We start from the raw sequence: 133,840 nt of genomic DNA, 5'->3' as shown, positions 1-133,840 counted from the left end.
AACCAAGTGTTGCATGATTTAATGTGTTTTTAGCATGTTTGGTACTTCGTGGCATATTGAAATGTCTTTCTGGGAGTGATTTACAGTGTAAAGCATGCCATTTCCTCTTGCCTGCAGGTGGCGCTATGACTAACTGAATATTGGCATGTAGATGTCTTCAGGCCAGGACTCTTATCAAACATGTGAAGTTTGGGGCAGATTGGCCATAGTATGCCTGACTTACAACAGCTTCCTGTTTCATTGCGAAACATCAGCCTTTGTCCAGCCGCCACAGACACGGCCTTCAGCGAAAATTCAAGATCTTCACAATTTAACATCACCAAGGCCTTTAGATTAGACTGACCGAATATGATGTTGTTCTGATAAAATCTCTAGGAGGAGTTAATTTAAGTACAACGTCTGGAAATGGCAAAAACTGCAAAAACTTTGCAGAGAAAATTCTAAATATCTAATTTCCTGCTTCCAGGGACTTTTTTGTAGGTATTGGGCCGCTACATGTGTGTACCGAGTTTATACTTGTATGTGAAACTTAGTGCGAATGATGCTTAATTCAATTTTGTAGATGCCGCTATCGAGCCATTTTGCTACGCCTAATTCTGTAACCCATATCAGATGTAGATTTCCACCACTTCTGATGCGTGTGCAAAGTTTCATGATTTTTCGAGCATGTTTAGGCCCTCAAAAATGCAATTAATTTCGGAGAAGAAGAATAATAGACCGAGCAATTCCAATAGGGTCCTAACACCATCTGTGCTCGGGCCCTAATAAGACAGAAATTCGCAACAGTTTTTTTTACAGTTAATACCATATTGATATATATTCTGAATGAAAAAAATCTAAGAAACTAGATGTTACCAAACACCTACACAACTGAACACCTACACATTACCATCCATTCAAAAGGAAAACTTGGGAATAATTTTGTACTGAAATGTAAACATGGACTATGTAACATAAACTGCAGTGAATTATAAGCAAAGCAGAGAGAGAGAGTGTCATTCTGGTTTTGTAAAGAAATTTTACTAAAGAAAATCATTGATATAATCTTTGAAATCATCAGGGAATAATGCAACCTGACATTAGTGGTTTTTGGGTCTACGTTTTATGATTGACAACGTGTGTTTGTTGGTTGAAAACCTTTGCTAGGGAAAAGAATTGTGTTTTGGTAGTTTTAGTGCATTTTGAAAGTGAAATGATCTGCTGAGCCATAAGTAACTGTAATTTAAAAACACATTTTTTCTCAGTAACTGTAACTGATTACAGTTACATTTATTTTGTAATTAAATTACATAATCTAGTTACATGTAACTAGTTAACTCCCCAACACTGCTAAGTACATATGAGTAGACTCGTCTCCTCTGTCATAATCAAGGAGTCGAGGGTCTGTCCATATAAACCTCCCTTGTCCACTTGTGGAACACTTCAAACTGGCGACAGGGATTGCCCCGTGGGGAAGTGCTTGGGGAGGTTTGTGATTGTTTTGCTAAATTTGGAACTACAGACTACTCTTACTATTTTTGACATATAAAGATATTGTAAAAGTAGTAACGCTAGTTAATATTTCTGCATGTCTACAAGCAAAGCGGAATGCACCAAACATTTACCCAAAGTACTTTGGGCAAGCTCCAGTATCAAACCAGAGGCCTGTACCATGATGGTAGTTTAACAAACTCAGGGTTACAGGATTAGTTTTGAGTTGACAAAACCAAACAAATCTATTCAGGCTTTGTTGGTCCCATGATACTGATCATCCGCTTTCTCTGTCAACTCAGTCTTTGATCCTGAGTTTAGGAGTTTAGCTGTGACATCAGTAGTGAACAGCCAATCACAGGCTGTTGATCAGTGAAACTGAGGGCCCGTCCACACAGAGACGCGTATCACTGTATACGTATACATTTTTTATCGTATTGGCGTTTCGTCCACACGGATCCGGCGTTTTGGGAGACTGAAACCGCTATTTTTTTAAACCGGGTCCTAAAGTGGATAAATCTGAAAACGACACCCTTGCGGTTTCGTGTATACAGCCAATCCGTATATTTTGTGAAACGGTGATGTCATCACACCACGTCCTGCGCGGGGAAGACTAAAGGGGATACAACTACAGGCACTGGGCATGCGCACATCAATACTGCGTTGTTTAATTACTGTATTTGCATTATTGTAAGGGTATGTTTAGGGTTGGGGTAGGTGTATGCGTTAATAAAACACATCTGGTAAGTAGCAAATTTATTTATTGTTATTTTATTGTGAGATTTTACCTCACCTCCGAGTCTCCGACTGTTGCCGTACCCCTTCTAGCCACAACTCTTCTTCTCCGTTTTTAGTGTATTTCTGTGCCAGAATTACAGCGCCACATACTGGCCTGGCATGTATACTACATTGTTTTGAGCCGTTTTCATGCTCTCGTGTATACGCAGATATTTCTTGAAAAGAGAAAAAAAAAAAGATTGGATAGGGAAAGTTCTGGCTTCGTCTGGACGGGGCCTGAGATTCACTTCTCGCGAGAGAAGCAGTGAGATTCATTTCTCTCTTCTGCAGAATATGACATGATTGAAAAATACTAAGAAATTAAAATAATTTACACAGGAAGTCAATGCCAGTAAAAGTTATGAAGTTAGTTTAGTTCAAATATACAGAGAATTGAACATTTAAGCTCACATGTAGTCATTTTTATCGCTTTATTTATTGATTTTAAAGCTTATTTGTATGACCTTTACATAGGCTATTTATATTAATTTTAACCAAGTGCCTATTAATGATTGATTAACTAAAATTATACACGTGTAATTGATTAAGGGTATAATAATTACATAAATGATAAATAAACCAACATTTTTATTATTATAAATAAGCATTGTTAAAAGCCAGACGCTTTAGTCTTTAAAAAACATTTGCTATGTAGTGACCTTTCATTTGGAGTAGAAAAAGGGGGATTGACTTTATTGCATCAGAGGTGTGTCACTTTGCTCACAGCTGATTGGTCCAATTTCAGTTTGAGATCTCTTATCTAGAACATAACCTGCCCTGGAGCAGGTTAGCCGTGGAGCGTAAGTAACTTACTATGGAGATGAACACTGCTAAAAGCCAAACCTCTTTAATGGTACCAAAAACCCAGGATTTGCACAAACTAAGCTTGGACATATCTGATTAGCCAGCTAAACCGGCTTCATGGTATAGGCCCCTGAGCATGAACCTTTTTATTTGTCTTCAATATGACAAATCTGACTAATTGGAGTCAAGAAACATCACGTGTATAATTTTGAGAACCAATGAAAATGTTCTGATAGCATAAGCTCCCATTTGGGCAAGTCTGGAGAATCATGACTGTTAATGAAGAGGGAGGGGATTATTGTTAATTAGCCAAAATCTGTAGAATACAAAAAGACCAAAGGGCCTCATCTCAACAGTGTGACTAGCTGTTGAACAATGGCAGGAAGTTGGTGTGCGCTTCAATCTCTGGCACTTTGCGTGTGTTTTTGTGCTTTTTGTCATGCGTTTCCACAGTGGAGTAATCTGCGGCAGAATCCTCGGGCTCTGATGAAACCGCAAACTGACCAGCGGGTTCAACAACAAGCTAGTCAACAGGTTCCTCACCAGGTTCAACAAGCTAGTCAACATTTTCCTCAGCAGGTTCAACAACAAGCTAGTCAACAGGTTCCTCAGCAGGTTCAACAACAAGCTAGTCAACAGGTTCCTCAGCAGGTTCAACAACAAGCTAGTCAACAGGTTCCTCAGCAGGTTCAACAACAAGCTAGTCAACAGGTTCCTCAGCAGGTTCCTCACCAGGTTCAACAAGCTAGTCAACAGGTTCCTCACCAGGTTCAACAAGCTAGTCAACAGGTTCCTCACCAGGTTCAACAACAAGCTAGTCAACAGGTTCCTCACCAGGTTCAACAACAAGCTAGTCAACAGGTTCCTCAGCAGGTTCAACAACAAGCTAGTCAGCAGGTTCAACAAACTAGTCTACAGGTTCCTCACCAGGTTCAACAAACTAGTCAACGGGTTCCTCAGCAGTTTCAGCCCAAGCAGCCAGTGGGGCAGGCAGAGCCCCTTGACAAATGTGCTGTAGCTGATTATGAGCAGATCCAATGTGGCCCACTTGGTATCAGTGGTGCTGAGTGTGAATCTATCAACTGCTGCTTTAATGGACAGCAGTGTTTCTATGGGAAGGCAGGTAAGAGTGAGTCAATGTAAAGGTGTTCATGTTAAACTGCTGCTCAGTAATAACCTGCTCTTGTACCTTGTTCCAGTGACTGTCCAGTGTATAAGAGATGGTCAGTTTGTGGTAGTGGTGGCTAGAGATGTTACACTACCTCGCTTGAGCCTGGATTCAGTCAGTCTCCTGGGTGGAAACGACCCACCTTGCAGTCCTGTGGGATCCACACCTTCCTTTGCTATATACCAGTTCCCTGTCACTGCATGTGGCACAAGCATGATGGTGAGTAGCTGCTTGTGGTTCTGTTCTGCATGGCTTGGAATGGACTGGATGCCAACAGTTACTGTTTGCAGGAGGACCGTGGATATGTGGTGTATGAGAACCGAATGACCTCCTCGTATGAAGTGGGTGTTGGACCACTTGGTTCCATCACAAGGGACAGCCATTTTGAGTAGGTTTAATTTTTTAGCTTAAATGTTAATCCTTGACAAATGCTACAAGCTCACTATTTGTTTTCTAGGCTTCTATTCCAGTGTAGGTACTCTGCTACTTCTGTGGAAGCTCTAATTGTGGAGGTCAACACTGTTCCTGCACCTCCACCAGTAGCGGCTTCTGGACCCCTCAGGGTGGAGCTTAGACTGGCAAATGGTCAATGTGTCACCAAAGGCTGTGCAGAAGGTAAGTGTCTGTCCCAAGTATGCATAAGTATTTTCTAAAACTCCAGGTTGCAGGCGTTTCTGGTTAAACGCCGGTGTTCTTCCTCAGGGGATGAGGCATACACGTCCTACTACGGTGATGCTGATTATCCAGTCACAAAAGTCCTGCGGGAGCCTGTGTATGTTGAGGTGCGCATTTTGGAGAGGACTGACCCCAACATTGTCCTAATGCTGGGACGTTGCTGGGCGACATCAACCCCCAGTCCACTCAGTCTACCCCAGTGGGACCTTCTGGTCGATGGGTGAGTAAGGCCAGTCTTTATCCATCTAGTGTGCTGCAAGGCTTTTCTGACTGCCTTTGCCTTTCAGATGCCCATACCAGGATGACCATTACTTGACCACATTGGTTCCGGTGACTGGATCTTCTGTTCAGTTCCCAACCCACTACAAGCGCTTTGTTGTGAAGATGTTCACATTTGTGGATCCAGCATCTCTGGCTCCTCTACAGGAAACTGTATGCTCTGCAGCCTTACCTGAATCCTTAATAGTAGTAATTTTTATAGTGACTTCGGTGACTAACCCTCCCCCCCCCCCTCCTCTGTTAGATCTTCATCCACTGTAGTACAGCAGTGTGCCATCCCTCTTCTGGCTCCTGTGAGCAAAGCTGCACTAGGAAAAGTGAGTGCTTGTTGTAAACGGACTTCAGGAACCATGATAATTTGGTTTTTAAATGCCTCATGATTCTACCATTTCTTTACCAGGAAGAGATGCTAAGGTCAAGACCATCTCTAGTGGGCAAAATGTGGTGTCTAGTGGAGAAGTTAACCTGGTCATGTGACTTTAGTTTTAATCAACTTAACTTTATTAAAGTTTTAATAAACTTCTTAACTCAACTGTGTCTCTGGTATTGATCTTTCGTGACTGTTCTCAGTTTGATTTATTGGGCCACACTACTAAACAGGGTTGCTTCTTTTGCTTCAAGGTTGTACTTGACCTAAAGCCAAGCTTCTGCCCATACCTGACCTATTTCGCAAGTTCCAGTTGCTAACCTGGGTCCCTGTTCTTAATGGTATCAAATTAGGGGTTGTTTAATCTGTTTTGGTCTCTACTTGTGGCTTTATGGCTGGACTAACATAACTGCTTGTACTGCTATTCAAGCATGCCAAGTCGCTCTGTTTTTGGTAATGCTATTTGAAAGCCACCCTGAAGTCATCCAAGTACAACATTGCATCTGCAATAAAATTAGTATCAACTTATTTATTTTTAATTTATCCCAATTTGTGACCAGCCTTTTTTCTTTAGACCACACCAATGTTAATTGCAAAGTAGACTGGTTTAATAGCTGGTTTAGACCCTTAACTGGTGTATCCCACCTGGGTTGCTGTCTGAAGCTGAAGGCAAGTGGACAAATTAATGGCTGTGTTTCAAATCACTTTATCATGCGCTTCTCTCACTATCTTCTGTGTTGTCGACTCCGATGTACATTGCATGATTGTCCACTACTGGTGGAACCCTTGCAATGGGTTGAATTGGAAGGTACCAGTGTTGGGAAGGTTACTTTGGAAATGTAATCGGTTACAGAGTTACCCTATTTTAAATGTAATAAGTAGTGTAACTATTTCAATTAATGTACCTGCTGACAATTGAGCACTTGATTTATTTTCTAATTTACAGTATTGGAATGCTTTTCACTTGCCATGGTGGCATCTCTCAGACAGAACGTAGCCTTATGCTTTCAACGGTAATGTGGATTGCTGCAATTGGCAGATGTGATGTGCTGCAAATTCAAACGAGAACCAATCAAAAGCATCAGGATAGCATCGCTTTACTATACGGCCTTTACAGTTTTTTTTACAATCGCCAGGACCCATTTCTCAATACATTTACATTTAATAATTTATCCAAAGCGACTTCCAAATGAGGAGCAACAGTGTGCAAGTGCTGTAACATCTCTCAGTCAATTAAGACTAGACCTATTCAATACTTAGGTTACTTTTTCAATACCTATTCAATACTTAAGTCCCTTATGAAACTTCACACAGTGATCACAACATCAGTCTATGTGAGCTAAACTATGGATCATTTATTATTGCTTTGGCACAAAATACATTCAATGATGTCATCTTTCAAATTACATGAATTATTTTCTCCCTTAGACACAAACACCACCAAAAATGTATGAAATATACAAGTCAATTTGCACATGTTTACATACTCAAAACCTAACAAAACACAAAAATAAATTAAAGCTGCAAGCAGCGTTGAAAGGGCCCTCGTACCCGGGGCCACCGCCACCCGGAGGCCTCAGGAAAACAGCAAATAATGAGCAAGATGCATTTAAGAGGGTAAATATAGGAGAAATACAGCAAATTAATTTTTATGTGCCACACTTCCTTCTGCCAGCAGGTGGTGCTTTGACTATAACTGAATATTGCCATGTAAATGTCTTCAGGCCAGGACTCTTCTCAAATATGTGAAGTTTGGGGCAGATCGGACATTGGCCCTGGCCCAAATGGCACCCTAAAACCTCACGGTCTTCCTCTGAGTCCGCACGTAATGCCGCTTTGACAGCCGGGTAGAAGTCCTCTGCGTAGCTCGCGAACTTGCTGGCTCAGCTGAAGTGCGCATCGAGGGCGCATAGCAGCCGCAAAGGGGGCGCTCACGAGCACCCTTCTTTAAGCTTAAATGACGATTGGGACACCCTGTGGACTTAACGGACACGCACACGCAGCGACCATTGTAAGTCCACAAAACCGAAAGTGCACATGAAGTGTGCCAGTTGGGACAGGGCCATAGTATGCCTGACTTACAACAGCTTCCTGTGTCATTGCGAAACATCAGCCTTTGTCCAGCCGCCACAGACACGGCCTTCAGCGAAAATTCAAGATCTTCACAATTTAACATCACCAAGGCCTTTAGATTAGACTGACCGAATATGATGTTGTTCTGATAAAATCTCTAGGAGGAGTTAATTTAAGTACAACGTCTGGAAATGGCAAAAACTGCAAAAACTTTGCAGAGAAAATTCTAAATATCTAATTTCCTGCTTCCAGGGACTTTTTTGTAGGTATTGGGCCGCTACATGTGTGTACCGAGTTTATACTTGTATGTGAAACTTAGTGCGAATGATGCTTAATTCAATTTTGTAGATGGCGCTATCGAGCCATTTTGCTACGCCTAATTCTGTAACCCATATCAGATGTAGATTTCCACCACTTCTGATGCATGTGCAAAGTTTCATGATTTTTCGAGCATGTTTAGGCCCTCAAAAATGCAATTAATTTCGGAGAAGAAGAATAATAGACCGAGCAATTCCAATAGGGTCCTAACACCATCTGTGCTCGGGCCCTAATAAGACAGAAATTCGCAACAGTTTTTTTTACAGTTAATACCATATTGATATATATTCTGAATGAAAAAAATCTAAGAAACTAGATGTTACCAAACACCTACACAACTGAACACCTACACATTACCATCCATTCAAAAGGAAAACTTGGGAATAATTTTGTACTGAAATGTAAACATGGACTATGTAACATAAACTGCAGTGAATTATAAGCAAAGCAGAGAGAGAGAGTGTCATTCTGGTTTTGTAAAGAAATTTTACTAAAGAAAATCATTGATATAATCTTTGAAATCATCAGGGAATAATGCAACCTGACATTAGTGGTTTTTGGGTCTACGTTTTATGATTGACAACGTGTGTTTGTTGGTTGAAAACCTTTGCTAGGGAAAAGAATTGTGTTTTGGTAGTTTTAGTGCATTTTGAAAGTGAAATGATCTGCTGAGCCATAAGTAACTGTAATTTAAAAACACATTTTTTTCTCAGTAACTGTAACTGATTACAGTTACATTTATTTTGTAATTAAATTACATAATCTAGTTACATGTAACTAGTTAACTCCCCAACACTGCTAAGTACATATGAGTAGACTCGTCTCCTCTGTCATAATCAAGGAGTCGAGGGTCTGTCCATATAAACCTCCCTTGTCCACTTGTGGAACACTTCAAACTGGCGACAGGGATTGCCCCGTGGGGAAGTGCTTGGGGAGGTTTGTGATTGTTTTGCTAAATTTGGAACTACAGACTACTCTTACTATTTTTGACATATAAAGATATTGTAAAAGTAGTAACGCTAGTTAATATTTCTGCATGTCTACAAGCAAAGCGGAATGCACCAAACATTTACCCAAAGTACTTTGGGCAAGCTCCAGTATCAAACCAGAGGCCTGTACCATGATGGTAGTTTAACAAACTCAGGGTTACAGGATTAGTTTTGAGTTGACAAAACCAAACAAATCTATTCAGGCTTTGTTGGTCCCATGATACTGATCATCCGCTTTCTCTGTCAACTCAGTCTTTGATCCTGAGTTTAGGAGTTTAGCTGTGACATCAGTAGTGAACAGCCAATCACAGGCTGTTGATCAGTGAAACTGAGGGCCCGTCCACACAGAGACGCGTATCACTGTATACGTATACATTTTTTATCGTATTGGCGTTTCGTCCACACGGATCCGGCGTTTTGGGAGACTGAAACCGCTATTTTTTTAAACCGGGTCCTAAAGTGGATAAATCTGAAAACGACACCCTTGCGGTTTCGTGTATACAGCCAATCCGTATATTTTGTGAAACGGTGATGTCATCACACCACGTCCTGCGCGGGGAAGACTAAAGGGGATACAACTACAGGCACTGGGCATGCGCACATCAATACTGCGTTGTTTAATTACTGTATTTGCATTATTGTAAGGGTATGTTTAGGGTTGGGGTAGGTGTATGCGTTAATAAAACACATCTGGTAAGTAGCAAATTTATTTATTGTTATTTTATTGTGAGATTTTACCTCACCTCCGAGTCTCCGACTGTTGCCGTACCCCTTCTAGCCACAACTCTTCTTCTCCGTTTTTAGTGTATTTCTGTGCCAGAATTACAGCGCCACATACTGGCCTGGCATGTATACTACATTGTTTTGAGCCGTTTTCATGCTCTCGTGTATACGCAGATATTTCTTGAAAAGAGAAAAAAAAAAAGATTGGATAGGGAAAGTTCTGGCTTCGTCTGGACGGGGCCTGAGATTCACTTCTCGCGAGAGAAGCAGTGAGATTCATTTCTCTCTTCTGCAGAATATGACATGATTGAAAAATACTAAGAAATTAAAATAATTTACACAGGAAGTCAATGCCAGTAAAAGTTATGAAGTTAGTTTAGTTCAAATATACAGAGAATTGAACATTTAAGCTCACATGTAGTCATTTTTATCGCTTTATTTATTGATTTTAAAGCTTATTTGTATGACCTTTACATAGGCTATTTATATTAATTTTAACCAAGTGCCTATTAATGATTGATTAACTAAAATTATACACGTGTAATTGATTAAGGGTATAATAATTACATAAATGATAAATAAACCAACATTTTTATTATTATAAATAAGCATTGTTAAAAGCCAGACGCTTTAGTCTTTAAAAAACATTTGCTATGTAGTGACCTTTCATTTGGAGTAGAAAAAGGGGGATTGACTTTATTGCATCAGAGGTGTGTCACTTTGCTCACAGCTGATTGGTCCAATTTCAGTTTGAGATCTCTTATCTAGAACATAACCTGCCCTGGAGCAGGTTAGCCGTGGAGCGTAAGTAACTTACTATGGAGATGAACACTGCTAAAAGCCAAACCTCTTTAATGGTACCAAAAACCCAGGATTTGCACAAACTAGGCTTGGACATATCTGATTAGCCAGCTAAACCGGCTTCATGGTATAGGCCCCTGAGCATGAACCTTTTTATTTGTCTTCAATATGACAAATCTGACTAATTGGAGTCAAGAAACATCACGTGTATAATTTTGAGAACCAATGAAAATGTTCTGATAGCATAAGCTCCCATTTGGGCAAGTCTGGAGAATCATGACTGTTAATGAAGAGGGAGGGGATTATTGTTAATTAGCCAAAATCTGTAGAATACAAAAAGACCAAAGGGCCTCATCTCAACAGTGTGACTAGCTGTTGAACAATGGCAGGAAGTTGGTGTGCGCTTCAATCTCTGGCACTTTGCGTGTGTTTTTGTGCTTTTTGTCATGCGTTTCCACAGTGGAGTAATCTGCGGCAGAATCCTCGGGCTCTGATGAAACCGCAAACTGACCAGCGGGTTCAACAACAAGCTAGTCAACAGGTTCCTCACCAGGTTCAACAAGCTAGTCAACATTTTCCTCAGCAGGTTCAACAACAAGCTAGTCAACAGGTTCCTCAGCAGGTTCAACAACAAGCTAGTCAACAGGTTCCTCAGCAGGTTCAACAACAAGCTAGTCAACAGGTTCCTCAGCAGGTTCAACAACAAGCTAGTCAACAGGTTCCTCAGCAGGTTCCTCACCAGGTTCAACAAGCTAGTCAACAGGTTCCTCACCAGGTTCAACAAGCTAGTCAACAGGTTCCTCACCAGGTTCAACAACAAGCTAGTCAACAGGTTCCTCACCAGGTTCAACAACAAGCTAGTCAACAGGTTCCTCAGCAGGTTCAACAACAAGCTAGTCAGCAGGTTCAACAAACTAGTCTACAGGTTCCTCACCAGGTTCAACAAACTAGTCAACGGGTTCCTCAGCAGTTTCAGCCCAAGCAGCCAGTGGGGCAGGCAGAGCCCCTTGACAAATGTGCTGTAGCTGATTATGAGCAGATCCAATGTGGCCCACTTGGTATCAGTGGTGCTGAGTGTGAATCTATCAACTGCTGCTTTAATGGACAGCAGTGTTTCTATGGGAAGGCAGGTAAGAGTGAGTCAATGTAAAGGTGTTCATGTTAAACTGCTGCTCAGTAATAACCTGCTCTTGTACCTTGTTCCAGTGACTGTCCAGTGTATAAGAGATGGTCAGTTTGTGGTAGTGGTGGCTAGAGATGTTACACTACCTCGCTTGAGCCTGGATTCAGTCAGTCTCCTGGGTGGAAACGACCCACCTTGCAGTCCTGTGGGATCCACACCTTCCTTTGCTATATACCAGTTCCCTGTCACTGCATGTGGCACAAGCATGATGGTGAGTAGCTGCTTGTGGTTCTGTTCTGCATGGCTTGGAATGGACTGGATGCCAACAGTTACTGTTTGCAGGAGGACCGTGGATATGTGGTGTATGAGAACCGAATGACCTCCTCGTATGAAGTGGGTGTTGGACCACTTGGTTCCATCACAAGGGACAGCCATTTTGAGTAGGTTTAATTTTTTAGCTTAAATGTTAATCCTTGACAAATGCTACAAGCTCACTATTTGTTTTCTAGGCTTCTATTCCAGTGTAGGTACTCTGCTACTTCTGTGGAAGCTCTAATTGTGGAGGTCAACACTGTTCCTGCACCTCCACCAGTAGCGGCTTCTGGACCCCTCAGGGTGGAGCTTAGACTGGCAAATGGTCAATGTGTCACCAAAGGCTGTGCAGAAGGTAAGTGTCTGTCCCAAGTATGCATAAGTATTTTCTAAAACTCCAGGTTGCAGGCGTTTCTGGTTAAACGCCGGTGTTCTTCCTCAGGGGATGAGGCATACACGTCCTACTACGGTGATGCTGATTATCCAGTCACAAAAGTCCTGCGGGAGCCTGTGTATGTTGAGGTGCGCATTTTGGAGAGGACTGACCCCAACATTGTCCTAATGCTGGGACGTTGCTGGGCGACATCAACCCCCAGTCCACTCAGTCTACCCCAGTGGGACCTTCTGGTCGATGGGTGAGTAAGGCCAGTCTTTATCCATCTAGTGTGCTGCAAGGCTTTTCTGACTGCCTTTGCCTTTCAGATGCCCATACCAGGATGACCATTACTTGACCACATTGGTTCCGGTGACTGGATCTTCTGTTCAGTTCCCAACCCACTACAAGCGCTTTGTTGTGAAGATGTTCACATTTGTGGATCCAGCATCTCTGGCTCCTCTACAGGAAACTGTATGCTCTGCAGCCTTACCTGAATCCTTAATAGTAGTAATTTTTATAGTGACTTCGGTGACTAACCCTCCCCCCCCCCCTCCTCTGTTAGATCTTCATCCACTGTAGTACAGCAGTGTGCCATCCCTCTTCTGGCTCCTGTGAGCAAAGCTGCACTAGGAAAAGTGAGTGCTTGTTGTAAACGGACTTCAGGAACCATGATAATTTGGTTTTTAAATGCCTCATGATTCTACCATTTCTTTACCAGGAAGAGATGCTAAGGTCAAGACCATCTCTAGTGGGCAAAATGTGGTGTCTAGTGGAGAAGTTAACCTGGTCATGTGACTTTAGTTTTAATCAACTTAACTTTATTAAAGTTTTAATAAACTTCTTAACTCAACTGTGTCTCTGGTATTGATCTTTCGTGACTGTTCTCAGTTTGATTTATTGGGCCACACTACTAAACAGGGTTGCTTCTTTTGCTTCAAGGTTGTACTTGACCTAAAGCCAAGCTTCTGCCCATACCTGACCTATTTCGCAAGTTCCAGTTGCTAACCTGGGTCCCTGTTCTTAATGGTATCAAATTAGGGGTTGTTTAATCTGTTTTGGTCTCTACTTGTGGCTTTATGGCTGGACTAACATAACTGCTTGTACTGCTATTCAAGCATGCCAAGTCGCTCTGTTTTTGGTAATGCTATTTGAAAGCCACCCTGAAGTCATCCAAGTACAACATTGCATCTGCAATAAAATTAGTATCAACTTATTTATTTTTAATTTATCCCAATTTGTGACCAGCCTTTTTTCTTTAGACCACACCAATGTTAATTGCAAAGTAGACTGGTTTAATAGCTGGTTTAGACCCTTAACTGGTGTATCCCACCTGGGTTGCTGTCTGAAGCTGAAGGCAAGTGGACAAATTAATGGCTGTGTTTCAAATCACTTTATCATGCGCTTCTCTCACTATCTTCTGTGTTGTCGACTCCGATGTACATTGCATGATTGTCCACTACTGGTGGAACCCTTGCAATGGGTTGAATTGGAAGGTACCAGTGTTGGGAAGGTTACTTTGGAAATGTAATCGGTTACAGAGTTACCCTATTTTAAATGTAATAAGTAGTGTAACTATTTCAATTAATGTACCTGCTGACAATTGAGCACTTGATTTATTTTCTAATTTACAGTATTGGAATGCTTTTCACTTGCCATGGTGGCATCTCTCAGACAGAACGTAGCCTTATGCTTTCAACGGTAATGTGGATTGCTGCAATTGGCAGATGTGATGTGCTGCAAATTCAAACGAGAACCAATCAAAAGCATCAGGATAGCATCGCTTTACTATACGGCCTTTACAGTTTTTTTTACAATCGCCAGGACCCATTTCTCAATACATTTACATTTAATAATTTATCCAAAGCGACTTCCAAATGAGGAGCAACAGTGTGCAAGTGCTGTAACATCTCTCAGTCAATTAAGACTAGACCTATTCAATACTTAGGTTACTTTTTCAATACCTATTCAATACTTAAGTCCCTTATGAAACTTCACACAGTGATCACAACATCAGTCTATGTGAGCTAAACTATGGATCATTTATTATTGCTTTGGCACAAAATACATTCAATGATGTCATCTTTCAAATTACATGAATTATTTTCTCCCTTAGACACAAACACCACCAAAAATGTATGAAATATACAAGTCAATTTGCACATGTTTACATACTCAAAACCTAACAAAACACAAAAATAAATTAAAGCTGCAAGCAGCGTTGAAAGGGCCCTCGTACCCGGGGCCACCGCCACCCGGAGGCCTCAGGAAAACAGCAAATAATGAGCAAGATGCATTTAAGAGGGTAAATATAGGAGAAATACAGCAAATTAATTTTTATGTGCCACACTTCCTTCTGCCAGCAGGTGGTGCTTTGACTATAACTGAATATTGCCATGTAAATGTCTTCAGGCCAGGACTCTTCTCAAATATGTGAAGTTTGGGGCAGATCGGACATTGGCCCTGGCCCAAATGGCACCCTAAAACCTCACGGTCTTCCTCTGAGTCCGCACGTAATGCCGCTTTGACAGCCGGGTAGAAGTCCTCTGCGTAGCTCGCGAACTTGCTGGCTCAGCTGAAGTGCGCATCGAGGGCGCATAGCAGCCGCAAAGGGGGCGCTCACGAGCACCCTTCTTTAAGCTTAAATGACGATTGGGACACCCTGTGGACTTAACGGACACGCACACGCAGCGACCATTGTAAGTCCACAAAACCGAAAGTGCACATGAAGTGTGCCAGTTGGGACAGGGCCATAGTATGCCTGACTTACAACAGCTTCCTGTGTCATTGCGAAACATCAGCCTTTGTCCAGCCGCCACAGACACGGCCTTCAGCGAAAATTCAAGATCTTCACAATTTAACATCACCAAGGCCTTTAGATTAGACTGACCGAATATGATGTTGTTCTGATAAAATCTCTAGGAGGAGTTAATTTAAGTACAACGTCTGGAAATGGCAAAAACTGCAAAAACTTTGCAGAGAAAATTCTAAATATCTAATTTCCTGCTTCCAGGGACTTTTTTGTAGGTATTGGGCCGCTACATGTGTGTACCGAGTTTATACTTGTATGTGAAACTTAGTGCGAATGATGCTTAATTCAATTTTGTAGATGGCGCTATCGAGCCATTTTGCTACGCCTAATTCTGTAACCCATATCAGATGTAGATTTCCACCACTTCTGATGCATGTGCAAAGTTTCATGATTTTTCGAGCATGTTTAGGCCCTCAAAAATGCAATTAATTTCGGAGAAGAAGAATAATAGACCGAGCAATTCCAATAGGGTCCTAACACCATCTGTGCTCGGGCCCTAATAAGACAGAAATTCGCAACAGTTTTTTTTACAGTTAATACCATATTGATATATATTCTGAATGAAAAAAATCTAAGAAACTAGATGTTACCAAACACCTACACAACTGAACACCTACACATTACCATCCATTCAAAAGGAAAACTTGGGAATAATTTTGTACTGAAATGTAAACATGGACTATGTAACATAAACTGCAGTGAATTATAAGCAAAGCAGAGAGAGAGAGTGTCATTCTGGTTTTGTAAAGAAATTTTACTAAAGAAAATCATTGATATAATCTTTGAAATCATCAGGGAATAATGCAACCTGACATTAGTGGTTTTTGGGTCTACGTTTTATGATTGACAACGTGTGTTTGTTGGTTGAAAACCTTTGCTAGGGAAAAGAATTGTGTTTTGGTAGTTTTAGTGCATTTTGAAAGTGAAATGATCTGCTGAGCCATAAGTAACTGTAATTTAAAAACACATTTTTTCTCAGTAACTGTAACTGATTACAGTTACATTTATTTTGTAATTAAATTACATAATCTAGTTACATGTAACTAGTTAACTCCCCAACACTGCTAAGTACATATGAGTAGACTCGTCTCCTCTGTCATAATCAAGGAGTCGAGGGTCTGTCCATATAAACCTCCCTTGTCCACTTGTGGAACACTTCAAACTGGCGACAGGGATTGCCCCGTGGGGAAGTGCTTGGGGAGGTTTGTGATTGTTTTGCTAAATTTGGAACTACAGACTACTCTTACTATTTTTGACATATAAAGATATTGTAAAAGTAGTAACGCTAGTTAATATTTCTGCATGTCTACAAGCAAAGCGGAATGCACCAAACATTTACCCAAAGTACTTTGGGCAAGCTCCAGTATCAAACCAGAGGCCTGTACCATGATGGTAGTTTAACAAACTCAGGGTTACAGGATTAGTTTTGAGTTGACAAAACCAAACAAATCTATTCAGGCTTTGTTGGTCCCATGATACTGATCATCCGCTTTCTCTGTCAACTCAGTCTTTGATCCTGAGTTTAGGAGTTTAGCTGTGACATCAGTAGTGAACAGCCAATCACAGGCTGTTGATCAGTGAAACTGAGGGCCCGTCCACACAGAGACGCGTATCACTGTATACGTATACATTTTTTATCGTATTGGCGTTTCGTCCACACGGATCCGGCGTTTTGGGAGACTGAAACCGCTATTTTTTTAAACCGGGTCCTAAAGTGGATAAATCTGAAAACGACACCCTTGCGGTTTCGTGTATACAGCCAATCCGTATATTTTGTGAAACGGTGATGTCATCACACCACGTCCTGCGCGGGGAAGACTAAAGGGGATACAACTACAGGCACTGGGCATGCGCACATCAATACTGCGTTGTTTAATTACTGTATTTGCATTATTGTAAGGGTATGTTTAGGGTTGGGGTAGGTGTATGCGTTAATAAAACACATCTGGTAAGTAGCAAATTTATTTATTGTTATTTTATTGTGAGATTTTACCTCACCTCCGAGTCTCCGACTGTTGCCGTACCCCTTCTAGCCACAACTCTTCTTCTCCGTTTTTAGTGTATTTCTGTGCCAGAATTACAGCGCCACATACTGGCCTGGCATGTATACTACATTGTTTTGAGCCGTTTTCATGCTCTCGTGTATACGCAGATATTTCTTGAAAAGAGAAAAAAAAAAAGATTGGATAGGGAAAGTTCTGGCTTCGTCTGGACGGGGCCTGAGATTCACTTCTCGCGAGAGAAGCAGTGAGATTCATTTCTCTCTTCTGCAGAATATGACATGATTGAAAAATACTAAGAAATTAAAATAATTTACACAGGAAGTCAATGCCAGTAAAAGTTATGAAGTTAGTTTAGTTCAAATATACAGAGAATTGAACATTTAAGCTCACATGTAGTCATTTTTATCGCTTTATTTATTGATTTTAAAGCTTATTTGTATGACCTTTACATAGGCTATTTATATTAATTTTAACCAAGTGCCTATTAATGATTGATTAACTAAAATTATACACGTGTAATTGATTAAGGGTATAATAATTACATAAATGATAAATAAACCAACATTTTTATTATTATAAATAAGCATTGTTAAAAGCCAGACGCTTTAGTCTTTAAAAAACATTTGCTATGTAGTGACCTTTCATTTGGAGTAGAAAAAGGGGGATTGACTTTATTGCATCAGAGGTGTGTCACTTTGCTCACAGCTGATTGGTCCAATTTCAGTTTGAGATCTCTTATCTAGAACATAACCTGCCCTGGAGCAGGTTAGCCGTGGAGCGTAAGTAACTTACTATGGAGATGAACACTGCTAAAAGCCAAACCTCTTTAATGGTACCAAAAACCCAGGATTTGCACAAACTAAGCTTGGACATATCTGATTAGCCAGCTAAACCGGCTTCATGGTATAGGCCCCTGAGCATGAACCTTTTTATTTGTCTTCAATATGACAAATCTGACTAATTGGAGTCAAGAAACATCACGTGTATAATTTTGAGAACCAATGAAAATGTTCTGATAGCATAAGCTCCCATTTGGGCAAGTCTGGAGAATCATGACTGTTAATGAAGAGGGAGGGGATTATTGTTAATTAGCCAAAATCTGTAGAATACAAAAAGACCAAAGGGCCTCATCTCAACAGTGTGACTAGCTGTTGAACAATGGCAGGAAGTTGGTGTGCGCTTCAATCTCTGGCACTTTGCGTGTGTTTTTGTGCTTTTTGTCATGCGTTTCCACAGTGGAGTAATCTGCGGCAGAATCCTCGGGCTCTGATGAAACCGCAAACTGACCAGCGGGTTCAACAACAAGCTAGTCAACAGGTTCCTCAGCAGGTTCAACAACAAGCTAGTCAACAGGTTCCTCAGCAGGTTCAACAACAAGCTAGTCAACAGGTTCCTCAGCAGGTTCCTCACCAGGTTCAACAAGCTAGTCAACAGGTTCCTCACCAGGTTCAACAAGCTAGTCAACAGGTTCCTCACCAGGTTCAACAACAAGCTAGTCAACAGGTTCCTCACCAGGTTCAACAACAAGCTAGTCAACAGGTTCCTCAGCAGGTTCAACAACAAGCTAGTCAGCAGGTTCAACAAACTAGTCTACAGGTTCCTCACCAGGTTCAACAAACTAGTCAACGGGTTCCTCAGCAGTTTCAGCCCAAGCAGCCAGTGGGGCAGGCAGAGCCCCTTGACAAATGTGCTGTAGCTGATTATGAGCAGATCCAATGTGGCCCACTTGGTATCAGTGGTGCTGAGTGTGAATCTATCAACTGCTGCTTTAATGGACAGCAGTGTTTCTATGGGAAGGCAGGTAAGAGTGAGTCAATGTAAAGGTGTTCATGTTAAACTGCTGCTCAGTAATAACCTGCTCTTGTACCTTGTTCCAGTGACTGTCCAGTGTATAAGAGATGGTCAGTTTGTGGTAGTGGTGGCTAGAGATGTTACACTACCTCGCTTGAGCCTGGATTCAGTCAGTCTCCTGGGTGGAAACGACCCACCTTGCAGTCCTGTGGGATCCACACCTTCCTTTGCTATATACCAGTTCCCTGTCACTGCATGTGGCACAAGCATGATGGTGAGTAGCTGCTTGTGGTTCTGTTCTGCATGGCTTGGAATGGACTGGATGCCAACAGTTACTGTTTGCAGGAGGACCGTGGATATGTGGTGTATGAGAACCGAATGACCTCCTCGTATGAAGTGGGTGTTGGACCACTTGGTTCCATCACAAGGGACAGCCATTTTGAGTAGGTTTAATTTTTTAGCTTAAATGTTAATCCTTGACAAATGCTACAAGCTCACTATTTGTTTTCTAGGCTTCTATTCCAGTGTAGGTACTCTGCTACTTCTGTGGAAGCTCTAATTGTGGAGGTCAACACTGTTCCTGCACCTCCACCAGTAGCGGCTTCTGGACCCCTCAGGGTGGAGCTTAGACTGGCAAATGGTCAATGTGTCACCAAAGGCTGTGCAGAAGGTAAGTGTCTGTCCCAAGTATGCATAAGTATTTTCTAAAACTCCAGGTTGCAGGCGTTTCTGGTTAAACGCCGGTGTTCTTCCTCAGGGGATGAGGCATACACGTCCTACTACGGTGATGCTGATTATCCAGTCACAAAAGTCCTGCGGGAGCCTGTGTATGTTGAGGTGCGCATTTTGGAGAGGACTGACCCCAACATTGTCCTAATGCTGGGACGTTGCTGGGCGACATCAACCCCCAGTCCACTCAGTCTACCCCAGTGGGACCTTCTGGTCGATGGGTGAGTAAGGCCAGTCTTTATCCATCTAGTGTGCTGCAAGGCTTTTCTGACTGCCTTTGCCTTTCAGATGCCCATACCAGGATGACCATTACTTGACCACATTGGTTCCGGTGACTGGATCTTCTGTTCAGTTCCCAACCCACTACAAGCGCTTTGTTGTGAAGATGTTCACATTTGTGGATCCAGCATCTCTGGCTCCTCTACAGGAAACTGTATGCTCTGCAGCCTTACCTGAATCCTTAATAGTAGTAATTTTTATAGTGACTTCGGTGACTAACCCTCCCCCCCCCCCCTCCTCTGTTAGATCTTCATCCACTGTAGTACAGCAGTGTGCCATCCCTCTTCTGGCTCCTGTGAGCAAAGCTGCACTAGGAAAAGTGAGTGCTTGTTGTAAACGGACTTCAGGAACCATGATAATTTGGTTTTTAAATGCCTCATGATTCTACCATTTCTTTACCAGGAAGAGATGCTAAGGTCAAGACCATCTCTAGTGGGCAAAATGTGGTGTCTAGTGGAGAAGTTAACCTGGTCATGTGACTTTAGTTTTAATCAACTTAACTTTATTAAAGTTTTAATAAACTTCTTAACTCAACTGTGTCTCTGGTATTGATCTTTCGTGACTGTTCTCAGTTTGATTTATTGGGCCACACTACTAAACAGGGTTGCTTCTTTTGCTTCAAGGTTGTACTTGACCTAAAGCCAAGCTTCTGCCCATACCTGACCTATTTCGCAAGTTCCAGTTGCTAACCTGGGTCCCTGTTCTTAATGGTATCAAATTAGGGGTTGTTTAATCTGTTTTGGTCTCTACTTGTGGCTTTATGGCTGGACTAACATAACTGCTTGTACTGCTATTCAAGCATGCCAAGTCGCTCTGTTTTTGGTAATGCTATTTGAAAGCCACCCTGAAGTCATCCAAGTACAACATTGCATCTGCAATAAAATTAGTATCAACTTATTTATTTTTAATTTATCCCAATTTGTGACCAGCCTTTTTTCTTTAGACCACACCAATGTTAATTGCAAAGTAGACTGGTTTAATAGCTGGTTTAGACCCTTAACTGGTGTATCCCACCTGGGTTGCTGTCTGAAGCTGAAGGCAAGTGGACAAATTAATGGCTGTGTTTCAAATCACTTTATCATGCGCTTCTCTCACTATCTTCTGTGTTGTCGACTCCGATGTACATTGCATGATTGTCCACTACTGGTGGAACCCTTGCAATGGGTTGAATTGGAAGGTACCAGTGTTGGGAAGGTTACTTTGGAAATGTAATCGGTTACAGAGTTACCCTATTTTAAATGTAATAAGTAGTGTAACTATTTCAATTAATGTACCTGCTGACAATTGAGCACTTGATTTATTTTCTAATTTACAGTATTGGAATGCTTTTCACTTGCCATGGTGGCATCTCTCAGACAGAACGTAGCCTTATGCTTTCAACGGTAATGTGGATTGCTGCAATTGGCAGATGTGATGTGCTGCAAATTCAAACGAGAACCAATCAAAAGCATCAGGATAGCATCGCTTTACTATACGGCCTTTACAGTTTTTTTTACAATCGCCAGGACCCATTTCTCAATACATTTACATTTAATAATTTATCCAAAGCGACTTCCAAATGAGGAGCAACAGTGTGCAAGTGCTGTAACATCTCTCAGTCAATTAAGACTAGACCTATTCAATACTTAGGTTACTTTTTCAATACCTATTCAATACTTAAGTCCCTTATGAAACTTCACACAGTGATCACAACATCAGTCTATGTGAGCTAAACTATGGATCATTTATTATTGCTTTGGCACAAAATACATTCAATGATGTCATCTTTCAAATTACATGAATTATTTTCTCCCTTAGACACAAACACCACCAAAAATGTATGAAATATACAAGTCAATTTGCACATGTTTACATACTCAAAACCTAACAAAACACAAAAATAAATTAAAGCTGCAAGCAGCGTTGAAAGGGCCCTCGTACCCGGGGCCACCGCCACCCGGAGGCCTCAGGAAAACAGCAAATAATGAGCAAGATGCATTTAAGAGGGTAAATATAGGAGAAATACAGCAAATTAATTTTTATGTGCCACACTTCCTTCTGCCAGCAGGTGGTGCTTTGACTATAACTGAATATTGCCATGTAAATGTCTTCAGGCCAGGACTCTTCTCAAATATGTGAAGTTTGGGGCAGATCGGACATTGGCCCTGGCCCAAATGGCACCCTAAAACCTCACGGTCTTCCTCTGAGTCCGCACGTAATGCCGCTTTGACAGCCGGGTAGAAGTCCTCTGCGTAGCTCGCGAACTTGCTGGCTCAGCTGAAGTGCGCATCGAGGGCGCATAGCAGCCGCAAAGGGGGCGCTCACGAGCACCCTTCTTTAAGCTTAAATGACGATTGGGACACCCTGTGGACTTAACGGACACGCACACGCAGCGACCATTGTAAGTCCACAAAACCGAAAGTGCACATGAAGTGTGCCAGTTGGGACAGGGCCATAGTATGCCTGACTTACAACAGCTTCCTGTGTCATTGCGAAACATCAGCCTTTGTCCAGCCGCCACAGACACGGCCTTCAGCGAAAATTCAAGATCTTCACAATTTAACATCACCAAGGCCTTTAGATTAGACTGACCGAATATGATGTTGTTCTGATAAAATCTCTAGGAGGAGTTAATTTAAGTACAACGTCTGGAAATGGCAAAAACTGCAAAAACTTTGCAGAGAAAATTCTAAATATCTAATTTCCTGCTTCCAGGGACTTTTTTGTAGGTATTGGGCCGCTACATGTGTGTACCGAGTTTATACTTGTATGTGAAACTTAGTGCGAATGATGCTTAATTCAATTTTGTAGATGGCGCTATCGAGCCATTTTGCTACGCCTAATTCTGTAACCCATATCAGATGTAGATTTCCACCACTTCTGATGCATGTGCAAAGTTTCATGATTTTTCGAGCATGTTTAGGCCCTCAAAAATGCAATTAATTTCGGAGAAGAAGAATAATAGACCGAGCAATTCCAATAGGGTCCTAACACCATCTGTGCTCGGGCCCTAATAAGACAGAAATTCGCAACAGTTTTTTTTACAGTTAATACCATATTGATATATATTCTGAATGAAAAAAATCTAAGAAACTAGATGTTACCAAACACCTACACAACTGAACACCTACACATTACCATCCATTCAAAAGGAAAACTTGGGAATAATTTTGTACTGAAATGTAAACATGGACTATGTAACATAAACTGCAGTGAATTATAAGCAAAGCAGAGAGAGAGAGTGTCATTCTGGTTTTGTAAAGAAATTTTACTAAAGAAAATCATTGATATAATCTTTGAAATCATCAGGGAATAATGCAACCTGACATTAGTGGTTTTTGGGTCTACGTTTTATGATTGACAACGTGTGTTTGTTGGTTGAAAACCTTTGCTAGGGAAAAGAATTGTGTTTTGGTAGTTTTAGTGCATTTTGAAAGTGAAATGATCTGCTGAGCCATAAGTAACTGTAATTTAAAAACACATTTTTTCTCAGTAACTGTAACTGATTACAGTTACATTTATTTTGTAATTAAATTACATAATCTAGTTACATGTAACTAGTTAACTCCCCAACACTGCTAAGTACATATGAGTAGACTCGTCTCCTCTGTCATAATCAAGGAGTCGAGGGTCTGTCCATATAAACCTCCCTTGTCCACTTGTGGAACACTTCAAACTGGCGACAGGGATTGCCCCGTGGGGAAGTGCTTGGGGAGGTTTGTGATTGTTTTGCTAAATTTGGAACTACAGACTACTCTTACTATTTTTGACATATAAAGATATTGTAAAAGTAGTAACGCTAGTTAATATTTCTGCATGTCTACAAGCAAAGCGGAATGCACCAAACATTTACCCAAAGTACTTTGGGCAAGCTCCAGTATCAAACCAGAGGCCTGTACCATGATGGTAGTTTAACAAACTCAGGGTTACAGGATTAGTTTTGAGTTGACAAAACCAAACAAATCTATTCAGGCTTTGTTGGTCCCATGATACTGATCATCCGCTTTCTCTGTCAACTCAGTCTTTGATCCTGAGTTTAGGAGTTTAGCTGTGACATCAGTAGTGAACAGCCAATCACAGGCTGTTGATCAGTGAAACTGAGGGCCCGTCCACACAGAGACGCGTATCACTGTATACGTATACATTTTTTATCGTATTGGCGTTTCGTCCACACGGATCCGGCGTTTTGGGAGACTGAAACCGCTATTTTTTTAAACCGGGTCCTAAAGTGGATAAATCTGAAAACGACACCCTTGCGGTTTCGTGTATACAGCCAATCCGTATATTTTGTGAAACGGTGATGTCATCACACCACGTCCTGCGCGGGGAAGACTAAAGGGGATACAACTACAGGCACTGGGCATGCGCACATCAATACTGCGTTGTTTAATTACTGTATTTGCATTATTGTAAGGGTATGTTTAGGGTTGGGGTAGGTGTATGCGTTAATAAAACACATCTGGTAAGTAGCAAATTTATTTATTGTTATTTTATTGTGAGATTTTACCTCACCTCCGAGTCTCCGACTGTTGCCGTACCCCTTCTAGCCACAACTCTTCTTCTCCGTTTTTAGTGTATTTCTGTGCCAGAATTACAGCGCCACATACTGGCCTGGCATGTATACTACATTGTTTTGAGCCGTTTTCATGCTCTCGTGTATACGCAGATATTTCTTGAAAAGAGAAAAAAAAAAAGATTGGATAGGGAAAGTTCTGGCTTCGTCTGGACGGGGCCTGAGATTCACTTCTCGCGAGAGAAGCAGTGAGATTCATTTCTCTCTTCTGCAGAATATGACATGATTGAAAAATACTAAGAAATTAAAATAATTTACACAGGAAGTCAATGCCAGTAAAAGTTATGAAGTTAGTTTAGTTCAAATATACAGAGAATTGAACATTTAAGCTCACATGTAGTCATTTTTATCGCTTTATTTATTGATTTTAAAGCTTATTTGTATGACCTTTACATAGGCTATTTATATTAATTTTAACCAAGTGCCTATTAATGATTGATTAACTAAAATTATACACGTGTAATTGATTAAGGGTATAATAATTACATAAATGATAAATAAACCAACATTTTTATTATTATAAATAAGCATTGTTAAAAGCCAGACGCTTTAGTCTTTAAAAAACATTTGCTATGTAGTGACCTTTCATTTGGAGTAGAAAAAGGGGGATTGACTTTATTGCATCAGAGGTGTGTCACTTTGCTCACAGCTGATTGGTCCAATTTCAGTTTGAGATCTCTTATCTAGAACATAACCTGCCCTGGAGCAGGTTAGCCGTGGAGCGTAAGTAACTTACTATGGAGATGAACACTGCTAAAAGCCAAACCTCTTTAATGGTACCAAAAACCCAGGATTTGCACAAACTAAGCTTGGACATATCTGATTAGCCAGCTAAACCGGCTTCATGGTATAGGCCCCTGAGCATGAACCTTTTTATTTGTCTTCAATATGACAAATCTGACTAATTGGAGTCAAGAAACATCACGTGTATAATTTTGAGAACCAATGAAAATGTTCTGATAGCATAAGCTCCCATTTGGGCAAGTCTGGAGAATCATGACTGTTAATGAAGAGGGAGGGGATTATTGTTAATTAGCCAAAATCTGTAGAATACAAAAAGACCAAAGGGCCTCATCTCAACAGTGTGACTAGCTGTTGAACAATGGCAGGAAGTTGGTGTGCGCTTCAATCTCTGGCACTTTGCGTGTGTTTTTGTGCTTTTTGTCATGCGTTTCCACAGTGGAGTAATCTGCGGCAGAATCCTCGGGCTCTGATGAAACCGCAAACTGACCAGCGGGTTCAACAACAAGCTAGTCAACAGGTTCCTCAGCAGGTTCAACAACAAGCTAGTCAACAGGTTCCTCAGCAGGTTCAACAACAAGCTAGTCAACAGGTTCCTCAGCAGGTTCCTCACCAGGTTCAACAAGCTAGTCAACAGGTTCCTCACCAGGTTCAACAAGCTAGTCAACAGGTTCCTCACCAGGTTCAACAACAAGCTAGTCAACAGGTTCCTCACCAGGTTCAACAACAAGCTAGTCAACAGGTTCCTCAGCAGGTTCAACAACAAGCTAGTCAGCAGGTTCAACAAACTAGTCTACAGGTTCCTCACCAGGTTCAACAAACTAGTCAACGGGTTCCTCAGCAGTTTCAACAAACTAGTCAACGGGTTCCTCAGCAGTTTCAGCCCAAGCAGCCAGTGGGGCAGGCAGAGCCCCTTGACAAATGTGCTGTAGCTGATTATGAGCAGATCCAATGTGGCCCACTTGGTATCAGTGGTGCTGAGTGTGAATCTATCAACTGCTGCTTTAATGGACAGCAGTGTTTCTATGGGAAGGCAGGTAAGAGTGAGTCAATGTAAAGGTGTTCATGTTAAACTGCTGCTCAGTAATAACCTGCTCTTGTACCTTGTTCCAGTGACTGTCCAGTGTATAAGAGATGGTCAGTTTGTGGTAGTGGTGGCTAGAGATGTTACACTACCTCGCTTGAGCCTGGATTCAGTCAGTCTCCTGGGTGGAAACGACCCACCTTGCAGTCCTGTGGGATCCACACCTTCCTTTGCTATATACCAGTTCCCTGTCACTGCATGTGGCACAAGCATGATGGTGAGTAGCTGCTTGTGGTTCTGTTCTGCATGGCTTGGAATGGACTGGATGCCAACAGTTACTGTTTGCAGGAGGACCGTGGATATGTGGTGTATGAGAACCGAATGACCTCCTCGTATGAAGTGGGTGTTGGACCACTTGGTTCCATCACAAGGGACAGCCATTTTGAGTAGGTTTAATTTTTTAGCTTAAATGTTAATCCTTGACAAATGCTACAAGCTCACTATTTGTTTTCTAGGCTTCTATTCCAGTGTAGGTACTCTGCTACTTCTGTGGAAGCTCTAATTGTGGAGGTCAACACTGTTCCTGCACCTCCACCAGTAGCGGCTTCTGGACCCCTCAGGGTGGAGCTTAGACTGGCAAATGGTCAATGTGTCACCAAAGGCTGTGCAGAAGGTAAGTGTCTGTCCCAAGTATGCATAAGTATTTTCTAAAACTCCAGGTTGCAGGCGTTTCTGGTTAAACGCCGGTGTTCTTCCTCAGGGGATGAGGCATACACGTCCTACTACGGTGATGCTGATTATCCAGTCACAAAAGTCCTGCGGGAGCCTGTGTATGTTGAGGTGCGCATTTTGGAGAGGACTGACCCCAACATTGTCCTAATGCTGGGACGTTGCTGGGCGACATCAACCCCCAGTCCACTCAGTCTACCCCAGTGGGACCTTCTGGTCGATGGGTGAGTAAGGCCAGTCTTTATCCATCTAGTGTGCTGCAAGGCTTTTCTGACTGCCTTTGCCTTTCAGATGCCCATACCAGGATGACCATTACTTGACCACATTGGTTCCGGTGACTGGATCTTCTGTTCAGTTCCCAACCCACTACAAGCGCTTTGTTGTGAAGATGTTCACATTTGTGGATCCAGCATCTCTGGCTCCTCTACAGGAAACTGTATGCTCTGCAGCCTTACCTGAATCCTTAATAGTAGTAATTTTTATAGTGACTTCGGTGACTAACCCTCCCCCCCCCCCCCCTCCTCTGTTAGATCTTCATCCACTGTAGTACAGCAGTGTGCCATCCCTCTTCTGGCTCCTGTGAGCAAAGCTGCACTAGGAAAAGTGAGTGCTTGTTGTAAACGGACTTCAGGAACCATGATAATTTGGTTTTTAAATGCCTCATGATTCTACCATTTCTTTACCAGGAAGAGATGCTAAGGTCAAGACCATCTCTAGTGGGCAAAATGTGGTGTCTAGTGGAGAAGTTAACCTGGTCATGTGACTTTAGTTTTAATCAACTTAACTTTATTAAAGTTTTAATAAACTTCTTAACTCAACTGTGTCTCTGGTATTGATCTTTCGTGACTGTTCTCAGTTTGATTTATTGGGCCACACTACTAAACAGGGTTGCTTCTTTTGCTTCAAGGTTGTACTTGACCTAAAGCCAAGCTTCTGCCCATACCTGACCTATTTCGCAAGTTCCAGTTGCTAACCTGGGTCCCTGTTCTTAATGGTATCAAATTAGGGGTTGTTTAATCTGTTTTGGTCTCTACTTGTGGCTTTATGGCTGGACTAACATAACTGCTTGTACTGCTATTCAAGCATGCCAAGTCGCTCTGTTTTTGGTAATGCTATTTGAAAGCCACCCTGAAGTCATCCAAGTACAACATTGCATCTGCAATAAAATTAGTATCAACTTATTTATTTTTAATTTATCCCAATTTGTGACCAGCCTTTTTTCTTTAGACCACACCAATGTTAATTGCAAAGTAGACTGGTTTAATAGCTGGTTTAGACCCTTAACTGGTGTATCCCACCTGGGTTGCTGTCTGAAGCTGAAGGCAAGTGGACAAATTAATGGCTGTGTTTCAAATCACTTTATCATGCGCTTCTCTCACTATCTTCTGTGTTGTCGACTCCGATGTACATTGCATGATTGTCCACTACTGGTGGAACCCTTGCAATGGGTTGAATTGGAAGGTACCAGTGTTGGGAAGGTTACTTTGGAAATGTAATCGGTTACAGAGTTACCCTATTTTAAATGTAATAAGTAGTGTAACTATTTCAATTAATGTACCTGCTGACAATTGAGCACTTGATTTATTTTCTAATTTACAGTATTGGAATGCTTTTCACTTGCCATGGTGGCATCTCTCAGACAGAACGTAGCCTTATGCTTTCAACGGTAATGTGGATTGCTGCAATTGGCAGATGTGATGTGCTGCAAATTCAAACGAGAACCAATCAAAAGCATCAGGATAGCATCGCTTTACTATACGGCCTTTACAGTTTTTTTTACAATCGCCAGGACCCATTTCTCAATACATTTACATTTAATAATTTATCCAAAGCGACTTCCAAATGAGGAGCAACAGTGTGCAAGTGCTGTAACATCTCTCAGTCAATTAAGACTAGACCTATTCAATACTTAGGTTACTTTTTCAATACCTATTCAATACTTAAGTCCCTTATGAAACTTCACACAGTGATCACAACATCAGTCTATGTGAGCTAAACTATGGATCATTTATTATTGCTTTGGCACAAAATACATTCAATGATGTCATCTTTCAAATTACATGAATTATTTTCTCCCTTAGACACAAACACCACCAAAAATGTATGAAATATACAAGTCAATTTGCACATGTTTACATACTCAAAACCTAACAAAACACAAAAATAAATTAAAGCTGCAAGCAGCGTTGAAAGGGCCCTCGTACCCGGGGCCACCGCCACCCGGAGGCCTCAGGAAAACAGCAAATAATGAGCAAGATGCATTTAAGAGGGTAAATATAGGAGAAATACAGCAAATTAATTTTTATGTGCCACACTTCCTTCTGCCAGCAGGTGGTGCTTTGACTATAACTGAATATTGCCATGTAAATGTCTTCAGGCCAGGACTCTTCTCAAATATGTGAAGTTTGGGGCAGATCGGACATTGGCCCTGGCCCAAATGGCACCCTAAAACCTCACGGTCTTCCTCTGAGTCCGCACGTAATGCCGCTTTGACAGCCGGGTAGAAGTCCTCTGCGTAGCTCGCGAACTTGCTGGCTCAGCTGAAGTGCGCATCGAGGGCGCATAGCAGCCGCAAAGGGGGCGCTCACGAGCACCCTTCTTTAAGCTTAAATGACGATTGGGACACCCTGTGGACTTAACGGACACGCACACGCAGCGACCATTGTAAGTCCACAAAACCGAAAGTGCACATGAAGTGTGCCAGTTGGGACAGGGCCATAGTATGCCTGACTTACAACAGCTTCCTGTGTCATTGCGAAACATCAGCCTTTGTCCAGCCGCCACAGACACGGCCTTCAGCGAAAATTCAAGATCTTCACAATTTAACATCACCAAGGCCTTTAGATTAGACTGACCGAATATGATGTTGTTCTGATAAAATCTCTAGGAGGAGTTAATTTAAGTACAACGTCTGGAAATGGCAAAAACTGCAAAAACTTTGCAGAGAAAATTCTAAATATCTAATTTCCTGCTTCCAGGGACTTTTTTGTAGGTATTGGGCCGCTACATGTGTGTACCGAGTTTATACTTGTATGTGAAACTTAGTGCGAATGATGCTTAATTCAATTTTGTAGATGGCGCTATCGAGCCATTTTGCTACGCCTAATTCTGTAACCCATATCAGATGTAGATTTCCACCACTTCTGATGCATGTGCAAAGTTTCATGATTTTTCGAGCATGTTTAGGCCCTCAAAAATGCAATTAATTTCGGAGAAGAAGAATAATAGACCGAGCAATTCCAATAGGGTCCTAACACCATCTGTGCTCGGGCCCTAATAAGACAGAAATTCGCAACAGTTTTTTTTACAGTTAATACCATATTGATATATATTCTGAATGAAAAAAATCTAAGAAACTAGATGTTACCAAACACCTACACAACTGAACACCTACACATTACCATCCATTCAAAAGGAAAACTTGGGAATAATTTTGTACTGAAATGTAAACATGGACTATGTAACATAAACTGCAGTGAATTATAAGCAAAGCAGAGAGAGAGAGTGTCATTCTGGTTTTGTAAAGAAATTTTACTAAAGAAAATCATTGATATAATCTTTGAAATCATCAGGGAATAATGCAACCTGACATTAGTGGTTTTTGGGTCTACGTTTTATGATTGACAACGTGTGTTTGTTGGTTGAAAACCTTTGCTAGGGAAAAGAATTGTGTTTTGGTAGTTTTAGTGCATTTTGAAAGTGAAATGATCTGCTGAGCCATAAGTAACTGTAATTTAAAAACACATTTTTTCTCAGTAACTGTAACTGATTACAGTTACATTTATTTTGTAATTAAATTACATAATCTAGTTACATGTAACTAGTTAACTCCCCAACACTGCTAAGTACATATGAGTAGACTCGTCTCCTCTGTCATAATCAAGGAGTCGAGGGTCTGTCCATATAAACCTCCCTTGTCCACTTGTGGAACACTTCAAACTGGCGACAGGGATTGCCCCGTGGGGAAGTGCTTGGGGAGGTTTGTGATTGTTTTGCTAAATTTGGAACTACAGACTACTCTTACTATTTTTGACATATAAAGATATTGTAAAAGTAGTAACGCTAGTTAATATTTCTGCATGTCTACAAGCAAAGCGGAATGCACCAAACATTTACCCAAAGTACTTTGGGCAAGCTCCAGTATCAAACCAGAGGCCTGTACCATGATGGTAGTTTAACAAACTCAGGGTTACAGGATTAGTTTTGAGTTGACAAAACCAAACAAATCTATTCAGGCTTTGTTGGTCCCATGATACTGATCATCCGCTTTCTCTGTCAACTCAGTCTTTGATCCTGAGTTTAGGAGTTTAGCTGTGACATCAGTAGTGAACAGCCAATCACAGGCTGTTGATCAGTGAAACTGAGGGCCCGTCCACACAGAGACGCGTATCACTGTATACGTATACATTTTTTATCGTATTGGCGTTTCGTCCACACGGATCCGGCGTTTTGGGAGACTGAAACCGCTATTTTTTTAAACCGGGTCCTAAAGTGGATAAATCTGAAAACGACACCCTTGCGGTTTCGTGTATACAGCCAATCCGTATATTTTGTGAAACGGTGATGTCATCACACCACGTCCTGCGCGGGGAAGACTAAAGGGGATACAACTACAGGCACTGGGCATGCGCACATCAATACTGCGTTGTTTAATTACTGTATTTGTATTATTGTAAGGGTATGTTTAGGGTTGGGGTAGGTGTATGCGTTAATAAAACACATCTGGTAAGTAGCAAATTTATTTATTGTTATTTTATTGTGAGATTTTACCTCACCTCCGAGTCTCCGACTGTTGCCGTACCCCTTCTAGCCACAACTCTTCTTCTCCGTTTTTAGTGTATTTCTGTGCCAGAATTACAGCGCCACATACTGGCCTGGCATGTATACTACATTGTTTTGAGCCGTTTTCATGCTCTCGTGTATACGCAGATATTTCTTGAAAAGAGAAAAAAAAAAAGATTGGATAGGGAAAGTTCTGGCTTCGTCTGGACGGGGCCTGAGATTCACTTCTCGCGAGAGAAGCAGTGAGATTCATTTCTCTCTTCTGCAGAATATGACATGATTGAAAAATACTAAGAAATTAAAATAATTTACACAGGAAGTCAATGCCAGTAAAAGTTATGAAGTTAGTTTAGTTCAAATATACAGAGAATTGAACATTTAAGCTCACATGTAGTCATTTTTATCGCTTTATTTATTGATTTTAAAGCTTATTTGTATGACCTTTACATAGGCTATTTATATTAATTTTAACCAAGTGCCTATTAATGATTGATTAACTAAAATTATACACGTGTAATTGATTAAGGGTATAATAATTACATAAATGATAAATAAACCAACATTTTTATTATTATAAATAAGCATTGTTAAAAGCCAGACGCTTTAGTCTTTAAAAAACATTTGCTATGTAGTGACCTTTCATTTGGAGTAGAAAAAGGGGGATTGACTTTATTGCATCAGAGGTGTGTCACTTTGCTCACAGCTGATTGGTCCAATTTCAGTTTGAGATCTCTTATCTAGAACATAACCTGCCCTGGAGCAGGTTAGCCGTGGAGCGTAAGTAACTTACTATGGAGATGAACACTGCTAAAAGCCAAACCTCTTTAATGGTACCAAAAACCCAGGATTTGCACAAACTAAGCTTGGACATATCTGATTAGCCAGCTAAACCGGCTTCATGGTATAGGCCCCTGAGCATGAACCTTTTTATTTGTCTTCAATATGACAAATCTGACTAATTGGAGTCAAGAAACATCACGTGTATAATTTTGAGAACCAATGAAAATGTTCTGATAGCATAAGCTCCCATTTGGGCAAGTCTGGAGAATCATGACTGTTAATGAAGAGGGAGGGGATTATTGTTAATTAGCCAAAATCTGTAGAATACAAAAAGACCAAAGGGCCTCATCTCAACAGTGTGACTAGCTGTTGAACAATGGCAGGAAGTTGGTGTGCGCTTCAATCTCTGGCACTTTGCGTGTGTTTTTGTGCTTTTTGTCATGCGTTTCCACAGTGGAGTAATCTGCGGCAGAATCCTCGGGCTCTGATGAAACCGCAAACTGACCAGCGGGTTCAACAACAAGCTAGTCAACAGGTTCCTCACCAGGTTCAACAAGCTAGTCAACATTTTCCTCAGCAGGTTCAACAACAAGCTAGTCAACAGGTTCCTCAGCAGGTTCAACAACAAGCTAGTCAACAGGTTCCTCAGCAGGTTCAACAACAAGCTAGTCAACAGGTTCCTCAGCAGGTTCAACAACAAGCTAGTCAACAGGTTCCTCAGCAGGTTCCTCACCAGGTTCAACAAGCTAGTCAACAGGTTCCTCACCAGGTTCAACAAGCTAGTCAACAGGTTCCTCACCAGGTTCAACAACAAGCTAGTCAACAGGTTCCTCACCAGGTTCAACAACAAGCTAGTCAACAGGTTCCTCAGCAGGTTCAACAACAAGCTAGTCAGCAGGTTCAACAAACTAGTCTACAGGTTCCTCACCAGGTTCAACAAACTAGTCAACGGGTTCCTCAGCAGTTTCAGCCCAAGCAGCCAGTGGGGCAGGCAGAGCCCCTTGACAAATGTGCTGTAGCTGATTATGAGCAGATCCAATGTGGCCCACTTGGTATCAGTGGTGCTGAGTGTGAATCTATCAACTGCTGCTTTAATGGACAGCAGTGTTTCTATGGGAAGGCAGGTAAGAGTGAGTCAATGTAAAGGTGTTCATGTTAAACTGCTGCTCAGTAATAACCTGCTCTTGTACCTTGTTCCAGTGACTGTCCAGTGTATAAGAGATGGTCAGTTTGTGGTAGTGGTGGCTAGAGATGTTACACTACCTCGCTTGAGCCTGGATTCAGTCAGTCTCCTGGGTGGAAACGACCCACCTTGCAGTCCTGTGGGATCCACACCTTCCTTTGCTATATACCAGTTCCCTGTCACTGCATGTGGCACAAGCATGATGGTGAGTAGCTGCTTGTGGTTCTGTTCTGCATGGCTTGGAATGGACTGGATGCCAACAGTTACTGTTTGCAGGAGGACCGTGGATATGTGGTGTATGAGAACCGAATGACCTCCTCGTATGAAGTGGGTGTTGGACCACTTGGTTCCATCACAAGGGACAGCCATTTTGAGTAGGTTTAATTTTTTAGCTTAAATGTTAATCCTTGACAAATGCTACAAGCTCACTATTTGTTTTCTAGGCTTCTATTCCAGTGTAGGTACTCTGCTACTTCTGTGGAAGCTCTAATTGTGGAGGTCAACACTGTTCCTGCACCTCCACCAGTAGCGGCTTCTGGACCCCTCAGGGTGGAGCTTAGACTGGCAAATGGTCAATGTGTCACCAAAGGCTGTGCAGAAGGTAAGTGTCTGTCCCAAGTATGCATAAGTATTTTCTAAAACTCCAGGTTGCAGGCGTTTCTGGTTAAACGCCGGTGTTCTTCCTCAGGGGATGAGGCATACACGTCCTACTACGGTGATGCTGATTATCCAGTCACAAAAGTCCTGCGGGAGCCTGTGTATGTTGAGGTGCGCATTTTGGAGAGGACTGACCCCAACATTGTCCTAATGCTGGGACGTTGCTGGGCGACATCAACCCCCAGTCCACTCAGTCTACCCCAGTGGGACCTTCTGGTCGATGGGTGAGTAAGGCCAGTCTTTATCCATCTAGTGTGCTGCAAGGCTTTTCTGACTGCCTTTGCCTTTCAGATGCCCATACCAGGATGACCATTACTTGACCACATTGGTTCCGGTGACTGGATCTTCTGTTCAGTTCCCAACCCACTACAAGCGCTTTGTTGTGAAGATGTTCACATTTGTGGATCCAGCATCTCTGGCTCCTCTACAGGAAACTGTATGCTCTGCAGCCTTACCTGAATCCTTAATAGTAGTAATTTTTATAGTGACTTCGGTGACTAACCCTCCCCCCCCCCCCCTCCTCTGTTAGATCTTCATCCACTGTAGTACAGCAGTGTGCCATCCCTCTTCTGGCTCCTGTGAGCAAAGCTGCACTAGGAAAAGTGAGTGCTTGTTGTAAACGGACTTCAGGAACCATGATAATTTGGTTTTTAAATGCCTCATGATTCTACCATTTCTTTACCAGGAAGAGATGCTAAGGTCAAGACCATCTCTAGTGGGCAAAATGTGGTGTCTAGTGGAGAAGTTAACCTGGTCATGTGACTTTAGTTTTAATCAACTTAACTTTATTAAAGTTTTAATAAACTTCTTAACTCAACTGTGTCTCTGGTATTGATCTTTCGTGACTGTTCTCAGTTTGATTTATTGGGCCACACTACTAAACAGGGTTGCTTCTTTTGCTTCAAGGTTGTACTTGACCTAAAGCCAAGCTTCTGCCCATACCTGACCTATTTCGCAAGTTCCAGTTGCTAACCTGGGTCCCTGTTCTTAATGGTATCAAATTAGGGGTTGTTTAATCTGTTTTGGTCTCTACTTGTGGCTTTATGGCTGGACTAACATAACTGCTTGTACTGCTATTCAAGCATGCCAAGTCGCTCTGTTTTTGGTAATGCTATTTGAAAGCCACCCTGAAGTCATCCAAGTACAACATTGCATCTGCAATAAAATTAGTATCAACTTATTTATTTTTAATTTATCCCAATTTGTGACCAGCCTTTTTTCTTTAGACCACACCAATGTTAATTGCAAAGTAGACTGGTTTAATAGCTGGTTTAGACCCTTAACTGGTGTATCCCACCTGGGTTGCTGTCTGAAGCTGAAGGCAAGTGGACAAATTAATGGCTGTGTTTCAAATCACTTTATCATGCGCTTCTCTCACTATCTTCTGTGTTGTCGACTCCGATGTACATTGCATGATTGTCCACTACTGGTGGAACCCTTGCAATGGGTTGAATTGGAAGGTACCAGTGTTGGGAAGGTTACTTTGGAAATGTAATCGGTTACAGAGTTACCCTATTTTAAATGTAATAAGTAGTGTAACTATTTCAATTAATGTACCTGCTGACAATTGAGCACTTGATTTATTTTCTAATTTACAGTATTGGAATGCTTTTCACTTGCCATGGTGGCATCTCTCAGACAGAACGTAGCCTTATGCTTTCAACGGTAATGTGGATTGCTGCAATTGGCAGATGTGATGTGCTGCAAATTCAAACGAGAACCAATCAAAAGCATCAGGATAGCATCGCTTTACTATACGGCCTTTACAGTTTTTTTTACAATCGCCAGGACCCATTTCTCAATACATTTACATTTAATAATTTATCCAAAGCGACTTACAAATGAGGAGCAACAGTGTGCAAGTGCTGTAACATCTCTCAGTCAATTAAGACTCGACCTATTCAATACTTAGGTTACTTTTTCAATACCTATTCAATACTTAAGTCCCTTATGAAACTTCACACAGTGATCACAACATCAGTCTATGTGAGCTAAATTATGGATCATTTATTATTGCTTTGGCACAAAATACATTCAATGATGCCATCTTTCAAATTACATGAATTATTTTCTCCCTTAGACACAAACACCACCAAAAATGTATGTAATATACAAGTCAATTTGCACATGTTTCAATACTCAAAACCTAACAAAACACAAAAATAAATTAAAGCTGCAAGCAGCGTTGAAAGGGCCCTCGTACCCGGGGCCACTGCCACCCGGAGGCCTCAGGAAAACAGCAAATAATGAGCAAGATGCATTTAAGAGGGTAAATATAGGAGAAAAACAGCAAATTAATTTTGATGTGCCACACTTCCTTCTGCCAGCAGGTGGTGCTTTGACTATAACTGAATATTGCCATGTAAATGTCTTCAGGCCAGGACTCTTCTCAAACATGTGAAGTTTGGGGCAGATCCGACATTGGCCCTGGCCCAAATGGCACCCTAAAACCTCACGGTCTTCCTCTGAGTCCGCACGTAATGCCGCTTTGACAGCCGGGTAGAAGTCCTCTGCGTAGCTCGCGAACTTGCGGGCTCAGCTGAAGTGCGCATCGAGGGCGCATAGCAGCCGCAAAGGGCGCGCTCACGAGCACCCTTCTTTAAGCTTAAATGACGATTGGGACACCCTGTGGACTTAACGGACACGTGCACGCAGTGACCATTATAAGTCCACAAAACCGAAAGTGCACATGAAGTGTGCCAGTTGGGACAGGGCCATAGTATGCCTGACTTACAACAGCTTCCTGTGTCATTGCGAAACATCAGCCTTTGTCCAGCCGCCACAGACACGGCCTTCAGCGAAAATTCAAGATCTTCACAATTTAACATCAGCAAGGCCTTTAGATTAGACTGACCGAATATGATGTTGTTCTGATAAAATCTCTAGGAGGAGTTAATTTAAGTACAACGTCTGGAAATGGCAAAAACTGCAAAGACTTTGCAGAGAAAATTCTAAATATCTAATTTCCTGCTTCCAGGGACTTTTTTGTAGGTATTGGGCCGCTACATGTGTGTACCGAGTTTATACTTGTATGTGAAACTTAGTGCGAATGATGCTTAATTAAATTTTGTAGATGGCGCTATCGAACCATTTTGCTACGCCTAATTCTGTAACCCATATCAGATGTAGATTTCCACCACTTCTGATGCGTGTGCAAAGTTTCATGATTTTTCGAGCATGTTTAGGCCCTCAAAAATGCAATTAATTTCGGAGAAGAAGAATAATAGACCGAGCAATTCCAATAGGGTCCTAACACTATCTGTGCTCGGCCCTAATAAGACAGAAATTTGCAACAGTTTTTTTTAGAGTTAATACCATATTGATATATATTCTGAATGAAAAAAATCTAAGAAACTAGATGTTACCAAACACCTACACAACTGAACACCTACACATTACCATCCATTCAAAAGGAAAACTTAGGAATAATTTTGTACATAAATGTAAACATGGACTATGTAACATAAACTGCAGTGAATTATAAGCAGAGCAGAGAGAGAGAGTGTCTTTCTGGTTTTGTAAAGAAATTTTACTAAAGAAAATCATTGATATAATCTTTGAAATCACCAGGGAATAATGCAACCAGACATTAGTGGTTTTTGGGTCTACGTTTTATGATTGACAACGTGTGTTTGTTGGTTGAAAACCTTTGCTAGGGAAAAGAATTGTGTTTTGGTAGTTTTAGTGCATTTTGAAAGTGAAATGATCTGCTGAGCCATAAGTAACTGTAATTTAAAAACACATTTTTTCTCAGTAACTGTAACTGATTACAGTTACATTTATTTTGTAATTAAATTACATAATCTAGTTACATGTAACTAGTTAACTCCCCAACACTGCTAAGTACATATGAGTAGACTCGTCTCCTCTGTCATAATCAAGGAGTCGAGGGTCTGTCCATATAAACCTCCCTTGTCCACTTGTGGAACACTTCAAACTGGCGACAGGGATTGCCCCGTGGGGAAGTGCTTGGGGAGGTTTGTGAGTGTGTTGCTAAATTTGGAACTACAGACTACTCTTACTATTTTTGACATATAAAGATATTGTAAAAGTAGTAACGCTAGTTAATATTTCTGCATGTCTACAAGCAAAGCGGAATGCACCAAACATTTACCCAAAGTACTTTGGGCAAGCTCCAGTATCAAACCTGAGCATGAACCTTTTTATTTGTCTTCAATATGGCAAATCTGACTAATTGGAGTCGAGAAACATCACATGTATAATTTTGAGAACCAATGAAAATGTTCTGGTAGCATAAGCTCCCATTTGGGCAAGTCTGGAGAATCATGACTGTTAATGAAGAGGGAGGGGATTATTGTTAATTAGCCAAAATCTGTAGAATACAAAAAGACCAAAGGGCCTCATCTCAACAGTGTGACTAGCTGTTGAACAATGGCAGGAAGTTGGTGTGCGCTTCAATCTCTGGCACTTTGCGTGTGTTTTTGTGCTTTTTGTCATGCTTTTCCACAGTGGAGTAATCTGTGGCAGAATCCTCGAGCTCTGATGAAACCGCAAACTGACCAGCAGGTTCCTCACCAGGTTCAACAAGCTAGTCAACATTTTTCTCAGCAGGTTCAACAACAAGCTAGTCAACAGGTTCCTCAGCAGGTTCAACAACAAGCTAGTCAACCGTTTCCTCAGCAGGCTCAACAACAAGCTAGTCAACAGGTTCCTCACAAGGTTCAACAAGCTAGTCAACAGGTTCCTCACCAGGTTCAACAAGCTAGTCAACAGGTTCCTCAGCAGGTTCAACAACAAGCTAGTCAACAGGTTCCTCAGCAGGTTCAACAAACTAGTCAACAGGCTCCTCACGAGGTTCAACAAGCTAGTCAACAGGCTCCTCACGAGGTTCAACAAGCTAGTCAACAGGCTCCTCACGAGGTTCAACAAGCTAGTCAACAGGTTCCTCAGCAGGTTCTTCAACAAGCTAGTCAACAGGTTCCTCAGCAGGTTCTTCAACAACAAGCTAGTCAACAGGTTCCTCAGCAGGTTCTTCAACAACAAGCTAGTCAACAGGCTCCTCACGAGGTTCAACAAGCTAGTCAACAGGTTCCTCAGCAGGTTCTTCAACAAGCTAGTCAACAGGTTCCTCAGCAGGTTCTTCTTCAACAAGCTAGTCAACAGGTTCCTCAGCAGGTTGTTCAACAACAAGCTAGTCAACAGGTTCCTCAGCAGGTTCTTCTTCAACAAGCTAGTCAACAGGTTCCTCAGCAGGTTCTTCTTCAACAAGCTAGTCAACAGGTTCCTCAGCAGGTTCAACAACAAGCTAGTCAACAGGTTCCTCAGCAGGTTCAACAACAAGCTAGTCAATGGGTTCCTCAGCAGTTTCAGCCCAAGCAGCCAGTGGGGCAGGCAGAGCCCCTTGACAAATGTGCTGTAGCTGATTATGAGCAGATCCAATGTGGCCCACTTGGTATCAGTGGTGCTGAGTGTGAATCTATCAACTGCTGCTTTAATGGACAGCAGTGTTTCTATGGGAAGGCAGGTAAGAGTGAGTCAATGTAAAGGTGTTCATGTTAAACTGCTGCTCAGTAATAACCTGCTCTTGTACCTTGTTCCAGTGACTGTCCAGTGTATAAGAGATGGTCAGTTTGTGGTAGTGGTGGCTAGAGATGTTACACTACCTTGCTTGAGCCTGGATTCAGTCAGTCTCCTGGGTGGAAACGACCCACCTTGCAGTCCTGTGGGATCCACACCTTCCTTTGCTATATACCAGTTCCCTGTCACTGCATGTGGCACAAGCATGATGGTGAGTAGCTGCTTGTGGTTCTGTTCTGCATGGCTTGGAATGGACTGGATGCCAACAGTTACTGTTTGCAGGAGGACAGTGGATATGTGGTGTATGAGAACCGAATGACCTCCTCGTATGAAGTGGGTGTTGGACCACTTGGTTCCATCACAAGGGACAGCCATTTTGAGTAGGTTTAATTTTTTTAGCTTGAATGTTAATCCTTGACAAATGCTACAAGCTCACTATTTGTTTTCTAGGCTTCTCTTCCAGTGTAGGTACTCTGCTACTTCTGTGGAAGCTCTAATTGTGGAGGTCAACACTGTTCCTGCACCTCCACCAGTAGCGGCTTCTGGACCCCTCAGGGTGGAGCTTAGACTGGCAAATGGTCAATGTGTCACCAAAGGCTGTGCAGAAGGTAAGGTGTCTTTCCCAAGTATGCATAAGTATTTTCTAAAACTCCGGGTTGCAGCAGTTTCTGGTTAAATGCTGGTGTTTCTCCTCAGGGGATGAGGTATACACGTCCTACTACAGTGATGCTGATTATCCAGTCACAAAAGTCCTGCGGGAGCCGGTGTATGTTGAGGTGCGCATTTTAGAGAGGACTGACCCCAACATTGTCCTAATGCTGGGACATTGCTGGGTGACCTCAACACCCTGTCCACTCGGTCTACCCCAGTGGGACCTTCTGGTTGATGGGTGAGTAAGGCCAGTCTTTATCCAGCTAGTGTGCTGTAAGGCTTTTCTGACTGCCTTTGCCTTTCAGATGTCCATACCAGGATGACCATTACTTGACCACACTGGTTCCGGTGGCTGGATCTTCTGTTCAGTTCCCAACCCACTACAAGCGCTTTGTTGTGAAGATGTTCACATTTGTGGATCCAGTATCTCTGGCTCCTCTACAGGAAACTGTATGCTCTGCAGCCTTACCTGAATCCCTAATATTAGTCTTTTTTTATTTAAATAGTGACTTCTGTGACCGTTACCCTTTCCCCCTCTGTTAGATCTTCATCCACTGTAGTACAGCAGTGTGCCATCCCTCTTCTGGCTCCTGTGAGCAAAACTGCACTAGGAAAAGTGAGTGCTTGTTGTAAACTGATTTCAGGAACCATGATTTGTTTTTTAAATGCCTCATGATTCTACCATTTCTTTTCCAGGAAGAAATGCTAAGGTCAAGACCACCTCTAGTGGGCAAAATGTGGTGTCTAGTGGAGAAGTTAACCTGGTCATGTGACTTTAGTTTTAATCAACTTAACTTTATTAAAGTTTTAATAAACTTCTTAACTCAACTGTGTCTTTGGTATTGATCTTTCGTGACTGTTCTCAGGTTGATTTATTGGGCCACACTACTAAACAGGGTTACCTTTTTGCTTCAAGGTTGTGCTTGACTTGACCTAAAGCCAAGCTTCTGCCCATACCTGACCTATTTTGCAAGTTCCAGTTGCTAACCTGGGTCCCTGTTCTTAATGGTATCAAATAAGGGGTTGTTTAAACTGTTTTGCTCTACTTGTGGCTTTATGGCTGGACTAACGTAACTGTTTGTACTGCTATTCAAGCATGCCAAGTCGCTCTGTTTTTGGTAATGCTATTTGAAAGCCACCCTGAAGTCATCCAAGTACAGCATTGCATCTGCAATAAAATCAGTATCAACCTTGTGTTTTTTTTTTTTCAATTTGACCAGCCTTTTTTCTTTTGACTAGCACCAATGTTTATTGCAAAGTAGACTGGTTTAATAGCTGGTCTAGACCCTTAACTGGTGTATCCCAACTGGGTTGCTGTCTGAAAGCCTGTTTACACCTGGTACTAAAGTGTTTATCAGGCTGCTCACAATTGGACTATGCTAAATGCAGGTGTAAATGGGGTCTAATGTTTTAAACTTGTCTTTGTGACAATTTACCCTAACCTTCAATCATGAAAGCGGTCTTTATAAACCCTTTTCAGAGCGTGATATTAACTGGTCTAAACCATGTTGCTTATGTAGATTTTGGACAATAAGCTACTTTATTAAATGTAGGGAAATTTGAGAACAGAGGTGTGTGGCCATTTGCATAAACTACAGATGTTAAGAAGCTGTGGACAAATGGATGGCTGTGTTTCAACTTTTTCATGCTCTTCCCTCAATATCTTCTGTCGTTGACTCAGATGTACATTGCATGATTGTCCACTACTGGTGGAATCCTTGCAATGGGTTGAATTTGACGGTACCAGTGTTGGGAAGGTTACTTTGGAAATGTAATCAGTTACAGAGTCACCCTATTTTAAATGTAATAAGTAGTGCAACTATTTCAATTAATGTACCTGCTTACAATTGATCACTTGATTAATTTTCTAATTAACAGTGTTGGAATGCATTTCACTTGCCATGGTGGCATCTCTCAGACAGAATGTAGCCTAATGCTTTCAATGATAATGTGGATTGCTGCAAATTCAAACGAGAACCAATCAAAAGCATCAGGATAGCATCGCTTTACTATACGGCCTTTACAGTTTTTTTTACAATCGCCAGGACCCATTTCTCAATACATTTACATTTAATAATTTATCCAAAGCGACTTACAAATGAGGAGCGCTATAGAAGCAATCAGACCAACAAGGAGCAATAGTGTGTAAGTGCTGTAACAAGTCTCAGTCAATTAAGACTTGCACTTACCTATTCTATACCTATTCAATACTTAAGTCACTTTTTTGAAACTTCACACAGTGATCACAACATCAGTCTATGTGAGCTAAACTATGGATCATTTATTATTGCTTTGGCACAAAATACATTCAATGATGTCATCTTTCAAATTACATGAATTATTTTCTCCCTTAGACACAAACACCACCAAAAATGTATGTAATATACAAGTCAATTTGCACATGTTTACATACTCAAAACCAAACAAAACACAAAAATAAATTAAAGCCGCAAGCAGCGTTGAAAGGGCCTTCATACCCGGGGCCACCGCCACCCGGAGGCCTCAGGAAAACAGCAAATAATGAGCAAGATGCATTTAAGAGGGTAAATATAGGAGAAATACAGCAAATTAATTTTGATGTGCCACACTTCCTTCTGCCAGCAGGTGGCGCTTTGACTATAACTGAATATTGCCATGTAAATGTCTTCAGGCCAGGACTCTTCTCAAATATGTGAAGTTTGGGGCAGATCGGACATTGGCCCTGGCACAAATGGCACCCTAAAACCTCACGGTCTTCCCCTGAGTCTCCGATTTGACTGCCGATTTAGTCCAAGATTAACATGGCTTCCAGTTCGACCTCGTCCACATTCGACACGGTGCCATCGAGTGTTAAAACGCGAAAGGCGAAGCTTGAATTTACGGGTATGTCCCTCTTTGGCTAATGTACTTTCAAGATGGAGGGGCAACATGGCGACCTGCATTCGAACCCCTTACCCGTATGTATTTTCAATGGCATATTATAAACTTACGAGAATACTTTATTACTTGAAAGAAGTGAATATACATTAATGAGCACATATATTTGTGACTTTAAACATTCTTTAAACATAAGCTGTTGTATTTAACGTATTAATAAGCATTTCAATAAATGTAAAATATTTTCTAGTTTTTTTAGTTCTAGTTTGTGGTTAAACTTTGGTACTCGTTAATATCTGTTACAATATCATATAAATGATATCAGATTGGTCGTTGTAACAAAAATACAGCAGAACAGGTAACGATTCATGAGACATTCGTAATTTTGTTCATTTAGTTTTCTCCCCATTTATCACAATATTTGTGCATGAGTTTAAAAAAATTGGGACACCAATTTGCGTTTAAATCTCACTTAAAGACTCGTCTTTTCTCACTTGCATTAGACTAAAGTCTTACGCTTTGATTTATAATCCTATGAATGAATGAATGTGTTAGGTTCTGGTATGCACTTTGGCCAGCATGTGTTGTTGTGCCATAGGGCTATAAATAAATGTTATTGACCAATTTGTACCCTAAAAACGGCTGGTCAGGACAACTGGACAAGAGACCACTAAACCATCTTACAACAGCTGAAATATGGCCAAACCCCTCTAGAAACCAGCCTGGGTGGGAGACCAGCAAAAAAAAAAAAACAGCCTTTGCTAGTTTAAGATGGTCTTTTCAGCAGACAGGGACTGTATTGATTTTAATATGGGAAATTGTGGTAGTCCTATGTATGAGCTCATAAGGGAAATAATAAACAAATAGAATAAGCATGACGGATGGCTGTTTGCATTCTTCCTGACAGACTGACATCATGATCTGCACACGTAGGCTACAGGCCTCGGTCGCAGACTCGCAGTAACTTACACTGCAGCGCATACCGAGCTTTAACGGTGACGCGTTGCCGGATGCTGAGGAGTCCATCGTGACAACAGGGAGCAGCTGTAAAGCCTCAGAATAGCACCAGCATTGTGGAGTCCATTATTAAAGCCCCATAAGACTAGTGTCACTGAGTAAGCTTCCTATAAATCTCCCCCTACACACTCTTACTGGATCTGACACCCAGTAGCTCAGTGGCCGTAACATATAAACGTACAGTTTGGGTTCCGCTTTGGCACAGAGTTTACAAGAGCCTATATTTCAAGGATTTTTCCACGCACCGCCGGAGAACAAGAATGGGTCAGTGCAGTTCAAGGACACCCGAGCAGTTTAACGACTTTACGTCACTTACAACTATAAAGTTGTGTGAAAAACGCACTCCCGGTATTTCGCAAGGGAAATCGCGGTCGGACGCCTCTCCGTATGAAGCGGCTGCGGACAGACGGCGCCGCGGCTGCGGTTGTCACGACGACTGCTCTGGACTGGTGTACGTGGCAGATCCAACAGGCGGGGTGTGGATAGATAAAACCCTCGGTAGACAAAGGTGAGCCCGGCCCGTGGATGTGAAGTTATGGTCGCTGTTGTTCTCGTTTCTCTCCGAGTCTGAAATTTATCCTGAGGAGGATTTCTAAAGATGATGACGCCACAGTCAATAATCCAGTGCTGGAAGTATCTGGAAGGCTTGGGATGGTGTGATTCATGGATATCTGAGGGAGATCATACACTTTTTTTTGTTTGGTGTCCATTTACTGGAATGGAAAGATTGAAAACATTTTATTTGAAGACTTTTTCCAAGACTTTTTATTATTTTTAAACCAGTCTATGTATGACTTCCTGCCAGGTCATGGCCATGCATGTGGTCAGCTGATACATGTAATGGGAAGCCCATATTTATTTCTTAAAACTTATGGTCACAGCCCAGTCTTATGGCAACTGAGAACTTTTTTGTTTATTTTGCTGGAAGTTTAAGTTCCTATGTATTTCATCTGTCAATTGACATCTTTATTTTCTTTTGGATCTTAAACTAAAACAGTGAATGATTTTTTTTCAGCCATGATGAACATGAGACTCGATTTTATTTAATCATGGAATATTTTATTCAGTTTAAATGTGTGTAGTATTTAAATGCATGAATTCCGCAGGACACCATTCAGGCATTCTTAGCATATCTATTGGGAGTTGTCCTACTTAGACCCAATAATCACACAGCTCTATGTAGATAAGCAAGATATAATACATCACTGAGTAACACAGACTCCATCTTAAGTAAACTCACGTTTGCTAAGAGAAGAGTGTAAGAGGCTTTGGTGTTTGTAAAACATCAGACGTTTACAATGGGCAATTCAGGATCCAGACACAAACCTGAAGCACGTATCCTCCTCCTAGGACTTGACGAAGCTGGAAAATCAACTCTTCTTTACAAACTGAAATACAATGAGGACTTCCACACAGTTCCCACAATTGGATTCAATGTAGAAATGATCGAAGCCAAGAAGAACAGGGACAAAATCAGCCTGACCGTGTGGGACGTTGGTGGTCAGATAAAGATGCGAGCGCACTGGAGGAACTTTTACCAAGAAACAGCTGGAATTGTGTTCGTTGTGGACTCTTCTGATGTTAAGCGTCTGGATGAGGCCAAGGGCGTCCTGGAACAGACCTTAAAGAGTGAGCACCTCAGGAGACTCCCGGTGGTGGTTCTTGCCAACAAGCAAGATATTGTAGGAGCTGCTACAGTAACAGAGATCACAGAGCAGTTTAACCTGAGAAAGAGTTGCAGCGAACGAGACTGGTTCATTCAGCCGTGTTCAGCGCTGACTGGAGCGGGTCTAGTGGATGGCTTCAGACGAATGGCACACCTGGTGAAAAAGACACCCGGCGAGGACAATAACATCAAAGAGACAATGAAGTATATAAGATTGAAATCTGTTCTGAAGAAATAGCCCACATGGTAACTTATTAATCACTTTTATGGAAGGCTGTGTGTGCCATCCTACTAAATATAGTTGGACAGTTCATAATCATGTGCAACCCTATAATGAAGAACTGCTTGCAAGATACTGAAAGCTACCTTGAGTTATAAATGAATTCAGAAATAAATGAATATAGTAACCAAGCCTTTGGAATAGATAAAAAGAAATGTAGAGATAAAATGCCCTTGCAAACCTGATAACTTACAAAATGTTTCATCATACGAGTCATGTGATCTGAATGAGTTGTTAAGGCACCATAAACGACATTACCTCAAGTTATAAGTCACCAATATATAGGTGCCGTGAAGGGTTTTGTAGTTTTATTTAAAAGGTACATTTTATAACCACATTTACATAATGTAATTAGTAAACTATCATGGTTTGAATGAGAAATTTAGTTAAAGGGTACCAAAAGTGCTGAACGTTTCCTTGAGTTAGAATTCATAAGTGTATTTATATTTCACAGCATATGCTGTATTAATAAAGAACTTGCTATTGAGCAATTCACTTTATAGCAAACTACATTAAGATTTATGAATTTAAATGTTTTTTCTGTGATGACAGCATCTGCAGTAATGGCAAGGACAGAGATGAGATGTAATAAGACTTTTATTTTTAGAAAAAGGTCATTGTCAGTTTCCATTTTTCCTCATACTCATTTTAAGGCGTGTGGGGTGGTGTGATTATTCAGACCCGCTTCCCTCTCCTGCACCAAAAAGATCAGCAACATTAAGGAACAGGCCATCCTTTAATGGACTGAAGCTACTATTCTTTGGAGACTTCTCAAACTCCACCTCATCCATCAAGGGACTCATTTCGGTCGAGTTGGACTCTGGTTCCTCTGTAACTGATGTGGAGAAGTCCTCAGTTGGGCTGAACTCTGAGTGATCACTTGATTGGGAGGTAGTTCCTTGCTTTGGGAGCAGCAACAGAGGACCCAATGTAGCAATCTTCCAACCTGTTATAAGAGGGAGGGGGGTTAAGTGCCACAACTTGAATTGATAAACAGATGAACAAAACATTAAAATCATGCAAACCTTTGCTCGAGTCGGTTCCTCTTTTTGACAGACTGCCAAATGAAGATTGCCTTGACTGTATGAGAGCTCTAAAGGGTTCTAATGACTGACCAGGTCTCACTTCAACATAATCAACAGGCCCCGGTTTTCGGGCCAGTTTTGGCTGCTTGACAGGAGGGGCTAGTGTGATAGGGAAAGGCTTGATTGGTACAGGCTCGGCCGCACCTGGTCTGGATGGCTCACAGCTGTTGCAAACCTCATCATTTCCATCCACAGACTGCCACCTGCACAGTTTATATGGGTTCTTACGTGAAACACTGATTGATACCAATATTTAAATATGAGAAGTCGGTCATTACCTTCCATCAATAAAAGAACATGCTCGATTCTGAGCGCTCACAGAATAGGCTGCAGGGGTGGCCTTTAGGTAACATGTGATGTACACCTGTTTTAAATAAAACCAGGAAGCGGTGCAGAATTAGACAAGGTACATAGTCTTCACCCAAAAAAGAAAATTGGCGTTTGCTCACCCTCATGTGGTTTTAAACCTGTATGACTTGTGAAAACACTATATTCAACCGTATTTGTCCATACAAATGGCAGTCAAAAAGAGACTTGAGAAAAGAGAAATTTTGCATTTCAAAGAAAAGGTCCTACAGATTTGGAATTAGGGCGAGTTGAGGCTAGAATTCACTATACGACTCTTAACCTAAAGAGACTTTAAAACACTAGGCATCATACACTTGATGATTTTGGTTACAGAGGAAAAATCTGGGCATCACACGCACTAAACGACTGATCACAAAATACCAGATTGGACTAATTCTGAACAAACACCTCGTTGCTAGATGGCGCATGGCAAATTAAACCAATGTGCGCTAAAATCAGCTCAATATGAAAGTTATATTCTCCAACTGGATGGAAGAAAAGTTAAGGTTGTCCAGACTGCAAATGGTGGTAAATAGTTTTTTTTTAGTCACAGGTCGCATTTCAGATTTGAAGGGATAGTTAGCTCAATGAAGATTGTTCACTTACCCTCAAGTTGTTCCAAACCTTTATGAGTATCTCTTTTGTTGAACACAAAAGATGGTATTCTAAAGACTGTTGGTAATCAAACAGTTGAAGTTGGACATTGACTTCCATAGTAGGAAAATAAACATACTATAGAGGTCAATGGCTGCTGTCAACTATCTAGTTACCAAACATTGTTTAAAATCTCTTGCGTTCAACAAGAGAAACTCATACAGGTTTGGAACATGAGGGCACTCGCCATGTCTCCAAATGACAACTTAATTCCGTGAACTAACCCTTATTTAAAGTTACAATATTCATACTTGGAGAACCATCAAATCAATCTTAAGTCCAGCTCACCAAGTTGCTTGTCAACTTGTGGAACCTGAAGGCATCCAGCAATAGGTTTAATTTGTTGCCTTCGCTCCTCTGCAAGAACTTGGAGTGGGAGTAGGAACTGTCTGCAAGACATCTGAAAGCAGTCAAGATGATTAGAGAAGCTCAAAATGCTGAGTTCAAGTGTACAAACAGACTGGTACACTTAAATAAAGGCTTTTATATTTGACAATCTTGGTTCAATTAACATCCATGGAAACATTTTAATGCAAAAGACTCTTTAGATTAAAATGTTTTCCACACTAAGAAAATGGTTATTTTAAGAACGGGTTTATACATTCTTTCATTGTACTACAGGACCAATTTCATTCAACACCAATATGGTGTGGTTACAAGACAAGCAACTGGTTTCACAGACAGGTCTTAGATTAAGCCAGGATTAGGCCATAGTTGAATTAGGCCATTTAAAAGGTTTTTTTTTTTAAATACACGCCTTAAATTACTGGTGCGCAGCGAGACAAAATAGCGCTGACTGACATTTAAGATATGCCAGTGCAAGCTGCTTTAGGTTAAGAGTTTGGGACTAGGTTTAAGCCTTGTCTGTGAAACCTGGCACAGGTGTTACAGGAGCAGGTTTGTTTAAAATCTAATCAATGTAATAAAAGCAATATTGCAAAGTCTGAATCCAAACTCACCCACGATCATCTACAAAGGAATATTTGACGTCACTGGCATCAAAGTTAAATGTTGGTGTAGCCACGCACCAGTCAATAAATAGAAAGAGGGGCAAGTGATTGGCCAAGGTAACTGATGCTTGAAGGTGGATCGCATCCCCGAGAAAATAGACGTTTGAGCCCCTCTCATACTGCCAGTCATCTTAAAAACAACATTAGTATTGTTATTATTAGTAATATTAATTCTGAAGCAGAACATGGCAAATTTAAACACTATACCACTCATCAGTCGGAGAGTAAAGTCCAGATAATCTGTGGCCGAAATAGCAGAAGCAAATGGAATCCAAGTGGGTGCCACTGCCGCACTGTCAACGTTATATCGCCTTAAGAGGATTTGAAAAAAATATACAAATGTTAAGAGCTCAAATCAGTAATTAAGAAATCTGAGGCTGGTCAGCTTACCTCCGGAATTGGCACTGAACAGGTATGACTGCACTATTTTGGCGAAGCACACCATCAGGAGAAGGTAGAGGAGCGTACACAAGGACATTTGAATATACCAGAGAGTCCTCAGTTACCTGTGAGAAGACAAATGAAACCATGAGGTGTTTGTAACAAACTAATTTAGGCCTATTAATAGCATTATTGGTGTAGCTCCATGGTTCCCGGTTAAGCCTGCCAGCTGGTTGCCAGCTAGCCTTCTAGTCAGACTAAGGCCCTGTTTACACCTGGTATTAAGATAGGGTTTGGTTGACCAAAATCACATCTGAAATACCAGGTGTAAACAGGGCCTGGGTAGGGGTGTGGGTACAAAAACATCCTCTTAAAAAAAGGGGGGATTTTAAATAATAAAAAAAACTGAACTTACAGATAGTTCGGTTCCACAATCTTTGAAATAAGCAATTATGGCAAACTGTGATTGTCCAGTTGGCACAGCTCCACATGAGGCTGCAGACCCTTTGCTGAGCAATGATTGCTGACCCAACCACAGCTCATCAGCGTAGACGGGGAAACCCGAGGCAAACAGGTCTGCGTTTATCACGACCTCTATCGCTTCGTCGTGGCAATACACGGACACAGTTTTCTCACGGCGTTGTGGAACGGGCTCGTTCATTTTAGGAGGACTTTGTGGAATCGCCGCCTGAAACTGGCTGTTCAAAAGCTGCTGGTTTTTCAAATACCCCCCTCCTTGATGGAATGTACGAGGGTACATACGAGGATAACATTCAGCGAGGAGGGATATCATAAGAAAGACAGTAATCCAACATATCAATGTGCTACTCAGCCCCATCTTGCCTGCTAAATAATTCTATCAGACACAAAGCCGGATTCTCGATGTACATGAAAGACCTCGTCGGTCGCCGCTTTTAACACGTATGAATGACAGCTGCCTTATCACTCAAACCACCTACACCTGATTCCCATTTATTCAGGCCAATTAGGTTTCATGCAAATATTGATCAATTATGCAATTAGCAATTATGTTAATGCACGGTTGGTTATGCTATGGCGTTTTAAAATATGAATGATTTGAAACAGCCTACCTTCTGATGAAAAATAACACAAACATATAGTTGAAAATCAAAGTTTTAGGTTCAAATGTGAATTTTGTGCGTGTTGTACAGCTTTTGAACTTCACATGCAGTGACAAATGAACTTTTCAAAGTACAAATATTCCATGTAAACTTATGTAGTAACTATGTACATTAAAAACAGAATTTTAAATATAGTTTTAGGTGGCGCAAAGGATTTCACATAGCAGGACACTGCTTGCAACACACTACAATAACCTTTTACAAGTCTATGTAAAATATGAATAAATACAATAAGCCACACAAAATACCATGTCATTTTGTGTGGTATAATAGACTCTCAGAAAAAATACAGAAGCCATCACTGGGACAGCACATCACATCCTGATTTTGCAGTTATACACAGTCCTCTGTAAATATATATTGTTGATCCTGGAACAACATTCCGGTCATAAGATTTTGTGCTAACCCTGCAAGTTATCCCTAAAATCAGAGGGAAATGATATGTGAATAACACTGATGTAAAAGCATCTAACCCTGGTTGTAAGCTTAAACCTGACTACTGTAAACTTGTCCCTCAAATCTGATTAACCAATCAATTGGAATTTTGCAGCAGGATCAAGAAAGATATTGATCCAGGAACATTGTACTTGGTGAAATCAGGTTCTGCAACAAATATGTACTATTTAGGTACTAATATGCACTCTTTAGGTACAAATGTATATCTTTTGAAAGGGTACCGCCTCAGTGACAGCTTTTGTACCTTTTTTTCTCCTGTGATTGTATATTCATACTAGTGTTGTAGTACTCGAGACCGGTCTTAAGACCATTTTTGAAGGTCTTGGTCTTGTCTCGGTCTCGACTGCATTTCTCCTCTGTCTTGTCTTGGTCTCGGACTTAGAGGACTCTGGATTTTTTCTCAAGACCAGAACTGCAAGGATATCACTAAATTGCTGGTGCATTGTCTGATTTAACATCATTAATGTGATTTGATGTAAAACTTACTGCTTGAAATGCAATCAATAACTGCTTTGTAATGTGATTTTATTTTGTTACTGTGCTGCCGGGTTCAAAATCAATGCAGCATTGTCTCAAAAATGCCTAAAATGAATATAAATGCCCACAAAATTCTGAGATTTAGTTTTTTTTATATAACATAGAATAATTAAGCAATATCACAAGAGCAAGAGAGCTGTTTTCATGAATATAACCATAATTGCAAATGATATTGATTTATACAAACATTCAATAAACAATAAGTTAATATTAAAAATGTACATTTTAAACAGTGTCTTTGCTAATTCGGCAACGTTTCGTTTTTGAATGAATCAGCTGCTTAGAACAAATCGGTTGAATAAAGGATTCCGTGACTTAAATAATGTTAATGTTTTAATGTTAAATTAATCTGAACATTATTTATGCAGGTGTAATTGTACCAATTCAGATGCAACTTATGTGCCATGGATTTTATTGTTAGTGATTTGATTAATAACAGCGCTATAGTGTCTTACTATTGTAATTGTATGTATTCATTAAATACAAGTCATTTCTCAGACAGTAGATATGGATCTTTTAGATGAATTTAAGGAGTGCTGGTCTGGTCTTGTCCTCAACCCAACAAAGTCTTGGTCTCGGCACATGCTGGTCTCGGTTTAGGTGGTCTTGACTACAACACTAATTCATACATCTATCAATCAAATGCATTTAAAACAAATGAGTGAATTTCATGTCATTGTGATAAAACTAGCTTCTTTTTTGGCTACCAGGTTAACAACACACCCTGAGCAATTCTTTCAGAGTAATCAAAGTATTAAAACAAGGGAAACATGTAGAAATCAATGGGTTTATTTTGGGTTATAAAAAGTCTAAGGCAGAGAAGATAGAGAAATAGACTACAATGTTAAAAAGGCACAATAAATTACTAAGTTTCCTCTGCTGTGCCACATAAAAATACAAAAGCCTTCTCTCCACAAAACTGGAGCGTTGTTTATCACTCATTAAGGCAGACTTTTTAGTTTGAGGTCTTCAAACAGAAATCTGAAGGTTGAGAAAGAGAGAGTCAAATACAAGTTGAGATATTAAAAAAAGTTTCTTGTTCTACAATGAAAACTTGAGAAGAAAAATGCACCATAACAGACAAAGCGGCCAGATCAGCCAATCCTTTCAGTTCTTATTTCTGTGTTTATGGCATGAGGTATTAACTGGCAAGTGGACAGCTTTGTGCTGTTGCTTTTTCAATTATACATCATGGCAGTGGTTTTTCTTATTTTTCCCCCAGCAGAAACGTCACAGGAACAGGAAAAACTCTGAGAAGACAGATTTCAATTGTTAGTTTCAGTTTAGTAATGTTTAACATTTTTTCAAATGCAATTTGATATATCATTTTATCCTTACCAATAGCAGATGGCCGTCATGGACCCTCACAAGAAGGAGCAAACCTTCTGTGTCCTGAAGGGGTTGGTGCTTGAAGACACACCGGTCAGCAGGGGATCTTGAAGGGCGTTTTGAATGCAAAACTGCTGAAGCTCTGCAGCCGCCTGAGAAACCTAAATAACCAAAATTACACACCATGTTACAAATGTCTGGAAACTATGGAAACATTAAATGGGTTGTATACACAATCAGCTGTAATGCTAAAAACAAACTCATAACACACACACACACACACACACACACACACACACATATGTGAAAATGGTTGAAGGCAAGAAATACACACTACTCTGATATTGCATTTCTCATATAAAAAGATAAAATATAAAAGGTTACACTTTATTTTAAGATGTCATTGCTACAGTGTAATTGTATATTTAAGTACTGAGTAATATTAATTAACTACATGTACTGGTTTGGGTTAAGGTTACTTGCATGTAATTATGCATAATTTACATAAAAATAAAAAGTGTAATTAGATGAATCTAAAAATAATGAGATTAGTCTAAAAAAATCTAAATGTAAATATAACAACACATTTTTATTCACATAATAGCCTACATAGAATACTAGAAAAAAAGACGTAATGTAGCGTAATCGACACATTTAACGTTCTAATATATTTGTTTGGACAGCATTAATTGGGTCTTTTATATTTGTAAACACACAACTGCCTTTTAATTTTTAGGCCCTCACGTTAGGATGATCATATTTGGGGGACCTCTGATCTAGATAAACTAACGTTACCCATATTCGCTAGCTAGACCTGGTATAAATCAAATATTTCAGTGCTTCCCCGCCAAAGTCTGTTAAATATTCAGTTTGTTCAGTAGATAGTTATACTGTTTGACTGAAAATAAAACTATTTTAATAAATCATCTCAGAAGCCGCTAAAAACAAAGGTAACGGGTTACAGGTCCACGCCCAAGCTGAACCCGGCTGCTAACGCACTAGCTTCAGTCCCATCAGAAATCAAACCGCTCATAGAAACCAACCGACCTTTACTCTGTTGATGTTTGCTTCGAAGCGCAACTGCTGAACGACTTTCTTCATCGCAACAATGCTTGATGAGCCCGACATGATATCTGATATTTCCAAACGATGTGCAACAGCGAAGACAAAAGTTGTAAAGTAGGCAGTTTCCGGTTTGGTTCAGTCCGGAAGTCCACGCGTGAAACGATTCCGTTCGCGTCATTTCGAACCCTACTATGGCGAAGGCTGGATTTATGAATATTAATGATGCTAAGTCTTCAGCGTACTAGGATTGGTTCATTCGTTTGCGCCCGCGACAGCCATTCAGCAAATCAGTTAAGGTTACTGGGCAAATTTAATCAATATTCATTATCGAATCCTTCGTATTGGACATTATAACACACAACATACACGCCACCTGATGGCGATTAGATGCAATACTCTACTCATCCTTTTTTGTCGCTTTTGCTTCTTTATATTGTGATAACCTCAAATAGTTTTTTGTTTGTTTGTTTTTATAGTTGCTGTTTTAAGGCCAGAATGCTCTGCAAATATTTTAATGCTCCTCAATATTCATTATGTTGTAGGCTAATGTGTATAACAAAACATATGTTATGGATACTATTGAACAAGACAGTCCAATAAAATGTGTCCTACACTACGTCTTAATAAGATTGGTTTGTCTTATTCGCAAAGCACTACTGATTGGTAGATCTTTCAAAACAATGTGCCCCACAGCAACCTTTGATGTAGCCTACTATATAGTCCCCAGTTCCTATCAAAAGTTTTCAAAACACTTTGGATTTCACCTGAGAGATTTCACTTGTTTCGTGATCACGCTATTGCAGTTTTCGCTGAACCTTTGCTTTAAATTTATCCTGTCTTCGTCAACCTGTTCACAATGTTTTTCTACCCCACGGTGCTCAATCATCGGACTGGGTGCTTTGCCACGATATGGTGAGTTCTCATTTCTTTCCGAGAGTTTGTGAGAGAAGGTGTGCTTATTATAATCATTGCACGCCGGGCATGGCAAACCCATAATTAGGATAAATGTTATAATCTGTCCATTTTAAAGGGGTCTAATCCTAAAACTGAGGCATACTATCTATCTAAATATATATTTTCAGGTTGGCGGCCACTAAAGGACGAAGGATCAGTCGGAGAGATATGCTTAAAGTCAATGTCCAGAGCACCTGGTTAGTCGCAGTCTAGCCTCTCTGTGAAATGAAATAAATAAATGATCAATAATTTTCTTCATAAACGCATTTAAAGATAATAATATAGTTATTCATTTTTATTGAATACAATTTAAATAATACAAATTAATGGAGTTATTCTCAAACAGCAATGACATCATGGATTACGTGTTGGTCAGAGTCCCGCCCCCGATGTCAGGATTGCCCCGCCCCCGTTTCTCCCTGTACCTGTCCTCTCAGCTGCAGTATGGAGTTGTGCTCGTCTACCACAGACAGTGCGAATTTTTGTTAGGTGGGCTGTGTCCATTTGTCAAAAATACTTATTCATTATCTTTTTTTTCTTCTTTTTTTTAAATATGCTAATACAATTTTTACTTAAGATTGATTTAACTGGAAGACATATAACATATGTTTTTTTTGTGTTGCTGTTTTGACTGTATCTTTATCCTTTAAAAAAAATGGAAATTCTGTCATAATTTACTCTCTCTCTCATGTCATTCCAAACCCGTAAGACTTTCGTTCATCTTTGGGACACAAATGAAGATCATGTAGGCCTATCATGTATCATTTAGAGATTTTGATGTGCCCAACTGCCCATGATTATTTGGTGTTTCTGTTAATTGTGTCCTTTTCTCAGAGGACGCTCAGGGGGCGATTGACAGACTGTTCCGCACTATCCGGAAGGCTAACATTGATTTGATGGATAAAGAAACCAGGTCACGCATTATTTCATTTCTTAGACACGTTTCAATATGAGCACCTTTTATATTGTCATAATGTCAGATGAAATAATAGTGCTATAGATGAATGGAACCATTATGTCTGAGGATGAGCATTGCCTTTATTTTACAGTATGTGTACTACTTTCAGTGTATTTACCTACTGGTTGGTTAATATAAGGTAACCACATGGGTTAAGGTTAGGTTTAGGGGTAAGTTCAGGATTAGTACCTAGTTATTACAATAAGCACATATGTACATGGGGAACAAGACAGTAAAATAAAGTGCTACCCAATGCCCTTTTGGATTCAATACTTCAGAGTTATTTATTTATTTTTAATTATTCGTTTTTTCATTTAACAGGGACAGTGCACATTAATAAACATTACTGTAATTGCGTCAGAATTATTTTTCATCTGTAGTCCCTGGACAGAATGTCACAGCATCACCCTATAAAACAAATAGCATAATTGCAAAAAATATTTCAATTAACATTTCATGTTATTTTTAGATTTGTACAAACAACATTGCCGAAACAGCATTTGCAACCCATTCTAACTTTGTCATATTTTAGTATGCCACGTTTTAAGTATATTGTTGGCCTCTTAAATGAAATGTGAGCAAAATATCACAAAAAGCCTTTTGCCAGGTTAAAAGCAAATAAAAAGCACAACACGTTAGGTGAGAGCAACAGGACAAAGATTAAAACTATGATTGAAAATGAGATAAATGTCTCACATTTACAGTTTCCTCAACGTCCTCCTCCTTCCTTTCAGGCAGAGTCACATGATCCCTGATGCTGCTGCGCTATTTGATGAAACCGAGGGGGCGAGGGATCCGTTCTTTGGAGTTATGGAGAGTGGGTACGGCCTGCCAAGTCCAAGCAGCTTCATTCAGGTGGATGTAACTCAGAGTTTCAAAGAAACACTAAAGTTCTGCCTTACGTACACTGCTATTTAAAATGAAAAAAAAAAAAAAACTTGTATTCAATAAGGATGCATTAAATTGATGAAAAGTAACAGTAAAGACTTATATAAACTGTATAATGGTTCCATATAGAATATTAAGCAGCATAACTATTCATCATTGATAATAGGAAATGTTTCTTTGAGCAGTGAATCATATTAGAATAATTTCTAAAGGATGTGGCACTGAAGACTGGAGTAATGATGCTGAAAATTCAGCTTTGATCACAGGAATAAATTATATTTTAAAATAGAATAAAATAGAACAGTTCTTTGAAATTGTAATAATATTTCACATTATTACTGTTTTTACTATATTTGTGATAAAATAAATGCATCCTTGGTGAGCACTTTCAAAAACATTAAACAATCTTAAATGTTGACACCAAACTTTTGAGCAGGTAAAGCATAATTTCTAGGTGTTGTTTATTATTTTATTATTTAACAATGAAGTTAAGTCATGTGTAATCTAACCTCTCACACTGTGTCTCAGCGAATGGAAGAGGTTTCACCAGAGCATGTCTCGCCCATTAGAGAACCACCTTCAGATGGTGAGCACTTAATAGTTTGCACTGCAAAGTGATACATTATCATTTACGGCACACAATTGCATGGGCATTTACAAATGATAAGCACCAGCAATAAGGACAAATCTAGAAATGTAAGTGTATTTTAAAGCTCCTTATTTCCCCTCTAGGCATCACAGCCAGTCAGGAGTCCATCACTCTGACAGAAAGAGAACCAGTCATCATGCCTGAGCCAGAGGTACAGCTGTGAGTCTCTGTTATCATCACTGCCTGAACTCCAGTTGTGTTTATCCACAATGCCGTCTCTCTGTTTCCTCAGTTTGAAGGAGCAGATCTGCAGGAGTCCAACCTGGTCGAACTACTGCTGGAGCAGCCAGATCACTTTCTTGAGCGTGAGTGACGGCGACATGCTGCTTTCACTCAAACCCATAATTATGTGCAGTAATTATCCTGGTGCCAGATGAAGATACAGATTCTACTTGCAAAAACTAATGAATCTAATAAAACATGTCCTTGTCATATTTCAAAACATGCCAAGAATGTTCATATTTCACTCCAAAATCAAAATACATATATAATGATTTTTTAATTTGCATTATTTTTTATGTAAATTAAGCGAGCACATTACTCCTAATTACCTTATTGCTGAAACGTTAATGCTAAAAATAAAGAGTATTATTTATATTTCATACGTATGTCAGGAATGTATACTTCATTGTAGCTTTTTGTGCTGGCTTTAAACTATGATCATTTAAAAAAAATGTGTTTACATTTTATTATTATTATTGTATTTTTTTAATTAATTAAAAATACTATATAAAATGTGAAGTATTTATACTTCATTTCCACTTTTTGTGCTGGCTTTAAACTATGCTCATTTAAATAAATAAATAATTAAAAATACTATATCAAATGTCAAGTATTTATACTTTATTGTAGCCTTTTTGCTGGCTTTAAACTATGCTCATTTAAATAAATAAATAATTAAAAATACTATATCAAATGTCAAGTACCGGTATATATACTTTATTGTAGCCTTTTTGCTGGCTTTAAACGATGTCCATTTAAATAAATAAATAATAATTAAAAATACTATATCAAATGTCAAGTATTTATACTTTATTGTAGCCTTTTTGCTGGCTTTAAACTATGCTCATTTAAATAAATAAATAATTAATAATTAAAAATACTATATCAAATGTCAAGTATTTATACTTTATTGTAGCCTTTTTGCTGGCTTTAAACTATGCCCATTTAAATAAATAAATAATAATTAAAAATACTATATTTATACTTTATTGTAGCCTTTTTGCTGGCTTTAAACTATGCCCATTTAAATAAATAAATAATAATTAAAAATACTATATTAGATGTCAAGTATTTATACTTTATTGTAGCCTTTTTGCTGGCTTTAAACTATGCTCATTTAAATTAAAAACATATCTTTAAATAAAAAAAACATTAAAAAATACTATATAAAATGTGAAGTATTTATACTTGATTGCCACTTTTTGTGCTGGCTTTAAACTATGCTCATTGAAATAAATAAAAAATAATTAAAAATACTATATCAAATTTCAAGTATTTATGCTTTATTCTTGTAGCCTATTTGCTGGCTTTAAACTATAGGCTACTCATTTAAATAAAAAAAATATTTTAAATAAGAAAAAATTTAAATACTATATAAAATGCGTATAAAAAATAAAACAAAATGTTAAAACAAAATAATGTAAAAATAAATAAATAAATAATAATAATAATAATTAAAAGATTATTTTTGTTATTGCAGTAATAAGAATCTAATAAGAATCACCATTAAGAAAAAATGAGGCAATTAAAAAATAAAACATCTATATCTGTTATGATAATGAGAATGTGTTCATGTCAGGTTTGCCCAAACACTCATTATAAGTCATGCTCATGGTTTTATCATTTATCCCTGTGCGGTTTCTGTCATGTACTATCTTGTTTTATAACATGGAGACATTATAAATCAGTTTTAGGTTTAAATTTGAGAAGGGAATGTTTTTTCACAGGTGAAGATGTGAGGCAGCTGGAAATAGACACAGAAAGAGAGCAAATAGAGAAAGAGACAGAAGAGGACAGAGAGCCGAGGATGCCTGATGAAAGAGAGCAAGAGAGAGCAGCACTTGAGAGAGAGGCAGCGAGAGATCTGACAACATCAGTCTCTTTAGATCTGTACGTTTAGACAACTGCACTTCAGAAACTTGCACTTACGCCTTCTTTAAGTACGCTTTCAGTAAACAAAAGATACTAAAAATGGAAAACTTCCCATTTTGAAAAGAACGCTTTTAGGGTTGATGGCTTTAAAGGCCACATGAAATCTAAATCTTGAATCCAGAATCTCTTTCTCTAGTTTTCACCTTGGTTAGTCCATATTTAGGGCTGTACTATTAACCATATTTTAATAATAATCATGATTTCTGCTTCTCTCAATGAACTAACCATACTCGTTATAATCGCAATTGTTAAATATATCCTTTTTATTTTGATATTTCATCATCTTGCACTGATAGCAAGCCTCCACAAGCTTTTAAGCTTGGGCTTCCCAGATGTCAAGTGTTCCACAGTCAGAATCTGGGATCTTTTCACCTACATTTTCTCCTAAATGGATACATTTTCCACCCAGACTTTGATGATTTGAAACACCAAAAACTTTGGTCCCTATTTTAATGATCTGTGCAAATGGTCTAAAGCGCATGGCCCAAGTGCACTTCGTTTCCGAATCCACTTTCGCTAGTTTAATGACGGAAAAAATGGTCGGCACACCTGGCGCATGGTCTAACAGGGTTGTCCCTAGTCTCTTAATGAGTCATGGGTGTGTTTTGGGTGTAACATGCAATAAACCAATCAGAGTGTCATCTCCCATTCCCTTTAAAAGCCAGTTGTGCTTGCATCATGGCGGATTCGCTATTTACATGGAAGAATTTGCGAGCGGAAAGACTGAATGCTTAATTTATATGATAAATAGGCTATAATAAATCAGGAAACTAGATGAGGTCAAATAAACCCTACGTATGAGTTAACGTTCACTTGATTTGTGCTTGCGTGAAAGTGCAACAATTCGGATTTAAATTAAATTTAAAAAGAAATTTCTCAAATGAGAACAACCGTGATTATTAAATGTGATATATATATTCTAATCAAAATAATTGTGATTATCATTTTAATCATTATCATGCAGCCCTATCCATAATCAAGCTGACAAGTGTGGTTTTTAAAGTGCAAGCTCTTAAATATGTCCAGCACCTATTTCATGGTTAAAAATTAAATGCATCAAAAAAAACGATTTCAATCCCAATGAAAGCCTGAAAGGGGGCTAAAAAGAACTCTTAGGGCCAGATTTACTAAAAAGGGCAAATTAGTGTGAGAGACCAATTCCAATAAAGCGTGTTAGAAGTGAAAAGTTCAGCGTGTGATCTACTGACGACGCACAAATTAAAGAACACAGACACAGCCCGATCATTTCCATAATGACCAACACAATCTATCAGGAGCAGCGCAAATTAGAGTCTGCTTTAAGACTGCTTTTTGGCACAAATTTTTCACTGCGTGGCTTTACTAAATCCTGACAGTAGTTTTTTAACACCAAAAGAGGGTTTTCGCTGGCGCATGCTGTTAGGAAATCTGGCCCTTAATGTTATACGGGTTGAAAAACACCAAACTAATGCTCTAAGATTATGATTTCCCAGGGCACAAATCACTGGTGCATCAAGCCAGGAAGTTGTCCTGCTACCTGAGGAGGATTTGGGGCTGCCCATGGGGATGCCTGTGTTAGAGGAAAGAGAAAAGACGCCAGTATCCGTGTCTGTACCCATACCATCCCCTCCGCCCTGCGAAGAGGAGGAAATGGCTGTTGAACCCGAGAGAGAGAGGGTGGTGAGAGAAAGGAGCCCTCTTCTTAAGGTGTGTTAGGTTGTGAGGTCTGCCTTGATGCTACATCAAAGCATTTGACACATTTGTCATCAAGCTCTTCTCCCATCTGTCCCTCTGTCAGCCTGCTGTAGTGAGGCCTGAATCTCCTAAAGAGAAGAGGAAGAGGAGGAGACAGCTGCTCTTCATTGATGAACATACACAGATATCTCAAGAAGAAATGAGGGCCCGGATTGATAATGCAGAGACAGAGACCAGGCCTATGGTAAGTCCAGAACAGTCTGGATTCTTCAAGTCTGCATTATTTTTGTCAATAAAATTGTTGTCAAGTGTGTTTTTTCTTCTAGGCGACACTCATCATACCACCCTTTGAAAAGAGGGGTGCTAAAGAACTTCTTGGGAACCCTTGCATTAGTAAGTCTTTGTGAGATTCGGTGACTTACTCATACACAAGACTGTCCATGATTTTTCAGGGGAAAGTCACAAGGTCTTTCCCCAACCCTCCCCATTACATGGCTTGGAGTTGGGACTCGCACACACACGCATTCACACCTACACACAATGTATAATTTTGGTGTCTGACCTATATGGATATTTCATGACAGTTTCCATGATATTTACTTAAGCATCCTAAGCTTTATCCCTTTATACAGTTCAGAGCTAAACGCTAAAGCTCATATTATTGACAGTTGAGTGTTATGCTTACACAGGCCTTCCACCTGAAATCCTGGCGCTATGGAAACAGGCCGCGGTCGTGAAGCCCATCCCTCCATCCAGGCCGCGCTGGGAGGCTCCCGTAGCTGAGGAGGTTCCTGTAGCTGAGGAGATTCCTTTAGCTGAGGAGATGCCAGAGAAAGAGGAGGAAAGACCAGAACCAGCAGAGAGAGAAGAGGAGAGAGAGCTTAGCTCAAAAGAGGTTAGCATGCATAACATGTGCTCTTCTTCCACTAACACTATTACATTTTAAGATGTAACTTGCCACACACCATTTGTGTTAATACCTTAAAGGGTTAGTTCACCCAAAAATGAAAATTCTGTCATTAATTACTCACCCTCATGTCGTTGGACACCCGTAAGACCTCCGTTCATATTCGGAACACAAATGAAGATATTTTAGTTGAAAGCTGATGGTTGAGAAAGGCTTCAGATAGGCCTCCATTGGCATTCAGTACATTTATACTCCCAAGACGCATTAAAGGCACTTAAAACGTCATTACAAAGTCCATCTCACCACAGTGACTGTACAATAATTTTACGATGCGACGACAATAGTTTTTGTGCGCAAAAAAAAATAAAAATAACACCTTTATCCAACTTGTCTTCCGTGTGTGCCTCCACGACGCATGCGCGAGAATATGACGTAGCGCCAGCGTTCGGGAATCCATGAAATGCACACTTTAGCCCGATTTTGAGAACTACGCTGAGACCTAAAGCACGATCAATGTAGAATTCAACAGCTTAGATACGCGCGTCTTCCTCTGCTTGTAAACAAATCGCTTCTGGGTCATGTGTCCGAACGCCGGATCTGCGTCATATTCTCGCGCATGCGTCGTGGAGGCACACACGGAAGACAATAACAAGTTGGATAAAGGTGTTATTTTGATTTTTTTTTGCGCACAAAAACTATTGTCGTCGCATCGTAAAATTATTGTACAGTCACTGTGGTGAGATGGACTTTGTAACGACGTTTTAAGTGCCTTTTATGCGTCTTGGGAGTGTAAATGTACTGAATGCCAATGGAGGCCTATCTGAAGCCTTTCTCAGCCATCAGCTTTCAACAATAATATCTTCATTTGTGTTCCAAAAATGAACGGAGGTGTCGAACGACATGAGGGTGAGTAATTAATGACAGAATTTTCATTTTTGGGTGAACTAACCCTTTAATTCAGAGATTCCCAAACGTTCAGCTGAACCCCTTTGACCTACAATAGTTACCCCTGAGATTTTAACTTAATATTTTGAAAACACATTTGGTCACATGGCATGCAGGTAGAGAAATGAAAAAATATATATATATATTAGGGGTTTTATTTTACTTTTATTTTATGTAGCTATTTTTTCATTTTAAAATTAAATTTTTATGATTTATTATTATTCGCTTTCCAACAACTAACAAACCCCCTGCTGTACCCTCACAAACCACCAGGGATTTGTGAACCCCAGTTTGGGAGACCTTGGGCCCTATTTTAACGATCTGAAACGCAAGTGTCAAAGCGCGAAGCGCAAGTAACTTTGTGGGCGGGTCTCGGCGCTGTTGCTATTTTCCCGGCGGGATAAATGGCTCTTGCGCCCGGCGCAAATCTAAAATGGGTTGGTCTGAAGTAGCTTCATTATTCATAGGTGTGGTTTGGGCGTAACGTGAATAAACCAATCAGAGCGTCATCCAACATTCCCTTTAAAAGCAGGTGCGCAAGTTCCATTATGGATTGCTATTATTATGGCGTATTTACCAGGCGCACACCAGGAGCGGTTCACAGCCGAGGAGCTGATGTTCTTGTAAGAGCAGTGAAAGACAGAGAAGTGAAGTTGTAATGTTGTACATTATGGTAAAGGTGATTTCACAGTCTTTTTTTTCTTTCAGTCTTTCAGTTTTTTCAGTTTTTCAGTCGATTTTTTTTTCCTGGTTCTTGACGGACAAACCAATTTGTCAGATGTCCTTATATACATATATGTCTTGCCACTATTGGGCAAACAGGTCTTATCCTTAATTATTACAATTAGCCTGAATCATTTGTAAGCTAGATTTATGCCTATTTTTTCACATCTTCGTGGCACACCACAATGATTTCCGTCATCTCATGTGTTAATATTTTTTTAGTGTAACAATTTATGATTTGCAAAAATAACTGTTGCATCTGTGTAGATTACATGAGCAAAGTGTATGCGCGTTGTGCACGCTATACATTATGGTCAAGCATGCGCCCTTAAAATAGCATAATGAACAACGCGCAACGCGCCACTGACTTTAGACTAGGTTTTTTCTGGTCAGTGGCGCAATTGTTTAATGGAACAGCAAAATAGCACCAGGGATTGTTTGCGCCGGAACACGCCTCCTTTTTTGCGCTGAACCGCCCAGGTAGCGCAAGTTCATTCACTAGTTTAGCGACGTGCTTCTGTGGAGGGAAAAGCGCGCTTTGCGCGGGTGCAAAATAGGAATGACACATGCGTCGGTGTACAAAGTCAATTGCGCTGGGTGCAAGATAGGGCCCCTTGTCTTAAATTACCTTCAACACCCTGAACACCCTTGAAACCACATATCAATGCCCCGACAATCACCCAGAAAACCTTAGCAACCAGTGCCAGTGACATCAAAAGTGTAGAAATTGAAAATATTCAAAAAATAAAAGGAAGATTATTGTTTTAACATTAACAAACTAATAAACATAATGCGATGCATATGTGTCAGTCATTCATAAAGGTAACAAGTAAGATTTATGTAATAGTTCTAAAACCTAATTGGGGTTTACATACATACACAATAACCAAGTTTATATATTTATCAGATATTTATATATTTATTATCAATTTCGATTTATTCATCATTAAATTACCAATCTCGTACATTTTAATTTATTGCTCCTTTCACAGCTATCCATATTTTAACCATGTTTATAGGCTACTTTTAACTTATAAATGTAATTGTTTTCACAAAGAACAAATTTATGCTGATTCTAAGCAATTGGAATAAATGCATTTTGTGAAAAAAATTGATTATTTAAATCAAATCAAATCAATGCAAAGAGTTAATAATAATTTGTTTCTGTAACATTTTACAATAAGGTCTTATTAGTTAATGCATTAACTAATATAAACTAACCATAAGCAATATATTCTTACAGAATGTATTAACCTTTGTTCATGTAAGTTAGAAAGGTCCATGTTTGTGTTATTTCAAAGTGCATTAATTAACAGATACAATATTTGATCTTAAACATGTTTTTGTAAATGTTGAGATTAACATTAACTAAGATTAATAAATGCTATAGGAGTATTGTTTATCGTTAGGTCATGTTAAAGCTACACTGTGTAACTTTTTTAGTCTATTCTTAGCTAAAAACACTTAGTACTTTCAAAAATATATGTGCTCAATAATGTATATTTACTTCTTTCAAGTAATAAAGTATTCTCGTAAGTTTATAATATGCCATTGAAAATACATAAGGTAATGGGATCTAACGGTGGTCGCCATGTTGCCCCTCCATCTTGAAAGTACATTAGCCAAAGAGGGACATACCCGTAAATTCAAGCTTCGCCTTACGCGGTTTTACTGTGCGCGTCAACTTGTTCAGACTTGTCTGGTGCATGTGCAGAGTTTTCATCTCAGCAGCTCTAGTAACAGAGTTATACGGCGTTTTCCTGGCTTGTTTATTCCTCAAAAGTCTGTTTTTCCTTGTGTGGTATTTCTGTGCGTTAATAACTCCGTAAGTAATAATAGTTATTGTCATTGTAGATGTGTTTCAGAGTGTGTCATCGCGTAATTCAGTTGATGTCACCTCAGAAGTATTTTTGTGTCAACATACAATAGCGTAATGCTCACCTATTTGAATAATCATTCAGTTATTAACAATGTTTATTCGTTTATAGAAAATATTTGCTTATAATGTATGTTGATGGAAATATGTATCAGGTCTGATCGGCATATTAACACTTGTTATACAGAGCTAAACCTGCGCACACACTTTTGTAATCCGACACCGCTTGTTAGCAGCGGCAGCTCCGCTCCTTTTAATGCAGCTGCATTTAGCGCCTATATGTGGTACAATAAGCTCTGGTTTACGGTTACATTATACAAATGTAACTTATACGTATAGTTATACAGTTCTTAACTGTGTATATTCTGTCATGTCATTATCATGTATATTTACCATCCTAATTTGTTCTCTCACAGAAACCACATTTATGTACATATCCACGCAAACCTGTTTATGCCTTGCAATTGGATGACTGAATAAACATTACTATCATCAAAGTTCACTCTGGATTAGCTGCAGTTCTTTCTAGCCGAATAATTAGGCCAGTTGAGTTCCAACCATCCCACTGCGCACAGAATATCCCACAGGCACCGTGTCGAATGTGGACGAGGTCGAACTGGAAGCCATATTAATCTTGGACTAAATCGGCCACCGTAGGAGTTAAAACGAAATCGGAATTGAACAGAACAGAAACTAAAATTCACTGGATGGTCATATACAAGTTCACCACTAGATGGGGGAAAATATCACACAGTGTAGCTTTAACTAATAACTAATGTTAACAAATGAAACCTTGTTGTAAAGTGTTCACATTAAGTCTATTAGTTTGTTTATGTTAAAACGGTGTGATCCAAATGGATGGAAAGTTTATATGCAATTCAAATCTTGAATTTAGACATAAATATTTTTAAGTGTATAACAAGTGGTTCTGTTTAAATGACTGCTCTTTTGTCTGGCATCCTTACTACTGTAGATTCCCAGAGAAATGGTGGAGTCTGGCCTCCTCCTGGAAGAAACACCAGGTAAAATATTAGTACATTAGAACATCAGCCAGAACATTAAAACCACCTGCCCATTATCATGTAGGTCCCCCTCGTGCTGCCAAAACAGCTCTGATATGTCGAGGCACGGTCTCCTGTGGGATCAGGCACCAAGACATTAGCAGCAGATCCTTTAAGTCCTGTAGATGAGGTGGAGCCTCCATGGATCTAATTGGTTGGTCCAGTACATCCTATAGATGCTCAATCGGATTGAGTTTTTGGGAATTTGGAGGCCAGTGCAACACCTTGACTGTCATGTTCTTCAAACCATGCCTGAACAATGTGTGTAGTGTGTCAGGGTGCATTATCCTGCTGAAAGAGACACTTCCGTCAGGGAACAGCTTTGCCGGGTAGCATTGTCTGGGTACAACATGGTCTGCAACAATGCTTAGGTAGGTGGTATGTGTCATGAATGCAGGTTCCATAGTTTCCCAACAGAACATTGCCCAGAGCATCACACTGCTTCCCTTGGCCTGCCTTCTTCCCATAGTGCATCCTGATGCCATGTGTTCCCCAGGTAAACAATGCCCACGCACCCGGCCATCGGAATATCAGATCAGACAACCTTCTACCAGTAGCTCTTCTGTGTGATTGGACCAGGAGCTAAATTTACCAAACTATCGTGAAAGCACAATTCCAAAAAAGTGTGATGAAAGTTAAAAGTTCTGCGTGTGATCTACTGACGACACTCAAATTAAAAAACACAGACGCAGCTGGATCATTTCCATAATGACCAACACAATACAATCTACCAAGAGCAGTGCAAATTAGTCTGGTTTAAGAAATGCTTTTTTTTGGGCGGTAAATAATGGTGCAAATACCAGTAAATAGACTAGATCAAACCTTAGTAAATCACCTTGCATAAATCGTTTAAATACTCTCCTCCCATGAATTTTGCTTCTGAAAGGGAAACTCCTACAAATGCATATGCAATAAGCTGCAAAAATAACCCTGTCCATGTCTGTAAATCTGGCCACAGACGGGCTAGCCTTCGCTCCCCATGTCCATCAGTGAGCCTTGGGCGCCCATGACCCTGACGCCCTGACTTTTGGTAGGTAACCCTCTGCATACCGGGAACTCCCCTCAAGACGTGCCGTTTTGGAGCTGCTCTGACCTAGTTCTAGTCTGGCAACTATTTGTCCCTTTAGCTTGCCCATTTTTCCTGCTTCCAACACATGAAAGAACTGACTGTTTACTTGCTGCCTATATATCCCACACCTTGTGCCTTTGTAACCATATGATCAATGGTACTCTCTTCACTGCTAGTGGTTTTAATGTTGTGGCTGATCAGTGTATATAATGATTTCTCAGATTACAGTTGATTGACTTTATTGTGACCGGTGTGTTTTTTCAAGGGAGGGAAAGAAAGAGAATAGCAAGTTTAGCTGCTACAGAATGTAAATTTTTCAATGTATTTGCAGCCTCTTTGGTGGTTTTGGAGACCCCAGACAAGGAGTCTTCTCCACTCGAGACACCTGAAATGAGACGGTGAGAGGAGAGATGGTAAAAGAGAGACAGAAAGTGTGAGACGGAAGTAGCTGTCGCTCTCATTAGAGACTGGTTTGACACGTGTGAATTTCACATTCAGTCGCTGCATAATTATGTGCCTCTGAATAATTACTTCTGCTTTCATGGGTTTAGATCCCCTATTCCAGAAATTCAGTTCGGTCTAGAGGACATCCCAGAGGAGAGAGTCCCAGTGATAGAAGATATTGCTATGGATATTGAGGAACAGTTAAGGTACAGCTTAAAACTATCTGCTTCTTTTTTATGTCAATGCAAAATGTTACACTATTGTGTTTAAATATTATACAGTATGTATTTATATTATTATACAATTGTCAAGTCACATTTGTTTATATAGCACTTTATGTAATACAGAAAGTTTCAAAGCTTCACAGTAATAAACAGGAAAATAACAGTTGCGAAGTTCAATGTTGAAACAATTTCATTATTCAGCTCATTTTATTTCATTGCTCATTCAGTTCAGTTCAATAACAGTGTAAATGTTGCAAAGTTCATCAGTTATGACGTAAACTCAATTCAAAGCTCTACAGAAAGCAATAGTGTCGTTTATTCAGCTCAAATCAGTTCAATGTTGATTCAGTTCAGTTCAATAACAGTGTGTAGATGTTGTAGAGTTCATCAATTATAAAATCAAAGGGTTACTTCAGTGATTTAGCATTAAGCTTTATATTTAAACAGGGTCATTTATGCAGTAGAAATGTGAAATTATTTTTGAATTTGGTGCCTTCTAGACTGAGAAAAGACAGAAAATGTATTTTTGTCTCATGTGGATGAAAGACAACAACTCCCAGAATGCACTTGCTTCGCTGCCCTACGAGGCCACTCTGTACACCGTCGTTTTGATCTTCATAGTAATACAATAATTTCGTTCAGTTAGAGAATAAACACTACAATTAAAAACTGAACGTGTCTTTTCAATTAAGTGTGAGTGAGCCGAACGAAAGTCACGGCACAGACGCAGCAGTGTGCAGCTGAGCAGAGCTGAGGTAACGTTAAACGCCAGTCTGGCACGTTTTCTGATCGCATATGGAAGCTAAACTATCACAGGAATTCATTGAAAAGTTGAAACACTCACTTTACTCTGCATCACCCCATTATGAATGTCTGTGTGGCCGTCTGTGTCTTACATTCTGTGCGTGAGATCTCTCCCCTATGGGCGGGTTGATAACATGCGGAACAGTTCCATCTAGTGGCTGTAGTCTTTAGCCTCTGGCCAAAATTTTATTTCTGGAAAAAATCCTCCGATGATGCAAATATCGTCATTTTGCGTCATCGGAGGATTTTTTCCAGAAATAAAATGCATAATTCTCTTGTCTCAGGGGGAAAGTACCATAATTTGAATATACTACCGGGTTTCTACTGATACAAAGCCTAATGCTAAATCACTGAAGTTACCCTTTAATTCAATTCAACTATAAAGTGCCTCTACAGAAGACAATTTTCAGTAATGTCAGTGCAGTCATAATTAAGATATTATTTTATGATTATTTTATAAAGTTTTGCTTTGTCCATTTCAGTGGATTGTGACTCTAGACAAATTTCTAATGTATTTCTTTCTTCTGTTGAAGGCCACTGGATGTTATTGAAGATTTAGTGACCTTTCACTCTCTGCTGCCCCCTCAGGCCAGTCGTAGAATTGTTGCCCTAATCTTTTGGAGATTGCTAGGTAAGGCCTGGGACCCAACAGACAATTAAAACTGTGGGAGACCACAGACATAAGGGCAATCATAAGTGTAATCCTCCGAATGCACACACTAGAAGATTTCTCTGTACCGCGAGACCACACACCTGTCAATTGTAATAACATCTTCACAGTGAGACGAGATCTCACCGAGACTCGCAAGATCAAGCATGACTTGAGAAGGAAAACAAATGGTGGACAATCAATGTCATCAGCTGGTTCTCCTGGCATGAGTTTTGTTTTACGGGAAGAAAGACGCGATGCGGGCTTCGATGCGGAGCAGTAAAATAATCATAATGACACCACACAATTGAGGATTTTTTTTAACCAAAGAGTTGGTTACGAGAAGCCTCGAATTGGGTCAATCCTCCCCAGATTGTTGAGGGTTGCAAATCTGGCCCAAAATCTTCAAGTGTGTGGCCAGCCTAAGACTGTGGCCGAGGATTGAAGCCTCCGAGACTGTGCGCTGCTCCTCCTCAAATGGATGAGGCGTTTAAACTTGACACGCTTGCCGTTGTAAAAAAAAAAACGTGATTGAAGTGGAAAGTTCCATGCGTGATCTACTGACGACGCATGCAAAGTATCCGCTTGTTAAGTCGTGACGTAAGGAACGCTGTTTCTGGGTCCAAGCCTCAACTCGTTTCACTTAAGAAAAATGCCATCGACGGCTGTTTATGAGCGCTATTTATTCATATTAAACATCAAACATTTTAAAAAGTTAAACATTTTAAATACTTACAGTCTACAGAACAGTCTCTGTGCTCACAGTGTCACAGACATTAATATTTTAACGATTTATAAAAGATGAATCACTGTCTGGCCATCTGTAATTTCGGTATGGAGATAAAGGTTATAATTATATTTTTTGTAGTATTACACCACATTGTGTGTGTATAAGCACTGTTCGTTGTTTTTCTTGTGGTATGAGATATGACCTTTTGGAGCCAGAAGCGCCGCCGCGTGACGTCAGACTTAACAACCGAATAAACAGTGTTTATACTTGACACGCTTGTGTTGTGCACCCGCCTATAGGCGCATAAAACTAATGTGCCGTTTAAATAACACAAAAATACTGCGCTATTGATTTTAGACCAGGTTTTTGTTGGTCAGTGACGCAGTTGTTTTCAAAATAGCAACGCGCCAACAATGCGCCTGAACAAACCTCGTTTTCAGACCAGCATGGTCTAGTGCATTTGGTATTTAAACAACGTGAAAATGATAACTGTGTCGGGCTGAAACTAGCAAAAAACACTTGGCGTCACATTGCGCTGGGTGTATGATAGGCCCTATGTGTTTTACCAGCCTCATTTATGTCGCTTCACTGCCATTCACAAATCCTCTCCCGTGGCCTCATTGGATAGTCCATCGTATGCACACTTCAGAATCTCGCCAGAAGATGTAGGTCATCCGGGTATCCATTTTCATTTAATTTCATGAAAATTTTTATTAAACAAGGACCTTTATTTTGTTTAAAAAGGCATTTCTGCTATTGTAGGCTATTTTGTAAATGTAAACAATTAATTTGGACAAGTGCAAACTGGGTGCCGGTAAGATGGCGGTACAGATGTACCTGCTCGGCCAGAATTGTGTATCTTCGGAAGTGGAGCCGCATTTATGTTTCGTCTTGTGTTTACAGAGCAAACAGTCGCAAGACACGTCACAGTGCGACAGGACAAGCCGTATGGTGACATCATCATTTCACAGCCATAGATCGATTGTAAACCAATGATGCCTTGCCGTTGTTTTCAGACAAACCTGGTATGAGGATACATATTCACATGACTTATTAAATCAGTGTTCATGTTTATGAATTTTTAAAGAACTGAAAGGTCTTCAGTTGTACTGACTTGTTATTGATGGTTTAACACAATTCTGTCATTGTTCATTTTATATTTTGTAATCTATGAAAAACAAGTTTCATCTTTTTAGGAATGAAATTAACTTATGCAACTTTTCAGTGTTTTCTATATTATTCTGATGATACCATGTTTATTACAATATTCCTGTTTTTATTATAATATTAAATGTTGTTCTCTGTGTTATAACATGAGGCTTCACAAAATATGGTTTTCTTCTTTTATTACAAACTCTTATCTTTACAGGTTCATCTCAACAACACAACTATGCAATATATATATATTTATCAGGTTGTTTACCATAAATCAGTTTTGGCACAAAGTACATTAGGCACTAGGTTTACCACAAATACCAGCATAGACAGAAGTGAATATGCTAAAATACATTTCAAGTTATTATTTCACATACCTTCATAAGCGATCGGGACAATCAACCTTTGTCATAAATATCAAAATCACAATTTAACTCAACCCCAAAATTGTACTCATTCTAGTCACAAAAAAGTAAAATTTTCCTTTCTTAGCTCTAAATGTCAGTGCAAAAGTCCAGAGACATGTACATATGCAAAACCCAGGGAACTTTTCCCCCAAAAAACTATCTTGGAAAATAAGCTGAACTAAAATTACTATGTTTCTTCTGCATGGCAAACATTTGTAGTGAATCTTAAGGTGAATAAAAGGTATATGATTTCTGTTTTCTTGGAATTCAAACATTCCCTTCTCTTAACTAAACAACTGTTTCATTAAGGAACTGTGCAGTTTCTAGCAGAGAATAAGACTGAATATCTTGTTTTACTCTAACCCAATGAAACCCATATTTTTTCTAATATTACGCAACCACTTTTAAGCATCAAGGCCTCCTGAGAATCATCAAAACCCACAATCAGAGATCAGTTGTGAAAGCGGTCTTTCAGGGGAATTGCACCAATGACAACACTGGCTGCCTGAGGAATCAAATAATGAAATGGTGGAATTCACTCTTGCTAATAGGTGTATCTTGACAAAGGCGTGTCTTCTAGGAGATCATCCTGCAGAAAAGCAAATACATTTTTTACTTTAGATGGCTGCACTTGAATCCTCTGATTTGATCATAATCACAGTGGATTTGCAAAACAGCCAAACACATTTGCAAAACATGACACATCCTTATCTATTTGTAAATCTGTGAAAATCTCAAACGTCTCAATTTTAAAGTGCTCCATTATGCTTTTTCGGATATTACTTTTCAAGTAGAGTGTAATATAAGGCCTGCAAAGTTTCAAAAATCAACGTTTATGATAAATGGATTTATTGTCTCCTTAAAGAAAGAGACGAGTCGTCAGTAATTCCAGTCTCACTTCCGGTTACATACCTACGTAGGTTTAAAAAAAAAAAATTGCATAATGCAAGACTATGGTCTTTATTGGCTGCCCACAAATGTCTATTTTGACCCTCAAACACTGAAGTTGTAGCTGAGACTGGAAGAGTTTGGTTTGTGTTGTCGACATGTTGAGAAGACGCTGTTTTCTGCGGTGTGAAAGCAAACTTTGCATGCACTTCCAAAGGACTTGCGCTCGAATTGATACAGTAAAACCAATGACATCGTTGCTGTTTGTATCATGGAGTATAAAGTGATGAGGAAGCCTCTGGAGTTGAAATTCACTGTAAACGGTCGACTTAATCACAGCAGACAGTACCATCTGTCCAATCAGAGCAGAGTAGGCTCTCAGAAAGGAGGAGTTTAGAGAGACCGAATCATTTATCGGTTAGACACTGTGAGGAAAGAGGTGATGCTGCAATGTATATTATGAGAAAATTTAATTGTAAAGTGCATGAGATGAAACTAAATTAGGAGCCTTTAAAATGGCATAATAGGGGCACTTTTATGGGATGAATTCAGTCTCAAAATGATTAATAAAAGCACGCACAAATATCCATGAACTTGATAAATGTTGCAGATATGTTTTACCGATACCAAATGTGCAAAATTCTGATTTAAATGAATGTGCAGCTATTTTTTATTTCTTTTGTATTTGTGTATCATAATTTGCACATGCAACAAATAAAATCTATAATTGCAGGTACATTTGGGGCCAGATTTACTAACAGCTTGCGCCAGCGTAAACCCTCTTTTGGCATTAAAAAAACTACTGTCAAAAAAAAGGCGTGGACAGGGTTATTTTTGCAGCTGACCTTATTGAATATGCATATGTATAATATTTTCTGTAAAAAGTCTTATATAGCTGAAAATCATGATTTCTTGTTGTCCGAATTAGTCAGTGTATTTTTTAGCTAAAAAACTCCACTGCAACAAGTTACATGTGCATTTGTGGATCAGGTGACACGTGCATTCATTGATTCGTTTTTGAGTCGATCCGATTGACTACGCAGGTTTAGCCTTGCACAAGCCACACACAACAGTCAGAGAAAACCTGCTATTGCTAGATGGCAGTAGCCTGCTAAAACACTCAGCGGCATTGTAATCAAGTGTTCTCCCCAAGCGGCAACCTCGCGCAATCTCTCTTGAAGCCAACACGGAAGTGACTTAAACTGCAATTCATCGATTGGCCGCTAGAGACAGGCTCCAAAAGAGAGTCAAATCTGTATCTCCCCCATGTTAAAATACCCAACTTTACAGCAGAAAGAAATATGTTTACAGTCTGGTACAAAAAGTGGTTTTGGTGTATAGCTAATTTTGCCCTTCATGACAACTGTGAGGGGGAGAATTTTTTATAACTTAAATTATATTAAGCCCTAAAGTTCTGCATAATTAAGGGTGTGGCCACTTGAATGACAGGTGGATTGCCACTAGGCGGGTGTGGTTTCAGCAACCAGGCACCTCAGCTCCACCCACGTCCCGCCTCTTTGCCCATTTTCAGTTACCTGTGCGTTCACACCGCCTCCGGCAAGAGCGTAAAAATTAGTTCTGGCCGCCCTGCCAACGACGCTGTAGAAAGATTTGTGGACGAGCTGACGCTCTGACGTAGATCGAATGCTTGGTCTTTTTTTAAACTTTATTTAAACGGGCCAAAGCAAACAATCATGTTGATCGTCATTTGTACTGACTGACCACAAGTAGGGTATAACCGTATAATTTAACCTCATGAAATCATTTAAATGTGAAAGTTTAAAAAAAAAACTGATTGATGGAAAGAACTTAACAATTATAGTTACATGTTTGCTAACGAAATAAACCAATTAAAAGCCATTTGTGTGGTGTAGCTTTTGTGTTCATGGTTACGTGCTAGTCTAATTTCAACATGCAGTTTATAGAAGACGTTTGCTAGCCTTGGTCTTTAATTAACATTAACATTAATTTGTGTGCAGCCTACATTACAATAACGGTCCTGGTTGAAATGCAGCATTAATGCAATTGGTCAAATCGGTGTTGTTTTGAGCAAATTAATTGCATTCCTGCTGAAAAACAAGCGCTCTAGAGTGAAAATGTTGCCTATAAATAGTGTTGCGTGCCTTCTTATCAAACCCGCCACAGCAATGATCAACCTCTCCTCCATTTTGTTTGGGAACTAATGTGGTCAGAAACAAAGTTTACAGCACTGCACTCTCTGGAATCCTCTCAAGCGGAGCACTTCTACATTCCGATTGGTTGTCATAGCTCATTACCATAAAGTTGACCTGATTTCAACTGTCCTCGACGCCCAAATCGTCCAAGACGCGCAGCGCCGCTCTAGCTGGAGCTCGCCGCCAGCTCCCATTGAAAATGGATGACTTCCGGTCACTTTGAACGCACAGTTAGCCGGGAGTGACGCGTGGTGACGCGCTGCCAAGATGGCAACGGCGACTTTAGGCTTAAAAAATGCTCTTCAGAAACCTATGGGTGATGTGATGGACACTACGTCCATATTTTTTTACAGTCTATGGTCCTCCCCCTCGTTATACATTTTTTTACATAACTTACTTAACATAATGCATTAAGAGAGAAGGCTAGCATTAAAAGACCAAACTAGGCAAACCTATGCCTTATTAATAAAGCATACTTTGCACAGGCAAGAAGATTAAATCAGATATTTATCAGGGATAATTGTGCATGCATTTGTTAATCATTTTGAGACTAAACTCATCTCATACCCACTTTAAGTATTACAACTTGATGCCCAAATGCCGTGTGCAGAAATATATAAATATCATAGATATATGATATAGGCATGAGAATTACCATAGGTAGATCTTGTAGCCGATGGAATTCTGGATGCTCGCTCCGCTGGCGGAACCTTAGGAAGAGGACCGCCGAGACCATGGCAGTGCAAATTATGAAAATGGTGACCAGAGCGGCAAGCAGGGGGTCCAGGGGTGATGTAGGGCGGTGAGGAACCTTCCCCGACTCTGCAAGATTGATGAATTGAGTGGAAACTGATTATCACTATCACAGGAACTAATAAAACCAAAGGAACATAATGAAGCCCTGCACAGACCACAGAAGTAAATGCACATGGAAAAATAATTAAATTATCATCCATCATTGTGCTTACTAGTCCTCAACTGCAAGACCAAAGACACCACTCAAACCTCTCTCTCTCTCACACTTGTGTAGAGTATCTTTCTGGCCTTAGTTTAAACAGAGCATTATGGGTTAGTTCACCCAAAAATTAAAAAATTTGAGCTTCCATTTACCACATTTGAGTGCTCTATGTATGTGCGTTTAAATATGAATAAAAGCCTAAATTAAGTTGGTTCATAATATAAAACGATCATCTTCAGAAGACTTGGATTGAACTGCTTGATTCATATGGATTACTTTTACAATCTTTATAAACTTTTAAAGTCTTATGGGTTCTAAATGAAATGAGGATGATTAATTGATGACAGTCATTTTTGCGTGAACCATCCCTTTAAACTAAATAGCAGGAAAAATATTTGCTATCCACACACCTTGATCACCCACGTCCAGTTCAGAAGGCTCGTCCTGGTCTCCCAAAGGAGCAGGTCCAGTGACCTCTGAACTGCTGGTCAGGGCAAACTGAGATGTCTGAGGGTAACTGGGGCTGAATGGTGGAGCTGTTTGTGTTGTGTGGGACACACTGCTGCTCAAAGTGGAGAAGGTCTGATGTCCTTCACTTGGACTGATGGAAGTTGCAGGAGCTGTGGCTGCTGAATCTGAAACGGTGCTCTTCAAATAAGAAAGCGATGGGCTGCCAACAGAAAAACCTGCAGGAGATAAATCGGCACACAAACACAAGCTTTGAACACAGTAAGATTAAAGTAAGATTTAACAAAGTATGGTTTATGGATTTTAAGATTTTTGTTTAAAGAAATTATGAAGAGCATGTTAGAAGTGTGAGTGGTGCTAGTCTATGCAAAACTCTGCCACATTGCAAAACAGGAGTGTGTGCAGTGCTGAAGTTCATGAAAGTTCATTAAGATGAATAACAACGATGAAACTAATTAGCACTTTATAGGAGGATTAACCGATTTATTTTAGATTTAGACTTAATATTTTTAAAATTCTGTTAAAAATATTTAAACATTCTATAAATTCAAAGTGTATGGATGGATGGACTTGGATAGATAGATCTGAGTGGTCACGGGCAGGGTTGCCAAGTCCGTGGTTTTCCCACGGAATTAGGCTACTTTTACACTGTTGCCGCGGTTTGAAGTGAACTTCCCAAACCCCCCAGAACTCAATGTTTACCCCCTGGAATTCATCTGGGCCAGTTTGGGCTGTGATTGGGCGGGTTTTGAATAGCAATTGGGCTGGTTTTGGTACGCAAACCTGGCAACCTTGGTCATGGGTCCCTCCTTCAATGTAGGTCTATGGTATTTTTTGACCCATTCTATTGTCTGCCAGGCAACTGAGGCAAGTTTTGAAGAACTTCTGTTTTGAAGTTGTTTTCTAACAGTCATACTTAAGGTCTGGCATACGTTCAGTAAACCAATAAGTATTCAACTGCCCTAAATATAGCTGTGTTTCCAGTGAAATGACAGAATGAGAGAGGGATATTATTTACAAACACAGTCGTGTTCCAAAATGTTACACCCACGTCCAGCCATTATTTACGGATAGACGTTTGATCGAGTGGGTGGAATGTGGCACTTTCCCAGAGAGTATCACAAGTTCAGTCTTGATTCAGTCACATTAAGCCCAGTGTTTGATCTTTAAAGTGGAACACAGTGATGTACACGCACATTATCATCATATTCATACAACAATATGCGAGCAATGCCACTATCTTTACTGTCATCTTAGCTCGTGGTTGACCAATATGGGTTTTTAAATGGCCAGAGCGGTGCAGAACAAGATGACTGTGATAAAGGCAATATATAATGATGGCAAATGGTCAACATTTCTGAAATAAAAACAAATCCAATACAAAATAGTTATATTGTAATTATAGCGTAATTCACTAGCAATTTCTGAGTGATTTTTTTCAGTGCAGAGCTTTAAAATGTGATCTTTTCAATTGAATGTGATAATGGTTTGCAGACTGTCTCAATATACAATTTAAAAAATCTTTCAACTCTTCGTAACAGTTCATTTTTGCAGCCTTATCTTCCACTGTCCATGTTGTTGTTCTCAACACAATGGATGGCAAATTTGTTTTCAAAGCCAAGTTAGACCGATTAATGACAGATAGCATTTGCAATTAGATTAGGTTTAATTTGATTAGTCTTGCCTGGTTCTGAGGCTCTGTCCGTGTTGAGGGTGGTGACATCTTGCAGCGCAGGGGTCTGTGAGATGGCTGGTGCCGGAGACGTGTCATTGGATGGCTGTGTCGGAGGAGCAGCAGTAGGTGTGACCTCGGCAGATGACAACTCAGTCGGAAGAGAGGAGACGCTTTGATAGGCTGTACTGGGTCGTGATTCCAAAATGTCACTTTTTGAAGTCACACGATCTTCAGGAAGGACTTCATTCAGAAGGGAACTCACGTCCGGGAATATGTCTGTTGTCTGACCTTGGGGAGAAGTAGAAAATATCTAAATGAGCAAACAGATCCAGCTTGTTCGTTTAGAATGCATTAATTAAAAATGTCCACATAATTTCTTATTGTCAACTGTACTTGTAGATCTACAAATAAACATGAACATTTTAAAGGGAAAGAATTGAAATATGCCATGTTTATTTGCTACAGGAAGAGCGCTGTGTGTTCTCATGCTGAATCGGTTACGTGGGCGTTCCAGACCGGATCTGTACAGTCGAGTTTAATGGTCACACAGTGAATCCACAGAACAAAGCGGTTGTGACCTTTATGTGTCAAGAAGGAGCAGAGGAACAAACAAAACAGATAAAAGGAGATTGTGTCCTCAAATTATGCATGTGCACAGGTTTTTTTTTGAAGATTTAGAAGACAGAATATAAGAAAATATCACCTTATCACTATTCTCAGCTACATCATAAACCACTTAGTGGCCAGTTAAACTAGGTTAGATGCATAAACAAAAAATATTGTTTAGCAGGCAGGAAACAGGTCATATTTGAACCCATGTCTTCCACATCGGCACCAAATTAATGGAAACAATTTGGTCACAAATTGGACACCAAACATATTTCAAAATATCACAGATGAACTGTTGGTTTTTCTGTTCCCAAATATCAGATATTGTTACTATTTTAATCTTTTAAGCTTTGCAGTATTGTAACATGCAAATGTCAATTATTGTCAATTACATACTTTGTGATATGCTGATAGATAGATAGATAGATAGATAGATAGATAGATAGATAGATAGATAGATAGATAGATAGATAGATAGATAGATAGATAGATAGATAGAAAGATAGATAGATAGATAGATAGATAGATAGATAGATAGATAGATAGATAGATAGATAGATAGATAGATAGATTTTTTTCCCGCTATAAAGAACATTTTGTTTAATAGAAAGGTCCCATGCACTTAAAAACCAAAAGGGGGTTTTCACAGTGATGCCAAAGTGTGTGTGTGTGTGTGTGTGTGTGTGTGTGTGTGTGTGTGTGTGTGTGTGTGTGTGTGTGTGTGTGTGTGTGTGTGTGTGTGTGTGTGTGTGTGTGTGTGTGTGTGTGTGTGTGTGTGTGTGTGTGTGTGTGTGTGTGTGTGTGTGTGTGATGAACATTTTAATAATCTAAAGGACCTTTTCCACTATATGAAAAATGTAGTGGTTCCATAGAGGTTCTTCAATGCCAATAAAGAACCTTTAGATAGATAGATAGATAGATAGATAGATAGATAGATAGATAGATAGATAGATAGATAGATAGATAGATAGATAGATAGATAGATAGATAGATAGATAGATAGATAGATAGATAGATAGATAGATAGATAGATAGATAGATAGATAGATAGATAGATTTTGTCCCACAATGTGTTTCATGCGTAGGCTAAATAATGTAATTAAAAATTAAGACGTATAGCCTACATTAGTAATGATGACTATTCCGAGAGACCACGCGAGCAAGACAAAGCCTGCAGAGACTGTAACATTACAGAATCGTGTTGCTGGATCCATATGCTACTAGAAATCAAGAAAATCATAAGCCATGTGCTTACCTTTTATGCCAGATAAATGAAGAACCATCGCAGTCCATATAATAAAAGCGCCTTGAGTCCTCATGTTAAGATAAAGCGACTCAAAGCGAGCGCGCGCAGACACCGTGTAGATTCGCTCTGTGATTCCCGGGATGATCTTTCCGTTAGATGACAGCGGACATCGTCAGCGCTAAAAATATCTCGAGGGGTCTGGGCTTCAAGAGCGGGGTGTGGTTAACCGCAACCTATCGTCTAAACGACAGCTTATTTATAAATGACCACTAGACCGTTTGAATCGCATCGAATCGAATGTGAATGGACCGAGTGATTTGAGTGAATTGGCTCGAGACAGTCGGTGAATGACGTGTAGCGTCAGTCCTGTCAGCTGTTATTTAGGGCGACCCACGTGTGTGCTGGTGGACCATCCCGTCAGAGCTGCCCCCCGCGCGCGCACAAACACACTCATGACCTGACGAGACTCCACAAACACCCCCTCAAAAAGTACAACTGAATACTGGCCGTCACAGAGCACAAGAATAGGATATAAGGAACTAATTGAGAATGGAGTCAGTGAATGCAGAGGAGTTCACCGTGGAGGCGGTGGAGAGGGTGAGTAGATGTGACATACAGCTCTACGGCCAAACTGACTCACAGAAACACAATGACATGTCACCCAACCATTTGTGTATGAGCTGACAAGCGGTGACTAATAACTTTTTCTTTTATAACATTTCACAAATGTTAGAGGCTATAAAGGTAAAAAGGAAGTTGTTGCCTATATTTTGGATGGTCTGGTGAGGTCTTCGATCTTTCACTTTTGCAGTTCACTGTGTGGCAAATCAGTTTTAACCCTCACGATCTATTCGCGGTCTGAATGACCAAATAGCTTTTGAAATATTGGCTACTTAACATTAAAATAACACGTTGAAGCTTAGATTATTTTCTAATTTAAAAATAAATGTCAACACGATAATACACAAAAGTCCTTATAATGCACTAGGCCTACATGTTTGAGGCATCAGATACCCCCAATGTTGGGGAAAGTTACTTTTAAAAGTAATGCAGTACAATATTGTGTTACTTCCTAAAAAAGTAACTAATTGCATTACTTAGTTAGTAACTTTTTTATGGAAAGTAATGCATTATGTTACTTTTGTGTTACTTTTCTCACCTGGGCTGGGCTTGCTTGTTTGTTTTTTAATAACAAAAAAAGTTCTATTTTGGAGGAAAATGTAAAGGCCAAAAGTGCAAATGCAAAAGGAAATGCAAATTCACATCAGTAATGGGGGCGCAGCTCAACCTTTCAGCTTTGCTGCTGTTCTGGATTGCAGAAGAATAGGATGCAGGAGAAGAAACTTAAGCAATTAAAAAGCTCTTGAAGAGCTAGGAGTCAAAGCCATTTTTTATGTTTTGTTTTGATTTTTAAGGTAAATTCATGTTCCAGTTACTTATTTCTTATGCTTTTTTTCAGGTTAAACAAACATTACTTACACTACCAATACAAAAATTTATTGTTTATTTATTTATTAAAACAAAGCCTATAATTTTCATTAAGTGGTTGTTTTAAAAGTCTGTATAAACAGAAGTTGTGATAGTATTTGCTTCCCTATTGTGACGTAGCCTGACGTCGTCATACTCAGATTCTTGTCAGGATATGAGTCTGATACTGCTCCATTGGGCTGTGATTTATAGGGCGTGTTTCAACCGAAACAGGAAAGAAAATACCTCTGCACTCAATTGGATAGACCTACAACCAATCAGAGCAACGGAGTAAGTGACGTATGTTGAGCGACGCATAGTTGTCAACAGAACTCAACTGCATGCACACTGGAAGAAGATGAGTGTAAACTATCTTTGCCAGTGTTGTAAAAAGAATTTAAGGAGACACGGATTACTTGATCACAATCATCATTTTAGAGAGAGATAGTAAAGGTGAATGCATATACGAACAAGTTCTCCTTTTAGGAATTCCACCCAAGCGCTCTTTGGTGACGTGGATGATTATGTTACTGTTGATCATCTGTCCATCATCATATAAAGCCCGCCCTGACAATTTGATTGGTCCGAACAGCTCTGGTTCGAGCATAGTTGCTCCACAACAGATCAAGTCCAGACCGAACTTCCCGACCTCAAATGTTGTGGGCTAAGTTCGGCTGGCGTCCAGGCTAATTGTTATGTATACGAGTAAAACGGCTTCTTGAATGTAAAAATGCTGAATTATTTGATTTTGTCCATTGGGAATTGATTGGTATGCTTTCAATAATTCTATGATTTGCTTTGGCTGTGATATCATAATGAGTGACAGGCTGTCCCGATTTTTTGAAAGCAAAAAATGTGAAAATCAGACAAACCATCACCCCCAACCCCTAACTCCCCCCGAGCGGGATTCGAACCACTGTCTCCAGCATGGGAGGCGTGTGCGTTAACAAGGACGCTAAAAACTGCAGGAGCTAGCATTGGTTGCTAGCGTGCCTCTTGAGGCCAGGGGAGTGTGGTTTACACACTCAGCTCTTGCTGGCCTACGCTACACTCACCCCCCCTAAACCCCACTCCCATCCGGGTCACGGCACCAAATATATAAATATATAACTGCCCCGCTCCAAGCAGGACTCGAACCTGAGTCACCAGCATGGGAAATGAGCACACTAACAAGGACGCTAAAGACTGCAGTCTCTATCTAGATCAGTGGTCCTGAGTTTAAAGATATGTGTGATTACCATACATTTTAGTAAGCAGTTTTCTTTTCTTTTTTTTAAGAGCACAAGATGTAAATCAAAACTGCCAAAATTTGGAGATATAAAATCTGAGGCTTCAATAGAATAGAAATTCAATAGAAGTAGATTTCATCAGATCCATTTAGGGCTAATGGTGACAAGTAGTTTTTGGTTTGGAGAATGCTGTCCCTCAGGCCTCTATTCCTTCATATTCCCATAATTCCACTAACAGCCAAGCAAAGCTACACGCGCTTGGAGGTGTTTGTTCTTGTGCAGTTCGGGGCAATATAGGAGCTTCTGGAAGAGGAAAGTAACTTGATATCATCAGTAAGCTGTTCTAGTCTAATAATAACTGTCAGCATGTGGGGGATTTGGTGGCTGGTTTATATTATGCTTGTCCATTGTGTCCTGTGATTTCAGTTGCATCTTATCTATGCACTCAATACACATTTTTGGGGAAAGAATATGGTAATATTACACTATCATTAAGATTTTTAAATATTTTTGAAAGAAGTCTCTTAGGCTTACAGAGGCTGCATATTTGTTTAAAAAAATACAGCAATATTGTGCAATGTTATTATTGTAATTGTAATAAAAAAAAATGTTTTGTTTTTTAATATATTTTAAAAGGTCATTTATTCCTGTGATTCAAAGCTAACTTTTCAGCATCATTCCTCCAGTTTTCAGTGTCACATGATCCTTCAGAAATCATTCTAATATGATGATTTGCTGCTAAAAAAAAAACAGTGTTGAAAACAGTTGGGCTGCTTAATATTTTTTGTGGAAATGTGATATACTACCATTCAAAAGTTTGGAGTAAACAAATTAATACTTTTATTTTTTTAAGGATGCATTAAATTGTGACAGTAAAGACATTTATAATGCTACAAAACGGATTTCTATTAAAATGATAAATGCTATTCATCAATTAAACCTTAAAAAAATTACAGTTTCCACAAAAAACTAAAAATTGTGACACTGGGACTGAAGTAATGGTTGCTGAAAATTTAAATAAGTAAATGCAGGCTTTTGAGAAATAAATATTTTTTAACATGATAAATGTCTTTACTGACAACTTTTTATCAATTTAATGCATACTTGCTAAATAAATATAATAATTTCTTTAAAAAACAAAAACAATTTTGAATGGTAGTGTCACATTTTCAACATAAATATTAAAAAATAAAAATTATTGTCAACATTGATAATATTAAAAATGTTTCTTGAGCACTAAATTCATCATATTAGAATGATTTCTGAAGGATCATGTGACACTGAAGACTGGAGTAATGATGCTGAAAATTCAGCTTTGCATCACAGGAATAAACTACTTTTTAAAGTATATTCAAATAGAAAATATTAAATGGTAATAATATTTTATAATATTAATGTTTTTCAGTATTTTTGATCAAATAAATACAGGCTTTGTGAGCATAAGAGACTTCTTTAAAAAAAAAAAAAAAACGTAAAAAATCTTTTTTAATAAAAATGTTTTTCCTGATGTTCTTTAGGCTCTTCAGCAGCTCTACTATGATCCTGATATGGGCAAGAAGAATGTGGCCCAGAAGTGGCTCACACAAGCCCAGGCATCACCACAAGCATGGCACTTCTGCTGGGCTTTGCTCCGGTCAGACAAAGTAAGCAATATGGGCGACTACGGCGCACTTTACAATGTATGAATTTCACTGCATTAGATTTGTAGTTCTAATTTATTCTGTTTCTAATTAGGTTCCTGAGATCCAGTTCTTTGGGGCAAGCACGTTACATGCTAAAATCTCCCGCCATTGGTCCGACCTCCCAACTGGTCAATTAGACTCCCTCCGCTCGCAGCTCATCGCTCAGGTCGGCCAGTTCGCGTCAGGGCCCAAGATGGTGCTGACGAGACTCTGTGTTGCTCTGGCCGCTTTGGTCCTTCACGTCTTACCCGAAACATGGCCAACCGCAGTACCAGATCTTCTGTGTGCCTTCCAGACAGGGGAGGGTGTGACAGAGGCTGACAGTCAGGCCCGATGCCTCGCACTCCTAGAAATCCTCGCCGTTCTGCCCGAGGAGCTTCAGAGCAGCAGGATCGTGTCCTCTCGGCGTTCCCAGCTGAGAAGCACTCTTGCTGTGGAGTGGAGCTCCGTCTGCTCCCTGCTCCAGCAGTTACTACATCGGGCAGACGCACCCTGTGCGGTCAGAGAGCGGGTGCTCAGGTGTGTGTCCTCCTGGCTCACGCTGGACATCGCTTTAAAAGACAGCGAGGGGTTGCTGCAGAGCTGCTTTGCCCTCCTTAAGGAGTCTGAGCTCTTTGACATGGCTGTAGAAACCATTGTCAGCATCATCTCACAGCCTGATTGTCAGAGGTGAGATTCGCCATATAACAGAGAATATACTGTCAAAACAAGCACTATTTGCTGTCATCCATTAACAGTTCTAAGCATAGTTTCCCTGTATATCACATTAATTGTTTCCTTTCTCTTGTCACATCATTGCGTACTCAAAAAAATATTTAGGCCTAGATTTAAAGTGCTCCTATTATGCTGTTTTAAAGGTTCAGAATTTTGTTTTGGAAGTCTCCTACAATAGGTTTACATGCATCCAAGGTCAAAAAACACCTTTTTCTCATTATATACATTGCACATCACCTCATTTCTCAGCGAGTCTGAAAATGGTTAGTTCGAAGATTCAGTCTCTCTAAACCCCTCCTTACCGAGAGCTTACTCTGCTCTGATTGGTCAGATGGCTCAGTCTGTTGTGATTGGTCGACCGCTTACAGTGCGTGACAAAAACCAAATGCTCATTACCATATCTAAATTTCAACTCCTCATCCTTTTGAAGTGCATGCAAAATCACAGCGCTCAACATATTGACAACATGAACCAAACTCTTCCAGGCCTCAGCAGAACTACAGTGTTTGATAGTGATGCACCGATCATGATTTTACATGGCCGATTCCGATACTGATTTTTTTCAATAAAACTCTATGCTACCGATTTCCGATTATTATTTTTTTAGACAATAAAAGAACCAAAGTACACATGAACAAGATGTTTATTTGGTATTTAACAGGCTAAATTGGCTTTTGGCTAATGAAAACAAGTCCGCAATCTGAAATGAACGGGAAATTGAATTGGAAAATAAAAGGCTGAAAGGTGAAATTAAAGGCAACAACTGCATATTCTGCAATCCAAACAAAGATGTTACTTAAATCAGCATTTGTTTTTAAATTCAGTGTAAAGAAAAAAAGTCTTTACCAGTGAAATTAAATAAAACCAAAGTATATAATTGTTCCAAAATGTTAAATCAAATAATGTTGAGTGCAACGAAAAAAAACTAAGATGCTACAGCAGGTGCTTTTTAAATCAAATTAAGTCAATGTAATTTTAAGGTAAAATAAAAATGATCATCCTATAGGCTACAGAACTGATAGTATTTCATTTCAAAAGTGCATGCATGTTCTTCTTTAGGCTACAAAAAGAAGTATTTCGGCTTTGTCACAAGTTAGTCTGTTTCGTTCTCATCCGATCCAACACGTGAGAAGCTGAGCTGAACAAACGCTCACCATCTGCGCTTGTGCAGGCGGAGAGGTAAGCTTGCGCAACTTCAGCTTGCGCAGGAAAGCAACTCTTCATTCCCTTCAGCGTATCTCGTCTCTTCCCACAGTTCTCCAGTTTCCGTTTGTAACACAGTGACATGTGACATGTTCGTGTTCGCAAATGATTGCAATATAGGCGCGTATGTGCACGCGGGTGCACTTCCGGAAAAATCGGCAGAAAAATACAAAGAAAACCGGTTTTTGGCCGGTCAACCGGTGCATCCCTAGTGTTTGAGGGTAGATTAAAGTAGACGTCATTTGCAGGTAGCCAATCAAGACCATAGACTGGCATTATGCTAATTTGTTACACTATTACATAGGTTTGTAATAGGAAGTGACACTGGAATTACTAACGAACCATTTCAGGCAGTTCAGAATCGATTCTCTCTTTTAGGAGACAATATATTTATTTGTCATCCACTTTGATCTTTAAAACTTTGCAGACTTTTAACATTCACAAACAGCTAAACTACACTTAATAAAATCTAATTTATGTGAAAAGACATTATAATCAGGGATCTAATAAACTCTTAAGCTGATAATTATGATCAAATTAAGGAAAACAAAAAAAGGAAAAATTGCAGATGTTCTAAATCTACATCTCAGTCTATGCTACTTTGTTACAAAATAAAGACAATTAAATAAATAAAACACAGTAAAACCTAAATGAATTAAGATTTCACAGTCTGATAATAAATGTTTAGTATGAAAGATTCATGAGATTCATATTCCTTTAGAAATGTGCTATAGACAAAATAATTCAAATAATGGATTTAAATGTTTAGTTGGATATTTAGTTTGTGTGTGCAGTTGGTGTACTTTTCCTAAAGAAATTGACTAATTTTATTGTTTTTCAAACAAAACCATTAATATTCAATATCGGCTGATCATTTTGTGAAAAAGTGATTTGTATGATCTGATAAAATTTACTAACCATCACAGTATGTCACTTCAAACCCCTGGTGCACAGAAGGTTGACCATAAAAATGTATTATTACTCTGTGTGTTTGTTGACGTGGAGGTTTGCAGACAGTCTGGTGAAGGTTGTTCCTCAGGTTCTGGGTCTTCAGGAGCAGCTAAAGAAGGCGGTGCAGGATGGAGACATGGAGACATCTCATGGAATCTGTCGCATTGCTGTAGCTCTGGGAGAAACGCATTGCAGGTTGGACATAATGACTTATATGCATCATTAATAATCTCCTATTAATAACAGTCTTATATGACCTCAGATGGCCTGAGCCTATTCATCATTTGACTGCCCATTGTCTCTTTGATGAAAGCTCTTTTCCCTCTTTCTGTCCCTCTCAACTCCCCAGGACTCTTCTGGAGCAGGTGGATCACTGGCAGGGCTTTCAGGCTCTAGTGAGCATGATTATGTCCTGCACTGGTACACCTGGACATTACCCTGTGAATGAGACCTCCAGCTCTCTCACGCTCACATTCTGGTACACCCTACAGGTACAGCAGGTTCACCCAGAAAAATCACTCAAGTGTGGTGCCAACTGCTATTGCATTGACTTGAGCAGATATGAGGTTTTGAGTCGTATCAGCTGCTTGTTTCAGGATGAGATGACGTCATTGGATGCTGAGAGGCAGACACTCTATCTACAAATCTACAGACCTCTGTACTTCCAGCTGGTGGATGTTCTGCTGCAGAAGGCCTGTTTTTCCAGAGATGAGGACTATGCCACATGGTCCGCAGATGACAAAGAGCAGTTCAGGACCTACAGGTTAAACTAGATTTTTAAGAAACTGCACGATTCAAAATGCACAATTATTTATATATTTATTATAATTATTTTTCTTAAAAAAAAAAAAAAAATCAGGGTGGCAGTGAGACACTTACAATGTAAGTGAATGGGGCCAATCCGTTAATTTTAAAAGGCTCACTGTTTTCATAGTATATCCACAAGACAAAAGGTTAGTCATTATTTTACACCACAATCATCTTGACAATACACTATAACACAATAACAATATGCATGTTACCATGATTTTAGTGTAAAAATTTGCCCTTCGCTAAGCCCCGCCCTCCTTAGATACTGTTGCTACGCCTGACAAGCTTTCGCGCCTGGCACGTCTATTACAGTATGTATGCGCCGGTGTCAGACATTCCCAAGGAGATAATTAGTCATTTTTGGCAAACAGGTGAAATATCTGAGAGAGCGAGACAAAAGGGATTGCAGTATGCAAGGGATATACAGTTGCAAGAAAAAGTATGTGAACCGCTTGCAGAATCTGTGAAAATGTGAATAATTTGAACAACTTAAGAGAGATCATACAAAATGTGTTATTTTTTATTTAGTACTGTCCTGAATAAGATATTTTACATAAATAAATGTTTACATATAGTCCACAAGACAAAAACACTCAGACAAAAACAGATATCCATCTTTTCACACTGAGGACAATTGAGGGACTCAAACACAACTATTAAAAAAAGTTGAAACCAAGCGGCAACCTCCCGCAGTTTCTCTTGAAGCCAATACGGAAGTTACTTAAACTGCAATTCATTGACTGGCGCTAGGGAATGGCTTCAGAAGGGAGCAGAATCTCATTGAGCCCCATGTTAAAATGCCCAACTTTACAGCAGATTAAAACATGTTTACAGCCTGGTACAAATTGTGGTTTTGGTCTATACGGCTTATTTTGCCCTTCATGGCAACTGTGAGGGGGGTGAATTTTTTTAACTCATTCGTTTACATTATATAAAGCATTAAAGTTCTGCATAATTAAGGGCGTGGCCACTTTGAGTGACAGGTGGATAGCCATTTATCTGCTGTCTGTTAGTCATCGCGTCACTTCAGCTCCGCCTACATCCCCCCTTTTTGCCCATTGTCTGTTATCCGGGAGTGACGCGCGATGACACACTGCCAAGATGGCAACGGCCATCTCGTCCATACTTTGCCCTTCAAAACTGCTCATCAGAATCCTATGGGTGACGTCATGGACACTACGTCCATATTTTTTTACAGTCTATGGTTGAAACATTCACTGATGCTCCAGAAGGAAACACGATGCATTAAGAGCTGGGGGTGAAAACCTTTGAACAGGATGAAGAGGTCCAAATTTTTCTTATTTTGTTTAAATATAATTTTTTTCCATTTAGTACTGCCCTTCGAAAGCAACAGAAGATACTTGCATGTTTCCCGGAAGACAAATGAAGTACAATTTACATTGATCTTCAAATTCAATAAGTATTCACCCCCAGCTGTTAATGCATCGTGTTTCCTTCTGAAGCATCAGTGAATGTTTGAACCTTTTTTAATAGAGTCCCTCAATTGTCCTCAGTGTGAAAAGATGGATCTCAAGATCATACAGTCCCTGCTGGAGAGGGTTCAAATATGCAAAAGATGCTGGAAAACTGAAGAATTTGCAGGACCTGGAGGATTTTTCTGAAGAACACTAGGCAGTTTAACTGCTCAGGACAAACAAAAGACTCAACCATCACAAAAAAACAAAAAAAAGCAGCCGTGGATCATCCAGGGAACGACACACGGTATTAAGAATCAATGGTTCATAAACTTTTGAACGGGGTCATTTTAATAAATTCAGCAATTTTTTGTCTTGTGGACTATATGTAAAAAAAAATTATGTAAAATGTCTTATTCAGGAAAGTAATAAATAAAAATTAACATGCATTGTGTATGATCTCTCTTATTTAGTTAAAATTATTCACATTTTCACAGATTCTGCAAGCGGTTCTCATATTTTTTCTTGCAACTGTATCCACGACATAATATGCAACCGATTAGAGAATAATTTAATCAAAGTTGAAGCTAAAGCCTATAGGCCCCAGCGCAAGCAGCAGCCCCCTCATACACGCTGACCATTCAAATGGGAAACATACAAAAAATAGTATATACTCCCACACTGCTTGATCCACGCCCGGCATTTCTCCTGTTTGGTTTTAGGTTTTGGGAAGGTAAACGCCCCCCCAATCCAAACTTTTAGGATACCGGGTATCAGATTTGCACAACACTTCGGCATGTTACCCTAAAAGATTACAGTTTTACAACTCAAATAAGATTTTAAAATAAGAATTATTGTAAGTGCTTTTTATAAAATTATGAGCTTCACATTTCTGCTTTTAAATCCTCCAAAAATCGTCCCCATTTACTTCCATTATAAGTGCCTCTTCATAGGATATATTTTTTAATATATTAAAATGTAGTATATATATATTTAGCATACTCTCACTGGCCACTTTATGCGATAGACCTTGCTAGTACTATGTTGGAGCCTGTTTTGCCTTCAAAACTGCGTTTATTTTTCATGGCATAGATTCAAAAAGGTGCTGGAAACATTCCTCAGAGATTTTGGTCCATATTGATATGATTGCATCATGCAGTTGCTGGAGATTTGTCGGCTGAACATCCATGATGAGAATTTCTCGTTCCAGCACATCCCAAAGAGATCTGGTGACTGTGGAGGCCATTTGAGTTTAGTGAACTCATTGTCATGTTCAAGAAAACAGTTTGAGATGATTTTAGCTTTGTGACATGGTGCGTTATCCTGCTGGAAGTGGCCATCAGAAAATGTAAACACTGTGGTCAAAAAGGGGTGGAGATGGTCAGCAACAATACTCGGGTAGGCTGTGGTGTTTAAATGATGCTCAAATGGTACTAAGAGACCCAAGGTGCGCCAAGAAAATATCCCACACACCATTATATCAACCTGAACCCTTGATACAAGGCAGGATGGATCCATGCTTTCATGTTGTTTATGCCAAATTTTGACCCAATCATCTCAATGTCACAGCAGAAATCGAGACTCATCAGACCAGGCAACGTTTTTCCAATCTTCTATTGTCCAATTCTGTTGAGCCTGTATGAATTGTAGCCTCAGTTTCCTGTTCTTAGCTGACAGTAGAGGCACGATATGTCTTCTGCTGCTGCAGCTGTCGTGGAGAAAATTCTTCTCAATCTTGCAAAAGTAATGCTCACGATGCAGAGTTCTAGAAGTCAAAATAAGACTTTATTGGACAAAGCCGAGATGCCTGCAGGACATCTTACCATCTCGCTTGCAACTCACACTTTTATGCAGTTTTAACCAATGATCTCATTTGCAGGTGCTCTCCTCCCTTTTCTCTTCCTGGAATTTCATCAACACTTTTGCCACAGTTACTTCATTAATTGGCTTGCCTGTTCTCTTTGTAAGGGTGTCCGACTGCCAACTAGTCAAAAACACATTTTGATTGTCCCACAAAGTGATTATTCAGTGTTTTTGCCTCATTATTTTTTATCAAGAGAACATGTTGAAGGCCATGTTATCCAAAAGAGCAACTTAGTATCAGTGCAGATGCCAACTGCAAGCAACTTCTAAAATCCCATTCTTTCCGGTGTGACTTCTCTCACAGTCATGTAGGCCATGTCAAAACACATCTGACTTTCATAGTATTCAAACTACTTCTTCAACTGTTTTCTATAGGATAAATAAAATATTTAATCACAGCTCACCTGCTTCAAGGTTCGACGTGTTGTGCATTCAGAGATGCTCTTCTGCATACCTCGTTTGTAACAAGTTTTTTATTTACTGTTGCCTTTCTATCAGCTTGAACCAGTCTGGACATTCTCCTCTGACCTCTGGCATCAATAAGGCATTTTCACCCACAGAACTGCCGCTCACTTGATATTTTCTCTTTTTTCGGACCATTCTCTGTAAACCCTAGAGATGGTTGTGTGGGTTTCTGAAATACTTGGACCAGCCCGTCTGGCATCAACAACCATGCAAAGTCTCTTAAATCACTTTTATACCCCATTCTAATGCTCAATTTTCATCTGATCATCTTGACCAAGGCTGCATCCGAAAACTTAGGGAGCTGACTTGTTGCCTCGCTGCAACAAGTGCACGATTGCAACAAGTGTAATAACAACTTTGTAGGTAGCTTAAGCGCACAACCTCACGAAACTGATTTCGGACAGACTTCTTAGGCAGTGTAACAGTTTAATGATCTACAGCAAAATAGAGAGAGCTTTGGTGAGAACTAAACAAATATTTAATTACTACATTAGTAATTTCTCTCTAGAAAGGACATCAGAAGTGGAAAATGTTGGTAAAAAACGTACATTTACACACAAACTGACTAGCAAACGCAACTTCCGGACACCATCTTTTTTTTCAGCTCAACTGTCACAGAATGGAAAGCACAGGATTGTGGGATATCAAAGGCAGCGAAGGATACAAATATGCTGCCTTCAAAAATCGATCAGATGAAGGTATCTCAGGAGACAGGAAGTGAAGCTAACATTAGATTCGGATGTGCCTTGGTGCCTTCCTGGCTTGAAATGTGTCTTCCGAAGGCAGAATTTTCCAGGTTTCGGACGCAGCCTTTATAAGCCTGGTCATGTCTGTCATTCATTGCGAAGTCTTGTTTTGTTCACACTGCAATTCTGAGCGTTTTCCCCCTGTTGTCTTGTTGAAAGTCTTGCCTGTGTCTCGGACTAACCTTTTGCCTGTCCCTATTGTCTTGTTTGCCTGATTGGACTGATTATCTGTTATGACCTCTTGCCTGTTTGTTGACTACGAGTGTGGATTGCCCTTTAAAATAAAGCTGCATTTGGATCCTAACCCTTCATGTCTCGGAGCAGTAAGTGACAGCAGACTTCGCCACATCATGGATCCAGTGCTTCAGATCATCCGCCTACATCAAGGTAATCGGTCACTCGAGGATCACATTCAGGACTTTTTTGCAATTGCTAATTTCTCTGATCTCCCGGACTGTGCTCTCATTGATTTCTTCTGTTATGGACTTAATGAACATTATCAATCTAAATTGATCCATGATGGTCCTCGTGAATCACTCATTAAGTTTTTGGACTATGCACTATTGTTGAGTGGTTCCTCTTACACTGTTGGGGATGTAGAGGAGGAGGTTTCCCCTAAACATTCTTTGGGAAGGGGTACCATGCATCAAGCTCCAGCGAGGCACTGTGAACAAGGCCCATCACAGTGTTCCCTATGTCCGGTGCTGATGATTGCTAGTCCCTTGTTCTCTGTACCTCCTTGTCCTGTGTTTCCCCCTTCTGAGCCCTCTGTCAAGATGGTCGCTGCCATACCTGAACCATCTGTTAAGATGGCTACCGCCATACCAGAACCCTCTATCAAGATGGCCACTGCCATACTGAAACCCTCTGCCAAGATGGCTGCCGCCACGCCAGAACTCTGTCAAAATGGCCATCACCATGACAGTGAAGGCTCCAGCCACAGACCAGCGTCCAGAGATGCTCCAGCCACAGACCAGCGTCCAGAGATGCTCCAGCCACAGACCAGCCTCCAGAGATGGCTCCAGCCACTGACCAGCATCCAGAGATGGCTCCAGCCACTGACCAGTGTCCAGAGAAGACTCCGTCACCTGTCCAGAGTCCAGAGAGGACTCCGTCACCTGTCCTGAGTCCAGAGAAAATTCTGGATGGGTCACCTGAACTACCTGCACTGTCATGGTGGTCGTCTGCTCCGCAGTGGGTGTCTGCAAGCTCATCAGCGCTGCTGTGGTGGTGGTCTGCTCCACCGTGGGTGCATTCAAACCCATCTGTGTTGCTGTGGTGGTCGTCTGCTCCGCCGTGGGTGCCTTCAAGCCCATTTGCGTTGCTGTGGTGGTCATCTGCTCCGCCATGGGTGCCTACTAGCCCGTCTGCGTTGCTGTGGTGGTCGTCTACTCCGCCGTGGGTGCCTGCAGGTCCGCTTGCCTGGTCTGAACCATCCTGGTCACTGTCCTGCCTGCTCAGTCTTGGCTGCCGTCACCATCCTGGTCATCTGTCCATCCTGCTTTGTCCTGGCTGCCTGCACAATACTGGTCATCTGTCCAGCCTGCTCCACCCTGGCTGCCGTCACCAACCCTGTCTGCTGCCCAGCCTTCTGCGCCTTCTGGCTGTCTGCCTTGCCTAAGTCTCCAGGCCCTCTTCCGCCCCCGGTCCCTCCTCCGCTCCCCCTCCCTCCTGGACAGGTTAGGAGTGTCTGGAAGCCGCTCCTTCGAGGGGGGGCTATGTCACGATCACAAATGAGAGTGCCCGTCACTTCATCGGAAGACTACATTTCCCACATCACTCACTAGCTCACACTTTATAAGCCTGGTCATGTTTGTCATTCATTGCAAAGTCTTGTTTTGTTCACACAGCAATTCTGAGCGTTTTTCCGCGGTTGTCTTGTTGAAAGTCTTGCCTGTGTCTTGGACTACCCTTTTGCCGGTCCCTATTGTCTTGTTTGCCTGATTGGACTGATTACCTGGTATGACCTGTCATGTAGTGTGTTGTCGAGAGGCCAGGAGGTTGATAGGAAGGCTCAGTGCAACAAAGGGGGTAGTTTCCCAAATGCCAGACGTGATTTATTTACAGCATTTTAAAAATTGTGCAGGTCACTCAAAGTACAAAAAAACAAAGAAAACAAATAAACTTAATTGAAATTATACTTAAGCTAAAAACAAAAGCAAAATGCTGTGAGCAGCAAAATCTGGCACTAAACAATGCCTAGTAGCATATCAATCAGAGCAAACTTCATGTCTCACCTCAGACAAACATTCAAACACTTTGCGTAGTATATAGAATGCAACCTCCTCAAACAAATCCAAACAATGGCTTCAATAGTCAAGTTTCCCGCCAAACCCTAGTGGGATAAACCATTGTCACAGGGTGGAACCTTTTCCTGTAACAGTCATCACAGAATTACACAGCAAAACATTGTCAGCCAAATACTATCCACATAAGTACCACATGTTCAAAATTAATTTCTTACATCCCCTTCTTATAATACAAACAAACCCAACATATAAACATAAAAACAAACATTTAATCATTTCATAGCACAAAAATGGTATGACCGATCAGACAGCAAGCTCTGGTTACGTGTGCTACAAGATCCCGCCTCCAAACTACAGGTCCTGAAAGATCAGATCTAACATGTGCTATATTATGCAAATTAACCAAATAAAGACAATTTAAAACAGACCCTAGCTTGCTGTTATCCTTACCCAACATTAACAAATTAAACCATAAATGTTGGTATTACCCCACCACCACCCATGTACATCACAGCATAAACATTTTCAAACACACAATAAATGTACCATAGCACTAGGCTGGCACACTAGTGATGATGTCATTATTCATGTTCATCATCACATGACCTCTTGCCTGTTTGTTGACTACGAGTGTGGATTGCCCTTTAAAATAAAGCTGCATTTGGATCCTAACCCTTCGTGTCTCGGAGCAGTACGTGACAGTATCTCAGGAGACAGGAAGTGAAGCTAACATTGGATTTGAATGTGCCTTGATGCCTTCCTACCTCGGAATGCCTCCTCCGAAGGCAGCATTTTTAAGTTTCCGAATGCAGCCCATGACTAAATCCATTGAGTTGCTGCCATGTGATTGGCTGATTAGATATTTGCGTTTACAAGCAGTTGAACAGGTGTACCTAATAAAGTGGTCGGGGAGTGTATATATGACATATATTTTGGCCATGGTATTTTTTAATACCATAAATAATGATGGGATTATTCTGTATTTGTTTGTCGCATCGGAAAAGTTTTAAGACTTAAAATCAGGGGTGTATTCACTGATCCCTTACAACAACCACTGATATTTCAAAGCGATCTGCTTAAAAACACTTCTGTTTTTTTTTCTCTTTGAGATCCATTCAGTCTTCATTTATTTTTAATTTGCATCATAATGTAAATTCAATAATAAGCATGTTTAATTGGATCTCAGGGTTGACATCTCTGATACTCTGATGTATGTGTATGAGCTGCTGGGCCCAGAGCTCCTCAGAAACCTGTATGATAAACTAGGCACACTGCTGACGGACACAACACGGCCCTCCTCATGGCAAGTCAGTCCTAATGCTACACTAATGTCTTGTGTATATATAATATAAATGTCATGTATTATAATGAGCAATATGTCTATGTTTTCTCCCTCTCTCCCGTGGAGGATATAGAGGCTCTGCTGTTTGGTTTTCAGTCCATTGCTGAGACAGTAGATGTCAGTTACTCAGACGTCATTCCAGGACTGATCGGTCTGATTCCTCTGATCACAGCCAACAATATTCAGCTGGCTGAGACCATCATGTTCACCATAGGTACACTAATTCATTTGTAAACGAATACAAATATAACCTTAAAAAATAACAAAATGGTGATGTCAAATGCTGAGAAAAATACCTGCATCATTTTGTGTTTTAGTAGTTTAGTTAGTATGGCGAGCAATTGAGGTAATAGATGCTGTTTATTTAGTTGATTTTTGTTCAATGGATTTCAATGGGTTTTCGATTGCATCCTGCAAAAACTGAACCATATCTAATCCCTGGCGAATGTGGTAACCAATACACAGATGAAATATTTAGTTACTGTGCTTTAAATAATGACATGATCATTAAACTACAAAAATAAACACATACAGATTGTTGTTTTATTTCACAAATTATTATTATTATTTCTATTGTTGTTGTTTATGCCATTAGGGGTGTATTGATACCCTCATGTCACGATTAGATACATATCATGATTATGTTCAACATTATATATATACAAGTTTAATGTAGGACTGACACTAAAACTCTGTAAACTTTTTTTTTCTCACACAGTAATTTTTATTTTGCATGAACTATACACAATACAGATTGTCACTATCCACGATACATACTGTTGCTTTTTTGTATTGCAATATATTGTGACACGATATATTGTTACACCCCTTGGTGAAAGTTGTTTTCATGTGTGCACAAATGGTGAATTTCAATTCCTAGGGTTGAAAGTAATTGACTTCTGCTGTCATCATTTCTTGTAGGCTCTTTGGCTGAGTGGCTGGCCGATCATCCGCTCATGTTGGCGAGTGTCCTGCCTGTGGTCTTGCATGGTCTGTCCAACCCGGTGCTCTCCGTGTCTTGTGTCTCAGCTCTGAAGAGAATCTGCCGAGAGTGTCGCCATGACCTCCACCTTCACGCCAGTGACATCATGGCCGTCTCACAGGTTTTAAAAAACCTTTCGCCTAAACGTACCACTGTACCACTGTGTCAGTGAGTAATGTACTAAACTCACTGTGGTGTTTTTGGTTTCAGGCAGTACTTGTCAAAGAGATCCATAAAGTAAGTCCAAGCCACGTGTGTTTGATTAGTTTTGGTAACACTGTAACTGTAACTTACACTAATAACAAACATGATTACATTGTATATTGCTTAACCTTAGTGTGTGTGTGTGTGTGCGTGTGTGTGTGTGCGTGTGTGTGTGAGTGCATGTGTGTGTGCGTGTGCATGTGTGAGTGCGTGTGTGTGTGTGTGTGTGTGTGTGAGTGCATGTGTGTGTGCGTGTGTGAGTGCGTGTGTGTGTGTGTGTGTGTGTGTGTGTGTGTGTGTGTGTGTGTGTGTGTGTGTGTGTGTGTGTGTGTGTGTGTGTGTGTGTGTGTGTGTGTGAGTGTGTGTGTGAGTGAGTGAGTGAGTGTGTGAGTGAGTAAGAGTGTGTGTGTGTTTGTTTTTGTGATGTATGAGGACACAAATTTGTATAATGACAGGTATTACACTGGTATTACGACGTAAACATGAAATATGAGTACTTTTCTGTGATGGGTAGTTTTAGGGGTAGGGGTAGTGTAGGGGGATAGAATATACAGTTTGTACAGTATAAAAACCATTATGCCTACATTGAATGTCCTCACTTAGATAGCAAAACAAACCTGTGTAAGTGTGTGTGCGTGTGAGATTGTGTTTCTGTGTGTGTGGTGAATCTTTTGCACTTGGGATGTTTTATAATCTCAGCCCTTTATTTCTGTGTGTTCATTAAACACTGGTTGATATATAGATTTCATTTAACACATATTTAAAAAAATGGATCTGCGTTAGGACCTTTCCCATTTACTTCCTATGGTTTGTCAATCTAGACTGTTAACATGGTGTGACTTTTTTATGACCACTTAGACTTACGAAAGTCTAGTTTTGTTTTTTCTTTAGTTGTTCAGGTTGCATTTTTAAAATTTCACCAAGCTTTAACTGTATATACCATGCTTAATAGTTATATAACAGTATGATTGAAAGTAAGTCTTCTGTTCAGAGCCCGCAGTGCATGTGGATAATGCAGGCACTGGGTTTCCTGCTCTCAGCCCTGCCCAGTGAAGAGATTCTGGGGAAGCTGCTCTCTCTGGTCACTCCCCACATCCAACAGCTGGAGAAACTGGCCAATGAGCTGGTGAGGTGCAAAAATGTCAATGTATGCTTGATTCACATACTATTAGAGTCATCTGAAACCTGAAGAGAAAATTTATTTGTATAGTACACTAAATATAAATAGGTCATTCCAAACCTGTATGACTGAGTGAAACACAACAGAACATTTTTGGAATTTTTTTTTTTTCATTCAATTAAAGACAATGGTGTTGTTTTAGATCGACAACATGAACCAAACTCTTTTAGGCCTCTGCTACAACTACACTGTTTGAGGGCTGGTCAAAGTAGACGTTGTTCACAGGCAGCCAATGAAGACTATAGACTGGCATTATGCAAATTTGTTACAAACCTACGTAGGTTTGTGTATGAAGTAAGACAGGGCAAAATACAAAAAAGAGGTTTGTTTTTCTCCCCTTTTTTTAGCCCAGTTCTGCTAATAAGCTTCCTACTGTCCACATCCTTGGCCTGCTGTCTAATCTCTTCTCTACATTTGACCTAAACAAGCAAAGTGAAAGATTGGAAGTGATGAGGCCTGTCCAAACACAGCCGCACAACAACAACCCGGTACAACAACATATCACGGCTCAACCTCCAATCAGTTTTGTTCATTAGCAAGCATGTATGAATCAAACAGACCTGTAAAATGAACACTCAACAGTATGTGTGGTTTGACAGCTGTTCTGGTCATTTCTCAGGTGGTGGTTGTCCTGCAGCAGGCCTTCCCTTTAATCCAGACTGTTCTCAACAAGTGGCTGAATGAACCTGAGGTGGTAGAGGTCAGTGTAGGTGAACGTGTTTGTGTGTATGTGTGAAAATATGGAAGATTCACTTTTCTCTCACCTCAACTCAGGCGGTGTGTGCTGTCTTTGAGAAATCACTGAAGACCCTTATCCATGACTTTGCACCGCTGGTGACTCAGCTCTGTGAGCTCATTGGGCAGATGTTCAGCGCTTACCCACAAGCCTCAGCTTTAGACCTAACAGGACAAGTAAAGACACCTTCCACTTCACATAAAACAAAACATTTTTGTGTTTGCTGGATAAGTTGAGTGTCATAATGTGTTTATGCCTTTCACATTTCCCTCTAGTTAGTTCACATTTTTGGCTGTGAGAAGGATCATTTTTCTCCAATCTCTGCCCTTTTAGAGCTGGTTACCAACATCACCATGTCCATTTTTCAGCTGGGTAAGAGATTACAATGAGTCACTATCAATATGTCAAGAATGAGTCTGTGGTCTGTATTTAAAGTGACCAATCGAGAGATTGCTGCTGTGATGACACATTTTTGATGAGCTCTGTGATCTGATAAAAAAAACCCAGCTCTGTGATCAACAAAAGTTAGATTTTTATTGTGTTCATTGTGATAATCTTCACAAACAAACACAATGGCTGCATCAGAAATCGAATACTTCCCTACTATATAGTTGGTGAAAAACCGTATGTGACAAGAGTAGTAGCCTTCAATAAGTATTAAACAATGTTTATTTATCCAATAAAGAAGACTATCCGGTGCTATTTTTTCATTTAATTTCTCTACCTGAAAACTACTGTTACTTGTCTTTAATAATGTTTTTAATTTATATGAGTTAATAGTTTTAGAAATTGGGATAGAGAATTGTGATTTTTTTCACTGGTATCTAACAATTTTGGTGCCTGTTTTTGCAAAATCAGTTTCATGGCCAGTAAGAAATATTTATGGTCGGCTATTGGCAGGTGTGGCAAAAAGTTAGTTTTTTGGCCCTGTATATAGAACAATTTTAGCGGTCACAAAATAATTACTTATTCGAAATAAGTACCTAGTATGCGATTTCGGACAGCCAACTTTTATGAATTTTAAAGCCTAAATATTCACTAGAAGTAAAAAGTACATTTTAAAGTAAAACATAAGCAATCAACAAACTACATGACTTCAACCTCACCATCACTAAGCTTTCGACAAACCTCTATTACTTTCTTTCTTCTGCAGAGCACAAAAGTGTTTGAAAAAGTGTTATTTTGAAACAATGAAAATCAATAGGAGTAGTTTTGGACATTGTATGGACAAAAACAATTAAAACATTCTTTGTGTTAGAAAAAGGAAAGTCATAGAGGTTTGGACAGAGGAAATTATGACAGAATAACATTTTTGGGGGGTGAACTATCCTTTTAAAGGTATATTAAGTAACTTTTTCCACTATAAAACGTTTTACCCCTAAAGAAATGAATAGTACATTTGACAAATATTATTAAAATGTTGTACATTACTGGCCTAGAAAAAGCTTGGTGGCTGCCATTTCAAGATCAAATGACCAGCATTTGACTCACTTTATCTCAGTAACAAGTCACTTTTGTTGGCTAGTGAAGCAATTGAAATAAAATCTTCAACATAGAGACTTTGCACCATTTTACAATTATTGTTATGATATAGAGGGGTGCAGGTATGACCTCACTTTGTAGGCCAACCGTCAGTTAGCATCGCACTGGTTCCCTTGAGAAAAACTCAATAGGACTGTAGGCTTTTGGATTGTCACAAAAACAAGCTCTGTGACCAACAAAAGTTTATGATACTTGCATGTTTTGTCCATCAAGATAATTATCACAGATAAACACAACTTTTATGAGTTTTGAAGCCTAAATGTAGTCGCCAGAAGTAAAAAGCAAAGGTAGGCTATGAATGGACTACACCACAGTCCCACGACTTCAACGTCACAATCACTAAGCTTCTGACAACTCTTTCAGTTTTTATCTCAAAACATTTTCCAAGAACGTTTGAGTTAAATGCACAATTGAATTAAAGCACAATTATAAGCATAACGAGGCTGTAAAAGCGGACTGGGCTTACCTTTTCGGCGTGATGACGTTTAATCTCCCCGACACCCTCTATAGTCCCATTTAGTCACTTGTTAGCAACCCCCTTTTTCAAGACACGTAACAGCTTCAAAATGGAACGATGGAACCGGAAGTGCTAAAATGTTAACTCGTTTCCGCATTTTGGCCTACAAACGTTTGACTTATAGTCATTCTAACCCTATGGAAATGTTGTAGGCTCCAGAGATCATCCAGATGTGGTGGAGTCATTTATGCAGCTTCATGCTCAGGTCTGTGCTCTTTATTTTTGCCTTAGACTTCAGACTTTAGACACTAGTCTGCATATTTACATAGATGAAATATTTTACATACATTTTCATTGTTCAAAATGACCATTTCTAAAAATCAAAACAAAACAAAAACACTTAAAGGCACAATATGTAAGAGAAACTACTAGAACAATGTTATATATTTTGTCGACTTGTGTACTTGCATTATCCCAAATTTTTACAAGAATGTTTAAATCCAGATAAATTAGCAATTTTAACCAGGACATGGACCGTGTCCGTGCATCGCCTATCAATGACATCTATGTTACCCTCGTTTTCCGTTTTATTTAGTAGAAAGCATGGAAACAACAAAGACGCTTTAATATATTATGTGTTTTATTAGACAGGTGAGCAACTGTTTGGACTTATTTATCGTCAGAAAACTAATCATTGTTATACAGCTCGACACAGTTACTCTTATTGTTTAAATCTCGTTTTCTTGATTTACCGCGAGTACCAATTTTTTACAATTCCTAATATTGATCTAGCTAGCTTACTACAGTGTGCAACAAGTGTCTCATAGTAGCTTTCAACACACTTAAATGTATCTAATATGATAAAACTGCACTGCGTTAACCCACATACGCATGACTGGAAGAAGCAGAATCGCTTGTCTGCGGCATAATAAAAGCTCCGCAAAGTCAAAGCGTCATCAAGCTACACCTTTGTTTTGAATAAGCGACATCTAGCAGCGAAAAATTACATATTGTGGCTTTAAAGTGGTTTCCCATGTTCTTTATTAGGTTTTTTTTTAAATAAGATTTTCTCTGATGTTTTGCAGGTTTTGAAAAGAAAGTCTGACCTTTATCTTTCAGACCGTCTTGATATCAAAGCTGTATTCTACTGTGGTGAGTGTCCCTTCAGCAAGCTTATTAACAATGCTCAACATTTATTCATTCATCCATTAACTGTCTATGTGTATGTAGGAATCTTGTCATTCAAATTCCCTGAAACGCCAACACTGAAAGCAACCTGTCTGCTGTTTGTAAGTACAGTACAGCACATTTAACATGTTCCAAGAGCTGTAGTGCAACTTACAGCCCAAATGCTAGTGCTTGTACTGGAATAAACTCTTTCTGTACCATTAGTAATTGTAATATTAGCAACCCTGCACCACAGAAACTTGAGTATATAGTAATCGGACTGAGCTCTCTTCACACAGACGGAGCTGATCTCTCATTGTGAGGATGTTCCTGCTGTGAGGGAGCTGCTACAAGATGACGGCAAGCTGCTCCTTCAGACCCTACTAGAGGTCAGACATTGCTGCATGTTTCCATCAGAAATTCAGTCATATAGATATCAGTGGTTTCAGACAAACTCTCTATTCATTAGTGGTTGGCATTTCTGTCACCCTTTCTGCAAGTTACATCATTACACTAGTAGTTGACAGATTCACTTTCCTTATGAGCGAGTCATTAAATCGTTCACTCAAGCAATTTGTTCAAGAACACTGATTCAATTCAAATGTACTTTTTGTGTTTACATACAATATTGCCAAAACATTACACAGAAAATAAGTAATGACAAGGGAAAAAAAACAATAACGATAAAAAATATTATAGGTGCAAAGTAGCTAATAAAAATATGACAAAGAATAATGGAAACACTTTACAATATGGTTTCATTTGTTAACATTATTTAATTACATTAGTAACATGAACTAACAATGAACAATACTTCATATCATATAAAACAATAAATAGATATGTATCAAGACATTATTAATAAAAGAAAAACTGTAATATATGTACAATGATGGTCTTTGATTATATTGATCAAGGCAGTAGTTGGTTTCTAAGGGTGTGCAACTGAAAAACAAATTGAATAATTTTTTTTATTAAGGACCAAATTAAGGGACTGTATTTATGAGTGAATCATAGAATCATTCACTCAACCGTTTCATAGAATCATTCACTCAACCGATTAATTTAGTATAAAAACAAGTCTACCCCTGCGTCCCAATGTCCATACTATCCATCCTAACTAGTATGTGAGATGAAAATACATAAGTGTTTCCCAAAGCATAGTATGTTAAAAAGAGTTTTTTCCCGGATGGTCTACTATTTTCAGTAGATTTTCGAAGTGTGGATCTGTGCACACTCTATTGGCTAATATTAGCCACAACCCATTGTGCTTTGCAGGAGGATTCGGTTCAGAACTACAAACACGAGTAAAAAGTGTTAAAGTTTTTTAAAGTTACAAAACATGGCGAATATGCGTGACCGACGGTGAGAGGTTTAGATAAAGGTTTGAGTGATAATCAAAGTATAACCTGATAAAAAATTATTTAAGTTATCCGTGTTTTATTTAATCTGCAATAACAAGGTGGACTTTTATAAAGATTCGTTTGGCCATTAACCTTCAAGTGCATTGTTATGCATTAAAATGAGGGGAGTTCTCTGCATGAAAGACCCACGACTGCAGATCAACGTGCTACTGCATTTCTCTCCGATACGGTAGGGAATTAAATCAAATGTGGAGGACTTAAACTGTGATTGACAGGCCAGTTTACAGTGACAGGATGCGTGTCAGGATGCGACAGAGAGCAACTGTAAAAGACGCAATTGTATGATGTGATAGTATTTCCAAAAGCCTGTCTACTCTTTTGCTACACACTCAAATGTACTTTTTCTTCACAAAATTAGTACACAGTAGTATAAGTCAGCGAATTGGGACCTAGCATGGATTTTTATGAGTGGGTCATTGAATCATTCACTCATTCAAGCAATTCGTCCAAAAGCACTGATTAATTCAGGAGCAAAAGAAGTGAATGTCTTTTCGAGTCATTGAATCATTAATTTAACCTATTTGTTCAATCACACTGATTCACTTAATATGGAAACAAGCGATTGTCTTTATGAGAGGGTCATTGAATCTTTCACTCAGCTGGTTCGTTCAAAAACACTGATTTATTCAGCAACAAAAAAAGTGGCGGGCTGCATCTAAAATCACATATTTCCCTAGTAGGCGATAAACAGTATGTGACAAAAGAAGTATGTCCGAATTCACAGTAGTCATAAAAGACTAAGCAATAAGTACCCGGATGCATACAATACACACAAGTATGCATACAATACACACTTTACTATCCCATGAAGCCAAGGGAGACGATTTGTGAATGGGATTGAAGCAACACAACTGACGCTGGTAGATCACATGGCAGTGACATGGCGAATGTAGTACGTCCAGAATACATTCACACTACACACAATCATACTATATAGAACATACGTTTTTAATATAATATCTTTTTTTGGATTGTCGCAAAAACAAGCTCTGTGACCAACAAAAGTTAATGATACTTGCATGTTTTGTCCATCAAGATAATTATCACAGATAAACACAACTTTTATGAGTTTTGAAGCCTAAATGCAGTCGCCAGAAGTAAAAAGCAAAGGCTATGAACGGACTACACCACAAAAAAAACCATAAATGTTGCCTCTTCCATCTCTGTTTGTCTGCCATCCCTGCAATTGCAGTTATTTGCGGAATTATCTTATTTATGTGGGTTGTGCATCATCACGGCTCCTCAGCGCGGATGAATCTAATGTTTTGAGTATGCGTAGCTGTCATTCATTCACCGCGGATACTGTGGATACTGTACTTCGGAATCACAGATTCTACGTCTTGGAAGTATGACCCAAAATAAGAATTTTCACCAGAAAATGTCATCTGAACAATTAAGTAACATGGCTGCCACTTTTGTTCTGACCAACTGAGAAAAAAAAAGCATTATAATAAATCGCGCTACCAACGATGATGAACGATCGCTTAGCTCACATCACGTCGAACCATGCAAATTATTATTATTGTTATACTTTGTTCTCAAATTGTTAATGTTAACAACATCAGCTTTGCGTGACTACATGTATTCAGTGTGTATTAGCGTTACCTGTAGATTTTAATTTCTGTACAGTCTAATCTTTTCCTTTTGACTACGGGTGATTCACCAATTGTCACAGATGATTGTCGTTTGGACCTTTCTGGATTACAATCCGCCATCAAAATGATAAGTTGAACTATTCCAGCTGCTGTGAGAAAAGGCTATAAATGATCCGCCACCTGGAGCATCCACACATGCGATAGCCTACTTGCCGTGACTCCTTCTTTATATATACAGACGTGAGGTAATGACGCAAAGACATGCTCGAATTTCCCGCGGAAAGCTACCAGTACCACTCAAATTATAACACATTATTACAAGCTTACCGTTGTGAATCGGGATAAGGTAGGGAGATCGTTTTGAACACTGGCTGGTTATGCACTTGCACAAAAATTGATTTTGGATCATTTTAAACCCCCAAAAAATGTACGGACTGCAGCTTTAATGATTCATTTAATAAATTATTCCAGTGTTAAGAAAGTGTTAACATTGAACCTTAAAAAACAGATAAAAGTGCTTTGGGACCAAGTAACTCATTATGGAAATGTTACATAGCAATATCTAGTCATAAAATACTGCATAAATTGTATAGAGCATGTAAGGGCCAATTTCATTGTCCAACACAGGCTATTGGGGGGCAGTGTCCAAGCAGTCTGGCTGAGCACTATGCGGAGGTCTTGTTCTCCGTGAGTCGTAACTGTCCCAGTGTTCTGTCTCTGTGGCTCAGAGAGGCTCTTCTTCCCCCGGGCTTCCCCAGCTCACATCTCACCGCTGAGAACAAAGAGCACTTCTGCCAGCAGATCCTCAGGTAGGGCCACCACATTAGCACCAGAACACCACACAGGCACTTTGTAAACATTTTATATTCATTTCTTCTGTTTAACTACTCGCACAGGGAACAAGTGAGCAAGCGACGGATGAAGGACATTGTGAAAGAGTTTGTTCTGTTGAGTCGGGGACAAGAAGGGACTGAGTACGCAGCAAACTACTAAACACACTCTCCATGCAAGAGCCAGAATGGATCTCGAGTCATCATTGCTTTAGTATTGTGAGGTCAAAAGATACAGTGCACTCTTGATTGAAAATGAATATGTGAATGATTTAGATAATTGGATTTGATTTGGTTTTTTTAATACTGTCATCACCAATATCATCTGTAAACATCAAAACAGCACTGGTTTCACTGCGCACATTTTTTTTTTCTATTAAAACGGTCAAAACATCCTTTAAACAAGATACATTTACTCACAACTTATTTTCAGAGAATATCTGTTGGAAATGTTTTAGGATAAACCTCACTAAATGTTGTGATTATGCAAGTATTATTATCTTAAACAATTTGCTTCATTTTAAGCATGTTCATATCATTTTAATGTTTTGAGGATTTGTTGATTTTTATTAATGATGATTGTTCCAGTTCTGCGGAAATCTGTGGAGCTTTGCAGGCTGTTTCTGTGTGAGCTTCATCAGTTTTCACTGAAACATTTTAAATCTTGAATAAATCGCTACATATTTACACTACAAAAGTTCAAAGGTTTGTCTCATGCTCACCAAGGCTACATTTCTTTGATCAAAACACAGTAAAAACATGACTGTTTTCTAATTGAATATTTTCAAATGTAATTTATTCCTGTGATTCAAATCTGTATTTTCAGCATCATTACTCCAGTCTTCAGTGTCATATGATCCTTCAGAAATCATTCTAATATGATGATTTGCTGCTCAAGAAACATTTATTATTATTATCAAAGTTGAAAACAGCTGCTTAATATTTCTGTTGAAACTGACACATTTTTTTCAGGATTCTTTAATGAATAGAAAGTTCAAAAGAACATAATTTATTAGAGAAAAAAAAAACTTTTGTAACATTATAAATGTCTTTACTGTCGCTTTTGATCAATTCAATGCATCCTTGACTTATTTCTTTAAACAAAAATCTTACTGACCCGACCCAAACTTTTGAACAGTAGTGACGTGTATATACAGTATTGCTAGACATACAGTAAATATATCCTGTTGTCTGTTTGTCATGAAAAGTGACAGGATTAGTGTCAAGTGTATTTATTTGACAGATTTCATGATCTGTTTTGATACACACATATAAAATATGTAAATTTTCATAAGCCATTTCTGTAAAACCTCATGACTGAAGTCATGATAATGACAATATAGGTCATATAGGTTCATTTCTCTATTAATACTTCTACTTTTACAAGCACATCTGTTTGGACATCCACAATGTACAATAATAAGAACTGACTGAAAACATAAACAACGAGCCCTCACTCATTTTTACAGGGTAAAACGGAAATCTGCTCAGTAAAAAAGTGAGAGTGGAGGAAGTGCTGGGTCTCTCTCTGTCGGAGGGTCTAGAGTTGATGCAAGGACACTCGTTCGTTCACGTGATTGGATGGACTTCAGTGAATTACCGTATCCTGGTGAACAGGTTCAACACTGATTTGGATTCCTGGAGAGAGAAGGAAAGAATGTGAAACGGGTAACAGTGAGGTGCAGGACGAGCTGCACATCCAAATGTAACACTCCAGCCTGACCTTGGTGCAGCGTGTTTTGCTGAAGACATTCCAGAACCTCAGTGTCTCGTCTCCTGCTCCTGTTACGATGGCCTCACCGTCCGGAGACACCGCCTGTACACAACCAGACACATAGGGCCCTATTTTAACGATCTGAGACGCATGGCGCAGGTGCACTTAGGCCGTGTCCGAATCCGCTTTTGCTTGTTTAACGACGGGGAAAAATGGTCGGCGCGCCCAGCGCATGGTCCAAAGGGATTGTACCTAGTCTCTTAATGAGTCATGGGTGTGTTTTGGCTGTAACGTGCAATAAACCAACCAGAGTATCATCTCCCATTCCCTTTAAAAGCCAGTTGTGCTTGCACCATGGCGGAATCACTATTTCCTAGTGGAATTTGCGAGCGGAACGACTGAACCCTTCTCCAGAGAGGAATCCTTTTATTTTTAATATTTAAAAATGTTTGTGTGCTGCTGCCCTGTGCCCTGTGTGTGTACTAAGCAGAGTGTATGTGTGCTGTTGCCTCAAAATATCAACGCGCCTGAACAAACCTCGTTTTCGGAGCACTACCATGGGCGAACAGATGGGCGGGAGTGCATTTGCCATTTAAACAACGTGGCACAGGATATGAAAATGATTACTGTGTCGGGCTGAAACTAGCAAAAAACACTTGTCGCGCCTGTCGTCGCATTGCGCCGGGTGTATGATAGGGCCCATACAGTCACTTCTGATGTGTGTCTGAATTAACACAGGATAACATTATTAAATTACAGATCTTAGATTTGATTACTCTTTGTCCTCGCCGGTCATTTGTACATAATTAAAAACTGGATCCAGAGACAACCATGCCATACACAGTGTCTCTCTGAACTAAAGCTATAAAGTGAGCTTTGCTGGTACACTTGGAAAATCTTCCCGATTAATAAGAAAAAACACAATAAGAAAAAAGGATGTACTCTTTGTATTCATGCTCATTTCATATGGATTTATATGTATTTTACTGACATAAAATACATATAAATATCAGTTGTCACTCTAGATCTTAGTAAGTAATGCTTATTTTTATGATCAAATCTCTATATATAGCATAGCCTTTTTATTCTAAAAGGCCTTTTATTTGCTGAAAATGTATAAACTATCAATCAAACGACAGAAGGTTATGTACAACAGTTTTTCTTTTAGCAAAGTTTTGATCATGTTGATAATTTAGAGGCCCTATACATTTTAGTATCAAATATGATGCACTAGACTTCATAGGGTTAATAAAGTTTTCTTTTTAAGAATTTTTTCAAGAAAGTCACCCTGAGGTTTTTGTTTGTATGTAAAGTCACTGTATGTCTGAATGAATTGCATTTCTACATAATTTCATATAAATTACTAGATCGGAAAAAACACTTACCAAGTAGAGCACTCGGTACGAATGTCCCGTTAGCTTGGCTACCTGGGTGAGTGATGGGTATTTCCACACCAGGATCTGGTTCTGGGAGTAGCCGTGTGTGCTGACCTAATGAAGATCAATGGTGAAAGCCAGGATGGAAATAAACCCTAAACATACATAACATGACTAAGATTGTAGTTGCTTTTCTTACCAGCTCGTTGGCGTGTTTGGACCAGGCCAGGTTGCAGACCTGTGAGCCAGTGTCAGTACTCTGTAATGCCTGTCCGGTCAGTGTGTTCCAGAAGCGAAGGCAGCGGTCAGCCGTTCCCCCTCCGGAGGCCAGCAGGCCGTGCTGGTGAGGAGACCAGGCGATGGCCTTCACAGCTGCCAGGTGATCGCTGTACTGCTGCACGGGGAGCAGGCTGGAGCTGTTCCACACCAGTAACTGAAGCAGTAGAAAAAAACACACAGGTTAGTTTTGTGTTATGCTATTTAGACCAAATTTTGTTAGTTCTTTTTCCATTTGTTTTGCAAAAAAATTGGTCTTAATTTTCCACACCATTTTCAAGAAGTTTAAGTTTTTTAAAAAAGTTTTTGTTATTGTTTTTTTTTTTTACAAATATCATAAATTACTAATTTATACAGTAAATATCCATTTTGAGAAGTTGCACCACATGACATTTTATAACCTGAACTAACCTTTCCTTGCCATAAAAAACTTATTTTCTGCATCTTGGTCACACCACATGATTTTGATTTGGTGAAGTTTTGACTTGAAATAACTTTTAACACTTTTGGATTACATTTTATTTTGAAGGTGTCATTGTTACAGTGTAATTATACATTTAACCCTAAAGCCATGTTCTGGACAAATGAGTTTGCCACCTGAACACACAAAAAAAATTGACTCGATTCTACAATGTTAAGTGCTTGAAAAAAAAAGTCCTTAATGGGCACCCATAGGAATGAATGGAAAAAAATGGCATATTTTTTTTATTTGTCCAATAAAAATCAATAAATCCAACACAATGCAGATCATACATACACACAAATGAAGAAGTGAGCCTATACAACATTCTCAATGTGGCAAACATTCACGCACACACACACACACACATCCACAAAAGCAATGCATTGAAAGCCATTGAATGAGCATATAACAGTGAGTTTTAATTTTTATTTTTGTCAAATAAAAAACAGTCACTCGCACACACACAAACAAAGGAATTAAATGAGCCCATATGCAGCCATTGAGTTCTATTGCCATCTAGTGGCTATTGATATTTTAGCTTTAAAAATAAATTAATACCATCATAGGTCCCCAGATGTCACCAAAGTCACCACATTTTTAGGTTTTGGCTCTCTGGACTTGCTGATATGTTTTTACTGAAGTTAAAGAAATATTATATATAAAATAAAAATGTGCATATTTTACATAAAAAATATGGTACTTTTAGATGTAAATATATTAATTAATACCCCAAAAATCATAAATTGATAGAATTAATTTTTATCAAAGATTGTGATATAACATTTATATTAAAAAAAGTTGGGAATTGGGCCCAAATGTGTCCACGAGGGCGGGATTAAGGGCTGTTATGCGAGGGTGGCTTGAGGGTTAAGTACTGATTAATAATAATGAACTACACGTACTTGCTATAGGATTAGGATTCAGGTTTGGTCTAGTGTTAGTTGCTTGTAATAGTTATTAGTACATAGTTATTACTGTAAAATAAATTGCTACCCACTTTTGTAAAAAAATAAATAATAATAATTATGTGAAAATTGGTGTGAATGCAACAAGCACAAACCTAAAATCTTTGCACTTCCCAGCCAACTTAGTCAAGTATTGCACGTTCATTTATGTCTGCTAATCAAATGATTTAATTGACACTCTAACCTTGTTATCGTTCCCTCCAGACGCGAGGTGCTGGTGGTCAGGTGACCACTTGAGGCCACACACTTCCTGCCTGTGGCCCTGGAGGCGTCTCTCCACAGGAGGAGGTGTCCTCACGTCCCTTTGTAGAATCACTCTGTCCCGGCTACCTGACGACAGCTGCTCTCCATTCCATGCAAGCGCTCCTGAGAGACACGAGAGGAGGTGAGACTGGAACTGTTATAATATGGAGATCATTTGTTCTTTATGAAGAGCTTAGCTCTCTTAGTAAAGAATGAGAATCATTTCAAGTTCATAAGACTTTCTTTCATCTTCGGAACACAAATGAAGACATTCATAATGAAATCTGAGAAATTTCTGTCCCTCCATTGAATGTCTATTCACCCAAAACTCTGATGCTTCAAAACATTTATAAAGAGATTAATTCATATGAGTCGAGTGGTTTAGTCAAAGTCTTCTGAAGAGACACGGTCGCTTTATATGATGAACAGATTTAATTTAGGCTTTCATTTTTATATAAACATTGATCAGCGAACATACATAGAGCACATTAAATAGGCTATGGTAAATGTTCCGAAGATGAACGGACGTTTATTGGGTTTGTAACTGATGATAGAATTAAAAAATGTTGGTGAACCGACCCTTTAAACCAGTAAAAGTTTTAAATAAGTGAGTGATTTTCACATGACACAAACCTACGCGTGCTGAATGTCCCTCCAGACTGGTCAGCTTCCTCCCTCCAGCTGCATCCCAAATCTGAACAAATCCCTTATGGGTCCCTACAGCCACCAGACTTCCCTGAGAGAACGACAAAGAAGTAAATATTAATCCTGAATAAATAAAAAGGCACACAAGTTTTTATATAACATATAAGAGGTTAGTGCTGACCCTCTCATTCCAGCACACTGATGTCACAGAGTCGCCATCCACCGATAAGTCACACAACCGCGTCACCTGTGTGAGTTTGGAAGTGTAAAATGAAATGCTCATTACTGACAGTCACACCAGATCACGTCTGTAACTGTTTGTCCTTAAAGTCCGTCTCATACCTGGCTGGTACAGGCACTCCACAGGTAAACACAAGCCCCCAAACCAACACTCAAGAGATTTCCAGCTGACCAGTCCACCTGTTCATAAATGTTTTCAAATTACTACACCGCAAATGTTAACATGCATATTATGGAGACTATATAGCACAATTACACCATGTCCTAACCAGACGGGGTGTGATAAGATTCCAGCGACAAGCAATTAAGTCTGTCCACACCAGACGCAACGTGACAAAATCAATCAAAAATCACAGCCAATCTGAAAATTTAATTCATCAGAATGGGATGAAACTTGGTGAACACACACAAAAAAATCATGGACATGATTCAAAAAGGTTGAATGGTCCTGAAAAAAATTGTCACACTTGTAACTGTTGGCGGTCAAAAATTACAGCATTGGAAACGAATGGGAAGCGAATTTCATCTAGTGGGAACGTTTGGTACTGCGCCAAAACAAAATCTTACTGAAAGCACATTTTTTGAGTCAACCTAAAATACTGAACACAACTTTTTATCTATTTTCATGCAGTTTTGGCGTAAAACATGTTTTGCAAAATATATATTTCATATAATATTTAAAAATAGTATTTTTATGCATTTTTCAAAATAATAAACTTAAACTTCCATAACTTTATTTTAGTTTAACTTTTTTTCACTTTAGCAATAAACTGCCAAGTGTCTTCTTTAACTTCCCCCTTCCATCGGGTCATTTTGACCTGACACTTTTTAAAGAAATGGAAAAATTGAGTGGTCCAAGACCTTGGGACCTTTTGTCATACTTGAGCCACGAATACACAAAAAAAATGACTGGATTCGAGAAGTTTACATGGTTGTGATAAAAAAGTAACAATTCCTTCCCTCACGGGTCAATTTGACCCCGTTAGGAATAAATGGAATGCTAGGAAATATGAATGCTTCAGTATACATAGAAAAACCTAAAAAATGCTCAGATTTAAAACTAAAAATGCTAAAACTTTACCAAAATACATGTGTATCTGAATGCTTACTGAAAAGATAAACTTAAGGCCTGACTTTAGGCCCTCAGCTCATTTGCTCCATATACAGCTATAAGGCCACCTAGTTTCAAGAGTCATGAAAAATCATGTTATATTATTTTTTTTCCACAAGAGGACACCAGAGACACCCAAATTGACCCAATGTGAGATATTTTGAGCTGACTTTTTGAGCTGGTTATTGCATGTATTGGCGAGTTATTTTTTATTTAAGTTGAAAGAATGTGCTTAAATTATATTATTTATTGATAAAATCTAGTAATTTAAAGGTAAATAATAAAAAAAAATCTCCCCAAAAATCATTACAAATAGAAAATATAAAAATTAATTGATATAATTTTTTAAAAAAAAGTATAATTTTAGGGCTTTGGGTTATTTTGACTCGCGAGGGAAGGATTTGTTACAGGAAGCGAGGGAAGGATGAAGTTTAAACAGATACTGAACTTCAGTCTTTATTTTAAATAAAGAACATTGAACTAAAATATAGTACATTTATTTTATTGAAAAAAAAAAAAAAAAATTTGGCATTTTTTGTTATCATTGTCATACTTTGTATGTTGTTGTCCCAGCCACAACGTTGCAGAAACAGAAAACGTTTCTAAAATAGAATTGTCGCGTATGGCTGGTTAGGACAAAAACTGAAAAAGATGCCTTTAATCGCATGACGCTGTGTCACCACGTCATGTCTGGATAGTGCTAAAAGAGTATTTTAAAGAGTTCTCTGAAATACTTCTGACTTCAGATTGGTCAATGAACATATTCTCCAGTTATCCTCCAAATATTTTTGTATAATGATAGGCTAGACTATATAACTGTCAGTTGTCCCAGGCAAACAATTTCTTACAGTCAGCTGCTCATTATTGCAAAATTAAAGTAAAAACAATGTACCTTCACAGTGACACTTTCAGCCCCTATTCCTTAATATCAGTAAAACATATGGAACTTTGTAAAGAAGTGTACCAGGTTGAGGTAGAAGTCATCCTGTAACTCTGGGGCATCAAGAACCTTGAACGGGATCTTGGAAATCTTGCGTGCTGGCTTTCGGGGTGAACGCAATAGTTTGTGACTGCAAACAAAAATAAATAAATAATTATTCTTTAAAAAAAAAATTAAATCACACATTTAGTTTAAGTTTAATCCCAGTTCAATTTTCTAGAAATGCAAAGGCATGTCTAACATGAGGATAAAATGAATAATGTACAAAAAAGTCACATTGTTTTTCTGTGTTATAAACATAGAAAAACAGCTAAAAATAAATTTGTATGGAGTATTTATGTTTTACTAATTTATTCCCTCATTTTAGCTCAATTGTGGCCATGTTGTACTAATTTGTTCCCTTTTTTTAATTTAGTTAAATCGTGCATACAATTTACCTAAGTCTTAGGAAGGAATTCTTAATTTGTGGCCGCTATAGACGTCCCCCAACCCCGCATCATCATGTGCTCTGCATTTTTGACTTTTTTAATGATAGACATTAGCCTGACGTCGTCATACTCAGATTATAGTCAGAATATGAGTCCATTGGGCTGTGATTATAGGGCGTGTTTCAACCGAACCAGGAAAGAAAATGCCTCTGCACTCAATTGGATAGACCTACAACCCAGGCATGGCGCCAGGATTCCAGTTTTGGATCCAGTTCCAATTGTGGGTGGGCCTTAAATTAAAAATGTTATCAAATCACTGTTTAACCTATTCAAATGACTGACTAATTTACTGTTATATTGTCTGTGTTTACACAATAGAGAAATTAATACATTGATGCTGTTTAAATATTTAGTTGCATTGTAAAAAGTTTCGGTGCATAGGACGGACCTGTCCACGATCGCTCTCCGTGGTTCTGACCAAAGAAGAGCTTTGGAAATCTCCATGACTCATCAGTGCTCTATTATATAACATGAGCCAGAATATTTGACAAACCTGTTTAATTGTTTTAAGGAAACAGGAAAACGTTATGCACGTCAATCCATTCCCAACGAACTTGCTTCTTATTTATTCAATATCCAGACAAATGATTGAATAAAAAAATAATGTTATAGGCTAATATTTAAACATAGCCTAACTATGAAACAAAATAGGTCTTTTTTTATTAACCCTCTGTCCGACGAAAGCGGCGGCGCATTTTTTCCTTGATGACAGCGGACACAACTCACAATACTCCGTAATTTTTAGCCATACAGATAATATCAAGACATGATTATAAACTATAAACTGTCTACTTTTATTTGCGTACACTCACACATGGGCGTCAGTTTGGTTTGAAATGTGCTGGGGACAGAGACGCATTCAGAAGTGCATTTTCAGAAGTGCAGGGTACATTTTTTTTTCTCTTTCGCGCAGGTCAGTTTTTGAAAGACTGTCCTGCAGCTTACTAATGTAAATAAATAAAAATGTCAGATGAGAGACATATTGCGGGTCTTATAGCCTATCTTACTCATGCCGACGAAAGCGCCCCGCGAATTCTTTAATATTTTTCATTTTTGCAATTTTTTTTACCACTTCATTATCAGAGTCCCGCTGGAGCCCGTGTTTTTTTTATCTTCCCTATTAGGCTACACATTAGTTACAGCCATTAAAATAGTTCAGTTTTGTTTTTAAAGTCAAAGTAGATATATTTCGTTTTGTTTCTTTATTAAGTTAATTTAGAAAAATGTTTAAAGCATTTAATGTTTGTTAAACTAAAGTTTTTGCTTTTTAAAGTGACGACCAAGCGGCCAGCGGCCGACAGTGAGTTAACCCAACACTTTAGCCTCTGAAATCAACACTTGACTTGTCTTGCTTATTAAATCCATAAAAAACACTTAAAGCATCGTTTAAACGTTTAGCCTATTATCACCACCATCACAGTAAAAGGCATTTTTGACAAGATGAGGCAGGCAGATCGCAACGCGCGCAAACAAAACGGGCTACACAATCTAAACAAATAATTAAACTTGATGGTTGTCTTACCTTAGGCTACACCTCTCCGCGAAATGAATATATATCCGATCTTCAATTCCCGTGCTATATGCACATTTAACGGAGTTCATGTCAACGAAATCAACCGATATGAGTATTTTATTCATCAGCTCTTTTCAACATCAAAGACCGCATTATGAGAACGAGCGACCTAAACACTGGTAAGAGCATTTAGTCTCATTAATTTTAATGAAGATGATTGTGCTTTTGAGCATCTAAAACTTAGCTTATTTTCAGTTTCACTTGTGGCAGTTTGCGTGTTGGCTTGCTTTACTCATTTGCGGCGATGCGTGTTGCATAGCGCCGTCCTATAGCCTAAAAAAGCCCGAAGCCCGGCCCGCGTCTGAGGTAGGCTATGACTGGAAAATTGGCCCGAAGCCCGGACCTAGGGCGTAAAAAAGTCGGGGCCCGTCGGGCTCGGGCAGAAATGTAGGGCTCTACTTTAAGTAAGGCTGAAAGCGTCTTTCTTTTTAATACATTTCTTGAATGTCTCAATTACAGTAGGCCTAGCCTATAGATAATTATGATATTTGTGGCTGCACCGGGTCCGTCATTACGCTAAATCATGAGCGGTCCATGGCACCTGCTACCCATGGCTGTTAAGAACTGTATAGGCTACATCAATCCATTACAACAATTTCGTGTCATGGGCACTGCCACTGATACAGGCAGCGGAAGAGCCTATTTTACGGAGCTTGCTTCTGCTTTTCAAACGTTTTTACAACAAAAGATGTCGTTAAAACGACATAAGATCTCGTTATTATGAGAAAAGATGTAGTTAAAACGACTTAAGATATCGTTATTACGACACAATTGAGTGGAAAAAATAATATGTGTGTGTCAGCAATGCTTCACCGCAAAATTGAACTCGAGGTTAAAAAAAGAAAGAAAAAAAAGTGGTGGGTACAAAAGGACTCATGACGAAATCTGGTGGGTACGCGTCCCCCCCGTCCCCCCCGAAATCGACGCCTATGCACTCACAATAACAAAGGCCATGGACTCAGGGAACAGATTGTTTTGCACTCCACTCCAAACGCTGTCTTCATTTAAAAAAAATTGTATTTTGTTTATTAAACGCAAAGTTTTAATTTCAAAAGCATTTCTAAATTCAGTTCATATTTCCAACAAACGAAATTCCAAGCCAAAATAACGAAGTGGTTATTTTACACAACTCATAATAAATAAACTTAAATATTCTACAACACGTTGCACATAGACAAGCTATAATACCATAAATGACCAAGTAGGCTATTTTAAGTAGTTACACTATAGGCCTAATTAAGGGAAAAATCCAAACTTCACTGTCTATTTTAATGACATAACATCTCGTTATTACGACAAAATTAAGTGTAAAAAAATAACAGATATGCGTCACCGTAGCATCGATCTGACGTGGACAGAAGACGACGAGTTCTTTATTAAACTCATAAAAGACAACAGAATTACAGGAATACTGGATTCTAAACAAAGACATACCACAATTTATCAAGACCTTGAAGCAGATCTGAGGGAGAAACACCCACAAACACCTCATACGGCACAAACACTCAAGTAGGATAAGACGCTTTCCTTGCCATTAATGTTTCATTGGATAATAATAATTATGTATTATGGATATACATAAACCTACCAACATCCGTGGCATAATTTTTGGAATGACTTATTGCGAGAGGAAAAATATAAGTTTTAGTCGCATGGAAACTCCGTCATTTCACAAGGTTTTTTTTTTTATCGACATTTAGAAAATATCGCAAAGGTTTTGTGAAAATCTGTAATGGAAACGCGGCTACTGTTCGCAGAAACATCAAAATAGACATACTTTTAAAAATTGTTTTGCCACAAATTATGAGCTTATTTGCTGATTTTTTATTATTCTTGACAAAATTATAATAGGCCTATATTAAAAGTTTTTTTTTATTTTTTTTTAAGAAAAGTTTTGGGTGGGCCTGTTGAAAAGCGGCATAACACCGGGCCTGCTGCAACCAATCAGAGCAACAGAGTAAGCGACGTATAGTTGTCAACCGAACTCAATTGCACGCACACTGGAAGAAGTAGAGGAAGAAGATGAGTGTAAACAATCTTTGCCGGTGATGTAAAAAAGATTTTAAGGATACACAGAGTACTTACCAACATGATCATCATTTTTGAGAGAAACAGTAAGGTGAATGCATATACGAACAAGTTCTCCGTTTAGGATTAGAACAAATTCAACCCAAGCGCTCTTTGGGGACGTGGATTACGTTTCTATTTATCATCTGTCCATCATCATATAAAGCCCGCCCTGACAATTTGATTGGTCCGAACAGCTCTGGTTCGAGCATAGTTGCTCCACAACGTATCAAGTCCAGACCTCAAATGTTGTGGGCGGGGCTAAGTACGGCTGGCATCTGGCTAGATAGACATATTTAAACTTACTAAAAACAATTTGGCAAAATGGTAAGAAAATAAACGTAATTAATTAGATACATTTCTAAACATTTATGTGTTCTTTTCAAGTAAATGAGTCGAACGTAATAAATTATCATGGCCTCAATTATATTTTGAATTAATGCAGCGGTTAGAGAGGAATGATACCTTTTGTTACTGAGAGGAGAGAGGGAATAGGGGGAGATTTCATTGTCAAAAGGCACTCTCTTTGTGTGGATGGTGTACTGAGAGACACAAGAAAAACAGGAGTTATACAACAAGAGTCAAGTTCTAAATGTGAGAACAAGCAGAAAACATGTAGAAAACAAGCATGTTTCTCCAGTAAGCTTTTTACATGGCAACGAATCTCACATGGATCTGTCATGTAAACTTGTACAGTGTGTTGAGCGGGCTCACCCTGAAGAGGCTGTGTGTGTTCTGTGTGAGGATGGTGTGTCGACGGTCATCTGTGTGAGGATCAGGCACGGTTTCGATTCCTGCTCCCAACAGCTCATTCCTTAGCAGCGCTGCATACGCCACAGCATCTGTAAAACATAGTACTTTTTTGTTTTACAAATTTTACATTGTAAAAATACATACATATCAAATAAACACTGTTCTTTTAAACTTTCAAAATGTCCTGAAAAGATTAACCAGACTATTTAAATGTTGAGCAAGCAATCTCATTGGCTGCAGGATCATCAGAAGCCAATCAGCATGTGCCCTACGGTAATGATGTGATTGCTTGCAGACTGCATGAAAGGCCCTATCAGCCTGCACCCTCTACAGTTTCATGACTGAACTATATATATATAGTTTCACTGTGAAAATCGGGGGCATGTACAAGAAGATGCAGAATAACTTCACCTTTCCCTGTGTCTGTACTAGCATCCTTCGCCCGCTGATTCTGATTGGGTGACCAACAGTTCTCCTACAAACAAACAAGGAAAAATGAATGCGAGTTTATAGCGGTGACAATAATACATTGGCTATTATTATTTTTTTAGTGTGGATGAGTGTAAACCGTTCAGATGATGTTCAGTAACTTACATTGGCATAGTGGAAGTTTATGCTCCAGTTGCTCCCGGCACGTGTGGGTATAAACCTGTCTCCTGATTTCACCATACCCGGACTGCATGCTGCATACCCCGACTGCACAAACAGTAATACATAACTGGAACTGACTGGAATGTGTAACATATACATGTTTTGCTATACACCATTTCTGCCTCTTTAATGCATACATTTAATACAAAGCAAAAGTGGAATAAAAAAAGTCTGAAATTCAAAATTCTGGTGCAAAAATGCAATGTAATTACATTTTTGAAAGTAATTTTTTTTTTAAACAAAATATATTTCTTAATATTCTAGATCTAAATCGTATTATCACATACCAAACTGGGGTTTAAAAGACAATTCACATTCATTAATTAATTTCTGCTGCTGTTAATAGTTGCACAGACATGATTTTGTGAGCATGTAAGATGTGCTGCAGTGCACCTGCATAAATATAAATAAATATAAATCCCATAGAGACAGAGCGACACGCGTCATAATCTGAAGTCCACGCCCACCGGGGGGGAAAACAATCGAACGCTCTCCATTGACTTTGCATTGCGTGAGGCTGCCTCCTTGTCATTTCGACTTATAACAAAAAACAGAACAATGTCTAAAAGCGGATATGTGACAAAGTGTACAGCAAACAAGCTAAACAAAACCCAGAACCAAAAACCCAGAAATTTTTATAAGCTGTTGACCCAAAATCGAGCTTATAAGGACACAAAAGTGGATACAGGCCATTGAGACAGAGTGTGACACGTTATATTACACTGAGAACTACACACACTGGAGGGGAACGTAATCAGCGACAGGAAATAATATATAAAATTGACATTTGGATATTTGACTTAACAGGGACAAAATGTTTACTGCACACATAGGCATACTGAGTGTCAGGATACCAAAATTGACCCATTCTTCCTGCTGAAGCGTCACGTTTTACTGCCTATATCCACTTTGTTCTCCTTAAACGCTCGTTTTTTTAGGTTGACAGCTTATAAAAACGTATTTCTGTGTTTTCTAGCTTGTTTGCTGTACACTTTGTCACATATCAGCTTTTAGACATTGTTCTGTTTTTTGTTATCAGTCCGAAATGACAAGGAGGAAGCCTCACGCAATACAAAGTCAATGAAGAGCGTTGGATTGTTTTCTCCCCCGGTGTGGGCGTGGCCTAAATACGCTCTGTCTCTATAGCAGATCTAGGCAGGTGGAGCTGGGGGAGGTGGAGGGTTTCAGAGGAACTCTGATAGTGCTCTGTAGGACTAGCCTATAGCAAACACTTAACCAGACTATTTAAAGGGATAGTTCACCCAAAAATGAAAGTTTTGACATAATTTACTCACCCTCAAGTTGTTCCAAACCTGTAGTTTCTATAAGATATTTTAAAGAATGTTGGTAACCAGACAGTTGATGACACCTATTTACGGAGCCCCTAAAGGGACGTGGTGGTGGAAAAAAATTAGGATGGGAGGATATTTTTTTTCCAAATCGTTTGCGTTCCCTCGCAAAACTTTTGCGTTCCCCCGAGAAACTTTGCGTTCCCTCGCAAAGATATTTGCGTTCCCCCGAGAAACTTTGCGTTCCCACGCAAAAGTTTTGCGTTCCCTCGCAAAGATATTTGCGTTCCCTCGCAAAAGTTTTGCGTTCCCTCGCAAAGATATTTGCGTTCCCACGCAAAACTTTGCGTTCCCTCGCAAAGATATTTGCGTTCCCTCGCAAAGATAGATGTCCCACGGGCCGTTTCAAACAGCTCAGTAGGCTACGTTAACAATATTGTATCCATTAATGGAGCGGTTAGAGTTATTTTGAACTTGGGCTTAAGTATAAATAATACAGTCAGTGCTTCGGAGTTCAGTAGTTGGCAATGTATACACAGATTTTAACTTCCCGGATCAATAACTCGTGAGCTAAAAACGTTCAAAACACAAATGACAACTTTAACGTAGACCACGAGCTGCAACATAATTTTCCTCAAAACGAGCCTTAATATATGAGAGACAAGTAAAAAGGGACCGTCTGCAAATTGCAAAACCCCAAAGGCGTTACTAAAAAATAGGCAATAACAATCAATGCTCTCCTACTACAATATACTAATACAGTAGGCTATACAGTGTAATGCCATCAAAATTAGTAAGCAATTATCATACAAAAGCTATGGAACTTGCAACTACTGTATTTTAGCTGGGTACCAACATCATTTGTGTAAAGAATAGGCCTATGGCTATGTGCTATTACTTTTATTATTTTTATGTGCTATTGCCAAACTAAGCGTTGTATAACCAGCAGGAGAGCGTGATGTGTGAACTGAATTTGGTGACAGTAGGCTACAGTACAGTGCATTTCAGTGAAGTTTGCTGAACATTTTTCCTAATAAAATAATCCTAACAATTATGCAAAAGCAAATTGTATCAAACTAAGTGTTTTTATCAAACTAAGTGACCATTGATGTGTAAACTGAATTTGGAGACACAGTGTGTAACATTGAAGTTATGACTTGTAGTAGGCTATACGCTTTTCGGGTTTTGCACTTTGCAGACAGTCCCTTCGGACTTGTCTCTCAGCCGCCTGCTCATATAGACCCAATTAATTTATATTATAAGGCTCGTTTTGAGGAAAAATAGGTTGCAGCTTGTTGTCTACGTTAAAGAGACATTGTGTTTTAACAACGTTTAGCTCACAGAACTCATTGAGCACTCGCCTAGGCTATAGCCTAAGTCCAAGTTCAAAATAACTCTAACCGCTCATTTAATGGATACAATATTGTTAACGTAGCCTACTGAGCTGTTTGAAACGGCCTGTGGGACATCTATCTTTGCGAGGGAACGCAAATATCTTTGCGAGGGAACGCAAAGTTTTGCGTGGGAACGCAAATATCTTTGCGAGGGAACGCAAAACTTTTGCGAGGGAACGCAAATATCTTTGCGAGGGAACGCAAAACTTTTGCGTGGGAACGCAAAGTTTCTCGGGGGAACGCAAATATCTTTGCGAGGGAACGAAAAGTTTCTCGGGGGAACGCAAAAGTTTTGCGAGGGAACGCAAACGATTTGGAAAAAAAATATCCTCCCATCCTAATTTTTTTCCACCACCACGTCCCTTTAGGGGCTCCGTACCTATTGACTTCTATAGTAGGAAAAAAATTAAGTCAATGGCTGTTTGGTAACTGTTCGGTTACCAACATTTTTTTAAATTTCATATTTTGTGTCCAACAGAAGAAAGAAACTCATACAGGTTTGGAACAACTTGAGGGTGAGTAAGTGATGACAAGATTTTCATTTTTGGGTGAACGATCCCTTTAAATGTTGAGGATCAGCAGAGGCCAATCATCTTGTACCATGTGGTAATTTTATTTTTTAAATTATTTAATGCCATCGCGCCTCTATTTCCTGCTCTCTACTGCGCAGACTCCAGTCTCGAGATCACTACTGCGCAGACTCTGTCCCAAATCGGAGGCTTCAGTTACTTCAGTGGAAGCCAATGAAGTTGCGTTGTCCGTATTTTTTTACAGTCTATGATCTTGACATTGTCATCTTGAAACATGGCCATGATGTGTCTTCCTACACTTCCTACATGCAGTGTAATATAGAATCTTTCAATTTAATGTATGACAAAAATTATACCAGGAGAAACCTTTTTTTAAATTTCCATATATATATATATATATATATATATATATATATATATATATATATATATATATATATATATATATATATATATACAGTGAGGAAAATAAGTATTTGAACACCCTGCTATTTTGCAAGTTCTCCCACTTAGAAATCATGGAGGGGTCTGAAATTGTCATCGTATGTGCATGTCCACTGTGAGAGACATAATCTAAAAAAAAAATCCAGAAATCACAATTATTGTTTTTTTAACTATTTATTTGTACGATACAGCTGCAAATAAGTATTTGAACACCTGAGAAAATCAATGTTAATATTTGGTACGGTAGCCTTTGTTTGCAATTACAGAGGTCAAACGTTTCCTGTAGTTTTTCACCAGGTTTGCACACACTGTAGGAGGGATTTTGGCCCACTCCTCCACACAGATCTTCTCTAGATCAGTCAGGTTTCTGGCCTGCCGCTGAGAAACACGGAGTTTGAGCTCCCTCCAAAGATTCTCTATTGGGTTTAGGTCTGGAGACTGGCTAGGCCACGCCAGAACCTTGATATGCTTCTTACAGAGCCACTCCTTGGTTATCCTGGCTGTGTGCTTCGGGTCATTACTACATTGTGATTTCTGGAATTTTTTTTTTAGATTATGTCTCTCACAGTGGACATGCACCTACGATGACAATTTCAGACCCCTCCATGATTTCTCAGTGGGAGAACTTGCAAAATAGCAGGGTGTTCAAATACTTATTTTCCTCACTGTATATATTTATATATATATTAGGGCTGCACAATATATCGAAATTATCAAAATATCTCAAATGTACATATCGCAATATGCATATCGCAACGGCACGCAATATCTGAATGATTTTAATAGGCTACTTCAACATTGTGAAAATCATACGTTTTAGGTTGATGCATATAGCAGAGAATAGACTGGGCACACAACTGTTACTTATGTGACTTGCTTGACGTTAAAAAGAGTTATTAAACACAATAACTTGCGGAAAAACAACTCTTTGCAGTCTCGCCCTGTCTGACACAAACCCCGAAAACGTGCGCACAAGCCATTCTTTTTATCGTGTCTTGTTACACACTCAAACTGTCAAATTCACACACACACAGTTATGTCAAAATGGCTGTCTTGATGAGTATTCATGTAAACACAGTCGGTTATGCTTTAAGTGAAACCAAATGCGTGTCAATAGGATCCGTGCATTAGGTCTCAGCCTAATACAGTAAACCTGCCGCTGTCTGTCAAACAACAAAAGAAAAAGAGAAAATCACTCCGTGCTCTTGGCTGAATAACATTTGTAGCTTTATTTGTTATGTATCAGTATATATTTAATTAATGTGAAGACTACTGTTTTTAGTTGTAATTTTTAATAACAAAAATAATCGTCCACCCCTAGTTCAGGTGTCTTTGTTTACCTGGATGTTCTTGATGTGAAGTTTTAGGTTGATACAACTATATATTACCAAGTTGTGGGATTACAAATTTAAGAAAGTACATTGCATTTAGCATTTAAGGTAAAAATGATGACATCAGATGAATTAGTCTGCTATGCAAATCTTCCAGGCCAGTTCCTGTTCTCTTCATTGTAAGTAAAATGAGCACCATTTGTCTTTTATGGCTCTTGGAGCCCTTGAGTGATTGGATTAGCATCTATGCATTTGAATGACACTGTTATGCTGATTGAATCTGGACGAGTGACACAGTTATTTAGGGTGTCCTTTTACCTATACAACATTTGCATTGTATTGTTCAGAGTGTCTCCTCCCCTGCTGTATAATCCCTCCCCCTGAAATATAGATAAATTACAAGGTACAACTCCTTTAGTGAGACTTGGAACCTCAGCCGAAGAACAGCACGATTCTCAATAATTGAGTAATGTCTGCTTTAAAGATATCCCAACGTCTCCTGGTCTCTTCTTCAAATGAGGAAAAGGAAATTCACAACAAAGTCAAGCAAAGAGTTTTTGGTTTTTAAATATTGGCATTACATTTTTTGTCTGTTTACATTGATTTTAAAATTATATTGTCAGATTTGTGGCATTATTGTTTGCTAAAACAGAAGTGAACTTCTGTCACTTTCAGAAGTTGTAGCGATGCTTTCTTTTCCTAGAAAGAATGTGAAACACATAAATGGTATCATTCTCATTTCTTAAATAATTTTTTCATCGCATTATTATTATTTAACAAGGATATCGCATATCGCATTTTTCTTTAATATCGCACAGCCCTAATATAGATATATGGCTATATTTTTCCTGCTCACAAAGCTAAAAAAAAGTTAACAAAAAAAAGTCATTATCAAGTTACAAGATAAACATATGTCTAAGGATCTTTTCATGCTTACCTTGGACGGGTGGCCCTCTGGGACATTCTGGTGGTTGATTTGCCTTAACAGGCGTCTTTCATAGTCCTGGTCCATTTCTACTGTAAACTAACAGTTACAGTTCGACTCTCTCCGTCAGTCTGCAGATGGGGGTCCTTCCAAGGTCTCCCATCCCTACAGAAAAATGATGAATGCATGAGTGATAATATATTCATATATATATATATATATATATATATATATATATATATATATATATATATATATATATATATATATATTTATATATATATATATATATATATATATATATATATATATATATATATATATATATATATATATATAATGTAGCAATATATTCATAATGCTTTACTTATTTTCTAATCATATGCATTCTGCTCCAATGACAACTGTCAGTTAGTGTCAACCTCTCATCAATCAGTAGGACACTTAATATTGTCATTTAGTTTAGTCCCTCCACTAAAGCGTCTTTCTATTAATTCATCACCTTTTCATTGTCACCTGAACTGTTTTCTGACCTGGTGTATTAATACAATTCTAATTTAAGTCATTACAGTATCTGCCAGATAACAAGCATAACACCACCTTAATCATATTAGCAATCTAAAAATCACACGTTTTTAAGTAATTCGTGATTATTTTATTAAAAAACCCGAGTGTTAATAGAGGAAAGAGCGCATTTATGCCAGCAGGAGGGTTGTAAACACGCGTATGTAATCAGTTGCCATGGTAGCTCGCTAACAGCGCTGAGCTAGAGGAAGCTTTAACGTTACATCTTACATTATGACACGACAACAACGTTTTTTCTGAGTGTAATAGACATAGAAGACCTTTAAACCTCGTGTTATAAAAGAAAACCATCTTACCTTAACCAAGTGCTCAGGAAACCCACATTATACTGGCATGTATGTTCGGCTACGTGCGCAATGATTTCCTAAACATCTAATTCGCGTTTTCCCGATACTGCAGCAAAGGATTAAGGCTGTTTTGGTAATGTGCTGTCAATTTTTCGGTCTTCGGAGATAATAGTACGATCATTGAGCAGAGGGCATCAATGTTTATGTTCATGTCAAGATGGCGAGCAAATCAGCTGTGATGTGAAAGAGTGTAATTCCGAGCGCTGCCAGAAGAGGCGCAGTGTGGCGCTGTCAGAGCAGAGGAGAGCCGAGGAGAGCCCTGTACGCCACGGCCCTGCTGCGTTAATATGGCAAGCCGTTTTAACATTTAGTCCTTAAAACGCACCACTAGTATCTATCTTTATGCTACACATAGTAGGCTACTTATTTTTAGACACTAGTATCTATTCCCTTAGGTAGCCTACTAGTACTTATTTATTAGCTACTAGTGCTTATTATTTTTGGTAGGCTAGTAACGTTACCTTTTTAAAGATGCTAGTAGCCTACTTATTCATTAGATACTAGTTCTTATTTATTAACTTGTATTGGTACTTATTCCATTTGTGTCTAAAATTAAATACTTTACTTGTTAAAAAACAATTAGAACTAGTACCTTTTTTTTTTTTACCAAATATATCCTGAACTTAGTAGGTTCTAGTAGCCTACTTTTTCACACTGAATATTAAAGAACCAACATTATACAGGAAACTGAAATATGCCACCATCGGATTTTCAATAATACATTAAAATTAGTGCTGTCAAAAAATTAATTGCATCCATAATAAAAGTTTGTGTTTACATAATATATATATATATGTGTGTGTGTGTGTGTGTGTGTATAATTATTTTCTTCCACCGTCCGACGACATCCCCAGTTGAGGTCAACAGCCGCCCATCGCCACTGTAAACAGCGTTGGTAGGGCACTGCTTCCCCCTCCTGAGGCGCCGGACGGTTTGCCAGAATCTCTTCGAGGCCAGCCGATAGTCCTTTTCCATGGCCTCAGGGGGGCCGTTCCTCACAATCACGCCCCTCCAGGTGTCACTGTCGTTGCCCACGTGGGCGTTGAAGTCCCCCGGTAGAACGACGAAGTCCCCAGTCGGAGCACTTTCCAGCACCCCTCCCAGAGACCCCAAGAAGGCCGGGTTCTCTACACTGCCGTTCGGCCCGTAGGCACAAACAACAGTGAGAGACCTATCCCTGAGCCGAAGCCGCAGGGAAACAACCCTTTCGTTCACCGGGGTAAACTCCAACACATGGCGGCAGAGCTGGGGGGCTATAAGCAAACCCACACCAGCCCGCCGCCTCTCACCATGGGCAACTCCGGAGTGGTGAAGAGTCCATCCTCTCTCGAGGAGTGTGGTTCCAGAGCCCAAGCCGTGCGTAGAGGTGATCCCGACTATCTCTAGTCGGAACCTCTCAGCCTCACGCACAATCTCAGTCTCCTTCCCCGCCAGTAAGGTGACATTCCATGTCCCAAGAGCCAGTTTCCGTGTCCAGGGATCGGGTTGTCTAGGCTCCTGCCTTCGACTGCTGCCTGATCTTCTCTGCACCGGCCCCTTACGGTCCCTCCTGTGAGTGGTGGGCCCACGGGAAGGTGTCCCCACGTCGCTCCTTTGGGCTGAGCCCGGCCGGACCCCGTGGGAGAAGGCCCGGCCACCAGGCGCTCGCATACGAGCCCCAACCCCAGGCCTGGCTCCAGGGTGGGGCCCCGGCTGCGCCGTACCGGGCGACGTCACGGTCCTCCTTTTTTCGGTCATCATAAGGCTCCTCCTTGAACTGCCACCTTAACGTGGTGGAGGGGTTTGAGTACCCGAATGAACCTAGGAGCTATGTTGTCTGGGGCTATATGCCCCTGGTAGGGTCTCCCAAGGCAAACAGGTCCTAGGGGACGGGTCAGACTAAGAGCAGTTCAAAAAACCCTATATATATGCTGGGATTGACAAAAAAGCTCTGGCACGCTTGCAAAACATTCAAAATGCTGCAGCCAGATTAATTAAGTCAGCCAAGAAAATGGAACATGTTACACCGTTATTGAGATCCCTAAATTGGCTACCAGTCGAGTATAGAGTACATTACAAGATCATTGTTCTGGTTTTTAAAGCACTGCATAATTTGGCCCCCCCATACCTTGCTGAGTTGTTGTCAGTTTACATCCCGTCCAGGTCATTGAGATCGGAAAATCAAAATCTGCTTGTGACTATTCGAACAAATCTGAAACGTAAAGGTGACAGAGCATTTTCGCGAGTTGGTCCTAAATTGTGGAATGACCTCCCGCACTCTGTCAGATCAGCAAAGTCGTTGGCTGTGTTTAAGTCACTAGTGAAAACCCACTTATTAGCTGTAGCATGGGGGTCAGTTTGAAGTGTCCTGGCCCGCTGTTTGAAAGTGATCCAGTATATTGTTGTCTACTGTCTAAATGGTCTGCTTGTATTGTTTGCTTTGTTTGTCTGTTTGTATGTATGTAAGTTTTATTGAAGTGTTTTAACTGATTGTCTGTGAAGCACCTTGGGCAACATCTGTTGTATTATGTGTGCTATATAAATAAATGAAAAAAAAAAAAATATATATATATATATATATAATATAAATATACTATACATTCATGCAAATATTTCTTAAATATATACATGTATGTGTGTGTATTCAAATATACATAATAATTATACACAGTACACACACATATAGGCCTACACTCTAAAAAAAAAAGGTTCTTTATGGCACCAAAAAAGGTTCTTGGCTCGTAATCATAGGGGAACCTTTTTAAGTGCTATATAGCACCTCTGAAGAACCGCTGAAGAACTGAAGCACCAAAATTGGAGCACTTAAAAAGGTTCCCCTCTGATTACAAGCCAAGAACCATTTTTGGTGCCATATAGAACCTTTTTTTTTAGAGTGTATTATGTAAACACAAAGGTTTTTTTTTGGATGCGATTAATCATGATTAATTATTTGACAGCCCTAATTAAATGCAATTTATTGAGACAATTACTTGAATATAACCGTAGGATGATTTTAAATTTCTGGATTAAAATAAATTTGGATAGGCCAATTATTTTGTGGAGCTTAGAGTAAAAAGTGTTTGGAGATTGCAATAAAGAAAAAAGTCTTAAAGGCAGACATTCTTTGCCATAAGCAGTTTGGCATTATTATTAAGTATTTAAAGAATAATAATAATTTGGTTAATTATTAATGATAATTTGGTCAAAGATTTGGTTTTAAAATATTATCAATATTCTTAAGAATAAAGCAAGGCTCTCTGCACTCAGGAATATCTTGCCTCTGTGGAAATGTGACATCTGCTGATGACCATGTGAAAAAAATTAAGCTCCTCCATGAACTTGCGTAATACAGAGTAAAGAAACCGTTCCCATTATTTCTCATCACAGGCCTTATATTTGCTCACTTGCTTAAGCTGTATTAGATTCCGTAAATGGCTCATTCCAAACCAAATAGTATATGCTGACAGAATAAAGTTTGTGTTAATTTATTGCATATAAAGCCAAACAACTCAACTTCATTTCAAGATACTATTGCAGCCTGCAACCATTTAAAACTGAAAATATCAAGGAAACTTCACGATGTGGTTTAGACTTTGTGTGTGTGTGTGTGTGTGTGTGTGTGTGTGTGTGTGTGTGTGTGTGTGTGTGTGTGTGTGTGTGTGTGTGTGTGTGTGTGTGTGTGTGTGTGTGTGTGTGTGTGTGTGTGTGTGTGTGTGTGTGTGTGTGTGTGTGTGTGTGTGTGTGTGTGTGTGTGTGTGTGTGTGTGTGTGTGTGTGTGTTTGTGTTATTTTTACGATCGTAAAACAAAAAAAACATTACATGTTCATTAGAAAAAAGTAATCTGATTACATTACTCACATTACTTGTAATGCATTACCCCCAACACTACTCATGATTAAGTCAATGGCAAATAAGATGTCTGAGATGATGGGTGTAAAATAAATAAATAAGCCTATATATACAGTGGCAAGATAAAATATGTGAACCCCTTGCAGAATCTGTGAAAATGTGAATCATTTTTACAAAATAAGAGGGATCATACAAAATGCATGTTATTATTTATTTAGTAGGCTACTGTCCTGAATAAGATAACTTTTTTGTTTTTGTGATGGTTGTTCTTGAGTCCCTTGTTTCTCCTGAGCAGTTAAACTGCCCAACGTTCTTCAGAAAAATCCTCCAGGTCCAAAAACTCAAAAACTCATGCTCCCTCCAGGTCTCCAGATGGCACTTTAACCCCATGCTCAGTGCCCTCCACTCCTGCAGATGATGCTAGTGTATTTATTTGCACTCAGAACTCTCCTCATTAGCCCTGATTCCCTTCACCTGTGTCTTGCCCTTTATAAGTGTTCTTGTTCCCTGCCATTATGTTCAGTAAGGGAAGTTAGATTGTAAAACTGGAATCTGATTCACAATCTGGAGTAGAGGGTGGCGGTAATGCGCCAAAAACTGGATGCCAACCGCTGTTAGAAGAAGAAGAAGAAGAAGAAGAAGAAGAAGAAGAAGAAGAAGAAGAAGAAGAAGAAGAAGAAGAAGAAGAAGAAGAAGAAGCCGTTATGTTCAGTCTTGAGCCTATGGTCTCCAGATCTCAAGTTTTGTACCTTTTGACCCTTTTTGTTTCTCTGTTTTATGGAAGCTCTGCTTTCAGTTTATTTGTGCTTTGGTTTCTCAAGTAAAGACTATTTTTATTTTTTTTGGAAGACTCAAGTCTCTTGACTCGTTACTCTTCTGCTCTTGGGTGCTGTTGTCTGGGAGTTAGCTCAATGGAGAGCATGCCACACTTAGAACACCAGAGACCCAGGTTCAAGTCCAGCTAAGGGTGACATCTTTACAATTAAATAATTCACTGATGCTCCAGAAGGAAACACCATGCATTAAGTGCTGAGGGGTTTCCTTCTGGAGCATCAGTGAATGTTTGAACCTTTTTTAATAGTTGTGTTTGAGTCCCTCAATTTTCCTCAGTGTGAAAAGTTGGACCTCAAAGTCATACAGTCACTGCTGGAGAGGGTTCAAATATGTTTTGGATGTGTTTCAGGTCAGGAAGCATCAGCTCATCTGCATGATTTGGCACTAGAGCCGCAGGACCCCTGTCACATGGTTTATCCTCCTGCCAGTGTCTGTCCAGCTGTTTGCTGTACAGGGTGGTCTACAGGGTCAAGGGCGGGGGATAGTAGGTTTGATTACAAGGTAATAATTTTCTGTGAAAACCCCAAAATAATGTTTACATATTGTTGATTATAATTCCTACAGTCCACAGCACCCTTGTGAAAAATACGTTTTAATATTTTAAATATAATAAAATGCAGCTTCTTTATTATGTGTAATTACAGATATATTTAAGTAGCCTACATGCGTACAAGTTTTAATAGAAATGACATTAAAGTATATTTAGTTTACCAGTACCATTGTCAGTACATTGCAATCCTCTTTAACCATATTTCAAAGACAATTTAATTAATTATATAATTACATATAAAGCTGTATTAAGTCAAAAGGGGCTCTTATAAGTTCAACCATTACATTTAATATAAATGTATACTATACTACATTTTTATTTAATTGCAATTAATGTAATATATCAATAAAGTAGGCCTATCCCGAAAACATTACAGTTTGCAATTATTCTTTTAAAGTAGCCTATATTAAAGTAGCCTATATATTTCGGTTATAATCTTTTACTTTTTTACAAGGGCAGTTTTTTACAAAGGCATTTTTCAGTATTCATATTTTGTTGACTTGTGTACTACATTATCCCAAATGTTTCCAAGAATGTTAATGTTGCCTATCAATGACATCACACCCGCGATTTCCAGTTTTATTTTGTATACCACGGAAACACCAAAGACGCTTTAATATATTATGCGTTTTATTTGACAGGTGTTTGGATACATTCATTGACAGAAAACGAATCATTACAGCTCAACACAGTTAGTCTTATTGTTTAAATCTCGTTTCCTTGATTTACCGCGAGTACCATGTTTTACCATGCCTAATATCGATCTAGCTTACTGCAGTGTGCAACAAGTGTCTTATAGTAGCTGCCGAGTGAGCGCACAGTGTAGCATTATAACATAATTTTCAACACACACAAATGTACCTAATATGATAAAACAGCGCTGCGTTACTCCACATTACGCATGACTGGAAGAAGCAGAAGCGCATGTCTGTGGCATTATAAAAGCTCTGCGAAATCCAGGCATCATCAAGCTACGCCTTAGTTTTGAATAAGCAACCTCTAGTAATGAAAAATTACATATTGTGGCTTTAAATCAAGACAAAAACAAGGATCAAGAAGCTTCAGCTCTGAAAGTTTACATGTCATTGAATACCATTTGACATTTTGTAAACTAGACCCTTTTCACAGACTGTGATGACGTGTTTTAACAGTCATCAATATTGTAAATCCTGCAAAGTTTTTTGTATTTACATTTTTTTTTTTAAATGTATGTACATTTATAACACTAATACTTTGTATTATATTACTTTTGGATCAAATTACAAAGAACAAGTTACCGTTGCTGTGAGGGTGTTTCTAATACAGCGTCTATGGGAGTGACGGTAAAATTTACATCTTTATCTCTTTTCACTGCCGCGATCAATCTCACTCTATTTTTTCCCTCTTTTTGAAAGTTGTGAAATCCCT

At 39.4% G+C, this 133,840-nt stretch overlaps 9 protein-coding genes across 13 annotated transcripts; 5 read left to right on the top strand and 4 right to left on the bottom strand.

The window, feature by feature from the left end:
- Positions 1 to 10,826: 10,826 nt before the first annotated feature.
- Positions 10,827 to 13,260, top strand: LOC307128521 (zona pellucida sperm-binding protein 4-like; the record flags this gene model as incomplete). Its single annotated transcript, XM_079820433.1, has 7 exons — positions 10,827 to 10,836; positions 11,690 to 11,838; positions 11,910 to 12,007; positions 12,077 to 12,234; positions 12,322 to 12,514; positions 12,582 to 12,726; positions 13,144 to 13,260. The coding sequence occupies 7 exons, from the start codon at positions 10,827 to 10,829 to the stop codon at positions 13,258 to 13,260; spliced, it is 870 nt and encodes a 289-aa protein (XP_079676559.1).
- Positions 13,261 to 13,371: 111 nt separating this feature from the next.
- LOC307128520 (zona pellucida sperm-binding protein 2-like) lies at positions 13,372 to 35,286 on the top strand (the record flags this gene model as incomplete). Its single annotated transcript, XM_079820432.1, has 5 exons — positions 13,372 to 13,393; positions 33,675 to 33,793; positions 34,387 to 34,538; positions 34,606 to 34,714; positions 35,170 to 35,286. The coding sequence occupies 5 exons, from the start codon at positions 13,372 to 13,374 to the stop codon at positions 35,284 to 35,286; spliced, it is 519 nt and encodes a 172-aa protein (XP_079676558.1).
- A 9,238-nt stretch (positions 35,287 to 44,524) lies between these two features.
- On the top strand, positions 44,525 to 47,345 carry arl14 (ADP-ribosylation factor-like 14). The gene has a single exon (XM_079819068.1). It carries the CDS (start codon positions 45,675 to 45,677, stop codon positions 46,278 to 46,280), a length of 606 nt encoding a protein of 201 aa, XP_079675194.1. The 5' UTR covers positions 44,525 to 45,674; the 3' UTR covers positions 46,281 to 47,345.
- Positions 46,994 to 50,560, bottom strand: zp3b (zona pellucida glycoprotein 3b; the record flags this gene model as incomplete). Its single annotated transcript, XM_079820431.1, has 8 exons — positions 46,994 to 47,268; positions 47,348 to 47,610; positions 47,686 to 47,771; positions 48,698 to 48,809; positions 49,369 to 49,549; positions 49,627 to 49,730; positions 49,810 to 49,925; positions 50,216 to 50,560. 8 exons carry the CDS (start codon positions 50,558 to 50,560, stop codon positions 46,994 to 46,996), a joined length of 1,482 nt encoding a protein of 493 aa, XP_079676557.1.
- A 2,148-nt stretch (positions 50,561 to 52,708) lies between these two features.
- Positions 52,709 to 54,464, bottom strand: gng5 (guanine nucleotide binding protein (G protein), gamma 5). The gene is made up of 3 exons (XM_079818471.1): positions 54,312 to 54,464; positions 53,274 to 53,425; positions 52,709 to 53,185 (listed from the first exon to the last, which is right to left on the bottom strand). Exons 1-2 carry the CDS (start codon positions 54,390 to 54,392, stop codon positions 53,300 to 53,302), a joined length of 207 nt encoding a protein of 68 aa, XP_079674597.1. The 5' UTR covers positions 54,393 to 54,464; the 3' UTR covers positions 52,709 to 53,185; positions 53,274 to 53,299.
- Positions 54,465 to 65,849: 11,385 nt separating this feature from the next.
- Positions 65,850 to 72,364, top strand: LOC307128477 (uncharacterized protein). Its single transcript, XM_079820371.1, has 6 exons — positions 65,850 to 66,006; positions 67,031 to 67,079; positions 68,519 to 68,585; positions 68,739 to 68,837; positions 70,193 to 70,290; positions 71,942 to 72,364. The coding sequence occupies exons 2-6, from the start codon at positions 67,043 to 67,045 to the stop codon at positions 72,013 to 72,015; spliced, it is 375 nt and encodes a 124-aa protein (XP_079676497.1). The 5' UTR covers positions 65,850 to 66,006; positions 67,031 to 67,042; the 3' UTR covers positions 72,016 to 72,364.
- Positions 72,365 to 72,373: 9 nt separating this feature from the next.
- On the bottom strand, positions 72,374 to 81,077 carry LOC307128476 (uncharacterized protein). Its single transcript, XM_079820370.1, has 5 exons — positions 80,628 to 81,077; positions 78,773 to 79,051; positions 77,031 to 77,306; positions 76,318 to 76,484; positions 72,374 to 73,189 (listed from the first exon to the last, which is right to left on the bottom strand). The coding sequence occupies exons 1-5, from the start codon at positions 80,689 to 80,691 to the stop codon at positions 73,145 to 73,147; spliced, it is 831 nt and encodes a 276-aa protein (XP_079676496.1). The 5' UTR covers positions 80,692 to 81,077; the 3' UTR covers positions 72,374 to 73,144.
- On the top strand, positions 80,964 to 107,564 carry ipo13a (importin 13a). Of its 4 annotated transcripts, none has more exons than XM_079820366.1 (21): positions 80,964 to 81,215; positions 84,832 to 84,957; positions 85,049 to 85,665; positions 87,919 to 88,059; positions 88,214 to 88,355; positions 88,461 to 88,627; positions 96,599 to 96,719; positions 96,821 to 96,968; positions 97,676 to 97,857; positions 97,947 to 97,973; positions 98,932 to 99,066; positions 99,468 to 99,608; positions 99,740 to 99,820; positions 99,895 to 100,032; positions 100,132 to 100,228; positions 102,068 to 102,120; positions 102,941 to 103,007; positions 103,086 to 103,144; positions 103,322 to 103,411; positions 106,669 to 106,850; positions 106,938 to 107,564. In XM_079820366.1, exons 1-21 carry the CDS (start codon positions 81,168 to 81,170, stop codon positions 107,032 to 107,034), a joined length of 2,859 nt encoding a protein of 952 aa, XP_079676492.1. In that variant the 5' UTR covers positions 80,964 to 81,167; the 3' UTR covers positions 107,035 to 107,564. The 4 variants fall into 4 exon arrangements, 2 of the variants coding, with proteins under 2 accessions (XP_079676492.1, XP_079676493.1); XM_079820367.1 differs by having other exon boundaries at positions 99,549 to 99,608; positions 106,938 to 107,562; XR_013816795.1 differs by lacking the exon at positions 102,068 to 102,120 and having other exon boundaries at positions 106,938 to 107,270.
- On the bottom strand, positions 107,446 to 127,430 carry fzr1b (fizzy/cell division cycle 20 related 1b). 2 transcript variants are annotated; one of them, XM_079820368.1, is made up of 15 exons: positions 127,171 to 127,430; positions 126,302 to 126,454; positions 120,320 to 120,421; positions 120,137 to 120,200; positions 119,687 to 119,814; positions 119,438 to 119,514; positions 114,869 to 114,974; positions 112,896 to 112,973; positions 112,735 to 112,800; positions 112,542 to 112,644; positions 111,850 to 112,031; positions 110,161 to 110,394; positions 109,971 to 110,075; positions 108,595 to 108,687; positions 107,843 to 108,509 (listed from the first exon to the last, which is right to left on the bottom strand). In XM_079820368.1, exons 2-15 carry the CDS (start codon positions 126,374 to 126,376, stop codon positions 108,468 to 108,470), a joined length of 1,455 nt encoding a protein of 484 aa, XP_079676494.1. In that variant the 5' UTR covers positions 126,377 to 126,454; positions 127,171 to 127,430; the 3' UTR covers positions 107,843 to 108,467. The 2 variants fall into 2 exon arrangements, with proteins under 2 accessions (XP_079676495.1, XP_079676494.1); XM_079820369.1 differs by lacking the exons at positions 112,735 to 112,800; positions 112,896 to 112,973 and having other exon boundaries at positions 107,446 to 108,509.
- Positions 127,431 to 133,840: the final 6,410 nt, after the last annotated feature.

The sequence above is a fragment of the Gobio gobio genome (genome assembly GCF_949357685.1).
Source record: "Gobio gobio genome assembly, chromosome: 6".
NCBI classification, from domain to species: Eukaryota; Metazoa; Chordata; class Actinopteri; order Cypriniformes; family Gobionidae; genus Gobio; species Gobio gobio.
Note: the sequence above shows the minus strand (reverse complement) of the source record. Positions and strands in the feature narration are given on the sequence as shown.

Coding starts and splice junctions, on each gene's coding strand:
- arl14 (XM_079819068.1), top strand. CDS start 45,675: ATGGGCAATTCAGGATCCAGACACAAACCTGAAGCACGTATCCTCCTC.
- gng5 (XM_079818471.1), bottom strand. CDS start 54,392: ATGTCGGGCTCATCAAGCATTGTTGCGATGAAGAAAGTCGTTCAGCAG. Junction 53,426..54,311: donor CAAACATCAACAGAGTAAAG/GTCGGTTGGTTT, acceptor TTGGTTATTTAG/GTTTCTCAGGCGGCTGCAGA.
- LOC307128477 (XM_079820371.1), top strand. CDS start 67,043: ATGGTGGAGTCTGGCCTCCTCCTGGAAGAAACACCAG. Junction 67,080..68,518: donor CCTCCTGGAAGAAACACCAG/GTAAAATATTAG, acceptor ATGTATTTGCAG/CCTCTTTGGTGGTTTTGGAG. Junction 70,291..71,941: donor AATCTTTTGGAGATTGCTAG/GTAAGGCCTGGG, acceptor TTGTGTTTACAG/AGCAAACAGTCGCAAGACAC.
- LOC307128476 (XM_079820370.1), bottom strand. CDS start 80,691: ATGAGGACTCAAGGCGCTTTTATTATATGGACTGCGATGGTTCTTCAT. Junction 79,052..80,627: donor TCATTTATCTGGCATAAAAG/GTAAGCACATGG, acceptor CTTCTCCCCAAG/GTCAGACAACAGACATATTC. Junction 73,190..76,317: donor GGCTACAAGATCTACCTATG/GTAATTCTCATG, acceptor GCTTTTCTGCAG/GATGATCTCCTAGAAGACAC.
- ipo13a (XM_079820366.1), top strand. CDS start 81,168: ATGGAGTCAGTGAATGCAGAGGAGTTCACCGTGGAGGCGGTGGAGAGG. Junction 88,060..88,213: donor CTGGGAGAAACGCATTGCAG/GTTGGACATAAT, acceptor TCAACTCCCCAG/GACTCTTCTGGAGCAGGTGG. Junction 99,821..99,894: donor ATGAACCTGAGGTGGTAGAG/GTCAGTGTAGGT, acceptor ACCTCAACTCAG/GCGGTGTGTGCTGTCTTTGA.
- fzr1b (XM_079820368.1), bottom strand. CDS start 126,376: ATGGACCAGGACTATGAAAGACGCCTGTTAAGGCAAATCAACCACCAG. Junction 120,422..126,301: donor CAGAGGGCCACCCGTCCAAG/GTAAGCATGAAA, acceptor CTGTTTGTGCAG/TCGGGGTATGCAGCATGCAG. Junction 108,510..108,594: donor GCAAAACACGCTGCACCAAG/GTCAGGCTGGAG, acceptor TTCTCTCTCCAG/GAATCCAAATCAGTGTTGAA.